This window comes from Chanodichthys erythropterus, chromosome 15 (genome assembly GCF_024489055.1).
Source record: "Chanodichthys erythropterus isolate Z2021 chromosome 15, ASM2448905v1, whole genome shotgun sequence".
Classification (NCBI taxonomy): Eukaryota; Metazoa; Chordata; class Actinopteri; order Cypriniformes; family Xenocyprididae; genus Chanodichthys; species Chanodichthys erythropterus.
This window is the reverse complement of record NC_090235.1, coordinates 12,188,552-12,312,500: the sequence shown is the minus strand read 5'-3', so window position 1 is coordinate 12,312,500 and position 123,949 is coordinate 12,188,552. Positions and strand designations below refer to the sequence as shown.

The window sequence follows — 123,949 nt, the reverse complement described above, 5'->3', positions numbered from 1 at the left end:
TCCAGAGCTGATTTACTCTTATCAAAACATGTGATATGTTGATTATGTTTTACATTTACATCAAAAACCCATTTGTTAAGGCCCAATCACAAAAAAAATTATAACGATAATACATAATACAACGATATACATTGTTTAATAATCATTCTAATTCTTTGAGAATAGAATGTCCACAACTGTAACGATGCCGACACATTCCGTCGGAATCATTTTCAGAACCATTTTTCTGAATCCATCCTGCTTTAAAGAGCTCGAGCTTTTAAAGCGGCAGATGACAAAACTGCAGCACGCTTGTAATAAACAGAACAATATTGTCAGCAGGTGTAGATGCTAATGTAGTTATCATTATAGTTCTTTATAATACTTGCATTACTTTGAGTCGCTGTGGTATTATCATTGAACAAATCACATTAGAGAAGAAAAGAGCTTTCAGATGCCATTTCATGAGGACTTTCAATGAAAGTTTGTCATTTTGAGTGAATGATGAGCTTTGTTTTCGCAGGAACTCTGAAACGATTCCATACTTTTGGTCAAATTGGAACATTCCTGTTCACAAGTGGTGCCTACGGTGAGACGGGATTATCAGTTAATATTAGGGTTGCAAAGGGGCGGAAAGTTTCCGGAAACTTTCCACAGGAACTTATCCTGGGGAATTTTGGAAATATTCCCATTTAGAAACTTAACAGGACTTTATGAGAATTGGAAATTTTGGGAAATTTATATAAAATGTATCATATACAAACATACATATAAACATTTTGTTTGGTCATAACATGAAATTTCTTTTTCGCATTCAATTAATTCTAAATAGTAATTAATTCTTAAAAAGTAAATATGTAAAAAAAGTAAATATGTAAAATAGATATTTTTATTGCAATAATATATATTTAATATATATATATATATATATATATATATATATATATATATATATATATATATATATATATATATATATATAATATTTTTATTGCAGCAATTATGTGTTATTTATTTCAGTGTCACATGATCCTTCAGAAATCATTATGCTGATTTGATACTCAGTTATTGTCAATGTTGGAAACAGCTGTGCTGCTTAATATTTTTTTGGAACCTGTAATACTTTTTTCAGGATTCATTGATGAATATAAAGTTAAAAAGAACAGCATTTATTCTAAATATATATTAAAGTGATATTCACTTTAATATCACTTTTTATCAATTTCACACATCCTTGCTGAATAAAAGTATTAATTTCTTTCAAAAAAGAAGGAAAAAAATCAGTGACCCCAAAATTTTGACAGGTAGTGTATATTGTTACAAAAGATTTCTATTTTAAGTAAATGCTGTTTTTTAAATTTTTATTCATCAAAGAATCCTGAAAAAAAATATCACACGTAATAAAAATTTTTAAGATGCACAACTGTTTCTAACATAGATAATTGAGTATCAAATTAGTATATCAGAATGATTTCTGAAGGATCATGTGACACTGAAGACTGGAGAAATGATGCTGAAAATTCAGCTTTCATCACAGGAATAAATTATAATTTAATGTATACTAAAATAGAAAATAACTTTTAATATTACTGTTTTTTTCTGCATTTTTGATCAAATGTGCATGTTATGGACAGGGGGAATGCACAGTGCATGCAGGGGGCGTGTCCTCAATAGCCCTGCAGTGAGTAGTGTGCTGTGTGAATGTCAGGGTAAAAATTCAACTGAAATTGCATTAAATCTGGTTGTTTTAACCAAAATTATGCTGCAAGATGTTTGTTTTTTTTCAACTACATTTAAAGGGTTAGTTCACCCAAAAATGAAAATTCTGTCATTTATTACTCACCCTCATGCCGTTCCACACCCGTAAGACCTTCGTTAATCTTCAGAACACAAATTAAGATATTTTAGTTGAAAACCAATGGCTCCGTGAGGCCTGCATAGGGAGCAATGACATTTCCTCTCTCAAGATCCATTAATGTACTAAAAACATATTTATATCAGTTCATGTGAGTACAGTGGTTCAATATTAATATTATAAAGCCACGAGAATATTTTTGGTGCGCCAAAAAAACAAAATAACGACTTATATAGTGATGGCCGATTTCAAAACACGGCTTCAGGAAGCTTTGAAGCATTATGAATCAGTGTATTGAATTTGCTGTTCGGAGCGCCAGAGTCACGTGATTTCAGCCGTTGGCGGTTTGATTCGATACACTGATTCATTATGCTCTGAAGCTTCATGAAGCAGTGTTTTGAAATCTGCCATGGAGCCATCGGATTTCAACTAAAATATCTTAATTTGTGTTCTAAAGATGAACGAAGGTCTTACGGGTGTGGAACAACATGAGGGTGAGTAATTAATGACATTATTTTCATTTTTGGGTGAACTAACCCTTTAAGTACCCTGTTATAGGCTAACCTGCAATTTTGCAAATTCCCTGTTAATTCCCATATATTCCTGTTAATACCCATATATTCCCGTTAATTCCTATATATTCCTGTTAATTCACATGGAAAGTTTCCAGCTTTGAAAATTCCCAGAATTTTGCAACCCTAATTAATATTATTGGATTTTTCTGTTATTTGTGGGCCAGAGGCAGTTTTATTGTTGCCGCAGAGATTTGAGTTTATATTATTACAAAAATCAGTTCTGAGGAAAGTATCTGATTGTCACATTGATTTCTCATTCTCTGTTTCCCTTCAGACACTTTTATAAGCCCATGTTGATGAAAGGCGTAAACAGGTTACCAGCTCAGATCGCCGTGTTCTTCCTGTCAGCATTTTTCCATGAGGTTTCACCGCACATTTATATTGCTACATTGCAGTTTACAGTCTTGTTTTTGTATTGTGCATTAATAGTCTTGACAATATTTTGTTTAATTTTGCCAGTATTTAGTGAGCGTTCCTCTAAAGATGTTTCGGCTCTGGGCGTTCCTGGGTATGATGTTGCAGGTCAGTCTTAAATACCTCATAATTCTTGTTAAACGATCTTTTACTTAATTATCTTGAAACAGTTTTTGGTATTTCTGGCACCGTTTTAGATCTTATTTGACCGGATGCAAACAGTTTGTTTCTTTAGGGGAACACAGGTCTGATTTTGGACCAGAATCCACTGGCATCCCTCAGGGCTCGATTTTAGGACCTTTACTTTTTAGTCTTTATTTATTCCTGCTTGTCCAGCTTTTACCAACTCTAGGCATTAAATATAATTTTTATTTATTGTAAACATGGTCAGCTGCCCCATTGCTCACTAAATGTATTTCTGAGATAAAATCATGGATGGCTAGAAATTTTCTTTGTTTAAACGATGTTAAAATGTTTTTTAGTTCTCCTCATTAGCTCCATTGCCAAACATCTCCTTGGTTCTGTACTTGAGTTTCAGAAAAAGTGGAGGAATCTAGGAGTGATCTTTTCTTCACTGACATTTGACCCCCGTGTATAAAATGTTGTAAAGACTTCTTAAAGATATTGCAAAATTGATAGTTTTATTATAAACATCAAATAAAATGGAACCGTTCCTCATTTCATATTCTACTTCCTGTTTCAGATCCCACTCGCCTATTTCGTGGGCCGATTCTTGAGAGGAAACTATGGGAACGCAGCCGTCTGGATGTCGCTGATCATCGGCCAGCCGACCGCCGTTCTGATGTACGTCCACGACTACTACGTGCTGCATTATGGGAGCGCGTCAGAAGGCGTCGCTGCATGACGCAACGATTTTTGCAATAACCGAGATGTTGAATGTAAAAACAATGCATATATTTTTCAAAGGGAAATTTTTAACAGACTTCAGCCCAAATCAAATGTGATTATTAGTCAGAAGGTACTTGGAAGGTGAGCAAATGCGTTATCACGTGCAATCTAATGTAAACACTGCCGAGCCAAAGCAGCACGTCATTGCAATGCCTTCTCACTAATGTTTCATACTTGACATTTTCGTACTGATCAATTCAGAGACAAAATCAACAGTGCCAAAAATGTTGTTTTTATTTTTCCCAATGCATTTTAGATGGGTACTCATTTGTGTATGCGATATAAATGTAATGTTTTTTACTATTTGTGCCGTTGCTTTGGTGTGTGATTGACTGAATCTGTGAGCCATTGCACTTTATTAAAAATGCATGAAGTTTGTGAACCTTTAAAGGTTCATTTAAAGATTGTAACTGCTTTTATGTTGATTTCAATACTCGCTGTCAATTTTAGTTTCCAAAATGAGACATTATACAATACGTTATATCAACATTGTATATGAATGTGTGAAGCCAAAATTATATTTTTGTGCTATTTTAATTGTCTGCAATATTATTTAAATGGGATTGAAGGTAAATCTGCTTTTTTCATTGGAGGCCAAGCACCAATGGGGCCGAGACAACAAAATTACAGTTTCCATCTGGCATGATTTTCGTGATGACTTTGGAAATACATGGACCTTAAAGCTGCAGTCCATTACATTTTTGGGTTAAAAATGATCAAGTACATAACCGGCCAGTGTTCAAAACGATCTCCTTACTTTAGTGCGATTCACAGCAGTAAGCTTGTAATAAAGTTTTATAATTCGAGTGGTACTGGTGGATTTGAGCATCCAGCCGTTCATCTGTGTATCCCCAGGTGGGAAAAAAAGCACATTTCTATAATATACTTAAAGTGCTCTATTTTCGTACACTAATTTTGTTCTTAATATACTAAAAAATCTTCTTTAGTAGCCTACTCATTAAGATCATCTTACGAACATGTAAGTGTACTTAACTGCTATTTTGAGACAGCATGAAATATGAACTAAAATGTGCTTTTAATATGTATTTAAAAATATTTAGATACTACTTATAGTACATTTGAACCTACAAGCGATAGCTAAATATATTAAGTGAAGTTCCTAAACGTAATTTAGGGAGGAGCGAGCCCATCTAATCTTCCAATCAACAGCCAGAGTATATAAGCAGCTGCTTACCTCTCTTCAGTCTCAGCTGTTTCAGCATCCGGTAGTGCCGTACTGAACAATGTCAGACACCACGGAAATTCCACCATTCCCCTTCAGACGACGAACTTTCCCCGAGACACCAACAGTCACATCTCGCGTAAGATCGGATCTCACAGATCCAAACACGGATGCTCTTTCTGAGCGCTCATACAGACCATGCTCCGGATAACCACTCTCTCCTCCACGCTCAGGATCGCCCGTTTAACTGCGCCTCATCAGTCTTCTTCACAGACTTCATCTCTTCATTCTACCGCCGCTAATACACTGATTCTACCCATTTCAAAACAACAGCGGCCGCAAAACAGTCCCGCTTTTCCAGCTCTTCCCATATGCAGCTCCACTCCTCAGACAAGAACTATCCAAACTTACTCCTGTCTCCCGCACTTTACTTCCTTCTATGGATTATGAAATGAAGCCTCTTGAATCTTGAAGCTTTAATAAATAAATAAATTTACAGCAGCCATAAACCAGCCAGTGCAGCCAAAGAATATAGATGTACAGCTCAGTCATTCCATTAAGCAAATAAAAGCCCGGCAATGTTAAACGTGTAGTTTTCTGATAATATAATTTCCATACTAATGTGTTGCAATAAATTAAATATAACAATAATACTAAGAGTTTGATGCAAGTAAATCATGCTCTAATTATGATAGGGTTTTATACTGTCTTTATGGCAGAATGTACAATCATGTAATGTAATGTAATGTTTTATATATATATATATATATATATATTAGTAAATGGACTTTAAATTCCGTAAACCTGTAGAGTAGTGGTCTGGGTTCAACATTCTGAAACGCACGGCATTCATGTGACTGGAAAGATAGTTGAGACGTCTTTCATTTATCACCGCTCCTCTGAAAACATATGCATTAATTATAATTGAGCTGTGTATTCGATATGAGATTTTGAAGCTTCAGTTTCATATGTAACATCACTAATTCCTTCTGCTTTTTCAGTTCTTTTTCAATCTTCTTCATGATAAACCCATGCGCCAGGATGCCCTCGCAGATGGTTACTTCTCGCTCACCCAGAAAGCGGATCCTAGCATGAGGCTGCCTCCGCTAGTCGTCCATCACCCTCTATCCGTTTACAACTTACCTCATTCCTCTCCTCCCTTCTGTTCCCCAATTTCTTCTAACATTCTTCTTGGCACAGATCCTAACGTTAGGTTGCCTCCGCAAATGATCTCAACACTCTTTTTGCCCACCAACCCCTTTCTCTCACTTCAGCCATCTTGGACACCAGTCAGTAATGGAGCCCTCCTCCCAGCATCCATCTTTTTCCAACACAACACTTCTTCAGGTCTGAGCCGCTTGCAAGCCCATTCTCTTGCAACAGCAGTCCCTCTTCCAGCTCCTCCCAACGCAGTCACCATGGAACAACCATCATTCTCAACCCATAACCGTTCCCTATTTCCATCAGGTGCAGACATTTGATCTTCTTCCTTTGGCGCATTTTTATATCCACCTCAAGCTTAGTTAGTGTTAGTGAAATGGGCACCATCCAGACAATTTCCAACCAGCTCTTTTTTTCAGGCCTGACAGAACATTTCAGCCACAGTCTGGAAAGTATACCTGACTCCAGCTTGATCTGCAATAACTTATAATATGCAACAGCTGGACCCGATATAGTGGAAGGCCTCATCAAAAAGAACTAGATTCCAGATTCATGATCGGCCCCTTTTGATTCTCCACCTTATGCTGCATAAGCCCAATTGGAGTAACCAAATTAGATGAATTCTCCACTGCCACAACATAAACCAAGCAATCATTCTCATAAACCTGTATCCCATAGTAGTAACAGCCAATCTATGGGGTTCCGAAATGTTAATTGCCCCTTAGAATTTCCGCCTGTTACCAGTTCGTCATCATAGATGAACATATCCCAGGTCTCCAAAATAAAATCATAGATGTTTTATCTTCTTTTTCAAATTTAGAACATTGGCTCTGGAAGCAGACTCCAATCAACTTCAATTCCTCCTGATTCAGAACTCTCATTCGTCTGGTCCATTCCCTCAAGACATCTTCATACCACATCCACAAATACCATACTGCAAACCGTTTCTCTCAGAACACTCCAAACCTACTGGTCAGCTTGGAGTTCCTTAAAAAAACTTCCACAGAGCTTTCCAGGAGTTTTCCCTCCTTCAATATCCTTCATCTCTTACCTCCATACCAATTTAATTCAGGAACAATCAAAATCTACCTCAGTGGCATACATTGCTCCCCAAGTTCATCCATGGCCAACAGTGCCCCGACTCTTCAAGTCCCCAGATATCCCTCCTCATCAAAGGTTTACAAAACCAATCCCCCTCAGCCAAACACCAGACAACCTTTTAACCATCCATTTTTCTTATCTTTCTGCATGGGTGCAGCCATCACAGCAGCCCAGAGGGGCCTATCCGAACACCAAATTAAAATGATCGGTCGATGCCCCGCCTTTAAAACAACACATGTTCGATCAGTTCTACATCACAAACACTAGCATCTTTCTGAGACTGGACCGCTTCTCCCTACTATTTTTGCATCTCTCCGCTTACCAAGCCCCGCAGGGCTCATATTCATCTGGATGCAGTGAGAGCTCTCCCTTTTCGGATGTGTGTTAGCTACCACTCCTGGAGTGGGCTTTCCCATTCGAATTGCTGTGTGGGCTCCCCCGTCCAGATACTGTGCAGGCTCTCCCGTTCGACTTGCAGAGTGAGCTTCCTGTTTATTTTATCGGGGGCTCTCTCCTTCGAAACGCAGCGGGAGCTCTCCCGGTCGAATCGCAGTGTGAGCTTCCGTTCAGGCGCCGTGGGGGCTCTCCCTTTCTGAATCGCAGTGTGATTCTTCATGTTCTTAACCATGGAGGCTCTCCCGTTCGGATCGCAGTGTGGGCCCTCCTATCTGAACAAGCGGACTGGAGGTACCAAGGATCGTATGTCCCATAAGGATCGCAGCGGGCCCTCATGTCCTTATGTGCTCCAAACCACCTTGGAAGTTCTGTAGCTCTGCGTTTTATCTATATACCGTAGGCTCCCTTTTTCTGCGGCAGGCAGGTTCGCTCTGGATATCAGTGGCCCGTTTTCCCTTTAGGGACGAGGACCTCCTTCCCCTCTGTTGGCAGCTGGGGGCCCCATGTACTTCTGAATTCATGGGCCCCCATGTTGCAGACGTTGTGGCGGGACGTTCTCCAACCACGTACTCAAACCTCCAGTCCCAAAAAACACTCCCGCAGGAGTAATTTTAGAAGTCACTGCCGCAGCAGTGCAGCGGCGAGATGCATCCTAGTCAAACTCACACAGCAGCAATAAACGCAAGCTCCCGACAGAGTTCCTTAAATAACAATATTGCCGCAGCAGAAGCCTGCTCATAGCTCCACATGGTGGACATAGTAGGGTGACACGTTCCAGCCCAGCTCCCACAGGAGCCTCATTAAATATCACTGCCGCAGCAGTATTCATTCACGACTCCAGGCCAATTAATCACAACCTCCTTGTGTTCCGGCATAGGAAACACTAGTGCCACTCGACACCTCAACTCTATTCTTCATATCGCTTTAATCTTTCGCTCCTTTTGGGGGGGGTAACAAGCATTAAGCATCTGGGTATCCCATATACATTAAATCCTTAAGCATTTTCAACCATCCAACTTGCTGTCCCAAATTTATTCTGCACTTTTTGGGGGGTGTATCAGAGCTCGAGTTGATGTTTCATCGAGCCCCTCCTCAGTGGACAGCAAGCCAAATTAGCTAACCTAATATCCTAAAGATTATATGGGCAAACAAACTCGTTAAGTGAAGTTCCTAAATGTAATTTAGGGAGGAGCGAGCCCATCTAATCTTCCAATCAACAGCCAGAGTATATAAGCAGCTGCTTACCTCTCTTCAGTCTCAGCTGTTTCAGCATCCCTCCACCTCCCCAAACTCCACCTTCATTTCAGGTACCTTGCCCTATGTAATCACATCCTATATTTATTCACTGGGGGGTGTATCAGAGCTCGAGTTGAAGATGTTTCATCGAGCCCCTCCTCAGTGGACAGCAAGCCAAATTAGCTAACCTAATATCCTAAAGATTATATGGGCAAACGAACTCGTTAAATACATGATGTTAACATTAACAATTTGAGAACAAAGTATAAAAATAATTAATGTGATATGAGCTAAGCTATCATTAGATTTAATCACCATTGGTTGCATGATTTATTAGTTGGTCAGAACAAAAGTGGCAGATTTGTTACTTGTTCCGGTGAAAATTCTTATTTTGGCATATTTCCAAGATTACAATCTGTGATTCTGAAGTACAGTATCCACACCAGTCTGGTGATTGACAGCCACACATTCTCCACAAAACATTAGATTCATCCGTGCTAAGGAGCCGTGCAAATGCATAGCCAACGTAAAGATGATAATTCCACAAATAACTGCAATTGCAGGTTTCAAACAGAGATGGCGGCAAAGAGGCAAAATTTACGGACTGCAGCTTTAAGTCATGATTCTGCTCTCTTTAGACTAGAGTCCTTAAAAGTACACTAACCTATGTCCCTCTGATGTTTCAAAATCAAAACTACATTTGCGGAAGAACGTTGTTTTAAAGGTGCCCTAGAATTAAAAATTGTGTACAAACAGTGTAGCATTAGCCGTTAGCCACAGAGCACTACCAAACTCATTCAGAATCAAATGTAAACATCCCAAAAAATACCATACTTACGCCATTAGACACGCTGCATGACGAACACTTTGTAAAGATCCATTTTGAGGGTTATATTAGCTGCGTGAACTTTGTTTATGCACTGTTTAAGGCAAGCGTGAGCTCCGTGGGCGGGGAGCGTGAGCATTTAAAGGGGCCACAGCCTAAATCGGCTCATATTTAATGATGGGCAGTTAAAAAAAATTAATAAAAAAAAAAAATCTATGGGGTATTTTGAGCTGAAACTTCACAGACACATTCAGGGGATACATACACCTGTACATCTATTTCATCCTGAACCGTGGAGTGCTGAACCTGAACCTGCTGTGCTTAAGAGTGTTTGGTAATGCTCAAGACTGCAGCTACATACAGTAACAAATGGCACTGACAGATGACCTCCATCACTTAAAGACAGAATATTGTGCAGTGTAGTACCAGGTGAGATACCTAGCAAGTTTACTATGCCAGAAAAGCCATACATATGGAGCTAGGTATGTGTAATGCAAACATGATGATGAATTAGTTTTCAAATCATGCAAGTGTTTGGAGGTCATAATGTGCAAATAACTGCATAATGACTCTTTATTAATCTATACACCCTTTTACTTTTTGTACACAATGATGACGTAGCAACGTATGCGCGCGCATTTTGGCAACGAAACTATGGATGCTTCTCGATTCTTATTTGTGCATCCTCGTTTCCTTTCCTTGCTTCCTTTCCTCGCATCTTAGCTCCACCCCTCCAGGATGCGAGGGAAGGACGCAAGGAAAAGACGAGAGGACGGAGGAATTGAATCAAGTGAAATGATAAATCCTCGCTCCCTTTAGCGTCACTTCAAAGCGTCATCAGCTGCGCTCGAGGGATCTACCCACATGTTGTTAAAGTTTGGTTATTTAAAAAAATATAATAAATATTAATAAAGCAAGATGCCTAGTTGAAATATATGAGATATAAAGTTTATTTAATCTGTAAAAGTAAAGCATACATTTAAATTATTGTGACAGATAAGAAGGGGGAGGAGAATTTATGCGTGTGTCAGGTTACTCGATAAGAAAGACTTCCGCAAAGGTATGGGGGCGGATTCGTGCCATTGATTACCAACCAAAGGAAACAGTCGTGTACTTTTTACGTGTGAGAAGGGGTACGGCGCAACACAGACGCATGAGACCAACGCCAGAGAAGGGGCACGTCGCCACCACAATAAATTAATATCCTACCCTCATGTTTTTTCCTATGTGTTCGTATTTTCTTTATCAATCACTTTTTTTTCTTTTACTTTTCTGTGTTCTGATGACACTGGATATATCCTAGATACAAATGGTGCATTGCATACAAAGTTGTATAGCCTACCGTTTAAAAACCTAATAATAATAATAATAATAATAATAATAATAATACAAAAAATAATTCACTTTCTCTTTGAGATTAATGACTGTACAAATTATACACCACCAAAGTCGCAATTTTATGTTATGTTCACAACTATTACCAACTTCAAATTCAAGCACATAAAATTTATAATTATAATATAGAAACATATTCTGGGATATGTCATTCTGAGCTTTTACTTTTGATAGTGGTAAGAATTTTAATTAAAAAGCTGACCATACAATGTGTGAATAAATTAGCTCACAATATCAGATTATATGCGATATTGTTTTCAGGAGATTAAGTCATTTTAATAGCCTATTATTTTCAAGAAATTAAATATAACAAAATATAGGAAATTACTATTCTGATCACAAATTTCTTAAAAGTAATGTAAATGTAAATTATGTTTTCAACAATAGCTGTAGGTTTATTGGCCTCGATGAGCATAAGACTCCCGGCCTGAGATTGTGTCCCAGACGGAATTATAATTCGTGAATCTTTGTAAATATCCGTGGCTTAATACAGCGGGAAAATTTACTGTAATGCAGTTATGTGCAGGGGCGTAAATCGCGGGGGGGACGGGGGGGACATGACCCCCCCTATCTGAGTGCTGTCCCCCCAAAAAAAATATAATTAAAAACCACTCTAAGTATTGTAAATAAATTATATATCCTTAAAATAATTGTGTAAGAAGTAAAGCAATACAAACGCAAACAGGCGTTTTAAGTTTAGAAACATTTTGAGTCACCCCTCCCTTGCCTCACAGTGGTTTGGTCCACCGCGCACGTCACACTCGTTTGTGTAGAAATCGGGCGGCGCCGGCGGGAGAGAAGACAGACAGTAGTTGAGAGGAGCTCTAGTAAGTAGGCTGTTTAGGCTATTTTATTCAAAAACATCGGATGAAGTGGTTATTTTTGCTTTAATGCTGACGACGCTGAGTAATTAGTCATAACAAAAAAAGCAAGATGATCAGGCTTTCGAGGAGTGCACATGTGTATGCAAAGCCTATAAAATCTTATCAAATGACAAACTAAAAATAAGTCGACAGAGCCCTCTGCTATGAACACTAAAATACAGATCAAAATCATTCTAGATTCTGGCAGTGTGCAAAGCTAACTTACATCCGATAACAAAGTCTTTCTGAAGGCCTAAAGAAGAGCATATCAATACAAAATACAGGGTATTGTCCTTTGGACAAGTAAATTGGTCACTTGTCTGACCAAAAAAGTTGTCTGGAAAAAATTGGATTTTTTTTTTTGGTGTAAATATAATTTATTCTGAAGCTATATTCTCAACAGTGTTCCGTCAGCTTTTGCATATTTATATCTGCATATTTGTGATATTTACCCCAAGGGCATTTTTTCCCCTAATCTTATAACATGCTTCATCTTTTATTTCATTTTTTTTTTTTTTTTTTTTTTTTTTTTACATTTGATCAATAAATTCAATAAGAAAAATAAAGCAGGACTGTTATGAATCAAATTAAAAAATTTACACTGAAAAATTACAACTGCATTAAATAATGTTATGATATTCTTTAAATATTTTTGAATATACAAATAAGACATGTTGGGAAAATTTAAACATGAAACTGAACTGGCAGTAGGTGGTGGCAAAAGACTGTCCTAGTCATTCATTCAAACGGCTGATTCATTCAAGAATGAGGCAGGTGTTTTGGAATAGGCTATTACTGATTCTTGACTCAACCGATTCGTTCAAAATGCTGAATCATTCATTAATAAAATATTTATTATTAAATATTTATATTATCCATTATCAATCGCCACTTACACTAAATGTAATAGAATCATGCTTGCATTTTGGTGATTCCCTTTTGTTATTGTTGTTTTAATCAGGACAAGTAAAGCTCTCTTTCTCTTGCCCCTTCAAGAAATTAAGCGTTAATGTCGAGCCCTGATAAGTCTATGTGCCGGGGCTTATCCCCGGACGGCCCCGGCCCAATTTAACCCCTGCATCCTTTATAAGTAAAATTTTGGCTGTATTATTTGTGTCCCCTTCAAAAATTGATCTTGAGAAATGTTATGTTTATTGTCCCCCCCTACTGTCCGATGAAATTTACGCCCCTGGTTATGTGGTTTTGCCTAGGCAGGGTTATTATAGTTAATTAATACCAAAAACTATTAAAACATTTATGCTAATCGAAATAAACCTAAAATATAAGAAAATATAAATATTAGTTGAAAAACTTAAACTGAAAGAAAATGATTGTTGCCTTGTCAGTATCATTTCTGTGTTTCCCCCCCTGACTTTCAACTGACGCGGTCATCTTTTCATTAACCGACATGATTAAATTAAATTAATTAAACAAAATTAGAATTGAAGTGTCTGTGAATCATCAAAAAAAAACAAAAAAACAGGGGTTTAGTTTTAGCCTATAGGCCTACATGAACAAATAGCAAAATAAACAATAAAACATGAGGATTCATTATAATCACGCATCTGCAGCACTTCTGTGACGAATAAAAGGATTGAATTATATAAAAGGATAGCCTATGTCTATGCGCATAACATAGCCTATTAACAAAATGAAAGGGGGAAAATGTGACAATTAGACTAGAGTATATGAGTCTCGGTTCATTTGAGAAGTTCACAGAAAGGAAACCGAGCAAAGTTTTTTTATTGTGAGTGTACAAAACTAATAGGCATATTTAACCCTTCACAGATTCGAATGGTGTTGCATCTATGTGACCATAAATGTCTGATTATTTTAAGTTGTTTCCGCTTTTATAAGAAAATTCAAGTGAACGCGTCGGCGCCTCATCACGCGGACACAAAACATATCAGTTTTAGTAACTGGACATCGCAGTTGTTAATTGTCAAAATAACATACATACAACCAAACATATAAAAGGTTATGTGTGTAAAAGCGTTTAAATAGTTTAGGGTCCAAATATATATTATATATATATATATATATATATATATATATATATATATATATATATATATATATATATATATATATATAATATAAATATATATATATATATATATATATATAACTAAAATAGCTATGTAGTGGTTAATAAAATAATACAAGGACTGTAAATGGTTCTGCCACAAACTCAACTGTTGAACTGGGCTGCGTTTCCCAAAAGCATCGTAAGCCTAAGTTGATCGTAGCTCCATTGGTGGCAATGGAGCTACGATCAACTTAGGCTAACGATGCTTTTGGGAAACGCTACCCTGAACAGTCCCAGAGGGGGTTAAAGGGATTGAGATGTGTATGTTGTCCCCTTTCTTTTACTGTCTGGTTGTCCCAAAGACGTATTTCTTTTTCTTTCTTCTCTGGAAAATAAAAATTAAAAGTAGACTTATGGAAGACTTTTCTATGTTCCTCAAAAATATGATTATAGTAACAGTTCTATTTAGAACTGCATCGCTCTCATGAATAACCCCTTTATATGCATTTCTTTATTCCTGCTTTTTTGTGTTTCAAAGCTGTAATCGTCATAGCCACCTCATTAATGGTTTTCTGGAGCTCAACCATCAAACTACAGTTTTATAATTTAAAGATAATAATATACTAATCGTACTGAAAATAAACTATTATTAAACACTATTTACAACACCAGCGTCCTTTATAGCACTTTCAAAGGATAAAAAATTAGAAGTTTATTTCTTTATGGATCCTTGGATCTATTTAGCACCAAAACGGGTTCTGCTATTGCTACAAGCTGAAGAACCATAATTTGGTACCGTTTAAAACCATTTTTCTTTAGAGTGAAGGGAGGAATGCATTTTCTTCAAGTGATGGACTTGATTTTGTTATTTTCAAAGCCTACTTACTACTAATATTTATTGAAATCACCGCCTGTTAAATAAAACTTTACTAAATTAATAATAAATAATTATAAAAAAAATATATATATGGAAAAATGCAGGTAAGTTAACACATCTCATCATGTATATGATTTAAAATGAATAATATTAAAATATATATTTTTCCACCATCAAATAGGCTATTACTGTTTCACATTTCACAAACTTAAATGAAATATACTGTCAATACACAAGTTACACAAATTATCTACATAAATAAATGCATTTATTTCTATTCAAAGGGATAGAAAACAAATTAATAATATAAGTCTAAAATGATTCCTTATCTTATAGTTCCATCTAGTGGACAAGGTTAATATCCAAGCCTTCAGGCTGCAGATGAAATTGCTGATGATTTAAAGCAGTGGTTATAATACCAAAAATAAAATTATAATAGTTCAGGGTGAGAACAGCAAATTCTAAACCAGGAGTTCTCAACTGAATAGGGTTGGAGCTAAACTCTGCAGTAAAATGGACCTTAAAGAACATAGCTGACAACCCCTGGTTTAGAATTTGCTGTTCTCCTGAGCATCAGAAATTCATACATCTATTATAACTGCTCCTCTTTTTGGTCAGAAGTTACCATGTTAGTATTCCTTCATTGTAACAAATGTAATAATATTAATAATAATATAATAAGAAGAATCCTTTCTACCATCATCTTTTTACTGTTTATACTTTTTGTAACTTCTTATTTTTCCAAATAGACAAACTATATCCATGAAACCAAGAATGTTTTCTAGGATAACTTGTTCTCCACCTCATGTTGAAGAAAATGTTAAATGACAAAGAAAATTCAGGCAAGATCACGAAACAACAAAAAGAGATATAGAAAAATTGAGCATAAGGTTTTAGGGCTATGTTATCCAAGTTAAAATAATGCCTTTAAATTTTCAAAACATGTTTAATTTGTTCACTTCAACACTAACGTAACAGCCAATACACACAAAGACACACACACACTCATAATACATTAAATAAATTTAGAATTCTTATGCACCGTTGCCACTAGTTAGTTAACTAATTATTGTAAAATCAATAGTCTATAATGGCCTACATCTACTAATGGAAATTTTTAAATGCGTTTAAAGGCGTCATATGATGCGACGTACATATTTCAGACGTACCAATCACACGTCATTTTTTATGCAAATTTCTCACGTACGCCACCGTCACGTCGCCGCCTACGATTAGTTTTACAGTGACGTCGCCGTGACGTCGCCGCGGGTCTATCGTCTGCCCTCCCTATCAATCCCATTCAAAATTTGACACGGTCTGACGGTATGGAAGGCCAAAATAATAAGCATGTACTTTCATTAGTGTATGTCTATAGATGAATATGTTATAAAATCAATAGTGAACACACCTGTAGTTATGATGATATAATTTAGTTTTTAATAAACGCATTACTAGAATAAACTGCAGTGCAGTGAATAATGAAATTTCATCAACATAAGAGTGTTTACTGTGCTGTGTTAATTGTTTTGAGAGCAACAACATTCATTCATTTGAAGACATGTGTTAGGATTAAAATAAATACAAATAAAAAATGTATGCTATAATTATTATGTGTAGCCATAGTTGTAGCCTATTTATGCTCACTGTTCATTTTTAAAGATTTATTTTAGACAAAATCCTGCCATTTGCAATCCTAATCTGCTTGTGCAAGTACACCACACCACCAGGTGGTGGTAAAGTCCCACGTTTTTTATTTCGCAAATGACGTGTTAACACATCATTTGCGCGTTAACACGTAATTACGCGTTAACACGTCATTTGCGCGTTAACACGTAATTACGTGTTAAGACGTCGGTTTCACACGTTTTGGCCCTTTTGGCCTTCCATATGACGGCGACGTAAGGGTAGACTGCGCCTTATCCTTCGCCTGCTTAGCCTTAGAAGTGGCACGAATCCGCCCCCATAGGCGCTAAACTTGAAGTGCCCAACCAAGCGCCCGTATGTGTTTTCGTAGCATTTCATGGACGGGAAGCTGACTGACGAACACCCTTAGCCGAGAAATGTGTCGGCTATGATGCTCCAGTAAAGAAGTCACGGCGGCTGCTGAACAGGTTGTCAGATTCAGGTAAGCTAAGTTAGCTAGCCATGTGCTTGTTAACCTAATGCTAGATTTGTGAAGTCCCTTCTATGAATTTTAAATCAGTATTATTCACAAAACACAATGAATCTTGCACTATTACCATTGCCACCAATATATTTAATATTTACGATAGTACAATGGTACCTATTTACTGTAGTATTATAGTACATTAGTCTTACAGTAGCTTACATTATTCCATTAAATTGCAGAGATTGCATATGATTGCAGGCAATCTAGCTACATCTCTCATATTGATATTGACTTAAGTATTAACACTAGAGTTAGAGATTGTGTATAAACTCATTTTTAATGCGTCTCTCACACTTTCCTGTTCAAGTATGAGTGCCATCATATATTCTCATGATGTACTATTACTAATTTAAACATTTTTATGGTTGTATATTCTTCCACAGATGCATCGATGAGCGTCAGTGATCAACTGTGAAGATAATCACATCCACATGCCCTGAACTGTGATGCAGAAACACAACAGGAGGATCCATCTGTCTCTGACCACAACTACACATCAAAATCACATCTCAATCTGAAGCCACCTACATCTGAGATGAGAACACAATGCGTTGAGCCAGCGCCATTGTACACCATCAATTGCACCATCTTTGTCAGCACACAGGGTTGACATTGGATGCATTTCATTCAGCTGCCGAGCACCTTACCAACACATACACCAACAGCTTCCAGCTACACAGTTGGGATCAGCTCCTGAAAACTGATGAAGCTGTCTTAATTTATTGCAGGGTTATCTTGCTGAAAGGTTTGGTGTTTCAAAACCTGTTGTTGTGGTAAATTCATAACTGCAAATTCAGGGTTCCTGGAATCCCTTCGTCCAGGCGATGAAGTAACGGCAGACAGAGGCTTCATCATTACCGATCTCCTCTATGAAAGGAAGATGAAACTCGTCATTCCAGCATTCACCAAGAGAGACTCTCTGAAGAAGACATCACCGACACTATACGCATCGCCAAGTGGTCATACGACTGAAAAACTTCAAAATCCTTTCTTACAACAGTTCCAATTATCCTCACCTCTAAAATTGATAAAATGTAGAGAATTGATCCTGTGTAACCTTCTAAGCAACATGATTTCTGATGTAGAGGATGAATAAGTGTTGATTTGTAGGTGCAGTCCACATCTGTGCTGTGGTTTTGATTTAACTAATCAGTGTAAATAGTGTATGTAGTCATTTTTATAAACCTTTACAATGTGACCAGATGTTACTTATCTGTAAAGTTATTTCTATAAACCTTTGCAATATGATTAGATGTTATCTTTTGTGAAGTTTTGTTTTAATCTTTACAATGTGGCCAGATGTTAGCAGTCAGTAATTTCTTATAAAACCATATAATGTAATCTCTGTAGATTCCCCTTAAAACTTAAAGGAATGACGTCTTCTGATTTAAACTGAGTAAGTCATGTCAAGTTTGCAAATTAATTCCATCTTGGTTCATTGCATATGAGAATTAAATGGTCAAATATTGCATGAAGGTCAGTAAAAGTTCTCTAGCTTCCTGATAACAACAAACAACTCTTACAACTGATTTTATGAAACTTATATTAAATGATACATTTTCTAAAATCACAAAGTTATCACTTTTTTTTTACAAAGCTGAATTTAAAATAATTCCAGTCATTTTCAACTACACCCTCTACATGCTGCTCCAACTTCTGACAGTCCCATGGTTTCCTCTGGCTCTTCTTCATATATCTATGCACGTTAACAATGTCGATATGAGACCATCTGATCGTCGTATGAAGTTTTCTCCGTGCTCCAAATTTAAAGCATTAACGGCATTAATGTTATTTCTCATTTTGCTAAAGTTATAGCTAGGTATCAACAATCTTCTAACCTAGGCGTCATCACTCTAGCGTCTGAAGTCGACGGTTCCAGACTCGATGATGATGATGATGCTGGGGATCACATAAGTAGCTTTAGCTTCGTGATTTTATTTCTGGAATATAGTTTATATATGTCGGCACAAATCGAATAACACTAGGTGAAAAATAACTTGCAACTCTGCAGCTGGTGCCATTTTCTTTGAAAACTCCGATCTCTATCGTTTAGCTGGCCTGATGAGTCTGTGCGTGAGCTCTTAACCAATGATGCACTGAAGCTACAGAAGGACCGCCTTCCTCATTTCCATGTTACACATGGAAAAGTAAAAATAAATGAATCAATAAATAAATAAATCTAAAAATAAATACATGTGGGAATAAATATATCTAAAAATAAATGAATGCATATATACATAAATAAATCTAAAAATGAATGTAAAAATAATATATAAATATAAAAATAAATGAAAAATGTATAAACACAGAAAATAAATTAAGGGGGGGGAAAAAAAGTTTTTTTATTAAAAATGAATCGTTTATTTTATCAAGTCATTTATTTATTTTCGTATTACCACACTTATTTACCTATTTATCTTTTTATTAATTTATCTATTTATTTATTCTTTCATTTATTTATTCATTTATTCATTTTTAATATCTGCAGGTTTGGTCCTCCATACGCAAGACGTCAAAACACGTGACAATAACGCGTAACTCATTGGACACGCATGCATGTGTTTTTGGTTGCCAGAATAGAAGGAACAGGACTTTTGGTTCAAAACTAAAGTTTTACCAGATCCCGGCAGACATTCCTTCACAGAAATCAAAAAGATAATTGTGGTTGAAAGCAATACGGCGTACAGACTGGACGGAAACGATCATAAATAATACTCGTGTTTGCAGTGCACACTTCATATCAGGTAAAATAATCGATGCATATGTAATGGTGTGTTGGTTTTATCAGTACAAATCAGCAAGTTTCTGTTTTATAGGTGAAAAGTCGCCAACTTTCAGCACACTAGCTAGCTTAAATGTTAAACAAACATACAGCGATAGATGTGTGTGTCATCCTTTGAATGGTCTCTTAAAATAATCCACATTGCTAGCCATAATCATAGTTAGCCCAGACTTAGTTTACATTAGACAATAAGCCTTGACACAATTACCCGAACCATCCGAAAGTAATTCATATGTTGTCTAGGAAATATCCAAAACTTAAGTTAATTTACAAAAATAGCTGTCACGCTCCCGCAGAGTCAGTGACTGTACATATTCGGACAGTTCTGAACCTTCTTCTGCATCTATGTTTAATAAATCCCTCCTAAAACATGCTAGCTTACGCTTGTCAACATTGAGTCCAGCGCCTCTTTTTGCCTTCAGCTAAGCCCCGCCCCCCAGGAAATGTTGCAATGTTTACAAACTTTTAAGGGGTCTATAACTAAGGTTCTTACAGTTCCTGCAGTTTCAAATCTAAATTGAGCTCCTTCAAGTGAAGCAAAGTTACAGCACTGCCTATCTGAAGAAAAGCAGGCGTAGAGGACAAACATTCAGCACTGAAGTTAGCCATTTTATTAAAAAAAGAGAGAGAGATCAAATCTAAACCACATTACCCGGACCAGCAGGAATCCACATTTTGGGGAGGATCAGATAACATTTGAACTCTTATTAGTGCTTTCATTGCACAGATTTCTCAACAAAGAGCATACCAAACGTCATCTAAATTATTTTCTTGTTCAGTGTAATTACAAATGTCTCTTAAATTTGTGTTAAACTCTTAAAAGTGTTATCGATGTTTCAATGCTTTCACTTCTGAAAGATACTAAAGATATAAAGATATAATTTGTATTTATTATTACCCTGAATGTTTGTATGTTTTAATTGTATGTTTTAAATTGTAGTATTTTGGAGATTATTTGAATAGATCAAATGTTGTGGGTTTGTCTTTCTTTTGTTTGTTTTTCCTGGTTAGAATACACATCTTTATCTGGAATCTGAGAACTGGTTCAACTGGGTCATTGAAAGGAGCTGGCATTCAGGCACTATCAGATCTTGGAGTAGGTCTCAGAGTTACCCATTAAACTTTGAAATGTTTGGAAGTAAAACTGTCCTAAAATTAAAACAGTCTGTCATATTAGTCATTGTTTTGTGTACATTTCAGTGGTGAAACTTGAAAATCCTCCTGTATCCATACCATTTTGTTTTGTAACTATTCAGAAAAGGCCAAATTTTTACATGCTACTTAATTTACCACATACCAATAGTGCACTCTTTAACCATGTGTCACAAAAGCTGTCTTCAACAGTCGCTAGAAGACATCCAAACTTGGTGTATTATGTTTTGTTTAGAGCACTGCTCTCTCCAACACATCACAGACACTTATGAGACACCATGGACCTCAGAGACTCAGAGTGTAAGTACTGTTACTACAGTAAAATAAGAGAAAGTCATATGCAGAATAGTCTGTGTTACACTGATTACAAGTGAAGTGACCCAAAGAAGTGTTTGCTACACTAACTATTGTTTTTATTGAGGAATATACAGTTATTGAAACTTCGGGAATCATACAATTGGTTAATTTACTAATATCAACACTCTCTGTAATATTATTTGTTAATATAATACTATGTATAGGGTGTGCTTGACTATTGTTTTGGACTGATCTGCTTGCACTGAAACTGCTGTTTAAATGTGACTTAAATGTCCAAATGAATACTGATGATTAAAACTGGCGGTATATGCTGAATGTCTAAAATTGTGGGCTTCCTTCCTTGTGACCATTTATCATTTTATCATCTCACCACCAGGTGCTCAGTTTGTGGATGCCCACTGGGGGAAACTTGTCCAGAGAGTAAAAATGGTGATGCCGATCGTGGATGAGCTGCGGTCAGGTGGCATGCTAAAGTGGGAGCCGTACTGTAAGATCAGAGCAGCAGATACTGACCAGGACAAAATGAGAGAGCTTTATGAAGTGCTGCACTCTGGAGGAAACAAGGTTAAATCTGCCTTTTTTTTGCAACTGGTAAAACAGGAGCCATTTCTGTTAGGAGACTTGGGTAAGTGCACACAAATTCTGGCCCATATACCATGTGAACTTTGTACTGTTACAGGTAGCATTGAACAAACTGTAGAAGCTCTTATAGAAAGCTTAATGCGTATGTTCTCTGTCTATTTAAATAAATAAGAAATATGCAAAATGTGTAAGGATAGTTCACACAAAGATGACAACACTGTAATTTTCTCACCTTCATGTTTTTAGGCATTTTTGAGCTTCAGATGGGAAAATTATGAGTGAATATTGATTTTGGTCCATACATCAGATATAGCTACTGTGTAACTTGGGAAAAACACTTGGAATATAGTGCAAATTACACAGACCACTTAATGATGCTTTTTCTGTCATTTTGGGTTTCTACAGCACAAGTCCACAATTTCAAGTCACTTTTAGTTTGGAAAAGACAAAAAAAGTGGTCTGAAACAAGATGGGGGGTTAGTAAATTGACACTAAATTAGAAAGTTAGTAAATTACAGTTTTCATTTTTGGATAGATTTTCCCTTTAAAAGTTTTCCCTATTCCCTTTAAAAAGTTCAAGATGCTTACAGTGCTTACAACCTAGTATTGCATCTTGTAAGGAAGTGCATATACAGTACAGTCCAAAAGTTTGGAACCACTAAGATTTTTTATGTTTTTAAAAGAAGTTTCCTCTGCTCACCAAGGCTACATTTATTTAATTAAAAATACAGTAAAAACAGTAATATTGTGAAATATTATTACAATTTAAAATAACTGTGTGCTATTTAAATATATTTGACAAAGTAATTTATTCCTGTGATGCAAAGCTGAATTTTCAGCATCATTACTCCAGTCTTCAGTGTCAATCCTTCAGAAATCATTCTAATATGCTGAAGAAACATTTATATAGTTTATATTTATAGTTTTATATTTATAGTTTTTTTTTCAGGATTCCTTGATGAATAGAAAGTTCAAAAGAACAGAATTTATCTGAAATACAAAGCTTCTGTAGCATTATACACTACCGTTCAAAAGTTTGGGGTCAGTAAGAATTTTTATTTTTATTTTTTTGAAAATAAATTAAAGAAATGAATACTTTTATTCAGCAAGGATGCATTAAATCAATCAAAAGTGACAGTAAAGACATTTATAATGTTACAAAAGATTAGATTTCAGATAAACACTGTTCTTTTGAACTTTCTATTCATCAAATAATCCTGAAAAAAAATATTGTACACAAATATTTTGTACAATTGTACACATTAAATGTTTCTTGAGCAGCAGATCAGCATATTAGAATGATTTCTGAAGGATCATGTGACACTGAAGACTGGAGTAATGATGCTGAAAATTCAGCTTTGCATCACAGGAATAAATTACCTTGTAAAATATATTCAAATAGAAAACAGTTATTTTAAATTTTAAAAATATTTCACAATATTACTGTTTTTACTGTATTTTTAATTAAATAAATGTAGCCTTGGTGAGCAGAGGAAACTTCTTTTAAAAACATTAAAAATCTTAGTGGTTCCAAACTTTTGGACTGTACTGTATATATATATATATATATATATATATATATATATATATATATATATATATATATATATATATATATATATATATATATAATGCACTTTCTTACAAGGTGTATCTTGTATAGATAGATGGATAGACAGATAGACAGATAGATAGAAAGAAAGAAAGAAAGAAAGAAAGAACAAATGATAGAATGATAGAACAATAGATAGATAGATAGATAGATAGATAGATAGATAGATAGATAGATAGATAGATAGATAGATAGATAGATAGATAGATAGATAGATAGATAGATAGATAGATAGATAGATAGATAGATAGATGCAAAATGTTTATAAATATATGTGAATTGTCTTAATCAGTTGTTTCTAATATTCTGCAGGTGTCACTGGGAATCACACACACTTTGAAAAAACCAATACCCCAGGTGACAAATTTTATGGTGAAATGTTTTGGTAACACTTTTGATAACACTTGTATTAACTAACATGAATTAACCATGAGCAATACATTTGCTACTGTATTTACTAATCTTCGTTAATGTTAGTTAATGAAAATACAGTTGTTCATTGTTTGTTCATGTTAGTTCACAGTGCATTAACTAATGATAACAAGAATTTAATAATGTATTAGTAAATGTTAAAATTAATATTAACAAAGATTAATAAATGCTGTAGAAGTGCAGTTCATTATTAGTTCATGTTAACTAATGTAGTTAACTAATGTTAACTAATGAACCTTATTGTAAAGTGTTACCAATGTTTTAAATATTTCACTCCTTCCACCTCATAATTTAGTTGGTTTCTACTGCCTGCTCTGAAATTTCTTACTGAATTACAATCAGAATTTCTAAGAAGAAGAAGACAAAAAGAACTTAACTATTTGCACAATTACAGTTTCTACAGAAATCAGCCCAGTGATTCTCAAATACAAGAAGAAGATCTGCAGTGAATACCAGTATGTGACAGAGTATAACTCTCTGCCTGGCGAATATGTGCTGCTGTCCGAGCGCTACACACAACCTCTGATCCTTCAGACATACAGAGATCAAGTAGAGAGACAACAAGAGCTCTGCTCCAGTGGAGAGAGATTCCAGCAGGGCCTCAACTCCAGGAACAGTCATGAATCTTCCTATTTGAACTCTCTGTTTGACCCAGATGACCACAGAATCAGTCCCAGTGCTATTATACTGCAAGGAAATTCAGGGAATGGGAAAACCTTAACTGTGCAGAAGATCATGCTGGACTGGGCATCTGGTGACATCTACAAAGAACGGTTTGATATTGTGTTCCATTTAAAGTGTAAAGAAATAAACTGCATTCTTGGCGAAAAGAGTTTGGTCGAGATCTTGAGCAACAGCTGCAGTTTATCATCAGATCAGATCTCAGAGATACTACAGCATTCACCAGAGAAGGTGCTGTTCATGATCGATGGATTTGATGAGCTGAGACTCACAGAGGACATTGATCACATGTCACTAAACACTGATCCGGTTCAAAGAGCTCCACCTCAAGTCACTCTTTGTGCCCTGCTGAAGGGTCGAATCCTGCCAGAGTCCTTCCTGCTGGTCACCACCAGATCTACAGCTACAGACACACTGAGTAATCTGCTCAAAGCACCTCAGCGTTTCTCTGAGATTATGGGATTCTCTGAGATGGGGGTGGAGGAGTACTTCCAGAAGTTCTTCCAGAATGAGGAGCTCTTCAGGAAAGCCTATGAATATGTGCAAGCAAATGAAACTCTCATCACTGCCTGCTCCATCCCTGTCATTTGCTGGATCATCTGCACAACTATCAAGGAACGATTTGAAGTTGGTGCATATGTAACAAGCGGACTGGAAACCACCACCTCCATCTACACTGACTTTGTGTCCACTCTACTGGAGCATCACTGCCAGGGTTCGAGTCAGTCTGTCCCGAGCCTGCTGAGGAGTCTGGGTCAGCTGGCAGAGAGAGGGATGCTGGAACAACAAGTCATGTTTGATGAGGAAACTGTAAATGAAATGGTTTCAGACCCTGCTGGCAATCCATTCCTGTGCAAGTTCCTGTTTAAGAGAAGAATCCACCAGGAGACGATGTTCAGTTTCATGCATCGTAGCTTTCAGGAGTTCTTCACTGCCCTGTACTATGTCCTTCTGGAAGACGAAGAGTCCCAGAGGAAAGTGGGAGAGCTATTATCCAAGGATTTAGATGAAGATCGTCCTATGTTATATCCTCCACATTTTGCAGCTGTGGTGCAGTTTGCTTTTGGTCTGTTGAATAAGGATGTGAAACGCACACTAAGGAAAAGACATGGTCTGGTTGTTCATTCAAATGCACAGACTCATCTGAAGAATTGGATTTTAAAAGAACTTCTAAATGATTATCCACTTGGGAAAAGAACACTGTTTTGGCTTCACTGTCTCTATGAACTCCATGAAGCAGACTTTGTGAAAGAAGTTATGGAAGCCTGCAAAATGATCAATCCAAGTGATGGATTACTGAGAAGAATAGACTGCTGGGCGCTGCTGTACTGCTGTCAGTGCGCTCACGGCATGAACGAACTGTATATCACTGACGCCGGATTAACATGTAAAATGTTGTCTATGGTTCTGCCTGCACTCCCCAAGTTTAAGAATTTAACGTAAGTGCTTTGATCTAAAACAGATCCTGCATTGATCATGCTTTTATCTATTCCTCAGGTTTTCCTAATGTAAAAATCTTAAAACTGTGAAACTGATTATAGAATAATATTATGATGAAAGTTTAAACTTGGCTGACATTAATTTATTTCTTAATCTCTGAAGGTAAATTTTCTACTCTGAATTGTATTTGTACACAGATACATTTTTTTAAATGTGTCATTACATTTTTATTGTTCGTAATTGCACGTTTGACTTGATTATTGTTCTGGATTTGATTTTGAAGGTTTGAACTTGCAGATCTATCAGACTCTTTTCTCATTGAACTGATGAGTGCTCTTGTGAGAGGACAGACCCTGAACTCACTTAGGTAATGTCTTTTTAAAACCACTGACTCAAAATACATTTAATGTATTTTATGCACACATGCACTATCATCATTCATTGTGCTTTACTCTTAGTTATTTATGTATTTATTTATTTATTTTTACGATTTGATTTGCAGTCTTGATCCTAACCGCTTCAATACAGATTGTTGGAGTTGTTCTGTCCACTCACTTAAGCTGTCACTCAGTGAAGAAATGTGCAGGTAAAGTGAACTGTCAGGTAACATTTTACATTAAAGGGGCTCTATGTAAGATTTTTACTTTAATAAAGCATGAAAATACCCCAATATGTTTGCAGATATTTAGGAAACATGCCAAGTTCACCTACTTATTTCTCAGTAAAACAATGCTGCAGCCAAATATTCTACTTTGAAAATGTGCGTTCCGTGTCGGAAGGTCTGTTTTTGTTTTGGTCTGTGCGAAACCTCGTGCTGCAGTTTATCCAATAGTATTTCGACATCACAGTTTGCAAGTTGGCGGAAAACACCGCATATTACAACCATGGAAACCAGCAAACGAACTGGGTCAGAGAATCAGGCAATGTCAGCTGCGCGTTCTCGCTCTCTTCTCTGTCACGGTGAAGTGACACACACCCGCGCGGGCGCCTCCTCTCTCTCTCGTCTCATTCGCTCCGGTAAGTAGTGCTTGTATTGCGCATACATCCATAAATCAGTCAATTTTGTATTTTATTATGAGATATTTTATTCTAATGTGATCAGTGACTCAAGCGCTGATGGACCAAAGAGCGCGCATTTCGACATTTGCAGTAAAAACTTGAAATATAAATTCTCAGAAAATGCATTTAATACCAATATATTGAAACGTCTATTTCTATACTCCATTAATAAATGAGTCCAGAGATTGGAAAAATATCAGTCCACATGCGTTTTATATTTAATATGAGGTAAATAGACATGCATGCATGCGTGACAAAAAAAAAAAAAAAAAAACTTTAACTTTTAGGTATAATATTTTTTTAGTAATTCTGTCAATTACACTAAGGTTATTACATTGTCTGCTATATATTTGCTTCTTATTTATTAAATACAGGCAATTGATTGATAAAACATTGATCAAAATTAAGATACAATTTATACAAAACGAATATCTTTTAAAAAGAGTTTTCTATAAAACAAAACTTAATGAAGTCGTCAAAATCATGTTTTACCAAAAACAGCGCCGTTGCTAGGAGGGCGCCAGCGCCCCTGCCTTTCAGCGCCTATGCTTTGCGAGTGGATGATAGCCCTGAAGACGCCTAGCAATGATATACCTTTAGAGGTAGTATAGCTTTAGTTAAGTTATACCTTAAGAGTCTTCGTAGCGCGTTAAGAGACAATGTTATCGGGAAACGCAGCCCAGGTATGATGCGTTTCATGCGTAATGGATATTCCAAAGTGCTCTTCTTTGGACAGAACCATGGAGAGCGATCGCGGATAGGTCTGTCCTATGCACCGAAACTTTTAACAATACAACAAAATATTTAAAGAGCATCAAGCTATTAAAATCTATATTATGTATACGCACAGATAATATAACAGTAGGCTATATAAGTCAATATTTTTTTTTATTAGGTTAAGCAGTGATTGGATAACGTTTTTTTTTTTTAATTTAACATTTTTAATTTAAGGCCCACCCACAATTGGTCTAGCCCATCCAAAACTGGAATCCTGGCGCCGCCTGGGCCACACTGAGCTGTGCGTAACGCCCACAGACGTGAAGTGAACGAGACAGAGGCTGTCCTGTACTGTCTGAAATGGTTAACTCTGTGGCGATGCATGTGCAAAACAGATGTACTAATCATAAAGTCAATCAGGATACATAATACTATATATTGGGTCCGTTGAACACCGTTCATAAACTCTTAAAGGGACAGCAGTCCAATATTCCTGCTGCTGTCTGTCATGTTAATCAAAGAACAAAAGACAAAGAAAATCACTTTCTGCTCTCGACTGAATATGTTTTATAACTTTAATGGTAAGAATTATTTGCAATAAAAACTACAGAAATTAAGGTAACCAATGCAAAATAACACAATGTGTTATTTTACATTTGTTTACTTTAATTTCTGTAGTATTCCTTACCTGAATAAAAACCCAGTTACCCAAAACAAACTTAGTTTCATAGCTCTCTTTATTCTATTGCATTTATTTGAGCTGTTTATATTTTATTACTGACTTTTACTTGTTTTTTTTTATGAAAATAAAACTCTGCATTGAAGAAAAGTAGATTTTTGTTTGTATATGTTGTCATTTATAGTGCTTAGAAAAAATATCGGAATCGGCAAAAAATAGGGATCGGCCGATCACACTAGCAAAAAATCGGAATCGGCCAAGAAAATTGCAATTTGTGCATCTCTACTAAAAAGCCTCTGAATCCATCTAAATAGCTCTATGAACAACAGCATATCAAAACAGATAAATTACAGTGTTTAAGCCTCCTCAGCTTTCATTGTCAATTGCGCTCCCTATTGTTGCTGGCAACCATATGCTGTAAAAGCTGGCAACCCGCGTCTTTGAACGAGGGGGCGGGCCAAACAATATTTTGAATTTGGACTGCAGTACCTATTTTGAACACTGGGTGTCATTATTACATAGAGCCCCTTTAAGGTTCCCTTTGTAAAGGATTTATAAAGGTGTTCATTAATGACTAATAACTAGTTTACAAATACATTGTAAATCATTGATAAGCAGTTATGAATAAAAAGGGTTTATTGCAGTAACTGCCAAATAGTGAGTGATATTTTTAACTCACTTAATAAATCATAAATATATTCATGTTTAATAAATATATTCATACTTATTTCACTCAAAACCAGATTCATGATTTATTTCATGATGCAACTCAAAATAGTGAGACTTTCATCAAGACTCATGTTACTTTTCTCATGTTGCTTTCCAGAAGCTGCTCTGTATCTTATTCATGATGCAAACGTTCATGATACCTATCCACAACTATGTATTAAAACTGATTTTGTTTATCGAAAGGAAATTATTATTACTTTTTTTCTTAAAACACATAAGAGCACAACCATAACTTGATGACATTATTTAGTTATAAATTTGTGTGGTTTATTAACTGCCTCGATTGTGTAAGTGACAATTCCTGTGTCAACTGTGCAGCTCGCTTAGGTGAAGACGTGATGTTCTGATGCAAAGGGGACAACCAAACACACTTTACTAACAACAAGAACAGAAAATGAGTGAAGGGAGTCCATTATAAAGGGTGTGCAGATGAGGAAGTCCAGGTGCAGGTGATCAGTGATGATGGGGAGATGATGTGGCAGTGAGTGCAGGTGTGGAAACAAGAAGGATGCTGGGCAATGGAGTCCAGGACAGGAGGGAACTGTGACACCCAGAGTGTGTATGTGAAGTTTTAGCTCAAAATACGTCACAGATCATTTTTTATAGCATGTTAAAATTGTCACTTTTACGCTGCATTCACACGGGGCACTGGCGTTAAAGCTTCTCATTTACTTTGAATGGGTGACGTCATGAGTTGCCGAACTGAATTGTGGGTTCTGTCGCGTCGCTTCACTCGCGTTGCAAGCGGCAGAAGTTGAAGATTTCTCAACTTTTCAAGCGTCAACGCAGACGTCATCCAATCAAATCGCCCTATGCAACTATCCTAGAGCAGTCGCTGGCCAATTGCACTTGTGCAACATCGGAAAGCAATGTGATTGGCTGTTATCACTATAATGGTCGCCTCAACACAAGCTTCAGACACGCCCTCCATCAAGCGTTGATGACCCGTCACGTGAATGCAGCGTTAGTGGTTGAGCAAAAACGAGCCGTTTCAGTGTGGTCCCTTTAAATGCAAACGAGCTGCTGCGATCGGCCTAAGAGGGCGGAGTTTCAAGAGCTCTTTCTCCCTGTCAGGATTAGGGATGGGCAGATCGATATGAAGTATCGAAATATCGATACTGACGTTGAGTATCGAAAGTATTGATACTCAAATAAAAATATCGATACTAAGGTGGTTTTTTCTTTTTTATTTACCAATGATTTTGTTTAATTAGCAATAAATTTAATGCATACAATATGCATTGAATTGGACAAATAACTTATGTTAGTGAATAATTTTGTAGTAGAAGTATTTTCCTGCTCATCTGAACACGCAAATGCTGCAAGTCAGAACCAATCAATCACAGAAAGCGTTCGCTCACTGCAGACACTACATTCAAACGGCTGCATGCGTTTAACATTGTAAGAACCCATTGATGCTTTTGGGAAACGCTGCCCTGAACAATGCTTAACAGCAGACCTAACAACATTATATGTTTGAGTTATTTCACAACAAACAAAATGAAATAGTAGCCTACATAGTTTTTGCAATTACATTTATTTAAATTGAACGTTAAAAGTATGTATTGATGTGTTCTGTAACTACACTGTCAGAATATAAAGTTTGCATTTTATGAGTGCAACAGCCTGTCACTGGCAGTCCCTTATGAAACTGAACCATTACTACAGTGACCATAGTTCAGCTAGGCCTATAGTATTTGTAGATTTCCATGGTCACCACTACAAATAAACATTTTAACCGTGTGTAAACAAAAATATAATCTAATAAATTGCAATTAAAGCGTATTGAATGTAAAAATAGCTTTCAAATATAATGTTAAGTGGGTACCATTACCCATTTTACTCAAAGAAATTCAATAATTTAAGGACCTAAATTATTAATAATTTAATATCTTAAATTCAGTTTAGAGGTATCGGTATCGATATCTGCGATTTTGGCCTTAAAAGTATCGGTATCGTATCGAAAACAAAATAAGTGGTATCGCCCATCCCTAGTCTTTGCTGTTGGTTTCTTCCTACTCTTCCACTTCTTCTTTTCCTTGGCGGCCACGGCCAGTGCAGCTGGCATCCAACTTAAAGGTGCATTGCTGCCACCTACAGTACTGGAGTGTGAAACAGATTAGTGCGGGGAAAAAAACAGGTGATGACTGCGTGCGTGGCAGGTGGTGGGCCGGCCCGCCGGCCGTCCTGGAGTACCGGCTGTTCTGTGATTCTCCAGATCACACAGATGGCCAGTCCGCCCCTGCTTCACACAAAAGATGAAGCATCTGTTTTCACTCTAGAAAGAGCTTAATAAAACATATTAAAATATTATCCATAAACTCTCTCTCTCTTTGCCTTGTATTATCATCACCAACATACATAGCGAACAGTTTTTACTTGTATATCCTTGAGTAGCACATTTTGGCACAGTCTCTGTTTTGTATTGTCTCTTTGTATTGATATTCGTTCACAAAGCAGTCCGGTGTGGAATGATTCGCGCAGACATAAACGAATTTCAACAGAACTGAGGGAGTATTTTCCTGGAAAACCAAGTTAATCCACCTCGTTTTCAGCAGCTCAGATGTAGGGGGTAAATGGAGAGAGATGTGTGGATTAATCCATCCAGCTACAGAACACCTAAAACGCTTGGGAGACGTTCTCGTCAGTGCAGCAATGGCGGACCCGCTGTAAACAACGCGCTCAGGGCGGGTCTATGTTCAAACTTCAGTGTCAGTCAACACTGTGGCTTTTGTGACGTCACACTGCCAGGGATCTGGAAACAGCTTGTTCTGAGACACTGCTTATGATTTATGGGGATTAAAAAAAAGGAGTGGGTGGATTTTTATCACTATAGGGTGGTTGTGTACACACACTGCCAACACACATTTATGTCCAAACACCATACAAAAGTGAATTTTGCATAACAGGCCCCCTTTAAAACCATTTTGAGAGGGGAAGAGAGGGAGAAAGCGCTGTGATTCACTTACGCTGTTTGTGAAATTATGTCTCACAGAACGTTTTCAAATTACTTTGCAAGTTATTTAATAAAGAAATATGAATTGTATCTCACCTTCAGCATTATAATTGTTTTACCTATGCCGGACAGAGATTGAGACGATGCCGCTGTGTGTCATGCCAAACCTCTCACTACTTCAGTCACTTCTTCAGTTTGAGATCAGTTTATGAGATCGACCGCTGATCAAACTTCCCAAAGCAATTATCGGCCGATAGAGGTCGGTAGCCGATCAATCGGAGCAGGCCTAAAGAAAAGTGACACGAGATATAGCCTAGCTAAATGAGAGAACCACAAATACAACACTGTTCAGTCTCACTATAAATGTCTATTTGCTGTGTCAGAGAATAAATCAGACATCTGTTTTTAAGTGAAATAAGCATGAATAGATATATTTATTAAGCATTTATATCATGTGAGTTAAAAATCTCTGTTGGTTATAGACACAATAACACTGATGCCAGTTCTCTTTCTCTCTATTCTTTTTTCTTTCTTTCTTTTTAGTATCTGCATAGGAACTTCATATGAAGACCCTGCACCAACTTCACTGACATTGACTCTCACCTTGCCACGCTCAGAGCTAATCCGCATCGACTGGACCAATATTCAGATACTTCGCCAAAGGGATTTAGATGCATTAATGCATTTTCTCTGTTCTTTCTCTGAACTGAAAAAGTTAGAAATGGAAACAAGCAAAGAAATGACAAAGAATTTTCCGGTTTGGATCCTTCAGATCATCCAGAAGCTCCCCAGTGAAACAGAAATCTTGTAAGAAAAAAAAAATCTGAAGTCACATTCTGTCCTGTTTCTACGTTCTACTGTTTCTTTCTTTGTCAGGTGTTTTAGGAAATACAGTTGCAGCACATATTAAAAGGGATAGTTCACCCAAAAATCCTGTTACAACCTACATATATGACTTCTTTCTTCTGCATAACATGAAATAATAAATATTTTAAATGATGGTGGTGTGACAAAACAGTTTCAGTTCCCGTTGACTTCCATTGTATGGGAAAAAATACAAAGGAAATCAATGGAGACAAACAATATTCTTACCAACATTATTCAAAATATATTCTTGTGTGTCCACAAAAGAAAAAGTCTGTAATTTTTGAGTGAACTATCTCTACAAAACATTACCCCATTTCATTCAATGAGTTTCAGTATGAATGAAAGTGAGATTACACAGCCACGCATTTGTGAGGTATAGCGTTCTTAAGACAGACAAAACTGTTTAGTAATCAAAGCATTTTTAAGAGACACATCGAAAGAACTGTTGTAATTTTATTTTGCAATGCTCTTGCAAGCAGATGCAAATCAAATACCCCAATTGGTAGTACATGGCTCTCATCCATTTTAATCATTGTGGAATTATTCAAATGAATTTGTGGAAAGCGAAGTATTAAGTATATTATCAGTCCCTAAAATCTAAATAATTGTATCTGCATGATGTGTATTCACATCTAGGGTACATGCTGACTATTTACTGGAGGAGGCAATCAAGGTGTTTCAAAGGTCCAACACAAGACCAGACTGCACTGTGGAAGTTCAGGGGTTTGTATTGTTTTATCCTCATACTTTTTGCACCAATAAATATGCAGGTCTAGAGACTAGAGCTTTCACATTTGAAAAAGAACACCATGAAAACTTGTGTGGCATATTTTATGTCTTCTGAAGTCACAAAACTTTACATCCACCTTATTTCTTAGATCATTAGCAGATAATAACTTAACTTTGGGCCCGTTTCTTACATAAATTATTGTTAATGATCATTGTACTTAATTATATACAGTGCCCTCCATAATTAATGGAACAGTAAAGATAAAATTTCTCTGTTAGCTGTGGTGTCAACATCTTTAAATATGATTAAAAGATAGTACAGAATGTCACATTTTATTATTGACTGTTTCAACAATGTTTTACTAACTAAGAAGAACAGCACTTTTAGAGCTTCATGCCTCTGCCTAATGTGAGCAGAAGTATTGGAACGGTTTAACTTAAAGTAAATGTAAATGTGTAAAAGCTAATATTTAGTTGTAAATCCCTTGTAAGCCATCACAGGAGTGAGTCTGTGACCCATACACATCATCACGCCTTTGGTTTCACACTTTGAAATGCTTTTTCAGGCCTTTAGTGAAGCCATTTTCAACAGATGCTTGTTTTGGGGAGTTTCTGCCTTTAGTCTCCTCTTCTACTGGTGAAATGCTTGTTCAATAGGATTTAAATCTGTAGATTTGGCCAATCTAAGACCAAACATTTCTTTACCATGATAATCTTGATTGAGTTGGCAGTACTAGTGTTTTGGGTGAGTGTCCTGTTGCCATATGAAGCACTTCATATTGTAATGACCCAGCATTCAACACCAGCAGCTGGTTGCATTATGGGTATTTGTTTGTTTTGAGTTGATTTATGCATTATTTAAGCAAGATGGTTGGGTTTTTGCTTTAGCAAAGTTTTGTGTGTTTATGTACAAGTTAGTTTGGGTGGGTTTGGTTCATTTTACCACCTAGTTATAAAAAGTCATGGAGAGAGATGCGTACGGGAGGGACTTGGCAATCTGGCCTTGCCTGTGTAGTTCTTATTCTGTGTTTTCGGAATAAAAGAGGAGAAAAGACAGTACTGCCTCCTGCTGTTTTATTCTGCCTATAGAGACACTCATGGTTGTGCGGTGTATGGGACACGAGTGCTCATACTAGTATTTGGTATAGTACAAGTATACTAGCTTATTATAGCTCTGGTTAGCCCCACACTTTACTAAAGAACTGCCAGTTATTACAATATACTTATGCTCACATTAAGCAGAGGGATGAAGCTCTAAAAGTGCTGTTCTTCTTAGTTGGTAAAATATTTTGTGTTGAAACTGTCAATAATAAAATGTGACATTCTGTACTTCTGCCTCATATTAATCTTTTAATCATATTTATAGATGTCTTGACACCACAGTTAACAGAGCAATTTTGTCTTTACTGTTCCAATACTTTTGTAGGATTCTGTATGTATATGATTTATAGATATTAAATGCAAATGTCAGCTATGTAATGATGCTGTGCTTTGTGCTTTCTGCTTACAAAGGTATATATGCAATAAACAGTCTCAAAAATGCACACAAATTTATGAGTGGCATCAGCAATGCAACCAGAAAGTGACGATTCATCTGAATTCTCAGGGCTTTTCTATGAAGAATGAGCGAAAGTAAGTAAAGACTAACATAAATGAATGCACAATGACGATGAGAACTGTAATATGGCATTATGCAGCCGTCAACACAAAAGATTTACTTTTTATGACTTATACAATTTAATTTAAGCATTGGATATGAAATGTACAGGTTTTAAGAGCTATAGCATATGATTATAGTGTGCACTGTGGATCTGTACGTACTGGTTCACTTTGTATTTAGGCATATTTCTACATGATTTATTGTGTTTCGTCTCCCCATTTCTAAGGCCCTTGTTCTAGGACTAATGGTACAGCCTTGATAAACAGTACAAAACTGCAAAAGGAGCATGTTTACCAAGAGCTGAGGATTGGGATGAAGACAGCAACCAAATCTATCTAAAGTGTATTTAGAGTAGGTGTTGAATTACAATTGCAATTGTTTTAAATCAACTTTACTTTACAGAGTTTTAGTATCGTATGTAAGTAACCATTGTTTTTTTTAACTGCAAGAGTTTTTGCCATGAAGATGAAGCCTCAGATGCTTACATGGCATTAAAATCTATACTTTAGTTTTATGATATTGATGCTTAATTGTCCACATTTAACAGTTAAGAGCTGAGTGATAGTAGAGTTTATTTTTGAATGCAATATAATCAAGAAATTAAGATTTGCTTTAGCATATATCGTGACTATTTGAATATTGTACGTATCAGAAAAAGCATTGGATATAGTAGTTGTAAGTTTGGGTTATTCATTTATGGTGTGATACAGAGGATTATGAATCTGTAAGGGATTGTACAATTTATTACAACTTGGTATATATCACTGCCATGACCGTATAAATGACAAGGTTTAAGATTTTGGTCACATCACCAAGCCCTGGTCAGTTTAACAAAACAACAGGCATAATATAAAGTACATAATTCAAAATATCTTTAGCCCCCGAGTGTGGAAGTCAAAGGGAATTGTGGCAAGGAATGAAAAAGTCCATATGAAGTTGGATAATACAGAAGAAAAACCTTGTTCTCTTCTGGATATACATTCAAATATATAGTGTCAGTAATTCAGCATATAAGTTACTTTACGCAGGTGTAATAGCATGTTCTCATTATTGCACACATTGTCAGGGTTAGATACTTTATTTTACACTGTTGGTGTTATATTAGTATAATCTGTAATGTATGTTTTCACAGTAATGAAGCTTAAAAAAACAAATTACTAGTAAAACATAAAAGCAATGTCTCCGTCTCTGTCCGTTCATTTGCATCACTTCCAGGAACACTTCACTCAAATGTGAAAAATGTCATTGCACACCTTTGTTTCAAACCTGTATGATTTGCTTCTGAGGATAATTTTTGTGGTAAAAATGGATTTTTATCACACTTTCCTACTCTGTTGCATACAAATGGAATGAGGGCTAGGGCTGTCAACCTCCACAATGACAGAAGTATAAAAGTGTCCATATGATTAGCATTACTTAAATCTTCTGAAGCCGTTTGATAGCATAGTTCATTAAACAAACTGAAATTTAAGTTAAAGTCATGAGCATACCAACTAGAAGCTAGGGCACATGTCAAGAGAGTAATGTTTGATACATGAATGAAAACAATTCACTCAACAAGTGGATTCAGTTCATGATCAAATTCAATCAACCCCTGACTGAAGCTTGGCCACCTCTCCGGCCACTCGTCACGTAAGCATTTTGAATGCATTAACAGCTGACTTTTCTTCATTGAAATAACTGACACTGGCACAAAGGCCATGTACACACTCCAAATGAACTAAGGTGTCACTTCACTTCTTACATTACAGTTTTTATTGATGATTGCAGAGAAGTTTTTTTCCGCTGGGTGTAAAATCTCATTTTGATAGGACACTTTTTATCTATGATATTGTCTTTTTTTCTCACAATGTTTTATTGATGTAGATAACACTTTAGGTTGACTCATAATTCACTGTGGTTATGATAATACCAAGATGTGAATTCACTTTATTCTATTGTAACTGCTGCAATAAGGTGTGAGAACAGATTCATTTGTCTCTGGATTAAGTTTAAAGTACCTTCCTACAACATTTGAGAGATTCACAGATTTTTCCTGTGAAAGCCAAAGTTTGTAACTGAAGACGTTATGTTTTTTTCTTGTGCGCTTTTGGCAGATCATGTTCCAGTTGAATAAATCTTTTAAGACACCAGCATATCTAGTTGTGTATGAAATATGGAGAAGACAATCAAACAGATTTCACTTTGTGCATATAAAATATTTATTTAGCAGATGGAAACCAATCACACAGATCCAAAACAACACTTGAAAAACAACAAAAAGATCGGGCCACTAGAAATCCGTCCAGTATGAACATGTGCAGATAAAACAGAGGGAGGAAAGGAAGGAATCCCGTCTGCTGCGTCACTGCTGTGGAGAAGATACACAACATTAATACACAACCATATAGAAACGTTGAGCTTGCACTTTAGCAGCTCACCTTTGCTTTGTTTTGTACTGGTAAATAGAGTTTAAATTCAGCGGGGAGCTCGTCCTCTGAGTACAGCCGGTCAGAGAAGTAAACCCTCCTGATGCGACAGTTTGCGTGAATCTGAAAGACAAGAACCCGTTAATCATCTAAATCACAGTCTGGCAGCTTTCATGTCAAGCCATTTCTAATACCAGCATTTATAATGTAGTTCCCATTGACCTCAGGACACACAAATGTCATATGCAATATGTTTGTTTGTGTACATTTTCTCAAATATCATACTTCATTGCTAACTCGCTGATGTCTCTTGTTTGGTAATGAATCTAAGGATGCACATGTATTACCAGAATTATCCTAGATCTATACCGATATTTGCTAAAGACTGACATTAGAAGCAGAATTACTGTAATTTTTGCTGATGATTTGGCAGATTTTAAAAGCTCTGAACAGTTAATCATTCTTTCAATATAAATATTAAAAAACAGAAATATCAGAAACAAGAACATGTCCAAGTCATATTGCACCCCACAATTACAGAGAAAAAAAAAAATATATATTTATAAATGTATTTAATCAAATAAATTTTATAAAATATCTAAAATATATTCTGTACATAAATATATATTTTTTACAATTTTAATTATGTACACATATACACAAATATTTTATATATTTGTTTTATTTATGTACAGAATATATTTTAGATATTTTATTTGATAAAATAAATATATAAAAATATTTTTGAACATATTTGTCTTCAAAATATATATAAATAATATTCTTTTGAAGACAACTAAACTCAACTGTCCATTTGTATTGTGTATATATAAATGTATATACAGTGTGTATTATTGAAATTGTAAAGAATTTTTATATCATGGTTATATAATACTTTAATAATGTTAAACTGTTTAATTTAGGCCAATTATTATATTATATAATGTTGTATTATTACAATACTTTTTACTGTCAGTGTCATAAACAATAAATCAACTGTAATCTTAAGTCTAGCAATAGAGCACATCTAGGTTTAAATGTCATGAAAATGTCACGGTTCAAAAAAAATCATATTAGTCTTAAAATAGATGCAATTTCTCATTTTATTCTTCCTGATTTTGGGCTGACATGTGACCTGCGTGTGTTTTCATGAGCTCACCTGCACTCTGAGAGTCTCGATGTAATTGGTGCCGTACGCTCGGCGCGTGAAGTCTGACAGGTTGAACTGGATCTGGTTCCAGCCGTCGTCCAGCCTCATGGGCATCGTACAGATGAAGGGCTTCACGCGCGTCGTGCTCTGATAGTTACTCGCCCTGAACCTCCGCCGCACATTCTTATCATCCAGCACCTGAAATCACAGTCATGTGATATACATCATGTGTGCTGGATCATTTTTAATGGCATGAATTGAAATATCACCACATCCCTACCTGAACTTCAAATGTGAAATACTTCTTGAGATTCTTGATGATCATGACGAGGAAGGGCAGTTTGATGCCGAGGGTTTTCTTGGGGTCTGCGGGACACGTGATGTAGGTGGTGCTGTGGAGAGCAGACACACGGATCAGGCCAGATCATGATGATCATGTGATCAGGATCAGACAAACGGATGGTCACACACTCACCTGACATTCGTTCCCTCCACCTCCAGCACCAGAGACTGGATGTCATTGTCTGTGATGCGCTTGATGTGTCCGTTTCTGACCTGCAAGAACAGAAACATCTCTTTCCTTTAGATCATTCAAACAGAAATATAATATATATATATATATATATATATATATATATATATATATATATGCTATGGAAAAAATTAAGAGACCACTTAACATTGATTTCTGAATTTGGAGTGGTCTCTTAATTTTTTCCAGAGCTGTATAATATATATATATATATATTATATATATAATCTATACATACATATAACATATAATATTAAACATTTCTCATTTCATTTACAACTTCATGTAATAAAATAATGAAAACAGAAATTAATAAAATGACTAACTCAAACTATTAATATGTGTGTGTTTACGTGTGTGTGTGTGTGTGAGTGTATGTGTACATGTGTGTGTGTGTGTGTGTGTGTGTGTGTGTATAAGAGTTTTATTGAGTGAGTGCGTGTGTGAGTGAATGTATGTGTACGTGTGTGAGGGGGTGTAAGAGTGTGAGTGAGTGAGTGTGTGAGTGAGTGCGTGCGAGTGTGTGTATGTATGTGTACGTGTGTGAGTGAGTGTGCAAGTGTGTGTGTACGTGTGTGAGTGAGAGTGTGTGTAAGTGTATGTGTGAATGTGATAATGTGTGTGTGAACAATGTGAGTGTGTATAGTGAGTGTGTAATGTGTATAATGTGTGTTTGTGTGTGTGTGTGAGTGTATAGTGAGTGTGTATAATGTGTGTATGAGAGTAAGTGTGTGTGAGTAGGTGTGTCTATTTACACAAAAGCAGATGAAAATACCAGGGCACTAAGTGAGGATCATATTCATATCCTACAGTATTTATAAATTACTCTATGGTACTTGAAAAATGCCACAACATTATTATGGTCATGTTCAAAACCAATAGTGTTACCATGGTAATACCATAGTACTTTTGGCGAGAACGCGTATAATGTTATCCAGGTCCTAATTTTCATATTTAGGCTACTTTAGATTAAATGTAAATGATAACGTCAATTATAACCTAAACGTCATTTCTGTAAATTAGCTGTCTATTAGCAACATCTGAGCTAGCTGAGCCAATCTCACATCATTTCCACCGTCTGCTCACCTTTTTGTCCCATATCTGCAGGGGTTTGCTGCCGATGCTGTAGAGGATGGACAGAAACCCGCTCTGGAAGGTGTTTTTGAACATAATCCTGCAGCTTTACTTTAAATAAAATCACACCATACACTGTTTATTCTGCTCTGAATGCGTCCGGCTGGATCGCTGCGCTCCAGATCTCGGGTTCCGCCTGACAAACACTAAACCTACTTATACATCAGTTATGAGAACTAAAGTGCTTTATAACGCGTTAAATGTCGCGTCTGAACCGATTAATCCCGAGCAGCGACACCGACGATGTTTTTCGGAGTTTATTTGGGAGTTGCTAGGTGACGTGACGTGATCTGGTTGTCACGTCGGACCCTTTAATGTTGACACGGCTGTTGCTATAGTAACGGGGTGTCCCAGTCCCACGCTGCTGATGTGACAGAGCCTTATAATAAAACAATCAACTAATATACAGTGAATAAAACATCTGTTCTTTATTAATAAAATTAGTAATTTCATTATAAATTAATGAAAATGCTAGATATGACTGTATTCGGATTAGCATGCAATACTGTCTCTGCACACTCTGGATGACATATTACATTTGTCAAAACATGTAGTTTACCACATAAATCTGCAATTTACTATATAAAAAAAAAACAGAAGCAATGTCAGCCATGATTTTTAACATCTCAGACTTCGTTCTGAAATATATATATATATTTATATATATATATATATATAAGGGCTGTCAAATCGATATATATATATATAAAATATGCGTCTGTGTGTAGGGTAAATTGGTAAAGCTAAATTGGGCCACTTTTTGGTAAATCGCTTGGGACAATAATACAATACCATATAGCCTATGCCTTTTCCATGTGTTTTTATAATTAATAATGACTGTTTTTGATAATTTTGTGTTGAGATTATGTAATAAAATATAATTATTTAGGCCCTACAGTTCTTGAAACATCAGCTGTGCCAACTTTTTTTACATGAGCAGTTTCAGGTAAAATGGGCCAATCAAACTGCAAAGGGAAATAATAATTTATCATCAATTTTAATTTTAAAACACAATTGCTTATACAGCCACATAACTGCATTAAACAAACATACACAAACTCATTTTGGGTGCAAACCCACATATTCAAATGTGCAATTAAAAAAGTCAATTTTGGAACAGCATAGATCAGTGAATGGATGTCAGTGGTGAGTGTGTGTGTGTGTGTGTGTGTGTGTGTGTGTGTAAAACACATTTAGAACAAAATGTGCAAATTACAAAAATTCACATTCAAAATTGAAAACTGATATCACTAGTGTGTGCGTGTGATGAAAACGTCTTTCAAACACAGTCTTTGCACATGAAACCATCATCATCACAGATACCATTCTCTTGACCACAGCTCTCATGAAACCAGGCAGAACATGGATCACTGTTATACTGTAGGAGGCATTTTTATTCATCTTATGAAATAGTACAGCATCTCTGGATCCAAAAACAAGCATAAACGTGGGCTGCATCTGAAAATCGCATACTATCTTAAGGAACTTATTTTAAATAAGTACTTACTTTGTGAGTGCTAAAAAGTATGTTCTGTACAGGGCTTGACATTAACTTTTTTGCTCACCAGCCACTGTGGCAAGTAGTTTTCTAAAGTTACAAGCCAATCAGCATTTTCAATGACCACAATTTTGACATCGACAAAATGGGGAAAAACTGCTATATAGAGATTTGGCAGCAGATATATTAGGCTGCTGTCACTTTAAGACCTGACGCATATACATACAGTGGGTACAGAAAGTATTCAGACCCCCTTAAATTTTTCACTCTTTGTTATATTGCAGCCATTTGCTAAAATCATTAAAGTTCATTTTTTTTTCCTCATTAATGTACACACAGCACCCCATAAAAACACAGAATTGTTGACATTTTTGCAGCTTTATTAAACACAGACATATATATATGTATGTGTGTGTGTGTGTGTAATAATATAAATACACACATATTATGTAAACAAACTATTTGTTAGATATGATTAATCGCATCTAACAAGTTTGTTTACCTAAAATTTGTATATATATTATTTTATGTATATATTATACATATTATATTTAAACATATACACACATATATTTAATATATATAAATCAAATATATATACACAGATATATTATGTAATCAAACTTTTGTTAATTGTGATTAATCGCAATTAATCAATTCGACACCCCTTACACACATACATATATATATATAAAAATTATTTAAAAAGAAATATTTTTAATAAAGCCATTAAATTAAATATTAAATAGTGCTGTCAAATCGATTAATCGCGATTAATCACCTATAACATAAAAGTTTGTAATGTGTGTGTATATATATATATATATATATATATATATATAAAAAAAATTATATTATATTATATTATATATACACACACACACACACACACACACACCTAAAGGATTATTAGGAACACCATACTAATACTGTGTTTGACCCCCTTTCGCCTTCAGAACTGCCTTAATTCTACGTGGCATTGATTCAACAAGGTGCTGAAAGCATTCTTTAGAAATGTTGGCCCATATTGATAGGATAGCATCTTGCAGTTGATGGAGATTTGTGGGATGCAAATCCAGGGCATGAAGCTCCCTTTCCACCACATCCCAAAGATGCTCTATTGGGTTGAGATCTGGTGACTGTGGGGGCCATTTTAGTACAGTGAACTCATTGTCATGTTCAAGAAACCAATTTGAAATGATTCGAGCTTTGTGACATGGTGCATTATCCTGCTGGAAGTAGCCATCAGAGGATGAGTACGTGGTGGTCATAAAGGGATGGGCATAGTCAGAAACAATGCTCAGGTAGGCCGTGGCATTTAAACAATGCCCAATTGGCACTAAGGGGCCTAAAGAGTGCCAAGAAAACATCCCCCACACAATTACACCACCACCACCAGCCTGCACAGTGGTAACAAGGCATGATGGATCCATGTTCTCATTCTGTTTACGCCAAATTCTGACTCTACCATCTGAATGTCTCAACAGAATCGAGATTCATCAGACCAGGCAACATTTTTCCAGTCTTCAACTGTCCGATTTTGGTTAGCTTGCGTAAATTGTAGCCTCTTTTTCCTATTTGTAGTGGAGATGAGTGGTACCCGGTGGGGTCTTCTGCTGTTGTAGCCCATCCGCCTCAAGGTTGTGTGTGTTGTGGCTTCACAAATGCTTTGCTGCATACCTCGGTTGTACCGAGTGATTATTTCAGTAAAAGTTGCTCTTCTATCAGCTTGAATCAGTCAGCCCATTCTCCTCTGACCTCTAGCATCAACAAGGCATTTTTGCCCACAGGACTGCTGCATACTGGATGTTTTTCCCTTTTCACACCATTCTTTGTAAACCCTAGAAATGGTTGTGCGTGAAAATCCCAGTAAATGAGCAGATTGTGAAATACTCGGAACAGCCCGTCCGGCACCAACAACCATGCCACGCTCAAAATTGCTTAAATCACCTTTCTTTCCCATTCTGACATTCAGTTTGGAGTTCAGGAGATTGTCTTGACCAGGACCACACCCCTAAATACAGTGAAGCAACTGCCATGTGATTGGTTGATTAGATAATTGCATTAATGAGAAATTGAACAGGTGTTCCTAATAATCCTTTAGGCGAGTGTATGTACACACTTACAAACTTTTGTTATATGTGATTAATCAATTTAACAGCACTAAAAAATTACATTAATTATTTTTTTTTTTTAAATTGAAAATATTTTCTTACTGACAATATGCTTTCAAACAAAGAATAACCTTGAAAGATTCAAAATATGAAGGTTTATTTACTCAGCTTTATGCATTAATTCATGCACTGATTGTCATCCTTAGTTAACTAATTTACTAAATTAAATTCACACAAAGTTCTTAACCACACTTATTTAATTAAATTAAATGCATTTAATTAAACAAGCAACTCAATGAGGTCATGTGACAACAAATGAACTATTGTTTGTTTATTTGTTATTGTATGTATACAGTGTAGTATTAAGATAGTATGCAGTGTGCAGTAAGCAGAATGGATCATTCTGATGGATCAGTGTTTGGAAGCTCTTACTGATTCACACACAGGTCAGTGTTACACTGATACACCAGTGGATCTGATCAACAGTGTGATCACACGCTTGCGAGACACAGAGAAGCGTTTGTTCCACCGAAGCCGAATGAGTTTGTGAGAGCGACTCTGCGGCCGCTGGCGCTCCAGGGCTGCGCTGTGCAGGGCACATAGTTTAGGTCGAACTCTGGCTCGGTCCGGTCCAGGTTGAGGGTGGGAGGCAGGGTGGCGTGGTGACAGGCGAGGGCAGTGAACGCCGCCTCCAGCGCACCGGCCGCTCCCAGCAGATGACCTGTGGCACCTTTAGTGGAGGACACGGCCAGCGAGTATGCATGCTTCTGAAACAGTCTTTTAATGGCTGCGTTCTCCGCAGCGTCTCCCAGTGGTGTGGAGGTGGCGTGAGCGTTGACATACGTCACGTCTGAAGCGCTTACACCAGCGTCACGCAGAGCAGCAGACATGCACCTGAAATATATATAATTATTATTATATTCTTTTCTTATTATCCACATCAATCAACATGCACAGTACTTTTCTTTTCTTTTTCAAATATTTTGAATGTTATGTTATGCAATGCCATGTTATGTTGTTATGCTATGCTAAGCTATGTTATGCTACACTATGCTGTTATGCCATGTTGTTATGCTAAGCTATGTTATGCTATGCTAAGCTATGTTATGCTATGTTATATTATGCTATGTTATGCTAAGATATGTTATGTTATGTTATGCTAAGCTATGTTATGCTATGTAATGCTAAGATATGGTATGCTATGTTCTATTATGCTATATTATGCTAAGATATGTTATGTTATGCTATGTTATTTTATGCTAAGCAATGTTATGCTATGTTATGTTATGCTAAGCTATGTTATGTTATGCTATGTATGTTATTTTAATGCTAAGATATGTAATGCTAAGCTATGTTATGCAATATTATGTTATGTTATGCTATGTTATGCTGTTATATAATGCTAAGATATGTTATGCTAAGATATGTAATGCTATGTTATGTTAAGCTATGTTATGCTATGTTATGTTATACTATGTTATGCTGTTATATTATGCTAAGATATGTTATGCTATGCTATGTTATGCTAAGATATGTAATGCTATGTTATGTTACGTTAAGCTATGTTATGTTATGCTATGTTGTGTTATATTATGCTGTTATGCTATGTTATGCTAAGATTTGTTATGCTAAGATATGTTATGCTATGCTATGTAATGCTAAGATATGTAATGCTATGTTATGTTATGCTAAGCTATGTTATGCTATGTTATGTAATGCTATGTTATGCTATGTTATATTATGCTGTTATGCTATGTTATGCTAAGATATGTTATGCTATGTTATGTTATGCTAAGCTATGTTATGCTGTTATGTTATGCTTAGATATGTTATGTTATGCTAAGCTATGTTATGTTATGCTAAGATATGTTATGCTATGCTATGTTATGCTGTTATGTTATATAATAATTCTAGATTACAAATAAATGTTTATTTGCATGTTATGCTATGCTATGATATGCTAAGCTATGTTATGCTATGCAATGCTATGTTATGCTAAGCTACGTTATGTTTTATAAAAATTCTATATTACAAATAAATGTTTATTTGCATGCAATGTTATGCTATGTTATGTTATGTAAAAATTCTAGATTACAAATAAGTTTATTTTCATGCTAACAGGTGACGGTATTACCGAAAGGCTCCGTCTCCATCTGCGGTGGGTGCAGTGATGTGACTGGCGTCTCCAGAGAGGCCGTAACCCATGACCTCGGCGTAGACCCGCGCTCCTCTCTGCTCGGCGTGTCCGTACTCTTCTAAAACGAGCACGGCCGCCCCTTCCCCCATCACAAACCCCTCTCTGTCCGGATGAAACGGGCGTGAGGCGAGTCTGGGCTCCTGGTTCCAGTTGGTGCTGAGGGCCCGAGCCCGAGCAAAGCCGGCTATGGACAGCGGGCTGACACAGGCCTCCGTCCCGCCGGCGAGCATCACCGCAGCATCACCGTGAGCTATGAAACGGGCCGCGTCCCCGATAGCGTGAGCGCCCGTGGTGCATGCGGTGGAAACGGCGTGATTCGGACCCTTTAGTTTGTGTTTGATGCTTATGTGCCCTGCGGCCATGTTGACCAGGATGCGGGGCACGAAAAACGGACTGACTTTGCTGTAGCCGCGCGTATGAAAGGCCGAGGCCGTCCGAGCGATCTCCTCCAGAGACACCATACCCATGCCGACCGCCACACCAGTGTCCAGCTGCTCCTCAGGGCTTCTGGGAAACCACCCGCAATCCTCCAGAGCCAGTTGGGCGGCACCGACGGCCATAACCGTGGCTGGAGACATGCTGTTTATCTCTCCTTTGGATACAAACATCTCTTCGTTGAAATCTCCAGGTTTATCTCCTCTCGGCACGCGAGCCGCCACCTTACATGGCACTGTTTTATACTCCTCTGAGTCCAGAGCTGCCAAACCGCTTTCTCCACCAATCAGACGCTGCCAAGGCAGAGCACTTCCTGTTCCGAGGGGAGAGACGAGTCCGATGCCGGTGATCACCACCCTCCTGTGACTCTGAGCGGCTCTGCTAGAGTGTCGCAAACACATGCAGCTCTTCACACTGGAAAGAGACGCACCGTAAAGTCTCAGTAACATCTTCTGACGGCATCTCAGGGACATTGTGACCATGATCGACCTGTCCTGGGAAGATCGAGGCTACATCAAATCTTCACTGTAAAAAAAACAAAAAGAGAAGTTCATTAACATTACTGCTGCCTAATTTTATGCCTCATATCATAGTAAATCATCAGGATAAAACACCATGAAAATTCTTCTGTTTTGCATTTTTTCTAATTTAATACAATTGTTTCAACACAACAAGAAGTAGACTGAAAAGTGAAAACTTAACACATACACATATACTGAATATATATACACATTAACAACATAATAATTTCTTATTATTATGTGTGTTCTTGTTTATTCTACATATATTTGACTAAAATCCAATCTAAAATGTACATCTCTAAAACTTATACATCTGTCAAAATGTTGTGTAGCAAGATTAATGTCTTAACATTATATAATTTTAAGCACATCACAAAAAGTTATAACTTACATACATATATATATATATATATATATACATATATATATATATATATATATATATATATATATATATATATATATATATATATATATATATATATATATATATATATATATATATATATATATATATATATATATATATATACAGTATATATATATATATATATATATATATATATATATACAGTATATGTATATATATATATACAGTATATATATATATATATATATATATATATATATATATATATATATATATATATATATATATATATATATATATATATATATATATATATATATATATATATATATATATATATATATATATATATATATATATTAAAATAGGTTAAGATGAAATATAGCATGTTATATTGTTTATATTGTTTTTCAAACATGTTTGAAATGTTAAAAAATGTAAAATATTTAAAATATTTTATTTCTGACAGGAAAAGAATAACCTTGGAAGATCATAACACACAATCTTGCTCCATTTACTCAGCTCTATGGATTTAATATGGTCACGCACAAATTGTCTTCCATCGACTTGACTAAACTTAATTAAATGTCACGCAGATTTACTAACTAAATGCAATTAAATTCAAATACGTACTCTCTTTCACGTGGATTCAGCAGGGGATAATGTAAACAGAGCAGAGAGTGACGGACTTCCGGTTCTTGGTGACTTCTATAATAAAAGTCTCCAGACTTGGTGCTAAAAGTCCTCGTTTAATACATCCTTATCAGAAGTCACGATTTACAAATTCTTCACCAAATTATCTGACTTAAATAGGAATATTAAAATAATTTGTAATTGTACTAATACATTTTATTAGATTATCTATATTATGAAATTATAAAAATAAGCAGTCCTGTTATTAATAACACTGAGGAGATGTAAGTAAGATTAATCTAAATTCAGTACTTTGAGGACATCTGCTGGTTAAAGCCGTGTAAATGCAACGAGAACAGCAAAAATTACATGCAGTTCTTGATAAATATACTGAAATATTTGCAGCCTTTTGTTAAATTATAGCACTTATTTTGTGCAGCAACATTTTGTGACACTTTTACAGAGACAAGAATACTAATAAAAATGTATAAAACTGACTCGAGATAAGTTACAACCATAAATGTAATAGGTTCATGGGTTTACATTGATTTTTGCGATTTATATTTTCGGAGCGGTTCCCGCGCAAACGAATAATATTGGCTTGATAACGTCCTGAATCTAACGAAATGAACGGAATAAAATGGGATATAATGTAATTGGTTTCATATAAAATGTGGAGTTTTAAAAACGCCTTTTAAAAATTACGTTTGGATGTATTTTAATAAAATAACCTCTTCCAAATGTCACGTGGTGCCGCTAGCGGCGTCTGAAAACAAAGGTAAAATATTACGGAAAAAAGAAAATATATTGGTTTCAAAGCAAATACTCGAATATTATTTATAAAAATACATAAACAAAATGTGCACTGTAGCACAACCAAATAAAATAGTCTGTACTAATCTAAAATCTATCTAAAGCGGCCATATATCAAAAATGTTTTAAAATATTTTATTTATGACCAGAAAAGAATAGTCTTGATATTAATGAAGTCAATATCCATTTACTCGGCTTAATTAACTAAATTAAATTAATAAAGTAATTCGATTGGTCAATGACAGGTCACGTGGCGTCGATTGCGGCGTCTGTTCTGTTGAAAACCGTTTATTGCGTTAATTACGTTTTTTTTTTGGACAAATTTACCATACTTCACCAAACAAACTTGCTACGTGGTGAAATAAAAGCACTTTTCCGCGCAAATGCACCTGATTTCACCCTAAAATGGTGAAACTAATCGTATTTTATCATTATCCAAGTGGACGTTGGTTTTGAGGTAAACGACAACAGACTTGTGCCGTTTTATTTGGAAAGAAGTCCAGCTGAGTCACTATTCAGCGGCTGAGGTCTTATTATTCGGGCTCTTGTGCTGTGGGCTTGTTTCAATGGTCTTTTCTGTGAATCCAGGGTAACAGGAGGAACTGAAGGCGGAGTTTGCAAACTTTAAGCCACCGCAGAGCGCAGAAAGTCGGAGGAATGTTCGCTTTATACCTCCTACCAAGAGGGAGGAACCATAAGATCCGCACCTGCACGCGCACTACATATCTGTCTTCATCGGATGCTTTAAATGGACATGCTTTTCTTATGCTGTTAACAGACCCGTACGGTTTAAGTGATTGAGAGCTCTTCAATGATGTCAGACAGCTCTTGTGTCTCCGGGGCCCCTCAGCGCCTGATGCCCCTGGCCCTCAGAGGAGAATGGATGGCACTGGAACAGAAACTCAAGACTTTAGAAAAGGGAGATCCGGACATCTTCCAGTTCGCCGAGGTGAGATGCACAGCAGATGCTTTTTAATGCATGCTTTAGATAGAGTCATTATTAGTAGTAGTACTCACAATTTATCATGACTGCATTATAGAGTACAGTGTGATGAAGAACATTTATAAATATAATATAAAGTATTTTAGCATATTCTAGTTTTGCATATAGCTCTTTAAATCTGTACATATATAATGTTATAATGTTAATGCATTTAAGTTGTAACTTTTAGAGATATTAGATACGTTTTAGATTCGATTTTAGTCATTTAGGTTTTATTTACAGTGTGCATTTTTCATATACATTCTGGTATTTGCTATTTTGTGAGTACAGTACACTTCAAAATGCTTTCATTTCAATGAATTTCAGCATTTTTGTTTTGCATCTGTATGTTCAGCATTTGTATTGCACAAACTTCAGCTCTGAATATAAGCTCAGTACTGCATCAGTGAAATATTGCCTGTGTTTCCTGATGATATATGTCCATGTTGTCCCTCAGGAGTCTGGCTTGAGCCTGCTGATGGTCGCAGTGCGAGAGAGCCGTCTGTCTGTCCTTGACAGGCTGCTGGAACTGGGGGTCAATCCCAGTGACAAAACAAAGGTAGGAGTTTCCCACCGTCTGGAATCGTGTCTTAAATAACTCCACTCCTCTGTGAGAACACCAGCACCCGCCACTTAACGCAGATGTTGTGCATTAGTAGCACAATTAAACTTTTAATGGAAACGGTTCAATGGTTTAGAAGCTTATTATCGAACAAGCGTTACTAGAAGGTTGATATTCTGGCCTGTCTGTAGATATGGCTCAAGTATCTCATGTATTAAATGTTTTGGGGTTTGCTCAAATCACTTTTTATTATCTTATTTATTTTTATGCAGGAAACATAAAGCATATATTAGCTGCTCTACAGTATGTCGGTGTCAGTATCTGCTGTGAGTTTTATAGCTCGGTGAACGCCTCAGTGAATAATTGTCACTCTGTGGGTGTTTAAAAGTGCAGCACAGATCAACTGTGACCAATAAGTTGGATCTGACAGGAAAAGTTGACGGAACTGCCTGGAATATGACATTTGTGTGAGAGTGAATTGGAGAGAGAGAATTTAACAGCAAATCTCCAACTTGTGCCACATTGCTTTAAGGGCAGACTCCTAACCATGCGTATTTAAAAGTTTAAAAAGTACAAATAGTTGGGGTCAGTGTAAAGAATTTACTACTTTTATTCAGCAAGGATGCATGAAATTGATCAAAAGTGACAGTAAAGTCATTTATAATGTTACAAAAGATTTTTTTTTTTTCAAATTAATGCTGTTCTTTTGAACTTTATATTCATCAAACAATCCTGAAAAATAAAATGTATCACAGTTTCCACAAAATATGAAACTGTTTTCAACATTGATAATAATCATAAATGTTTCTTGAGCAGCAAATCATCATATTAGAATGATTTCTGAAGGATCATGTGACACTGAAGACTGGAGTAATGATGCTGAAAATTCAGCTTTGATCACAGGAATAAATTATACTTTACATCATATTCACATGGAAAACAGCCATTTTTCATTGTAATAATATTTCAGATTTCTTTCTGTATTTGTGATCAAATAAATGCAGAATTGGTGCGCAAAAGAGACTTCTTTCAAAAACATTAAAAATCATACCAACTCCAAACTTTTTTACTTTATTAGCTTTTCTTCTTGTTGTCAGTAAAAGCTATAAGATTAGATGAAAAAAACAAATGTTAAACTGGTCTTGGAAGAATTTGTTGAAAAAATAAATGTTTGGGTTCATACTGATATCTCAGACTTATATACACTGTGTGTGTGTGTGTGTGTGTGTGTGTGTATATATATATATATATATATATATATATATATATATATATATATATATATATATATATACACACACACATATATATACACACACATATATATACACACACATATATATATATATCTTGGCAAGTCTGAGCAGTTTGAGACATTTTAGATATTTTCTTAAACTCTAGAAAAGACATGTGAAATTACTTTTGGTCTTTTTTTATCAGGAGAAACATCTGAGAACTTATGCAAATATCTCCATTTGTTCTCAAATTGAATTTCATTGAAGACTAGGAGGAACAGTTTATATTTATATATTATTATATTTATATTATTTATATTTTATGTATATTTCTCATTTCCTATGGGTAGATAAGAAAGTTTCAGATTGGAAAAATCTCTTTTGTAAGTCATCTACTAAATGCAAATGTAACTAGCATAAGACAACAAACACAAGCAAGGTCACATTCAGAAATGAATATCTCGGAAATGGTAGTGAATATAAAAAATCTGTTCAGTCATTTCTGTGCGGCTCGGTCCAAAGATCATCTGAGCTGATTTTGGACAAAATTGACCAAAATTTGTAGGAGGAGTAGCGAAAAAACTGTTTTTCATTTACTTCAATACGGCAGACAGGTACATTTAAGGAAAATGACAAATGATACATTGTCGGAATCGGCATAAGCCAGGGAATAAAATGACATGAAGCATACACATTTTGGAAAGTGTTTTCAAAAGTTATAAGCGTTTTTGAAATAATCATTACATCTGTGGAACAGTAGGTGGCGCTGTGCTGAAACTTCTCAGGTACCTTCACGACCTCCTAAAGGTCATACATACCAATTTTTGTGAAGATATGTCAAATTGTTTAAAAGATATCGCAATTTATGACAAAATTCAAAATGGCGGGACACGTGATTCATCCAATATTGACAGAATCGGTATCGTCGGATTCGGCATGATCCAAGGAATCCATAGACACCAAGATCTTGATTTTCTGACAAACTGTTCAAAAGTTATTGGCCAAAATAGCCATTTTTCATATCTCATGACCTGTAGATGGCGCTGTTCCCAAGTTTGGCATAGACCCTCAGACCATGGTTCTGATGAAGGTTACCAATTTTTGTTTCGATTGCTCAAAGGTTGGCCGAGATACAGCCTCTATACTAATTTTGGGTCGACCTCGTTAACTTCGTGACATCATAACCTTTGAACAAAGATGAATAAAAAAAATCTGTTCAGTCATTTCTGTGCGGCTCAGTCCAAAGATAATCTGATCAAAGATTGGACAAAATTGGACAAATTTTGAAGGAGGAGAAGCGAAAAAAAACAAATACTGTACTTTTCAAAATGGCCGCTACTGTAATGGGTGGAGACTTAATGTAAGAAGTTGAATAGCATCAGCATGAAGAGACGAATCAGATGAACTAAATTTAATTTTTCTATGACAAACAGTTCAAATGTTAAAACCGTTAGAATGTTGAAATTTTGAACTGGTGGTGGCGCTATAGAGTTGGTTCTAGAGACTCCAAATTTGGTCCAATCACTATTCATGAGCATCTCTAAAACTGTGCCAAATTTCATCATTTTCTCATGTTCCGTTAATAGGGCTGCCATAGACTCCCATTCGGGAGGAAGAATAATAATAATAAAAGGGAAAACGTACAATTACAATAGGGGCTACAGCCCCTTCGGGGCTTGGCCCCTAAAAATCTGACACAGAATCTGTGGGACGTTACTGTAGTTTTTATGAAGGATGAACAGTGTTGCTTTACAAGCGTAAAACTGAAGTGCTGCTGCTGAAGTAAAGTTTTTCAGAATTTTGAACCAATGTGGAAAAGGATGTTGTGAACATGAATGAGAACATTTTCTCTGGCTGTTCATAGGACAATAATTTTGAAATTTTATTCCTAAAAGTCTAGTATATTGTGGATGTTTAGCAGATGTTCTGACTAATGGCTGTAATGATGTTTCCACTCAACATGATTTTTAGATTCATTTTTTGGCTCTTTGTTGAGCTGCATTTTTATGTTGTTTTGCTTCATAAAGCTCATTGGTACGTTCATCATCCATCTTTTCTGTTTCTGGGGATGGTGTGGAAATCTCCAAAGTGAGTTTGTCTGTACTTGAGCTTCTCCAAAACCCTTGAGGTCTGGATTCAGACCAGTGTCTGTTTCCCATCATATGTATTGAATTACCCTACAGTTTTGAGATACTACTTTTGGACATTGTGGTGTGAGCAACGCGTGAATCAGTCATTCGTGGGATGGGGGTCAAACTGGTTGGTTAAAAATGTGCAGGAGTTTAGGAATGGAAACCTCTCTGGGACTAGTCCGAAGTGATTCACTAAAATATTCCTCTATGTAATATCTTCCATCCATCTTTGAAAGTGTCTGGAACGCTCTTCACTGTGTGTTCACGGCGTTTAGGGGTTTCTTCAGGTGATCCGGTGTCTTTGACGCACTGTGGTTCAGACTGAAGTAGATCAGAGAACACAGGAGATTCCTCGACTGTCTGCATTTGAACGTCAAGGAAAGTATGAGGTGCATACTTTAACATATTTGTCCATTTTCTTGTCCCAGTTTCTATAAGTGTTCTAAAACCTAGTGAGCTCCCTTGCTATCTATTGCCTAAATAGGCAGCTATCTTCGAAGTCGTCATCATAACTGAATGTAATCTCAGTATTGATTTGCAGTGCTCTGGATAGGAAGCAAATCTTGTGGAATTTGGCATTATTGTGTGTATATATATATATATATATATATATATATATATATATATATATATATATATATATATATATATATATATACATATAATCACCCCCCCATTCACTACCATTATAAAGCTATATATATATATATATATAAATCTGTGTCTGTCTTTCAGTGTTTTTAAGCTCAAACTTCTCCTGCCACAGTTCGGTTGGCATGGAAACCCTGTTGGAATTTTAGTGGTGGTTCCATCCAGATTCCATTTCATTACTTGATACAATGTTTTTAACTAATGACGGTCATATAGAAAAGTGCTAAGAGGATTGAGTTTCAATTGATTTCTTTGTGGTTCACCACACTATAAAGTTACAGCAGCATTAGCATGTTCCCTACTGTAAACGGCTGAAATTGCAGTCCTGCTTTACATGCAGTTCTCTTTTGCCAGGGTAGCATAGACATTTCCAATACCAAAAATGACATACAATAAATCTAAATTCACCAGCCGTCTGCTTTAGAGAAACAACATTCATCTTGAACTGTGGTAATGTGGGTGCAAACTATGTGTCCAGTTTGCTTTGAGTTGTAGACTGGTATTTATATGAAGGGACGACAGCTAGCATCCTTTTCTTCATTTGCTCAAAAGCTTACGAGATGATTGGTCATTCAGTATCTCTTGGCGATTCTGCTGGAATGTCCGTCCAGCTGTGCGTGTGTGTGTGTGTGTGTTTGTGTGTAAAGGCGATTCACTGAACTATTAGAGTGAATTTGTGTCAGTGACTTAAAGCTGTCCTTGGATAACCTCTGCCAGCATTATAACCTTCCTCAAAGACTTCAAAAACTCATAGTGAATGAGAAAAAGACAATGAGGTCAAGATAAACACTGGAACCAGCTAACAGAGAACGTTTGGCAAGGTTATGATCAAACATTATTCCAGTAATAGAACGTTCATTCAGAGTTTGTCTAACATTTTTTAAATGTTACAGCTCATTTCAGAATGTTCAGGGAACATTCAAAGGTAACGTTCCAAGAATGTTTAAAAAAAATATAAAATGGAATGTTCCAGAAAAAGGTTTTTAAAACATTTAAAAATTTTAATTTTTTAATTTTAAAACTGGAACATTCAGAGAATATTCAGAAATATCATTTTCAACTACTAAATGGGAATGTTAGAAAAATGTTTTTAGATCATATTTTGTTAGATGGATAGGTTTACAACAATTTTACAACATTTCAGAGATGATCACTAGAATGTTTCTCACACAAATGAACAAGTTTCTCCTTATTTTATCAGTGTTATGACAGTATATTATAACTCATGAACCCAAAAACTACTTTAGGCCATAGTTCAACATTTCAGATTAAAATATATATTATTCCTTAGAAAAACGGAGGCATATGTCTCTGAATACCACTAGTGACCAATCACAATTATGTGTTTAATAGCAGTTGTTGTAGTAATTAGCAAGTTTGTGTGTTGTTTTTGTTGATCAGGACGGCAGATCAGCGTTACACGTCGCCGCAGCCCACTCCAAAGACGAGATCGTCAAACTACTGGCAAGAAAAACTGATCCCAATTTACCAGCAGGGGTAAGATGTTCAATTTACCCATCTTCACGTGATCGCATTGAGCCAATGCTGACATATCTGTGTTCTGTGTGGAGAAAAACGAACAAATTCATACAAATGTTAGTAATAGTTTAATCTTTGCATTTAAATGCATTACTCACTCAAAAATTTATTTATTTTTTCCAGTACAAATATCTTAAAGGGGACCTATTTTGCAAAATTCAAATAGTTTTGGCTGTGTGTGAACACAACCACCCTATAATGATAAAAATCCACCCACTCCTTTTTTTAAATATCCATAAATCATAAGCAGTGTGTCAGAACAAGGTGATTTTCTAGAGTGAAAACGGATGCTTCATCTTTTGTGTGATATACAATAAACTTCATAAAACTCATCAGTAAAGTTTTGGCTATCATTCAGACGGGGTCCACTATAACAGGCTTGTACTAATAGTGGATAAAAACAAGATGACAACATAAGTTAAAATGACATTAAACTAAACTATACCTGTTCTCCATGCAGCACATATTCTCTGGCTCTGTAGGCATCATTGTCCGACTCCGGTTCAAACTGAACATCTCCCACTGCTCCCGCCTCAGTTCATTTGCATTTAAAGGGGCACACGCAAAATTGGTGGATTTTTGCTCACACCCAAAAAGTGAATTTTACTATGATATAAAAAAATGATCTGTGGGGTATTTTGAGCTAAAGCTTCACATACACACTCTGGGGACATCAGAGACTTATATTGTAATCATCTTGTAAAAAGGGGCATAATAGGTCCCTTTTAAATCAAGATACATTTAAGATATTAAGTCTTGTTTTCTGAAAAATGTTTTTATGCTCAAAGCAAGAAAAAATGTCTGTCAGTGGGGTCAGAAAATCTACTTAATTCAAAGGGAAAATAAGATGTTTTTCTTGTTTCAAGCACAAACTCACTTCATTTTTTTTATCAATTTTTCAGAAAACAAGTCTTAAAATCTTGTTATTTTCCTTGTAAAGTAAATGTTATCTTGATTTATGAATTGTTAGGTATTTATACTGGAAAACAAGACAAAAATATTATAAAAAAACTATTTGCAGTAAACTTTTAAACCTCTGTACTGAGTTATACATGGCCATCCCTTACACATTTCTTACTGTTGCACCTTTAATAATGTAAATGGCATGGTAATACAGTCTTTTAATGTGATTATTTGCTGACCTCTGAATGCATGATCGTGACTAACAACACATCTCGGAAAATGTTTCCTGTTTGTACAGGAAACTCCTCAAAACTGCTTCTGATTATGTTTACAGTCTCCACTTGAGTGTTTATCTTACAGTGCAGCAGTTTTTAAAGGGTTCTGTAACACTTTACAAAGAGGCTTCATTTTTTTTAAACATTAATTTCAACATTTACTAATAAATTATTAAAATTAAAAGTTATCTGTATCTGTTAACATTATTTCATGGACTTGAGCTAACATGAATTATCAATGAATAGTTAACAAACAATAAGTACTGTAACAAGTATATGGCTCATTTTAGTTAATATTAACCAATTTGATCTTATTGTAAGGTGTAAGTTTTCCATTGATTTGTGAAATTTAGTCTTCTATAAAAGTTTTTTTCGCGAGAAACATCACAATGATATGTCAAGTTGTTTCCATAGCACTTAACGTTTTATTTTCAAACCCTCTAGAGATAAAAACAACAGTTAAAACATTTTGTGTATGAATCTCTTAAAAGTTGACCTGCTACATCGTGTACTTAAAAAAATACCATGGTATTAACATGTCTAAAAAGCATGAGTTACGCAGTATTTTTATTGTATTTTATTCTCACACTGATCTCATTTAACTCTTGTTCACGTCCAGCCCAGTCATCAGTTGCCCCTGCATTACGCAGCATCTCGAGCGACCGGAGGACTCGGAGTCGTGCAAACGCTGCTCAAGTTCAGCAGCAAAGATGCTCGTCTGACGCCAGACAAGGTACAGACGCTGCTGTTTTTTTTCGTTGGCTCCTCCCCCTAGTGCGCGGAGCCATGTTTCATAATACAAAACCTTTCTTTGGTTTTAGAATCAAATCTTTTACTAAGCTTGACAAAACATGCATTGTTGGAAAGGTCTGAGACTGTTTTCCTGTCCACCCAGGATGGCTGCCTTCCACTGCTGCTGGCTGTCGAAGCCGGGAATATTGGGATTGTGCGGGAACTCCTCTCCGGCCAATCAGAGCCTCAGCTCAGAGCTGTGAAGACAGTAAGCACCACATGACTTTCCAAACCTGAGGATCACATTCATACGATCATTATTTGAATGGTTTATGAAGTGGAGTTAAGTTACAATAATGTAAAAGGTCTTTTATTTCTAAACCATTTGTGGAGCTGACAATCATGTTTTCAATTATGGTTTAATGTGATTTAGTTTTCTTCAAATGAAAAGCTCTTGAAGGTAAACTTTTTACACTTTGCTCATATTTTTTTCCACAGATCTATTAAGCTGTTTATAAATACATTAAAATGCAGTTCATACAGATAATGACAACAGGTCAAAATGTAAAAAAGAAACAAGTCTCATTGAAAAAGACTGAAATTCTCAATAAAACTTTCATTATTATTTATTTTATTAGTGTGGGGAATTTAGCATAAAAAATGCACTCTTAATGCTCCCAGGTTAAAAAAAGTACACTTCTATAATGAACTTAAAGTGCTCTATTTTCGTGCACTAATTTTGTACTTGTTATACAAAAAATTCTGAATGGTTAGTGGATAAATTGATGTAGTTGCTGTGGAGTTGATTCAACTCATCCACTAGCATGTGCAGTCATGTTCATCTCTTTTCGTTGAATTGACCCTCGTTTGTGAAGCAGTCCGGCGTAAAATGACGGCATGTCAACAACACTCGACTACAACATCTCTTCCTCTTCTCTAAAGCAGCCCAACATGGCCCTGGGTTTATGTAAATTTTAGTGTTTGTGATGTCACAAACCCGGGAAGAAGCTTGTTGTAGTCCCTACCAGCCATTTGTTGTAGTCCTTAAACAGTTATTTCTGTAAAAGAAAATATCTCCCTTTGCATTGAACTTTGAGCGTTGTAACTTTGCAAATGTTGTTTCTGCTCAAACAGCAACATTACACACTAATTAAAGTTAAAGACTGCACTTCCAAAAAATTTTATGCAATATGACCCAATTTTGCATCTCATCATGAACTGTATGAATGTATCTGGTTTGTATTATGATGGTTGAACTGTGTTTCCAGGCGAACGGAGACACAGCACTTCACATCTGCTGCAGACGGAAAGATGTAGAAATGGCCAAAGTCCTGGTGGAGTTTGGTGCGCATCCTGACTCTCAGAATGTAAGAAGGACACAGAAACTCACACACACCAACACAAAGAACAAGCAAAATGCATGCACAAGGCTTTTCTAGTGATTTGTCTTGTTCTTTGCGTTGTTGTCCTGTTGTATCAACCAACTTCTGTTGAGCTTTAATTGGTGTACAAATGACTTTACCAAACAAGATTAACATCAGGGAAAAACAGGAATCATGATACCCTAATGTAATTATCCTAATTCAAAAGATACTAGATAAAAAAATTTGTCAAGACAAACTTTGATGTTGGCTTGAGAAAGCCTATCCTAATTCCAGTTAACTTTTGGAGAAGTCATTAGCTGAGGGATTCACATACTTTTGAATGGAAATGTATCATAATTTGTATTTAAGCAGATTGTTTGTCTATTGACGTGTCTTGAATCCAGGTAAATCCAAACATATTTTTTCCTGCAATTGTATTCCAGGTTTCTGTAAGGCAGTGCATGTACTCATCTGCATTTTCCACTACAGTTGTACAGCCAGGAACAGATTAGAAGAACAGATTTTATTTGAAAGACATAAGACAATGACAGAAATATGAATTGAGGTAATGGATAGACGTGAGATAATGGATTTTGGAAGCATTTTGTGTAAGGAAAAAGCAGAGTTTGTGCCCAAGGGCCTTGTTGACATTATTGCCCCTATCAATTGATCACCAATTATGTCTCCATGTTAATGGTGCTTCCTTCCCCCATCAACAGTCTCAAAAACATCAGTGAGAATTATCCTGTAAGGATGATCAGAGACAAGATAGTGTGATTATTCAGATCAGTTCAGACACATCCTGTGCAGATGACCGATTTCTCTCCAGTGCTATTTTAATTTTACTTGCATACTATTATAGTTTTTATTCATATTTTGAATTTGCTATTATTTTTTACATGTTCAGTTTTATGCAGATGGAGCTGGGGAGGTGGAGGGGGTTCAGAGGAACTCTAATGATGTGATTGCTTGCAGATTACATAGATAGGACCATCAGCCTGTGCCCTAGAGCCCAAAGTCATGAATATAAGAGGACCTGTTGACATATACATTCATATTTCTCTAGTTTTGGAGACAGTATGCTAACATTAGATGGCTGAGGTATGAAGATCTGGTTATTTCTCTTCAGACAATGTGAAAAAGGGTTACACCCAAAATCCTTCTTTGAAATGTCAGGAAAGAAGCCAGCCTTCACTGTCACTGAGCGTTAGCTTTAAAATCTGCTGGGACAGCTGGGATTGTTTCTGGAACAATCTTGAGTTTTCTGTGAGGTTTGGAAAGGAGTAAAGGTTGAGTTTGAAGGGTGTTTAGGGTTGAAGGGTGGATGGATGGAGAAAGATGTTTATCCTGTTAAAGGTCAGCGACGGATGAACTGACAGCAAATGTGAACTTGTAGAAGATTATGTGCATCGTACAGTAATATTCCTAAACTGAAGAAGCACTCTGATGGATTGTGTTTCATGTTTAAGTGCTTTCTGATCAGTTATTCATCATTCATTAGATGACTGTATTCATTAGAGAGCATCTGAGTGCTTCATCTTCATTTGAAGCGCACACACTCACGTTATTTACAGCTCTGAAACCAATAAAAGGGAATTGGGGTTTGCTAATACACAGAACATATGAGTCAGTGCTGTGCTGCTGTTTGAAATGCAAGCATTGTGTGAGTCGACATGCAGATTTCCATTTCTGTGAGATTTCTCCAACTGGAATCGACAGCATGGTGCTGAGCTAATTACCCAGCATGCCTTGTTTGTTTACAGAATGAGTGGCAGACTCCTCTGCACATCGCCGCTCTGGAAGGAGACGAGAACATGCTGAAGTTTTTATACCTCTGCAAGGCCAGTCCTAACATCTTAGACAAGGTGAGACAAAGAGAGGAAATATACAAGAGAAAATATTATAATTAAATAATCAGTTTCAATATGTATCATCAGAAGTAAACAGGAGCTCTCATATACTGTACACTGTAAAAAAACAAGTTTTTTGAAATTGTAAATAAAACAAAGATTATTGGAGTATATTTTACAAGAAAATACTATTTTCAGTCTTTTTAATTCACAATTTGATGTTTAAATTCAATTATTTTCTTGCCGTTTCTTTGAAACTATTTTCTCCATTTATCCATCCATTCCATCAGTCCAATCCATCCATCCATTCAATCTATCCACCCATCCATCCATTCATTTATTCTTCTGCCCATCCATTCCATCCATCCCATTTATCCATCTATCTGTCCATCCATCCAGTCAGTCTTTCCATCAGTCCGTTCATCCAATCCTTCCATCCCATCCTATTCAGTCCAATCCAATTCATCCATTACATCCAATACAATCTAATCCATTCATCCTTCCCATCCAGTCCATCCATCCACCTATCCATTAATCTATTCTTCTGCCCATCCAATCCATCATCCATCCATCCATCCATCTATCCATTAATTTCTTCTTCTGCCCATCCATCCATTCCATCCATCCCATTTATCCATCTATCTGTCCATCCATCTGTTCATCCATCCATCCATTAAATTATTCTTCTGCCCATCCCATCCATCCATCCATTTATTTATTTATTCTTCTGCTCATCCCACCATCCATCCATCCATTAATTTATTCTGCCATCCATCCATCTATCCATTTATTTATTTATTTATCCTTCTGCTCATCCCACCATTCAGCCATTAATTTATTCTTCTGCCCATCCATCCATCCATTTATTTATTTATTTATTCTTCTGCTCATCCCACCATCCATCCATCCATCCATCCATCCATTCTAGAGGTGTGTTTTTGCAGAAGAGGCTGTGGTAGATTTGTTCACTTCTTTTCTTCTCTTCTGTCTCAGATGGACAGATCTCCTCTACACATCGCTGCAGAGCAGGGACACACCAATGTCGTCGAGATTCTCACCGAGAAATTCAAGTCATGCGTGTTAGCAAGAACGAAGGTGACCCGCTTTCAAACCATGTGTTATTGCTTACACGTGCTAAATGCATAAAAAAAATGTAAAGTTGAGAATAAACAGACACAAATGAGTCAAAAGTTGTCCAACAGTAAGAGTATGAATGAATGGGATCTGTTTCTGAGGAGAAACATCTAAAGCAGGAGATTTCAGCAGAAATTTCTGTTTGTTTTCAAACATAATCCTATAATTAATGTAATTGCTGTCTAGAAAACAACAACTGAGAAATGAAGAGATCTCATATGTGATTGTTTCTCTCCTATGGTCCTGTGGTATTTCCATGTGTTGTAATCCATAAACATGTTTCTAATGAATGTTGATCCCGTTCAGGACGGGAGCACACTTTTGCATATCGCGTCCCAATGCGGTCACCCTGCGACTGCTCTCCTGCTCCTGAGGAAAGGTGTCCCGTTGTACATGCCAAACAAGGTACTGAACACGGAGAAATTAGTTTAGATTAGTTTAATCACAATAAGATTAATTATCACAAGTGTGAAGGCCTAAAGATCAAATCTTGTTTTATATTATAACTACTGTTTAGATCCTGTTTTCTGAATTGTTTGTGACTAAACATATGTATAAAATGTGTTATTGTGTATATTTGTATGTTGCGTAATTTTGGGCAGTCAGGGGCGGTTTGTCTTCACGCCGCGGCTAAGAGAGGCCACACAGCTGTGGTGAAGGCTCTGCTCCAGAAGGGGGCGAATGTGGACGCCACTGCTAAAGACGGACAGACAGCTCTTCACATCGCGGTGGAGAACTGCAAGCCGCAGGTGGTGCAGATGTTACTGGGTTTCGGGGCACATGTGCAGCTCAAAGGAGGAAAGGTAACAAAAACACCTGTATGGATCTGTTTAGATGATTTATCATGAAGAAATCTACATCAGAGTTCAGTGAGATGATATTATTTAAAAGGATCATCTCAGCTAATTTTAAAGAGATAGAGGTAAGAAATAGAGTTAGAGTTAATGCATTAACTAAAATTAACTAACAATAAATAATACATTTGTTACAGTATTTATTTAAAAAAAAACAACAATGGATTAGTTGGTGTGTGCGTTGGATTTACAGCGAACGAAAGCAAACGTCTCGGTTACATAGGTAACCCTCGTTCCCTGAAGGAGGGAACAGAGATGTACGTCGGACAGACCGACGAATAGGAATCTCGCTAGAGAGGCCAATCTACTTCGAGTGTAACTAAACAAGCCAATGCACATTGGCATGCAATCATATGCATCAGCTGCTTGCCTCGCAGCGCGGGTATATAATGAGCAGCAGGTGCGTTGCATCTTCAGGTTTTTGCTGAGGAGCCGAACCCAGCAGGCGGCAGCATCAGCAGGACAACGCCTGTGGCAACGGGACGTACGTCTCCGTTCCCTCCTTCAGGGAACGAGGGTTACCTATGTAACCGAGACGTTCCCATTCAGTCGGTCACGTTCGACGTACGTCGGACAGACCGACGAATAGGAATCCCTACCAAAGCGCCACAGGAGCTGCCCTCTTCCAGCGCTCTGTTGTGATCCACCTGAACCCCCCTGTCTAAGGACGGTGGGACCGAGCTCACACAGAGAGGGTCGATCACTGTTGTTCCCAAAACTCGCTCAGTGAGACAATTGGATAACGCTGGGAAAGCGTAGCCTTACATCAGATAAGGAACGCTGCGGAAGCCATATCCTTCCCCGAAGGAGTTATATGGATAAGTACATATGGACTAACCTTGTAGGTTGTACAACATATGGAAGAACTGGGGTGACTCCACTCGGTGAGAGATGGGTTCTCCCAGAGGGAAAGACACGGGCTTCGTTTAGGAGCAGCCGTGGAAAAACCCATATGGGATCCCCGTAGGGTCACACATATGGAACCCAGCCTAAATCCGGTTCTCAAGGATACAACGGAGTATAGGCCTGGCGCCAGATGCTCCGCCACGTCGGCTGCCGAGGGGTAACCGGAGGACTCAACAGGGTCTGCCCGTAGGGACTCTCTGGAGAATAGAACGCGCATGTAGCGCAGCAAGCTGACACTAAGCCGGGGCCTCTCCGTGCCTCTGACCTGAGGCGAGAACACGGGAGGAGACCGGCTCGACACGAAGGCTATAGTATCTAGCGAACATGTTAGGTGTCGCCCAGCCCGCAGCTCTACAAATGTCTGTTAGCGAGGCGCCACGAGCCAGCGCCCAGGAGGATGCTACACCTCTCGTGGAGTGAGCATGCAACCTGAGCGGGCAGGGCACGCCCTGAGCTTGATAAGCCAGGGCGATGGCATCCACTATCCAGTGGGCCATCCTCTGCTTGGAGACAGCCTTTCCCTTCTGCTGGCCTCCGTAACAGACAAAGAGCTGGTCTGAGGTCCTGAAGCTTCGAGTTCTGTCTATGTACAGTCGCAAGTCACAAACTGGACAGAGCAAAGCCAGGGCTGGGTCTGCCTCCTCCGAGGGCAGCGCTTGCAGGCTCACCACCTGATCCCTGAAGGGAGTGGTAGGAACCTTGGGCACATAGCCAGGCCGGGGTCTCAGTACCACGTGGCTGTCACCTGGCCCGAACTCTAGGCACGATTCGTCGACCGAAAATGACTGCAGGTCCCCTACCCTCTTGATGGAGGCCAATGCTACCAGCAGCAAAGTCTTCATAGACAGAATCTTTAAGTCTGCTGACAGCAAAGGCTCAAAGGGAGCAATCTTAAGTGCTCTCAGCACCAGAGTGAGGTCCCAAGAGGGTATGGAGGGGGGACGAGAGGGATTTAACCGTCTCGCCCCCCTAAGGAACCTTATGACCAGGACGTGCTGACCAACAGATTTGCCATCTATGTGGTTGTGGTAAGCGGAGATAGCAGCAGTATGGACTTTGAGGGTGGAGGGGGACAGCCTACGCTCCAACCCTTGCTGCAAGAAGGAAAGCACGACTCCGATCGAGCATCTTCGGGGGTCTTCTCAGCGTGAAGAGCACCACTCGACAAACAGGTTCCACTTCGAGGCGTAAGCACGTCTCGTAGACAGTGCATGTGCCGAAGTGATGGTGTTAAGTACCTCAGGGGGTAAGTCACCTAGAACCTCCGTGTCCCGTCCAGGGACCAGACATGGAGTTTCCAGAGGTCTGGACGCTGGTGCCAAAGAGTGCCCCGTCTCTTAGAAAGGAGGTCTTTCCTCAAAGGGATGGGCCAGGGAGGGGCTGTCGCGAGGAGTGAGAGTTCTGGGAACCAGGTCCGGTTGGGCCAGTAAGGCGCAACTAACAAGACCTGCTCCTCGTCCTCCCTGACTTTGCACAGGGTCTGTGCAAGTAGGCTCAATGGGGGAAACGCATATTTGCGCAAGCCCCGGGGCCAGCTGTGAGCCAGTGCATCTGTCCCGAGTGTCCCCTCGGACAGAGTAAAACAACTGGCAGTGGGAGGTTTCTGGTGAGGCAAACAGGTCTACCTGAGCCTCTCTGAATTCTCTCCAGAGCAGCTGAACCACCTGGGGGTGGAGTCACCACTCTCCTGGCAGCGCAGCTCGTGATAGCTCGTCGGTCACACGGTTGAGCACACCGGGAACATGAATGGCGCGAAGCGACCTCAGATGCTTCCGACTCCGCAGGAGGAGATGGCGGGCAAGTTGCGACATGCGACGGGAGCGTAGACCACCTTGACGGTTGATGTACGCAACGGTCGCAGTGTTGTCCGTACGGACCAGTACATGCTAGCCCCGAAGCAGGCCTTTGAGGCGGCTCAGAGCAAGGCGTACTGCCAGCAACTCGAGGCAATTGATGTGCCAATGCAGATGGGGTCCCGTCCAAAACCCTGAGACTGCATGCCCGTTGTACATGGCACCCCAGCCGGTGGCAGAAACATCTGTGAAAACCACAGCATGCCAGGACACTTGCTCTAGGGGCACTCCAGCCCGGACAAACAAAGGGTCCGACCACGGACTGAAGGTTCGGCGGCACTCCTGAGTGATTGGCACCCGGAACGTGCTGCGTTGCCATGCCCATCTCGGGACTCGGCCATGAAGCCAGTGCTGAAGCGGTCTCATATGAAGCAGACCGAGCGGTGTTACAGCCGCTGCAGCTGCCATATGCCCCAGGAGCCTCTGAAAGAACTTCAGTGGGACCGCTGTCCTGCCGTTGAACATATTCAGGCAGTTCAACACCGACCGAGCACGTTCCTCTGTGAGGCGTGCTATCTGTTCGACCGAATCCAACTCCATACCGAGAAAAGAGATCCTCTGCACTGGGGCGAGTTTGCTCTTTTCCCAGTTGACCCGAAGCCCCCAACTGGCTGAGGTGACTGAGCACCAAGTCCCTGTGTTCGCACAACTGATCCCGAGACTGTGCTAGAATGAGCCAGTCGTCTAGATAGTTGAGAATGTGAACACCCTGTTCTCTCATGGGAACAAGGGCTCCCTCCACGACTTTCGTGAAGACGCGGGGAGACAGGGCCAGCCCGAAGGGTAGGACTCTGTACTGATATGCTCGACCTTCGGACGCGAATCTCAGGAATGGCCTATGTAGTGATTTTTACTTTGTCCATACAAGGACGCGAAGTAAAATAGGGATTGGTACTCACGTCACCGCTGACGTTGTGATTTTGGATCACACGTCTCTTAAGGTGTGGTTATGAGTACATCAGATAACCACTTTCCCCCCCTTTCCCTAGTTCAGGGCATCAGTCAGGGTCTTTCACTCTCTACAGGGGCTTTCATTCATTTAGAATTAATGTAAAGTGGTTAGCTGATTTATCTGAAAGATTGGTGAAATTGCTAACTTGTAGAGCCTTTTCTGTATTATCAGCACAAGGAAGACACAAGTGTAATAAAATAAATTTTATTAACAAAACGATAAACAAGAATAACTAACACAACTACTAAATGAATACCATGAATGATAAAGGAATAAAGTGCATAAGATACATAGAATACAAGTGATTAAGTTGAGTGTGGCTTAGGGAAAGATAAACTGTTTCTCTGAAAATAATAAGGTGGAGAACCTTATTATGCAACAAACAAATAAACGAGAGATTATTTGTTATTGACTAACATCAGCTATATTGAATCTAATAGGAATTAGGAAACTATATACTGATAATATACAACAATGCCAAGGTCTCTGGAAAGAGGTTTGGTTAAGTGATATTTACGTTCCACTTGGTCGAGTCCGATGACGGTGACGTCTTCCACTGGTTGTGCTGGGTGACAGTGCAGTGGGGAGAGGAGCCAGAATCTGTTTCAACAGTCTTGAACACGAAGCTCTGTGGGATGCTGATCTCCTAGAGCACCAAAGGGTCCTAAAATCTGGAACACGCAGATGAGGCCCTGGTGTAGATGCAGAAGGTCCTTAACAATCTGGAACACGCAGATGAAGGTACCTTGGATTGAAGGTTTGCTCTCCTGAGCTTAACCTTGTTGCAGATGTCGTCAATGTCTTGCTGGACGGAAACTCTGAACGTAGTGTTTGTTGATGTCTCTTTCATCACAAGCTGGAGGCTTAGAACGTGGTCGTCTGTTGCTGCCTCACAAGCTGTAGACTCAGATCATGGGATCATGTTGTCTCTCTGGATGGACCAGAGGCTCAGAACGGTATATCTGTTATGTCTTCTCCCTTTGCAGGGCAGACTCAGAACGATGTATCTGTTGTGTCTCAGCTTGGCAAGCCGGGACTCAGAACGGTCTATCTGTTAATGTCTATCCCCTTTGACGGACAGACTCAGAACGCTATATCTGTTACGTCTTCCCCCTTTCAAGGGCAGACTCAGAACAAGGAGTGTCGGTAGAAAGGGTACCTTTATCCCTTTCCGATGAGGAGGAGATTGCATTTTGGCGCTTCTCCATTTGAGTGCTGTGATTGGCTGCTGGCATCAGAGGGGACACACACAGTGTGGCCCACCCTTCTCTCCCCTGTGGAACTCATTTGCATAAAGCACAAAGTTGGAAGTCTTTACAGTGTCTTTAAAGTTTACCAATGCATTTCTCACTTTCCAAACCACCACCAGAATACCTTTGGCAATATTCTAAACAAATAGAGACTAAACATGATGGAAAAAGATTGAAATGTCATTCAATTGTACATTAACAGCTGTATTTGTATCAGATGTTGCACTACAAATGGCTGTCACTGAGAATACTTATTTCGGTGAATAAGTATCAAATGGATGTGTAGTTTGCATCAGTTCTAAGGTTTTCAAACATAGTTTTGAATGGATTCGGATGGATCTTTGTGATCTCTCTTTGTTTCACCCATTTCTGCTAAGGTCCCAAGGAATTTTTATGGCAGTCTCTGGCCAACTTTAGGAAATAATATCTAGATGGGTGAAGGGCAGTAACTGCCTGTGGACCAATGAGAAGCCTTGTCCTTCCCAGGCTTGGTACAAGAGGTCGTCTTCTTACCCTCTAAGAGAGGTCTGGATGTTGTCCTTCCATCTTTATCTGATGCCGTAGGACAGTTTTGTTTGTGTTAGTCCACCGAGATCCAATCAAAATGTAGCAAACCTTTGTCCACTGTTACGGACAGAGAGAGGCCCGGCCATAAACTGGGCCCTAGAATGTGCTGTTCACCACATCTGTGTCGCGGAAGAATCGAAACATGGAAGTACGCGTTCTTCAGGTCGATCGCTGCAAACCAATCTCGGGGACGGATGCACTCGAAAATGCGTTTCTGCGTGAGCATTATGAACGGTAGCTTGTGGAGGCTCCGATTCAAAACTTGCAGGTCCAAGATCGGTCGTAACCCGCCGCCTTTCTTGGGTACAATGAAGTAGGGGCTGTAGAACCCCGACCTCAAATCGGCTGGAGGGACCGGCTCTATCGCGTCCTTCGCCAGTAGGACTGCGATCTCCGCACGCAGAACAGGGGCATCGGCATCTTTCACTGTAGTGAAGAGGATGCCCCTGAACTTGGGGGGGCGCCGGGCGAACTGAATCGCATAGCCGAGCCTGATGGTCCGAAGGAGCCAGCGAGATGGACTGGGGAGCGCTAGCCAGGCTCCCAGAGACCGCGCAAGCGGCACCAAGGGGACCACCGGCGTACCCGCCGCGGGGCAGCGAGGTGGAACGCAGCGACGCGGCCCGGGAGGCTCTCTGTGTGAGGCGGCCCGAAGCGGGGTCACAGTGTGCTGTACAACACTTATCTGCTTCCATGGGTGGAAAGAGGGAGCAGTCGAGGTTTTGCCTACCTGCTGCTCGCTGCTGTCCGCTGGCGACAGAAGAGGTGGATGAGAGTGGTGAGGTTCTAGCCTTCCCACTGCTCTCCAAGCCCTCTTCGGACCCGGAGATAGAGGAAACTGCTCTTTTATTGAAAATTTGGGTACCGCTGGCTCGGGGAACAAAGGATTCTCCACCCGGCCCTCCTCCGGGGGAAGGAGCGGTGCGGTCACCACCTCCTGAAGAGCAGTCCCATCCATCTCCGGGTCGCCCGTCCTAGGGCCGCTTGGACTTGGCCTTGCCACCCTTCTTCTTAAGGGGTGGCTGGACGGGCTGGGCACCCCGCCCGCGACCAGCTCCACGATGGATGGAGACTGCTGCTGCTGGGGCGTGGGAGCAGGGGCGGCTGCAGTGGGAGCGGGGGCGGCTGCAGGGGGGCGCCCTCAGCGACGGGCAGTCTGAGGTGCCGCCGGCGGTGGAGGTGCAGCAGCTGACCGCCTCGGCAGGATGTGACTGATGGCCTCAGACTGCTTTTGTACAGCCGAGAACTGGCAAAGTTCTCGACCACGTCGCCGAAAAGGCCGGTCTGGGACACGGGGGAATTAAGAAACCTGACCTTGTCGGTATCCCTCATGTTCGCGAGACACAGCCAGAGATGGCGTTCCTGGACCACCATGGTGGACATCGCACGACCCACTGACCACGCCGTAACCTTCATCGCTCGAAAGACGAGGTCCGTCGCAGCACGAAGTTCTTGCAGAACTTGCGGATCATGACCACCCTCGTGCAGGTCCTTCAGTGCCTTGGCCTGATGGACCTGCAACAACGCCATAGCGTGTAAGGCGGAAGCGGCTTCCCCACAGGCCTGATAAGCCTTGCCGGTAAGATCCAACGAGTACTTACAGGCCCGGGAAGGGAGAGACGGCTCCCCCCGCCAGGTGGAGTTAGGGCACAGTTGCATAGCAACGGCCCGTTCCACAGGGGGTATGTGTGTGTAACCCTTAGCCGCTCCACCATCAAGGGTGGTGAGGGAGGAGGACCCACCGACCCACCGCTTCGGGCAGTAAAAGGTGCCGTCCACGTGCCAGTGAGCTCTTCATGCACCTCCGGGAAGAAAGGCACTGGGGTGGGGGGCTGAGAACCAGCCCTTGCCACCCCGAGATACCAATCATCCAACCTCGAGGGCTCGGGACACGGTGGAGGATTCCACACGAGCCCGACCCTGTTGGCGGCCCGGGAAGGCATAGCCATCATTTCCGGGTCCGAATCGGGCACAGTAGTCACTCCCGAAGGAGGCAACTGCGCCGAATCCTCATCCCCAGAAGCCACAGGCTCACCCTCCGATGCAGTGATCGACATCCGGTCGTCTTGGGGAGCTCCGAAGGATACGGATGGTACACACCTCTGGGGTGGTCCACCGCGTTCCCCCGGCAGCTCTACTGGCTGCGGAGCGCCAGAGGGGTGAGGGTTCCTAGGGGGTTGGTTCCCCGAAGGAAACGCGCTCACCGTGATCCTCAAGTCACCGGCCCCGCCGCCCGAAGCAACCAGCTGAGGAGGATTGGAACGAGGCATCGGGACCGGGACTCCACCCCTTTGCAGGAAGTGGAGTCTCGACCGCAACTCCGCGACGATCATCTTCCCACAATGGGTACATGACTCGTCCACAAACGCCGCCTCAGCGTGCCTTAAGCCCAAGCACGCGATACAGCGTTGGTGACCATCCCGAGGCGCCAGGTAACGACCGCATCCAGAAACACACAAGTAGAACGACATCTTTAAAAAGACGCAAACTACTCGTGTAAGCTCTTTCAAGGACTGACTCTTTTAGGTGCTGAAGCACGCAGGGGAAAAGCCGCTGCAGCACAGACAGGGAAATGTGCAGCCTGTCGTGTGCACTCTCCTTGAAGGCGCTCTCTTACCAGCTGTAATAACAGCTTTTTAGCGCTCCAGGCGCACCGTTTCACCAGCCGTGAGAACGGCCTTCACGCTGAATACAGCTTTTTGCTCAAATAAAAAGGCAAAGGAAAAAAACAAAAACAAAGGAGAAATCGGCCCCGCTGCTACGCTTTCCGCCTACACCGCAACCAAGAGACGTCTTGAAGAGCTGACTCGTTCACACTCGTGCTTTCAGTAGCTTTCTTCAGTGTTGCAGAAGTTTGGCTCCGAAGTGAAAAGCTGAAGATGCAACGCACCTGCTGCTCATTATATACCCGCGCTGCGAGGCAAGCAGCTGATGCATATAATTGCATGCCAATGTGCATTGGCTCGTTTAGTTACACTCGAAGTAGATTGGCCTCTCTAGTGAGATTCCTATTCGTCGGTCTGTCCGACGTACGTCGAACGTGACCGACTGAATGGGAACTCTTGGTTCATGTGTGTGTCTTCCTTCACCCCTCTATACAGGCACAGGAAACCCCTCTGCACATCGCAGCGAGAGTGAAGGATGGTGTTAGGGTGGCTGAGATGCTTCTGAAGAGCGGCGCGGATGTGAACGCAGAGCAGGAGGTCGCTCAGAAGGGGGCATCACTGGGTCACACAGTTATACTCGACACTGGATATACTGAAACATGGCACTGAAACTGTTTTCCTCTCTAATCAGAACGGAGAAACCGCTATGCATGTAGCCGCGCGTCACGGCGCTCTGCAGATGATACAAGCTCTGATCCAGGAGGGCGGGGACGTCACCTGGAAATCAAAGGTACCAAACATCACCTTCCTGGAGAGACACTGTATCTTAAGGTAGCAAAAATTAAACAATAAAATAATTTATATATATATATTAAAAAAGTACAACATTAGTTTATGATGGCTAATGTTAATACAAACAACCTCATTAGTATTATATATAAATAATAACAAATTGGTATCAATTTATAAAGAGGTTGTATACAAGATCGCCAAACTGTCAAATAATCATTTTTGAGTAATTTTGAGTAAATATATAATAAAAAATTGTAGTTAAAAAAATTATATTAATTTAATATAATTTAATTTGTCTGTCGTTAAAAAGTGTGTGTGTGTGTGTGTGTTGGGGGGTGTGGGGGGTAAATTTAATGTCTAAAACACAAAATGGATATTAAAGGTATATATACATATATTCAGTGCTTACCTTTTAATATCTTCTATTAATATTTTTTATAAAAATATATTTTAATATATTTCATAAAATATAAGATAAAGACATAATAGGATTTAATATATATATAATTTTTATTTATTTATTTCAGTTTCACCCATTTTGTCTTCTTCCCATGTAGGAGTTTTGATTTTATTTGCAGTCATTATGTCTATCTGTCTGTCTATGTATTGTTTCATATCTATTTTCTTTTTATTCAGGTTGATGAAAACTCTCTCCATGTTGCGGTGCGTCACTGTCACGCTCATGTAGTGAAGGAGATTTTAAACTCTCTGACCAATGAGAGAAGCCGTGAGGAGGCGGAGCTCTGCGTCCGTGAAGGGAACCAGGTCAGATTCAAAGATACATGGAATGATAATGACGTAATAAACTACAAATGCACCTGAGACAAATGAAACCCAGCATGCTTTGCTTGTGTGTGGTGGTGGTTTGGCGCCCCCTGCAGAACGGCGAGACGCCACTGCACCTGGCAGCTGAGCTCAGGAGGGACACAGTGCATAAGACGGACGAGGACATCTGCATCATTAAGATCCTAATGGAGCATCATGCTGACATTACTGCCGTCACCCGACAGGTGTGTGTCGTCCAGTCACACGATGCATGTTTGAGAACACACACACTGATCAGTATGAAGTAAGTTAGTATTCTGAACTTTTCTCAGAGTGGAGAGACGCCTCTTCATTACAACGCCAGGGTGGGAAATACTGCCGTTCTTCAGGAGATGCTCAGTAACGTCCCCACCAACCAGCTCCAGACTGCCATCAACAAACACGCCAAGGTACGAATAAACACAGAACACGAGATGTGCTTCACATCTCAGAAAGATCTCAGAGTGAGCTGACACATTATTAAAGGGATAGTTCACCCAAAATTGAAAATTCTCTCATCATTTACTCACCCTCAAGTTGTTCCAAACCAGTATGCATTTCTTTCTTCTGCTGAACACAAAAAAAGATATTTTGAAGAATATTGGTTAACAAACAGTTGGACTTCTCAAATACCCATTGACTATATATATATATATACAGTACAGTCCAAAAGTTTGGAACCACTAAGATTTTTAATGTTTTTAAAAGAAGTTTCCTCTGCTCACCAAGGCTACATTTATTTAATTAAAAATACAGTAAAAACAGTAATATTGTGAAATATTATTACAATTTAAAATAACTGTTTTCTATTTGAATATATTTCACAAAGTAATTTATTCCTGTGATCAAAGCTGAATTTTCAGCATCATTACTCCAGTCTTCAGTGTCACATGATCCTTCAGAAATCATTCTACATTGTTTCTACAAGAAACATTTAATGTGTACAATTGTACAAAATATTTGTGTACAATATTTTTTTCAGGATTAGTTGATGAATAGAAAGTTCAAAAGAACAGTGTTTATCTGAAATCTAATCTTTTGTAACATTATAAATGTCTTTACTGCCACTTTTGATTGATTTAATGCATCCTTGCTGAATAAAAGTATTAATTTCTTTAATTTCTTTTCAAAAAAATAAAAATAAAAATTCTTACTGACCCCAAACTTTTGAACGGTAGTGTATAATGCTACAGAAGCTTTGTATTTCAGATAAATGCTGTTCTTTTGAACTTTCTATTCATCAAGGAATCCTGAAAAAAAAAAGTACACAACTGTTTTCAACATTGAAAATAATCATAAATGTTTATTGAGCAGCAAATCAGCATATTAGAATGATTTCTGAAGGATCATGTGACACTGAAGACTGGAGTAACGATGCTGAAAATTCAGCTTTGCATCACAGGAATAAATTACTTTGTCAAATATATTTAAATAGTAAACAGTTATTTTAAATTGTAATAATATTTCACAATATTACTTTTTACTGTATTTTTAATTAAATAAATGTAGCCTTGGTGAGCAGAGGAAACTTCTTTTAAAAACATTAAAAATCTTAGTGGTTCCAAACTTTTGGACTGTACTGTGTGTGTGTGTATATATATATATATATATATATATATATATATATATATATATATATATATATATATATATATATATATATATATATATAGCTATGGAAAAAATTAAGAGACCACTTAACATTGATTTCTGAACTTGGAGTGGTCTCTTAATTTTTTCCATAGCTGTATATATATATATATATATATATATATATATATATATATATATATATATATATATATATATATATATATACTATTACAATATAATTATATTATAATATTTAATTATATTTTAATTTTTTGTAATTATTTATGTGCTTTTGTCACTTTTAAATTTGACTTTTTATGTTTAATTTATTTTTAATTTTATTTATTTGTAAAAAAAATTTTTTTTTAAAGTTGTGTCATTTAATTTAAATAATTTTTGTTTTATTTTTCGTTCAGTTTTATTAATTTCCAGTTAATTCAAGTGCTTCTTCAAATTATTTCAGTTAGTTGGCAGCGTAATATGCCTAATTTTCATTTATTTAAAGTTTTTCATATAATAATTATATTTTATTTTGTATCATTTTAGCTTTATTTTAATCAACAAAAATGGTTTTAATAATAGTTTTAGTTAACAATAATAACCCTGTATGCAAACAGTTATTTTGCATGTTTTCTGTCAGTTTGTTACAGTAGCTCCACTGTAAAGTTGTAATTGAAGTTTGTGTATTGATTTGTTTTGTGCATATGTTGACATGTATCATTCAGAATGGCTGGTCGCCGCTGCTGTTGGCCGCAGAGCAGGGTCACACAGAGGTCGTGAGGGTCCTGCTGCAGACCAACGCCAGAGTGGACGTGTTTGATGAGGTCAGAGAGACCATGAATCACTCAGCACCAGCTTATTACTGCCTCGACTGGATCAGTGTTACTTTAGTATTGTTTATATACTATTATAGAATGTATTAAGATTTTAGTTCATTTCAGACACTGTGAGAAAAGAGCTGATGTTGCAGTGTATATTATGAGAAAATTAAAGTGTTTTTTGAACTTGGATACATGTACATTTATTGTAGGAGACAAAATTAGGAGCCTTAGCATAATAAGGGCACTTTAAATTTTATTTTGAGACTTTAAGTTTTTTTATGGTTCGGAATGTTCTGTAGAACTTTATCAATCATGAATTATGATTTATGTGAAATATCAACAGGAGGGGAAGGCCGCCATCCATCTGGCTGCAGAACAAGGCCATCAAGACATCGTGGATATCCTGCTGTCCCATAAGGCCTTTGTGAACACCAAGACTAAACTGGGCCTGACACCTCTGCACCTCAGCGCTCGGACCGGGTCGGCGCGGCTCGTCCGGTTACTGGTGGAGACCCATCAGGCCATTGTTGATGCGCTCTCTCTGGTAAGAGCCGAGCTCTGATATAATTTGGTCTTAAAGCCAGAGAAATTCAACTGGACGTCTCTTTTCACAGAGAAAGCAGACGCCTCTTCATTTAGCAGCCATCAGCGGGCAGCTGGATGTCTGCAGCAGCCTATTAAACCTGAAAGCTGACATCACTGCCGCAGATATCGTGAGTGTCATGATTTCAGATAACATCACGCACAGTATCCACCCTCAAATCCCCCAATATTATGATCTGACCCTTTTTTTAATGCGTTTAACTTCAAAAATGGACTTGTCAGCAAAGTGAAACCAAGCTTAGATTGCTGTGTAAACATAGTGTAAGATATTTGATATACAGAATATTCTCAAAATAAGTCTTTATATGTTAGGGTCAGTTGGCTTCTCCTATTTGCTCCAGTTCACAACTCTTTATAGGCTGACAGATGATTGATCGTTTAGTGCTGTGACAGCGGTTTGGTTGTGTTTCAGCACGGACAGACTCCTCTTCATCTGGCGGTGGAGAACGATCACTCTGAAGTGGTGAAGCTGTTTTTGAGACACAGGCCTGAATTAGCCACACTAGCCAACATGGAGGGTGCGACCTGCACACACATCGCTGCGGCTAAAGGCAGCGCGGCTGTCATCAGAGAACTGCTCACGTTTAATCAAGGAGGACCGCTCACACTCAACAACAAGGTCAGGAACTCAAGGGTTAAAGGAATAATGTTTATGCGTGGTTATTGAAAAAACAAAAAAAAAAGTAACTGAAACAATACCTAAAAATGCATACTAAATGTTTTTTCACAAGACTTTTGAGAATTGTATATTTTAGTGTAGAGTTTTTGCTTCAAAATGATGTGGAAATGATCCTCCCTACTCTGACACATAAAACATTGTATTGATTTTAAATTTCTAAGACACTTTTTGTTTAGGTAGGCCATATGCGAAGAGGTGTGACTCTTCATGAATAATGAAGTGATTTACACCTGGGGAGATTAAGACCCTGCCCCTAATGAGCCGCATAATGAGCCATTCAGTCAGGAATGTGACTGAGTCAACTAAGAAAATGCAAAGACAAGACATATCATTGTTTTTTTTCTTTTTTATTTAAAATAAAGTTAACAATATAATCCACATATAAACTAGGGTCAAAGGCACATTTTTTGTGTATACAGGCAAATAAAGGTAAGGTTTATAAAAAAAAGCCCACTTTTACACCCTATACATAACCTGCTTGATCACATATAGATAATCTTTGCAGCCCAATGGTCAGTGAGAGGTGGTGAACAGAGAATCTGAACAGTCACACATCTGTGTGCCATTTTTGAAAACAGTTCAACTGAAGACACAAGTAAATGTCACATGCCTGGCATTTCCAAGGTGTGTCTTGCCTTTTACCAAGCTGTACTTTGCAAAGCATGCAGTTCCGATGACCAGCGGTGGCATTATTCCTTGCATCTGATGTCAGCTCTGCTCCTGGAACCGGTACATGGTCACTTTTGGTCCGTTTTGGAGCTGCTTTCTGTGACGACACACCACAGAGCTCTGCAAATATATTATCATCAAATATGAATCTTATTAATATTATCATCAAATATTATCATCAAATATGATGATTTGCTACTTATGAAACATTTCTGAACAATTGTAAACAATAAATGTTTCTTGAGCTGCAAATCATCATATTAGAATGATTTCTGAAGGATCATGCGACACTGAAGACTGGAGTAATGATGCTGGACATCACAAGAATAAACGACTTTGTGAAATATATTCAAATAGAAAACAGTTATTTTAAATTGTAATAATATTTCACAATATTACTGTTTTTACTGTATTTTTAATTGAATAAATGCAGCCTTGGTGAGCAGACGAAACTTATTTTAAAAACATGAAAAATCTTACAGATTTCAATATAGGCCTACCATATAGTGGGTAAAAGTGTACTTACTCAACTGTGTTGCTGCGTGCCCTCCTAGTGGGAATTGCAGGTGAATGTGAGAGTGATGGATCCACATTCCTAAAAAAAAATGTAAAAAAAACCCTGTTATTATTAGCATATAAGATAATACTCTCATACCATTAGCTATGCATAACTGACAGGAAAGTAACAGGTATACAAGCATGCTGTATATGTCTGTCAATTGGCCATTACCGGACAAAGTGTGCGAATGTGTAAACGTTTACAGTCTGCTATATCAGTTAGCACATTTAGCAAATAGCAACATGTTCGCGCATTTCACAACCAAGCATATTTTAGCACATTCACGCCTATCATATACGGTACTTAGATACGCTATATATATATTTATAGATAGATGTAAATATAAGGCAAATATAGATGTACGCTTGTATATAAAAAAACACGTCAAATAATTTGAGTATATCAACAGAAAAGCATTCTATTTATAAGCATTTTTATGAGATAAAGTTATATATATATATATATATATATATATATATATATATATAGATAGATAGATAGATAGATAGATAGAAGTAAATATAAGGCAAATATAGATGTACGCTTATATAAATAATTTAAGTAGGCCCTATATCAACAGAAAAGCATTCTATTTATAAGCGTTTTTATGAGATAAAGTTATATATATAGTTATATAGATAGATGTAAATATAAGGCAAATATATGTACGCTTATATAGAAAAAAAAAACACGTCAAATAATTTAAGTAAAACTAAATCACTTACTCATCAGAAACTGTATCTTCAGCTGGATCAAGTCGCTCTTCAAAATGCAGACGTTCATCGTCAGAGTCGTGTTCTTCTTCCGAGGAAAGAGTGAACTTCCTCACTGTCCAGGACCATCTGAAGAGCCTGCTCACCTGTGTAGTGTGCCATCTTCCAAACGCGAAGGACAGCGAATGAATCTGATGAAACTTGATGCTTTTTAAGACGCTGTTAGGGGCGTTTACAGTTTGCATAAATCGCCTCAGCACATTATCTTATGAATAGAGCGCTCTGCGCGTGGGCGGGCACACATTAAAGATAATTAGGTCAGACAGGAGAAACAGTACCTCTCTTTACTTTTATACTGATTACATAAAGGGAGAATATTTGTTTTAGAATTTATTTGTTTTGTTTAAAAGTAGACACTTAAAGCTTTCCAAAGACATATCTCTCATGTCCATGTAGCATGTATAAGCCATCTATTTTAGTTACTTTTAGTGACGTTTTAGAACGATGTTTGCAGAGACGGAGACGGCAGGACAGCACACCCTGTATATTTTATTTATTTTTAAAAAGCACAAAGTTTTATTTTGATTGTGAGTGTACACAAAAAAAAGAAGACATTCTATAGTTTCAATTGATATATTACTTATGTCTCTATGACAAAAAATGACGGAGTATTTTAAGTCTGTTTTGCTGCAATGTGAAAAAAAAACTGCAAAACGCGCCGGCGCGTTTTTAGACCTCAGAGTGTTAAAGGGGACTGCCGGTTAGGAAATGACATCATTTTATGTTTTATTATTTTAGTATCATTTAGATCATTTAACCCCTTAAGACCGGATGGAGCATCGGCGCTCCCATTTGCGTGTCTCTCTTTAAAAGCCAATAAAAATTGAATCCATACAGGTAGCACAAAAATTATTTTTGCATACAAAACCAGAGACTTTAAACTTTCATATCAAGCCTCCAACATGCTTCTGTTGCGTTGTTTTCACCCTCTAATGAGTCTGAGCAGTAGCGGTTTTAGGCACAGGCGAACCGGGCAGCCGCCCGGGGCGTCATTTTTTCGTGACACATTGGGGGCGGCAGCACGAGCAGATAAAAAAAAAAAATCCTCTGCGTCGCGAGGCGGTTTTTCATCATTTATATAATTTCACTGTGTGTGGAATTGGCAAATTGGCGCTCCCTGCTGCTGCCGGCGCCCCTGCTTGCTGAAAATGTACCATGCACAGAAGCTGTGTGTTGTGAGAGAAGTGTAAAAGGGGGTGGGGCGAGAGGCGCGGGCGACATTTCACCTCTGGGTCTCTCTCAAATGGAACGTACAGGGCGGGGGGGTGGACGGGGACGGGGGATCCACACCAAGGCTGCGTTCCAGTTCGGTTTTTAAATGCCCTTCCCTCGCTAACTTCACTCGGTCTCGTTGACTCGGATGTACATCATTGCTTACGTTGCACGAGTGCCCACTTCTGGCGGAACCTTTGTATGGGCTGAACTGGAATGTCTTAAGCCCTTGATCACTTGGAATCCGCAATGGAGCTGATTTATTATTTATTTTTTTCCCCTTACAAAATTGTTTAATACAGCATTCTATATGTATATATGTGTGTTTTAAATGTTTAAAAAATAATTAATATATCATAGAGTTGTTTGTGGTGGGGTAAAATAAACGCGATATGCGGTGACGTCACAATCGTGTTGCATTGTGGGTTACGGAGCTGCCTGAAGTGTACATATTAAGTAGACTCGCTCCCTCGGTCAAAATCGAGGGAGCGAGGGTCTGTCCATATAAACTTCCCTCGTCCACTTCACGAAGTGGAACGCACTTCAAAATGGCGGCTGGGATTCCCCCGAGGGGAAGTGTGTAGGGAAGTTCGCGAGAGCGTATCTAAAACCGAACTGGAACGCAGCCCAGTAATATAATTAATAATAGGCTAAAGTCAGTCACACACCTCGACTTTCTTCCAAATAATGCACATTTCATTCATAATGTTATAATACATATTTTAATTGTATAATATTCTTAATATTTTTTGTTGATAATGATATTGTTGCTCTCTGCTTTTGTTACTTTTTATATATCTGATAAAAAGATTCGGCGCTCGAAAGGGGTCTCGCCCAGGGTGTATTTCAATGTAGAACCGCCACTGAGTCTGAGTAATATGCGTTTACAACAAAAATAGCACAGCCGCTAACTGAATACAAGTATGTATATTTCACGTGCTCATAACTTCATGAAAAATGCACAGATCATAGAAAACACATCAATATTTAAAGCAGATTCTCAAGATTAAAATGAATCCAAAATCAATATAATATATTGCGTTGATCACAGGATATTACTCACGGAATGATTTAACATACTTGGCTAAAAACATGTCTCTCATCTCTCCGGGATGCAGTGTGTATCCAATGTTCCCGGACCCATCCATGTTCGTTTTCCAACGTGGAATAACACATAATAGATATCATTTTAAAGCTTAGAATCTCATATTTTTAATGCATCTAACCATTTTGAAAAACTCCTAACGAGTGCTGAGAAGCACCTCTAAACCGGAGTTTACCGCCCGTTGGCGCCACCTGGCTGCGGAAAAAATGAACAACAATTTTTCAAACTATTCTTTATGCTATCAGCACGAAATTTTAACCAGATGCAGCTCACATATAGGAGAGCATCACCAAAAAAGAATTTTTTAACGATCTTATTGTGTTCCTGAGTTATTCCATGTCAAATAAAAAAAAAGAAATATTATTTTTAAAAAATTATATATATTTTTTGTCTTTTAACAGCTGTTTCTCAGCAAGAAAATGTCCAAATGTAATGTAATTTATATTTTCTTAAAATTTAAAATGTTTTCTATCAAATGATACCTACCTTTTGACTCTCCTTGCTAGAGTTTTGGAGTTATGAGTCTTTACTTTTGTGTGTGTCGCTCAGAAAAAAAAAACTCTAAAAAAGCCTTCAGGTCTTAAAGGGTTAACATTAATAAAAAAAAGTTTTGAAGTAGTTTTTATTTTTTATTTTTCATTTTCCAAATTATTTTAATTAATTATTTTTTTAATCTATACAGTGTTTATTATTTTTTATTTCAAAATTTTATTTTAGTACATCGTTTAACTAAATGAAAATGGGAAAAAGTCAGCAACTAGCTAAAATAAAATACGTTTAAAGGTATAAAAGGTTGTTTATATTTTATTTTAGTTAACATTTTATTTCAAGTAACGAAAATGTTTTTTGTGGTTTTAGGTTTTTTTTTTTATGTCTGTATAGTGTTTATGAATTTTTATTTCAGTTTTAGTTATTTTAAACTAAATGAAAATAAGAAGTGTTTCCTTGGCAGCTAGCTGAAATAGAATACATTTAAGTTTTTTTTTATTTTATTTCAAATAATAAATATTTTTCATGGTTTCAAATATTTAAAAAAAAATATGTCTATATAGGGTTTATTTCAGTTTTAGTAATTTTATTACACCATATTAAACTAAATGTAAATGAGGAATGTTACCTTGGCAACTAGCTGAAATAAAATTTCCAATTTTCAATTTTTTTATATATATTTTATTTCAGTTAACCTTGATTTTTATTTCATGCAACTAAAATAGTTTTTTATGGTTTTAGTTTTGGTTAACTATAGTTACCCTGTATATCTTATGCTCTTTCTGACTAAAGCGATCTCTCTCCAGGCTAACGGCTTGTGCCCGCTGCATCTGGCTGCCGCTGGTGGACACACGGAGGTGGTGAAAGTGCTTCTGGAGGCCGGAGCTTCAGTGAAAGAGGAGGATGTGGTAAGATTCACAGTTATAGACTCGTATGAGAAGTATAATAAAGAACATTGATAATTCCACTGACCTTTGACCCTTTAAGGAGGGCATGACAGCCATTCATTTGGCAGCCAAGAACGGACACACTCATATTCTGGAGGTGCTGAAAGGAAGTGTTTCACTGAAGATCCAAAGCTCCAAGGTGCTTCATATGAACACATGACCTCTGCTTATAAATGAAACTGTTTGAATGTGAGTGAACCATCTCTCTCTCTGTGTGTGTGTGTGTGTGTGTGTGTAGACAGGATTAACTGCTCTGCATGTGGCAGCCTGTTTCGGACAGGTGGACTTTATGAGAGAAATCCTGACTGAAGTTCCAGCCACAATACGCAGCGAATTCCCAAACAACAGCGGCAACAGCAGCAGCAAAGATGACATGAAGAGACAACAGCCGTTAGCTGAGGTGACACGACGCCACAATTTCACTCAATTCAATTAAATGCATTTTATTTATTTAGCGCTTTTGACAATACATAATGTTTCACAAAAAATGCTTACACAGAGAGACACTGCAGAAAATGGCTATTAGAAAATAAAAAATAATGTAGTGACAGTTATGCTTAAAAAAGTGGGAAAAATTGTTAAGAAATTATTTTTGTAATTTTTTTTTTAACTTTTTGTAATGGATAAATTGTCCACTTTGGTGGCTGAACAGAAAAAAGGCTTGACGCTTACTGTCCAAAAGATTCCATTGTCCACAGCATAATTTTCCGAAACTGAAGTATTATTTATTACAAAAAAGCAACTGTATGCAAAATCAAAAAATCAAAATCTCAAATAACTAAAGGATTGAAAAGATAAAAAGTAGATTGAATAAGTCTATTTCGCATGGTGTCCGGCCGTGAGGTCAAAGACTGTCACTTCCGGTTCTGGCCACGCCCTCAGGTGAAGTCACAGGAACTTTATTTCCAGAGGCCATCTCCAACTTCAACCCCTAGATGGTGTCAACTCAAATAACAGCTCACATAAGATATTTAATAAACATAATACTTAAATTAATCCCATTTTAGCTCCTACACTTTTTTCTTTACTTTTTATAGAAGTTATCCCTCAATTGTTTGTTACACATATTACATATATATTTATATAACATACATTATTTTTTTACAGATATTTATCTAAATAAATACATATTTACACAGTCAAGTTTATTCTGATTAGGCTCTTAATTCAGAAAACAGTAAAATATTAAAAATAAATATTATTATACAAATTTAAACATTTATTTTCTTACATGTTATATTCTTTCATCTTTTAATTCATAATATAAATATTTATAATATTTCAAATGCTAATTTAATTTTTTTTTTTTCGACAATTGTAAATGCTTTTGTTACAAACCCTTTCGCACGTAAGTTTCAAATATTCTGGCTGACCCCCCAGCGTGAGTTTTTTAAGGCGACCTTTATTTAGAACGTATCGCTTTATGGTTTCCATGGTGACGCGTCATTGCTTGTTACGTGACACACTGCAGCACTGTATGAATGATGATCTGCTTTTATTTAATTTTTCCTTTTTTATTCAAAATATTCACAAATTTGTTAACTATAGCATGAAATATCTAATATTCCGATTGCCAAATATGTGCAAGTGGATGTGTTTTGCTGCTTAAACACCTTTTTAACGATCGCGTTAGTTGAGCCATATGAGCGATGGGCGCCGCCATGTTAGTTTGCGCCGCACAGAGAATCGGATCTGTTGGATTTACAACCCGTGAATTCATGGTGCGTTCAAGTCCTCCTGGGAAGTTCGTATTTACGAGGTGGGAAGTCGTGTATACGACGGTAGGTGTGTTCAAGTCACTTTCGTCGGAGTATGATGGCGGTGTGCCTTCTCTAAATTAATTACACAAAATAACAACACTTCTGCTTCTAGAAAATGGAGAGCAAATAATGTGAATTAGTTGCATGTTGCTTTTTTATGTTTTTAATTAATTTATGAAGCCATTGTAAAAAATATTGTTACATATTTCATTTTTATATTGTAATGCTATCGTATTTTTTGCTGGGAATCAGCTTACTTCGTTGTAAATAGAAAAACCTGTCACTGTATTGTGGTATTTCGCCATGTTTCTGACTGACACGCCCCCAACTCGTACAGATCGGAGCTTAAAGAAAATTACGAGCTTCCCACTGGTATTTACGACATTGTGGTGGCGTTCATGTCGGTTCTGCTCGTAAATACGATCTTTCCTACATGACTTGAACGCACCATCATCCACTTCTCCCGAAATACATGAAAGTAAGTGAGTCGGTGAACTGGGGAAGAATAGAGTAAGCTTTAAAGTTACTTTCACAATGTGTTTCTGATATGAATAAAACGTGTCGTCTAATTATAATGGAAAGGGTTGTTATTTCCGCTTCTATAGACATCATTGTGTATTTTACAAACTCTAAATATATTGTTTTGTTAGTACTCATGTCTATTTAAATTTCTGAAACCTAAAATAAACATCATTTGGTTGAAAACACTGCATATATGTGATATATTAAAAGCGCTGCGCGCGTCCGTCTCTGGTTTAGCGCCAGTTAAAGCGCGCACGCACATTTGAATTTGGCAGTTGATCGCGTGATGAGCTGAACATTCTAATCACACCGGTGTGATCGTACGCTCCTGGGGCCAGCCAAGACTGATCACACCGGTGTGATCGTACGCGTTAAAGGGTTAAACAGTCTGTGTAAATACACATTTTTGTGTTTATGAGCTACTTCAGCTGCTTTTGCTGTTTAAAGGAAGTACAAAATATTCAGTATATATATTCTCTCAAAACAAAACCCAATATCTTATGGTAATTTTCCTTCTCAAGCTTAGTTATCCTGTTTTAAGGACATTTGACTGTTTACTAACATTTGAAGTAATTAATGTACAATATTGTGTGTGTGTTCAGTCAGGTTACACTCCCCTGCACCTGGCGGCTCAGTCCGGTCATGAGAACGTGGTTCGGTTACTGCTGAATTGTCCTGGCGTTCAGGCTGATGCAGAAACAAACATTCAGGCAAGAGATCAGAAGCACGTCTGCGGTCTGAAGCGTGATGTTAGAGCGCAGTAGTGACTGACCGACCCTCATGTGTTTCAGGGCTCCAGTCCTCTCCACCTGGCGGCTCAGAGCGGACACACGGCTGTGGTTGGACTGCTGCTCAGCCGCTCTGCTTCTCTGCTGCACCTGACCGACAAACGGGGATGCACCTGTCTGCATCTGGCCGCCGCACACGGACACGTGGCCATGGTGAGAGTCCTGCTGGGACAGGGAGCGGAAATCAATCACACCGACACGGTGAGAAGAAAAACCTCAATCTCAGTTGTATCTCATAGACAGAGTAAGTGGTGAGTGAATGGATGCTTACTTACCGTAGTAGTCCAACATGTTAACTGTCACTTTAATCGATGGATTTAATGCATCCTTTTTGACTGTTAGAGTAATACTGATGTAACACTGAATCAGCTCTGGTCTGTCTTCAGAGTGGCTGGACGGCACTGCATTACGCCGCTCAGGCCGGCTGTCTGGAGGTTTTGTCTTTGCTGGTGGAGAGCGGAGCGTCAGCGTGTGCTGAGTGTTGTGCCGGATGGACTCCGCTGCAGTTGGCCGCTCAGGAGAACCACGAGGCTGCCGTCATCTTCCTGCTTAGAAGAGAGAAGGACACTCTCCGTCTGCTGGACGACAAGAAGGTGAGACTCATTCTGTGTCTGTGATTTATATGAACCTTAGATGAGAGTCACTGAGTGAAGTCAGGACAGTGTGAGTAAGTCATAAAGGATCATTAAAGGAGTCCTTGACTATGATTTCACTTTTTTAACTTCAGTTAGTGTGTAATTAGTGTGTACGACACTCAAAGTTCAATGCAAAGGGAGATATTTTCTTTTACAGAAATCTCTGTTTAAGGACTACAACAAACGGCTTGTAGGGATTACAACGAGCTTCTTCCAGGGTTGGTGACATCACTAACGCTAAAATTTACATAAACACCGCCCCCTAGAACACACAACAAAGGGGGCAGTGCCATGTTGGGCTGCTTTAGAGAAGAGGAAGAGTTGTTGTAGTAGAGTGTTGTTGACATGCCGTCATTTTACGCCGGACTGCTTCACAAACGAGGCTCAATTCAACGAAAAAAGATGAACATGACGGCACATGCTAGTGGATGAGTTGAATCAACTCCACAGCAACTACATCAATTTATCCACTAACCATTCAGAAACGTCCAGTTTCACTCTAAAAGTTGTAACTTCTTCCTGAGTCTCTCCATCAGTGTCGACTCCGGTTTGAACAATGTAAGGCTGAACACTGTTACTGACAATCCTCATTTTGGCTGCGTGAGATTCTCCAGCTTTGTTGTTGTTGAGCTGTTAAAGCTCCGCTCTCTTCTGGAAAGGGGGCGGGAGCAGCAGCTCATTTGCATTTAAAGGGACACACACAAAAACAGCGTGTTTTTGCTCACACCCAAATATGGTCAAATTTGACAAGCTATAATAAATGATCTGTGGGGGATTTTGAGCTGAAACTTCATAGACATTCTGAGGACACCAGAAACTTTTACATTTTATGAAAGAAGCATTATTGGTCACCTTTAATGAACATGAGCAGAAGAGGCTCAGAGGAAGATTTCTAGCTTTAAAAACTTGTTGAAACTTTTTCTGCTGCAAATAAACCAATTGAAGCTGCATCATTTAGCTTTTTTTCCCCATGATATCAGAAGTGGATTATTTTGTTTTATGTTTTGTAGTTTGTGTTCAATCTGATGGTGTGCGGACGGATGAATGATAATCTGGCTCTGGAGGAGTTGGTCCTTCATTCTCCCGCTCCTCTGGATACGTCCATCCGTCTCTCGCGAGCTCTGACTCTGGCTGCACTCAGAGAGAAGGAGCGTTCAGTGGACCTGCACGCAGCCGCTCGTCATTGTGAGGTCATGGCCTCTGATCTCCTGACCTTAGCCTCCTCAGCCGGGGGTCACGGCGCAGGTCCGATTCTCAGGGCTGTGGATCATCGGGGTGCCAGCGTGCTGGACTGCCTGATCGAGTGCCGGCAGAAAGCTGTGGTGTCCCATTCGGTGGTGCAGACGTACCTGACGGATGTGTGGTACGGAAGCCTGCAGTGGGACTCCTGGAAGATCCTGCTCTCACTGCCGCTCAGACACAGGTACTGTCTTTCTGAGGAAACTCTGCATTTACATTCACTTCACAGCTAATCAGTGTTGTTACTGATAACTAAAACTAAAAATCTGGGATTTGGGATTGGAACAACATGAGAGCGAATAATTGATGACAGAATTTTCATTTTTGGGTGAACTGTCTCTTTAATTTAAATAAAATAAACATTAATTGGAATAAAATAAAATGTATTTAAAAAAATCACATTTTCATTTAGTTTAAGTTGAAGTACTAAATTGACTAAAACTAAAACATTTTTAAAATGTTTAAAAAAACTTAAAAAAAAACTAATAATGACTCTAACTGAAATGAAAATGGAAAATATAAAAATCTTTTTTAATTTTAGTTTAAGTTTTAATAGTTTTAGTAGGGGTGTAACAATTGGTTCGATATATGACACTAATCTCACGATACGATACTTTGTGTGTCTCTGTTCTTGTATATATATGGTTTATGATGTTACAGTTCCTCGCAAGGAACGCAACAAAACAAGGGAGACGCCACACAACCGCTTAATTTGCAAAAAGAACAATTTATTAAACTATAGAAAATAAACATGAAGTGTTTTGGCAATCAGTGTAAATGAATAGTCAGGGTGTCAGCATGTTTGTAAGTGATACAAGTGTTACAAACTAACAAAACCAACAAAAGATAATGTCCAACAAAATCCGCTCTAGGAAGGGCGGATCAACTCCTCGAGTGCGGCGGTGGTCTCCCGCAATCTCCATAACCATCGAGAACGCCGATAGCCCCATGAAGGGCAACAAACGCCAACAAGCACCAGGCTCTTCTCTCTCTCCATCAGTTCAAACGTGTCCTTTTGACAGAGCGTTGATTCGGTACAGGTGCAACATTACGTCATCCAATCGGCCAGTCACCTGTAGCTCATAGAAACACAGTGACTCACTGACTCACTGAGACGTCACACACCCCCCTTTAAAAAAATCCTGTAAAATCCTATGAAAAGGATCCTTACAACACCAGAAAAATTTTTTTTTTTTTTTTTTTTTAAAAACATACTTTCCTTTTACTCTATTTTTTTCCATAGCATCCGATCCACCAGTACAATCATGTTCCTACAGTCATCTCAATTCTTCATGATTGCTCACCTTACCCCCAGCAATCTGGATCCTGAAAGCAAATTAAGGAGACAAAAGGGCACAGAAAAACAGAAACAACTGCCTAAACATTACTTTTCTTCAGTGTGATCAGGAACACGAGATAACGCATCTGCCACTACGTTATCAGAACCCTTGATGTGTTTTACAACTAGACTGTAAGGCTGTAAAAAGAGAATCCAGCGCATCAACCGCTGACTCGGAGACTGTAGAGAATGTAAAAACGTTAAAGGGTTGTGATCAGAATAAACCTCCACAGGTAGTCCTCCCCCCACGTATACATCAAAGTGCTGAAGAGCCCAAATTAAAGATAACGCTTCTTTCTCGATCACAGAATAATTCTTTTGGTAAGTATTAAACTTACGAGAAAAGAAACTTACTGGATGATCAAGTCCAGAGTCACCCGTTTGCAACAAAACAGCCCCAGCACCAATTTGACTCGCATCTACCTGGATTTTAAATGGCCGATCCAGCCTAGGAGCAGCTAGAACAGGAGCCGCGGTTAACAACAGCTTAACATTGTCAAAAGCTTTCTGACAATTTACACTCCAAACAAACTTAACAGAATCCTTGAGCAAATCAGTGAGCGGGGCAACAACAGTTGAAAAGTTGTGACAAAACCCTCGATAATACCCCACCATACCCAGAAATCGCATCAGCTCTTTCTTGGTTGATGGGGGAGGAAAGTGCTGAATCGCCACGACTTTGGCTTGAATAGGACGTACCTCACCTTGGCCAACTTCTTTGCCCAAATATCTTACTGTCCCCTTGGCAAACTCACACTTTGCCAAGTTAACTGTAAGACAAGCCTCTGCTAAACGGGTCAAAAGAGCACGAAGATGTATCAGATGTTGCTCCCATGTGTTACTAAAAACGATAACATCATCCAAATACACTGCACAACCTTCCAGGCCAAATACCACTCTATTCATCAATCTCTGGAAGGTTGCGGGTGCATTTCGCAGGCCGAAACTCATAACCGAGTACGAATATAACCCAGATGGCGTAATGAACGAAGTTATTTCTTGAGCTCTAGGAGTTAAAGGCACCTGCCAATATCCTTTTAAAAGGTCCAGTTTGCTTACAAACTTTGCAGTACCCACCTGATCCACACAATCCTCCATTCGAGGAAGTGGAAATGCATCAGGTTTAGTAATAGCGTTCAATTTACGATAATCAGTACAAAATCTGTAAGTAAGATCTGGCTTCTTCACCAGCAAACATGGTGAAGCCCAACTGGAGCAAGAAGGAACAGCGATATCATTCTCCAGCATATACTGAACTTCAGATTCCAATACTTTTCGCTTGCTGATAGGAACTCTATAAAAACGCTGACGAATAGGACGCGCATCTCCCACATCCACATCATGCTGGATCAGATGCGTACGAGTTGGCACATCTGCAAACAAACAAGGAAAGTCAAGCAACAATTTTGTCAATTCTGACCTCTGTACATCAGATAGATGCAAAAACAAAGCCTCCAGATTTCGAAGAGTCTCTGAATTCTTCAATCGAGGAAGCAAAACACAGTCCTCAGGGACAATCACATCCTCCCCCCCTCCACAGAAAGAGGCTGATCATCAAAAGAGGCACTAGAAATGGTGACAACTGGACTAATTGGTTGAGTTTCAGAACTACAAGAATGATAAGGCTTAAGTAAATTCACATGAAAACACTGCTTTGCTTTTCGTCGATCTGGAGTTGCAATCTGATAGTTTTGGTCTGTCATTTTACAAAGAACTCTGTATGGACCAGTAAATCGTGCGCAAAAAGGAGATCCAGATGAGGGCAACAAAACTAACACCTGATCACCTGGTGTAAAAACACGACATTCTGCATGTTTGTCAAAGTGCTTTTTCATTTTACTCTGTGCTCCAACAAGATTTTTCTGAGCACTTAAACCTGCCAAAAACAAACGTCTACGAAAACCATTCACATATTCTAACAAGTTTTTTGGCGGATCATCTTCCACCAGTCCCTCCCTCAAAACAGAAAGAGGACCACGTACACTGTGACCAAAAACCAGATCATTTGGGCTAAAACCTAAGCTCTCTTGCTGTACTTCTCTAGCTGCAAGTAATAACCAGGGTAACCCTTCCTCCCAATCACGGTTCAACTCCACACAATAAGCGCGCAACAATGCTTTCAATGTTTGGTGAAACCGTTCAAGCGCACCTTGGCTTTGAGCATGATATGCACTTGATTGATTATGTTTCACATTGAGCACTCTCAAAATCTCAGCAAACATACGTGAAGTGAAATTTGTCCCTTTATCGCTTTGAATAATCTTAGGTATCCCGAAAATAGATATGAATTGGGTAAGAGCTTTCACAACTGCTTTAGTAGTAATTTTTCTGAGAGGGTAAGCTGCCAGATACCGGGTTGCCTGACACATTACTGTCAGCAAATATACGTTACCTGATTTAGAAGTAGGTAACGGACCCACACAGTCGATTATTAGATGTTCGAAAGGCTTACTTGTGACAGCTATAGGACATAGAGGCACTGGTTTCAAAGTTTGATTGGGTTTGCCTGTTAACTGACACGTATGACATGTCTTAATGAAGGCTGATATATCCTTCTTCAAGCATGGCCAGTAGAATTGTCGCAAAACTCGGTCATAAGTTTTATTTACTCCTAAATGACCTGCCAATTCACCATGAGCAACCTTCATTACCATCTCACGGAACGGTTTTGGTACCACTACTTGAATTACAGCTTCTCCAACTAAACCTTTCTTACAGGGAACATATTTCCTCAAGAGCAGCGCATCTTGAACAAAATATCCACTGACAGCACTTCTTACCTCTTGCAATGGAACAACCTTCTCAAACAACTGATGTAATCCAGGATCATTCTGTTGGGCCATTACCAGCTCCCTATTAGAAATAGGAGAAAGAGTAGACAAACCAGGCACAACATACTTTGATTCCTTTTCTTCAAAAGATGTCTCACGACTCTTTGAACGAGTTACCACACATGACGTAAATACCTCAGGGAACTTTTGCTTTAACAAATCAGCTTTCTCCATCAACGGAGTGGGCATTACTACAGGTGGTGGTATTACCTCTCGCCATACCCTACCTCCAGCTAAATCATTCCCAAGTATTACCATGACACCTTCCACTGGTAATGATGGACGGACTCCCAGGGTTACTTCTCCACAGACCAACTCCGAAGTCAAGTTTACTCTATGCAGCGGAACAGAAAGAGTGTTTAAACCAATCCCTTTAATCAAAACATCCCTACCTTTACTTGATTCATCAGAAAAAGGCAAGATAGACTGAAGAATAAAGGATTCAGAAGATCCTGTATCTCTTAAAATCTTAACTGGGACTGCCGCTTCTGACTTGGTTAAAGAAACAAAACCCTCTGTTATAAAAGGTACAAAGAGGTTTTCAGTTTTTGACTGGTACATCGCAGTCTCATCCATAGAGGCACTAGATTGAAAATCATTAACTTTTGCAGTCTCCGCCATTAACACAGGACTAACATTAGCATTTGACTTCTTTTGACTGAATTTCAATTTTGCGGCCAAAACAGGACACTTATTTTTCCAGTGTCCAGCGTTGAAACAATAATTGCATACTAAATCTCGATCGGGTTTTCCACGACCATTTTTCTCAAATTTTGAAGAAAAAGTTGGTTCAAATCTTCTTGTTGCAACTCTATTTTCAATAAAGTTACCATAGTGATGACCTGATCGTTCAACTCTATATGCAGATTTATGCGTCAAAACATAATCATCTGCTAAGACTGCAGCTTCACACACATCATGTGGCTTCTTTTCATTTATGTATGTAGCAATATAGTCAGGCACAATGTTCTTGAACTGTTCTAAAATAATAAGATCACGTAACCTCTCAAAATTATCAACATTGGAAGCACTGCACCAACGATCAAAATGAGAAACAAGTTCTCTTACCACCTCAGAATGCGTTTGGCGGTCACCTTTCCTCCAGTTCCTAAAACGCTGGCGATATGCCTCAGGAACTAACTCATAAGCCTTTAGGATTGTCACCTTTACCTTATCATAATCCTTCCGGTCGTCCATCGAAAGCGCTGCATATGCCTCCTGTGCTTTGCCTGTAATCACAGTTTGGAGCATAACAATTCGGACAGTATTTGGCCAATTCCTTTCTTCAGCAATAGTCTCAAACAAAGAGAAAAATACATCAGGATCATGTTCATTAAATTTAGGTAGCAATCTTAAATTACTGGCCAAGTCGAAACCACCATAATCGTTCCTCTCACCACGCTCTGGGGAAAGTTTACGTTCCTTTACCAATTTTAAACGCTCCGTTTGCAACTCAAACTCACGTGTTGATTTTTCAACCTCTAATTGTTTCTGTGCAAATTCAATTTCACGTTGTTTGAGTAAGTTATCGGTTCTTAATTTTTCAATCTCAAACTCAAATCGCTTAGTTTCCTTGACCAATTCTTTATCATGATCCTGTTGCATTTGCAAAATCTCTTTTCTTTATTCAAAAGACAACCCTGAAAAAATATCTACAAGATTTCTCTCAACCTCTTGTTTTTTCTGTGCGGAAACGATTAAAAAATTGTTTTCAATCAACCAATTTCTCACAATAGAACGAAGTTCGTTTTTCTTTACTCGTTTGTCTACCTCACTAATTTTAAAGTACTCTACAAGTTCCCACAACTGTTTCTTCACAAACACATTCAACACGTCCTCTGATGGAGCGTTAATAAATTCTTCAACGGATGCCATATTAAATTAATTGAAAAGCCAGTGCATTTAAAAACAACAGCTACAGAGAAAACATCAGTCCATTATTTCCCCTTCTACACTGCCTATCCACACACTAAACTATTATATACCTAATCTTCGTGCAGCTTTCAAGAGCAAAGCGACATTAAACACCATATACCGATAGTTTCAAAACTGAGCAAAACAGCCCAATTTGTTACCACGGCGGTGTGCTTCACCCAAAAGCCTACACAAAAATAAGAAAGGCAAAACAACAAACCAACGCAAAGCGTTGCTAATACCTACTGGGGAACATGAACAAGGTTTAATCTATAACCATAATAAAAATGCACTTACCTTACATGACGACTACGAACTCGCAGGACATTTTATAACTCAAGTGTTTAAATTGCATGCACCTCCAAAATAATACGAGTAAACAATAATTTGGTTGCTAATTTCACATTTACCTCAAACAGAGCACAACCCAAATAAGCTAAACTATATTTCTACATTTAAATCAAACGAATACGTATTTATTTTTATCCAGTTAACAATCTTTAAGACGAGCCCCCATTTGTTACGGTTCCTCGCAAGGAACGCAACAAAACAAGGGAGACGCCACACAACCGCTTAATTTGCAAAAAGAACAATTTATTAAACTATAGAAAATAAACATGAAGTGTTTTGGCAATCAGTGTAAATGAATAGTCAGGGTGTCAGCATGTTTGTAAGTGATACAAGTGTTACAAACTAACAAAACCAACAAAAGATAATGTCCAACAAAATCCGCTCTAGGAAGGGCGGATCAACTCCTCGAGTGCGGCGGTGGTCTCCCGCAATCTCCATAACCATCGAGAACGCCGATAGCCCCATGAAGGGCAACAAACGCCAACAAGCACCAGGCTCTTCTCTCTCTCCATCAGTTCAAACGTGTCCTTTTGACAGAGCGTTGATTCGGTACAGGTGCAACATTACGTCATCCAATCGGCCAGTCACCTGTAGCTCATAGAAACACAGTGACTCACTGACTCACTGAGACGTCACAATGAGGACACAAATGTGTATAGTAACATGGTTATTATAAAGTAAACATGGACATTTCCTGTGTCCTCGTAAACCAAATGGCTTAAAAAAACATACTAAACGGTATTTTTTTTAATTCAAAAAATGCAGAAAATTTTCTGTGATGGGAAGGTTTAGGGGTAGTTTAAAGAATATACAGTTTGTACAGGATAAAATCCATTACATCTATGGAGAGTTCCCGTAAACCACATATACATACATGTGTGTGTGCGTACAGGTTTGGCTATAATTGTGAGGGACAAATGTCCTCACTTATATAGTGAAATATTGTGAAAACCAACTACTGAAGACATTTTACTGGTCCTCACTAGTTAAAAAGGCTTATAAATCGGCCAAAACATGTTTTTAAATCTAGTGTTTGTACATGTTTCTGTGTAGAGTATGTTTAGGGGTAGGGCCCATAGAAAATATTATTAATCTGATATAAAATCAACAGAAGTCTATGAGATGTCCTCACTAATATAGTGAAACAAACATGTGTATGTTTGTGTGTGTCCTGATTGAGAAATGTGTGTAATCATTTTCCACACAGCTTCAACACCATCCCAATCGTGAAGTTCATGAGCCACCTGGTGTCACACCTCTTCTTGTTGGCCCTGTTCATCCTGACTATCGTGTATCCACCCATCAATCCTCTATCCCAGGGCCGTCTGGTGCCCGGCTGGTCCGAGTGTCTGTTGCTGATCTGGCTTTGTGGAATGCTGGTTTCCGAGCTGACTCTCCCAGGTAAGCGCACTGGATTAGCCTGGATCCGTCTTCTCCTCCTGGGTTTTTCTGCCGCGGCTCTACTGTGCCACCTGCTGGCGGTCCTAAGCCATTTCTGGCCACCGACTCACCTGCACTTCCTGTTCACGCGGAATGTCTTGCTGGCTGTCGCCATGATGCTCGGCTTCATCCAGCTGCTGGAGTTCCTGACTTTCCATCACTTATTCGGCCCATGGGCCATAATCATCCGAGACTTGATAAAGGATCTATGTCGGTTCGCCGTGATCCTCATGTTGTTCCACACCGCCTTCACACTAAGTCTCACAGCACTGTGCCAGCCGCTGTATCCACCGGATTGTGTCAACGGCACCGCTAACGCCACGGAAGTGAGAGGGCCGGATCCGTTAAACATATCCGAGCTGCTGCTCTTCGCCTTGTTTGGTTTAACCGAACCAGAAAAAATTCCCGTCGTGGAGCGCTCGCCTCCCGCGACGGCCATTTTGGTTAAAATGGTATTCGGCGTGTATCTGGTCGTGACGATCATCGTGTTGGTCAACCTCCTCATTGCCATGATGAGCGACACGTATCAGCGCATCCAGGCTCAATCCGACACGGAGTGGAAGTTCGGACGTGCAGTTCTTATCCGCGATATGTGTCACAAATCTGGAATTCCGTCCCCGTTCAACCTGTTCACCAACCTGTTCTACTCCATCAAGGTTCTCTGCAAGTGTGCAGGTATGATTCGCTTTTCATTCGTGATCGTTTGCATATTTGTTTCTGCTACTGAATAGAAAACATATCTGTATCCTGTTCTCTGTTCAGGGAAGATCTGTTCTGCGGAGAGTTGTTATGTGACGAACGAGGATGAAGACACTGAAGGTTTGTCTGACTCTCGTTCTCTAGATCATCTGGCTCAAACATCTGTTAGCTGGGTCAGAAGGAACAAGAGGACACAGATCCTCCCCGAGGGCAAGTGCATCTCATTTCCCAGGCACAATTCACTTCTCTTCTGCTTTGGTAGGAGATTCATTTATGTGGTCAGTTTTAAACTAACCCCGTCCACTAGATTATATTATTTAAGCAATGGTGTTATTCAGAAATGACACTGGACCTGTTTAAAACGCTCCTCTTTGGAAGAATTTATATTTTATGTTAAATATCAAACAGAAGGAGCCTATATAATTGCTATATTTTTATATTATTGTATGAAAAATATTGTTAAATTATTATATTTTATTTAATTATTGAAGTTTTTTTGTTATTGTTACTCTTAGTTTGCCATAAAAATAGCGTTTGCTGGCCCTAAAAGTTAAAGACAGATGCGATTAATCACATCTAACCTAAAATATAGATACGATGAATCGCAATTAATTGATTTGACAGCACTTATTTATGTAATTAGCGCTGTCAAATCAATGAATCAAATCTATCTTTTAGGTTAGATGTCATTAATTGCAATTAGTTCATTTAACAGCAATAATTTATTTATGTAACTAGTGTTGTCATGGCATCTGTCTTTTAGGTTAGATGTGATTAATCGCGATTAATTGATTTGACAGCAATAATGTATGTATTTAGTGCTGTCAAATCAATTAATTTGTGATTAATCGCATCTAACTTTTAGGTAAGATGCCATGTCAAATTAATTAATCGTGATTAATAGCAATCTGACTTTTAGGTTAGATGCGATTAATCACAATTAATTGATTTGACAGCACTAAAATAAATACATGAATTATTGAATATTATATTATGTTATATTATTTAAACTTTTTATTTTTTATTGTTTAAATAAAGAACATATAGTTGAAGATGCTTTTCTGCTATTGTTTAGTCTATCTAAACTGTTAGGAAAGGAATAGTAGGAAATAGTTCAACCATTAAAAATGCTTTGGAACTGCATGCACATTTGAGTAATGAATAATGAAAAATATTTATGTATAACCCACGTGAATGCACATGAATTACATTTTTATATTTATATGCCAATATGCATGCATTAAATAAATAAATACATGAATAAATAAATATTATGTTATATTACATTTTGAGCAAAAACTTTTGAAAAAAGTTTTGTTAGGTAGACATTGTCAGGTGTCAGTCTCAACCAGTCTTGTGTTGTTCCTGTGCAGATGGTCAGATCACGATGTCCAGGTCTGGAGGACAGGTGCACGTGGAGAACGTTGTTGATTGGCCGTCGGTGGTCCAGCAGTTTTTAACCCACCGTAGACAGAGGGACAGATCACTGGAGGATGAATGACCGACAGCTCACCATGACTGATGAGTTTGCACTGCCTATATGAGCACCAGTACAACCACATCACTTCCTGTTTAATGCTGTCAGCTTCAGCATATCACAGCCTTTGCCTTTATCTGATGTTGACTCCTCACTATTCACTTTAATGTAAGATGTCATTTACTGCACACTACTGGTCAAAAGTTTGGGGTCGGAAAGATTTTTTAATGTTTTTGAAAGAAGTCTCTTCTGCTCACCAAGGCTGCATTTATTTGATCAAAAATACAGTAAAAAATCTGAAATATTATTACAGTTTAATAAAGCTGTTTTCTGTGTGAATATATTGTAAAATATAATTTATTCCTGTGAATTTTTTGCATCATTACTCCAGTCATCAGTGTCACATGATCCTTCTGAAACTTAAGAAACATTTCTGATTGTTATCAATGTTGAAAACAGTTTTATATTTTTGTGGAAATGGATACATTTTATTTTTCAAGGTTCTTTGATGAACAGAAAGTTCAAAAGAACAACTTTTATTTGAAAGTAACATTATAAATGTCTGTACTGTCACTTTGGACCCATTTAATGCATCCTTGCTGAATAAAAGTATTAATATCTTTCAACAGCAACAAAAAAAGATCCTTCCTGACAGGAAAACTTTTGACCTGTACATGCTCATGATTAGAGTGGGTTGTGATGTGCCTTCCTACACGATATCTCTGACTTCTGAACATAAAAGCATTTTATTGGCCGATGCTATAAAGATGACATGAAACCAGTTGCAGTGATCGCATTTGTTTGACAAGCTGTTCACTTGTCAACAGTGTTTCTCCATGTAGGAAGTTGAAAACTGAAGGAAAATCACTAAAGCACTGCCAGGAGAATTTTTTACAGTATTACATTTTGTGTTTGTTTAGTTTTATTATTAGTGCCTCAGAAATATCAGTGTTAATGATATGGAAAAATATCTTTATTTTTTCCTTTTTTTTTTTTTTTTTTTACTATATTTTATTACACACTTTTATTACTACACATGTTAATGACACATTAAATAATGTTACATGCTACATATAGCTGTACAATCATACACCGAGTCAGCAGCGCCTTTATAGAAATGAAAGGAAAGTGTTTTCAAACAAACTTATCAACAGGCTTAAATCGTGTTAGTTCTGAACTTTGACTGTTCTGAAAACAAAAAATAAAAAATAATGTGGACCAACATTATTGCGGAAGGTTTATTCTCAATCTGTCAGTCATCATTGTATTGCATTGCATTATATGTTTAAAAACTACAGAGATTTGATCATAAAACTAAGCATTTAAATATCATGTTATTGGCAGATATAGAACAACGAATGATATTTATATGCATTTTATGTATCCGCTATAGTGCTATAAAGGTCTCATTACAAATATCATAATTTCATCTTACGTTTTGTCCATATAAATATCAGCATCTGCACCAAATTGCATATTTTTGCTCCGTTTAGGCCTCAACTGTTTTTTTTTTTTTATCTATATTCTCACTATATCAGACTATGAGCCATAAAAGCCTGATGTATTCAATAATTATTTTGTATCAAGTTTCAATAAACTGTGTCAGCCTTTACAGTAACACATTATTTACTGGAAGGCTGATTATTTGCATGCTAACAGGTTAACTAGTAAATTATATTGTGTTTGACGTTAGACTATGTTGATGTCCACTTCTTCCTCTCGGAGACGAAATGAAACAGGCTCGTCGTGGTCATTCGTACAGTCAAATCTATGATGATTCCCACTCTCACAGGAAGTGTCTCGCTAACCTGCTTTACTCCTGCTTTTAACTGGAGAATGATGGGTATATACGCTTAAAACATGTCCTGTCAGTTTTAACTCTGGACAAAGTGATGAGTGAAGAATAAACATTTGTAACGAGGGCCAGTTTTTCACTTTTATGGATGTTCATTTTTGGCCGCGTGTTTATACTGAGACAGTAATTCATCCGTTCTGCATTAGAAGGGAAAGCGCAAGACTGCGTTTTTCTGAAAATCAGGATTTGTTTTCTAGAAACGTCCTAAAATTAACTACGTTTGAGTAAAATAACAACTAATTCACTCTTCCGTGTAATGGATTCACTCGCATTTATCAGACATTCAGACCAAACACTACATTTATGTTTCCTGTTTTGAGCTTCTCATGTTGCTAATTTTATATCCATAAGAGCTCTTCATCTTGCTGTTTAAAGTTTTTCTATCCAAGCACAAGAATCCAAAAACACTAAAAATCTTCCAAAACAGTTTACTCTTATAGTGTATAATATCAGGCGCATTCTTCTTGTCCTCATTTGACTATTTATTTTCACTTTTTCTTAACACTCATATATGGAAGCCCATTTGTGCCACATAAAAAACCCATCATACTTTTTATTAAATCAATTATGACACCAAATTATGAGATAGTGAAAATTGACGTCAAAATTATGACACTGAATTGAGAAGTCGTAAAAATGTCATTACTATGTCATAATTATCACATACTAAGTCATAATTATAAGGAAAAGGTCTAAATTATGCCATACTAAATCATAACTGAGATTTGTCTCTGTCATAATTATGACTTTTTAATCATAATTTTGTCTTTTAATTTCATAATTTTTACTTTTAATGTCTTAATTATGACTTTTTAAGTCATAATTCAGATTTAGTATGTTTTTTTTAATCTCATAATTATGATATAAAAGGTAGAAATTATCAGATAGTCTAAATTATAACACATCAAGTCATATTTACAACATACCAAGTCATAAATATGAGAAAAAGTTTAAATTACGACATACTAAATCATATGTCAAAATTCAAAATTATTTCTGCATCATAATTCTGACTTTTTATTTTGAGTGTCATAATTTTGACTGTCAATTTCAACTGTCATATTATTATGACTATTATGACTGAAGTCATCATTTAGATTTTTCATCTTATAATTGACTTAGTATGTCATAAATTTATTATGAGTAGTATAATAAATACAAATAATAAGTAATATTTTTTTCTTACGTGGCGTAAATGGGCCTCCGTGTATATATGACGTGTGTACGTATTCTATATTTTCTATTAAGTAACAGATATGTATTCACCTTATTTTTGAATGTGCGTGACTTCTGATTAATCAGCTGCTATATATAAATAACTAGAAAAATAACAAAGTGCAACAAACATTAAAACTATTTCTGCTACAAACCAATGTGTTTATGATTACGATAATAATCTAAAATGACATAACAAATACCAGTCTGGATTATCATGCAGCATAACAAACATATTAGAAAACAGCTGTTTTTGTGCAGCTAAAATAAGACCAGCAAACCACATTAGGCTGGTTAAAGCTGCTCGACTTTTCAGTGTGTTTCTTTGGAAAATGTAATGGAAATGTTCCATGCCATTCTTTAAAGTACTGCAAAGTACCATGGTACTAGACCATATTCAGCCTGATTTCACCATCATTGTAAGTGCTGGGATCTTTAACAGGTCTTTACATGTGATGTCGGTAATCTGACACACCTGTCTGTCGCTGTCCTTCATATATACAGAACTAGTTTTACAGTTTCATTAGTTGTTGAAGGCCAGAAGTGATTTACTGTCTCTGGGTTTTATCAAAGTGACGGATGTTTAGACAGTGACGCTGAAGAGACTCCATCTGCTCTGCTGTTAAAGACTCAAGACTGGACAGACACATTCAGTACAAAACAAAACACATTAGCATTCAGTTTGTTTCCTCACAAACCATTGTCATGTTAATTTGCCTTTAAAGTTTGTCATCTTGTAAAATAAGCTCTGAAACCATTCTAGAAATGTCAGTCCGACGGTAAATATACTCAGTTTATTCAAACCCATTCGCAAAAGGATAACTATAAAGATAATTCTAAAAATCATACTAAATATAAAAGAATAGCAAGTCCACATCATAACTGTAACGATACAGACACAGAGGAACGATATCATGGAATCATTTTCAGAATGATTTTTTCCATCTGATGAATATTAAAAACATCGACAGCCAATCAGAATCCATTCTGCTTTAAAGAGCTTGATCATTTAAAGCGACAGATGATAAAACTGCAGAGGGCGCTTAGAATAAACAACAATATCATGCGTTGATGTGGATGCTAATATAGTTTTCGTCATAAGCAGCCTTTGCAATTTGAAGGCCCATTTCAAAGAAACAGTCGGAGACAAGCCTAAGTTAGTCATTGAATCATTCATTCAAACAATTTGTTCAAAACGGCTGATTCATTTAGGGACAAAACAGAAGTGATTCATTAGAATGATTCATTCAAAACTGCAGATTCTTTCAGTAACAAAACTGAAACTCTATCTCTCTGAGACATGCAATGGCTCTACTGTTTGGAACTATTTTCATTGGCAAAATAGAGGAAAAACGGACATTATTGTGTCTAAAATGTAAGTCACCTGATAGCCTATTAACTTATTGTTATTGAATTGTTGTTTAAAATCAATACCACATTTGCAAACGTGCTGATATTCTGGAAAACTGCACTTTTGCATGTGCTATATTGCTTATACGGAGACTTTTTTACACCATATCTTGGTTTTTTAAGCTTTTTTATCAATTTGGCAGCTACTGGTTATCACTATAGACTAGTTATCTTTATATGTATCGTTTTTGGTGTGAACAGAACCGCTCAATCTCCCATCATCCCATGAGGCACACTTGTAAAGAGTCTGTTCTGAGAGAGATCAGGGTAAATCATAACATATCCAGATGCAGAGGTACTGACTTGACTGAGGAAGATTTGATGGAGAATGACAGTACAATAAAGCAATTGAATCAGTTCAGTTTCCAATCTGATTCAGAGCCACTGCTTTGTTAAAAATGGTCAAACACATCTACCCAAGTGTTTTTCTGCTAAAATGCATCCCAATCATCCTTGGCCAATCTATAGTTCATATTTTGTGGCTGTTTCATCATTGTTGCTGTTATATAATTTCTCCTTTGATCTGCATGTTCTTCGTTTCAGATCTGTGTCTTTTAGGCTTTTGTTTCAGAGTGTTTATGCACAGAAATAACAAATCATGATCTCAGAATATTGCAGGATTTACTGTAACATGGATGGATATCTGTTATGGTTTGTGCGTTTCAGTCTTGACACTCAATCTGCTGAAGAATGAGGTGAAGGACTTCACTAATGCAGTGTTTTTCTTATGAGCTCCAGCTGTTGAGCCGATGGGCTTTGAGGGCCCGTGTTTCTTTGTGTGTGTCTGTGAGGTGAGGTAACGCACCGGGGGTCCAGGACGGTTCACCTCAGGCTGACTGTCTCACGGGTGGTCCACCATCACTCACTGTGTTTTCGATGGGGGAGCCTCTTTAAAGGCCCACTGAAGTGCCTTGAAACGCACAGCATTATTCAATGTGTTGACGTAATTTCAACTGAAAAAGGAAGACTCCTCCCCTTTTTTTAAAATAGCCAATAGCGTTTAGTTTATAACACAGCTAGACCACAGCTGTTGAGCTTGGTAAAGCCTAATTTCCCCCCTAATCTCTAACTCCTTCGAATCTCCTATATTTACACTGTCTGAATCATTCCCTGTCCCTTATATAGTGCACTATATGCCATTTACCATGTAGAAACTAGTAATTGTGTGAACAAGTGACCGGTTTCAGCTGTAGATTCAGCGTCTATTTATAATGTAGGGGGCGGGACACTTTATATTCTAGAGAGCATTTGATTGAACAGAACATCTGATGAGAAGCTGAAGTACAGAGTAATGTCATCAAAATCATTGATTGATATTGGCGGAAGTGAGAGACTGTTTTGAATAAGTTTTGAATGATTATATCTACTAAATGCGAATTGTAACATATTCACACTAAAAGCCAATAAACTTCAATTTTAGGGACTTTAAAAGACATTTGCAGGTATGCTTCATCAATTTATCATCTAAAAATATGCTAAATTGTCAAAATAATTATGCAACAATGTAAATATATTATTATTTGTTTTATTTTATTATTTCATAATATTAATATTATAAGAATTCATAATACATTATATTTTTCAAAATGCATTTTTTCTTTGAAACAAATATTTAGTTATTAAAATATCAATGCAAATATAACATTTAAATAAATATTTTCTTTTTGCTAAATGTAATATTTAAATCTATAAATATATATATTTTTAATAATTATACTATATATGCAGAAAATGTAATATCTAAATCTCTGTAAATGTGTATACAGTATATATATATATATATATATATATATATATATATATATATATATATAATATATGAAATCAATATCTCATTAAAATGTGATTAATTATCATGAAAATAATAATGCAAAATTGTAAATATATTATTATTTATTGTTTATTTTTTATATTATTTATATAATAATAATATAATACATGCAAAAAATGCATTCTAATATAAATATATTTTTAATTGTCATGAAAATATTGTCAAAATGCAATAAAATGCAAATGTAACATTTTCTTAAAGTAAAATAAAAAATAAATCTTATTTCTAATAAATGTATTTTTCTAATATATATTTTTTTCATGAAAAATTATTTAAATCTGTACATGTGTACAGTAGACGTTTTTATTTTTTAATTGTCATGAAATATGACAAATTGCATTTGTATATAAATAACTTTCTTAATAAAAGTTTATTTTCTTAATTTGTAATATTTAAATATTTAAAATAGATATATTTTTTCTTTGTAAATCTGTAGCATTAAAAAAAGTTGTAGTCATTTTCAAAATAGTCATGTAATCCATGCATTTGTGCACAAACTCTCAGAAGAAAGATCTAAATATGGAGTATGGATGTGAGTTTTGCCATGGCTGACTGACGTCCCAGAGGCCTGTTTACTGGGTGAGGTTTACAGCTCTAATCCCACAAGACTGATGGTGCTGCAAAGTGACTTTTGAGAGCTTCTGCCCAGAGTTTAGAGGGGTTGTTGAGAAGATGAGAAAGAGAGCGAGGGAAGGGGAGGGTGATGGACAGACCAAGAATGAGGAGGCCTAAAAGTCTGTCATTCTTCAGTGAGACTCACTTCATGAAAGAGCAACTTCTGGAAAGAGAGCGCTCACTTATCCTTGAGAGGCAAAGAGACACTCAGACAAATCAGAACACCATCCAAATGGACACTGCTGCACTGGGATGTGCAGTTTTATCCATCTGCATTACTAGTAATGGAGATTGTTGAGATTTCAGTGAAGCTTTATTTGATTTGAGAACTACAGAAAGGAACCGACATCCATCTGGACCAGAAAGAGCAGCTTCCAACTCCACCGGTGAGAATCTCCTCTTTATTTGCTTATGAAAATATGTTTACTTTGAGATGTATTTATAGTAGAATCAGTTGAACCTCAAACCATTGGATGTTAATAATATATATTTTCCATGAGAAATGACCGCTGATTGAACCATGAGGAAATTACAGAACAACATGATGTTCCATGAGACGGAATCTAAATGGAACTTAAACTCCTAATATGGAACATTCATGTAAAGATCAGACAGAGTTAGACGGCTGATGAGAGAGAATCTGAGATTCTTTTACATATTTCATTAAAGCTCTTAAACTCTGACTGACATTCAGAACGAGTCTCGGAGACGTCAGCGAACAGGAGCACAAACTCTCTCACAAAAAAAAAAAAAAAAAAAAAAATGCCAAAGAATGTTCCATTTTTAGAAAGCTATGGAAAGATTCACACAGAGCCCGGATTGGTGGTGGTACATTAAGGGCTGTTTGAAAGTTTAGATATTTGTTTTTAATGACCCTACAAGTTCAATTAAACCATCAAAATATGAGGAAAGTATTTTATATTTTTTAAATATTTTAAAATATGAGGGAAGAACAAAACACTAAACTTGGTTAAGGTATTTATCTGACAAAATATAAATAAATTGGCAAATAGAAAAAAAGCTCAAGGAAAAACATATACATTGACTATAGTTTAATCAGTTATTAATATTTCGTTGGTTCTCTCTTGTTTTTGCATGTGTTCTTAATTTCTTTGTATGAAAGCCTAACCAAAAATTTGGCATGTTTCATTGTGTTATCATAAATAAAATAATAAACTCCAAGCACAACTACATAATATGCGTACAAAATCTTTAACAAAATTACAAAATTTGGGTGAAAAAGGGTGAAGGTGTAAATTTTCCTAGACCAGACATCACTTTTGGCCACTATTTATATATTTATATATATATATATATATATAATATATATATATATATATATATATATATATATATATATATATATAATATATAATATATATATATATATATATATATATAACAAGTAGGACAAAAAACATTTAAATACTGTACTTTTATACTTTTACATTTTAGAAATAATTCTAATATGCAAATTTGCTGCTCTAAAACATTTCTCATTAACAAGCTAAAAACAGTTGTGCTCCTTAATATTTTTGTAGAAACATCTTTAAATTTTTTTTTTTTTTTTAATTAAACTTTTGAATTTTAGTTATGTTGTTACATATTTTACACTGTACCATAGGTTAACATCATAATTTACTTAAACTGGTTGCTTTTAGAATATATGTATATACAGTGTGTGTGTGTGTGTGTGTGTGTGTGTGTGTGTGTGTGTGTGTGTGTGTGTGTGTGTGTGTGTGTATGTGTGTGTATATATATATATATATATATATATATATATATATACACACACACACACAATCACTCACATATATATATATATATATATATATATACATACATTTATATATTAGATTTACAAAACAACTACAGTTTAATACCATCCTTTTCTACACCAATCAAAATATTGATGTATTTATATTTAATTATAATTAATGTAATTTATTTATACTTTGTGTGTATATAATTATATTTATATTATTATCTATTATATATACTCTATATTTGTAGTATTAAAATAATTGATAGATTATTTGTTTTTAACTTTTATTTTCTGTGTTCTAGCCATGGAGATCTTCCTTGAAGCACATTCTAACATCACATCTGAATCTCCCGTCAATACCAGCGTCCACCACCTGGGGGTGCCGTACCTAAAGAAACTGACCCACCTGCACGAGTCTCTGTACCAGGAGTTCTATGTCCTGTGGATCACGCTGATGGTGGTGAACACACTCATGTTTGTGGTCGGCGTGGTCCTGAACAGCCTGGCGCTCTGCGTGTTCTGCCAGCGAAGTCGCTCTCGGACGACCCCGGCCATTTACACTATAAACCTGGCAGTGGCCGACCTTCTGGTGGCGTTGTCGCTCCCGGCCCGCATTGCGCTTTATCACAGCGGAGGCGACTGTGTGGCATGTTTCTACATGCACACCTTCAGCTACTTTGTGAACATGTACTGCAGTATTTTGTTTCTCACTAGCATCTGCGTGGACCGCTATATGGCAGTGGTGCGGTCGGCGGGAAGCCGCAGACGAAGCCCAGCAGCTGCAAAATGCGTTAGCGTGTGTGTGTGGCTATTCGCCGTGGTGGTCACGTACTCGCTGCAAACCTCGGCCCTGGACTTTCACGGAGCTTCATGTTGCCGCGGTGCCGTGCTCTTCACCCTCACCGTGCTGGAGTTCGTCTTACCGCTCATGGTAATCGCGACGTTTACGACCCGCGCCGCCTGTGCGCTTGCGGACAGCAGGCTCATGCCGCAGAGCTGGGGTCGGCGTGCGCGTGCCGTCAGGCTGCTGGTAGCCGTATTGGTGGTGTTCACCGTGTGCTTTACGCCGTATCACGTGCGCGAGGCCGTGGTGTACTTCCAGCTAGGGGGCAGCAGAGAGCAGCACGTGGTGGCGTATCACGTGACCATCACGCTCAGCAGTCTGAACAGCTGCCTGGATCCTGTGGTTTACTGCTTCGTGCCAGATAGTTTCCGCTCTACCCTGCGAAGAGAGCGGAAGAAGAGGTTCAGAGAGCAGCCGGTGGCAATCAAGGGAAACAGGAGCACCAGAGATGCAGGAACGCCGACGGCCATCGCATACAGCGTCGCAACGCTCACGCTCACACCCTGCCTACTGCCGTCCAGAGACATTCCCACCTGAAATCAAACACTCCGATAGGAGTTTTACCAATGGGTCAATATGAGAAATATCAAAGAAATAATCTATCATCTATAAATATTTACATGCAAGTTCTTTACTTGATTATGCTTAAGCTTACGATGTGTGGTCATGCCTTAACTCATTTTTCAAACAGCTTAAGCATTAAACGACTGACACAGCTAGATTTTTGCCGTTACCTTGATTTCACTCTGCGTGTAAACACCTTAAATTCTGCATCTATTCTTCCCTATTGGAATGTACATCCAAGTAAAATGGCTTCTTGAACAAGAACAAATGTAGAGCAGGGCTTGATTTTGTCCATGGGGAATTGATTGGATGGTTGTGGTTTGCTATTGGTGGATCTCATGTGAGTGACAGGCTGCCCCGCCCTCACGCCAGTAAACACATCATCAGAGAAGAGATGTCGCTGCAAGAGGGAGGGGAGGAGCATCCATATTACTATGAATGGGAGAAAGTGCAACGCGTAAAATTGCGGAATAAGTCCCGCCTTCTAAATCAAACAGCCAATCACCTGAAAATGCAATTTGTTTGTCATGATTTGAACGTTTAGAAACAAAACAGTTGTCAGATTTCATTGGTGATTTCAAATATAAAAATTTAATCACAAGATTGGTGAACATCTTTGGAGAATTTGAAGTTTCCCCATTCAGAGAGGAGCTGCACTCACATGACTGAAACAACTGCCTGAGAGGCGTTTCAAAGATGGCTGCCGAATGAAATTGCTTGCCTTAAAGGTGCAGTAAGTGATTTATGAGAAACTTTGTTGAAAGTAAATCGGACCGAGCACCAAAGCACACTGGTAGCAAATCAGCAGTAGGGGGCGTGTCCAGTCATGATGGGGGAGGAGAGAGAGTGAAACAATCAGCGGTAGGGGGCGTGTCCACACAATCGGGGAGGAGAGAGAGTGAGCCAATTGGCAGTAGGGTGTGTGTCCACTCATGATGGGGGAGGAGAGACAGTGAATCAATCAGCGGTAGGGGGTGTGTCCACTCATGATGGAGGAGAAAGAGTGAATCAAACAGCGGTAGGGGGTGTGTCCACTCTTGATTGGGGATGAGAGAGAGTGAATCAATCAACGGTAGGGGGTGTGTCCACTCATGATGGGGGAGGAGAGAGAGTGAATCAAACAGGGGAGAGTGAATCAAACAGCGGTAGGGGGTGTGTCCACTCATGATGGGGGAGGAGAAAGAGTGAATCAATCAGCGGTAGGGGGCGTGTCCACTCATGATGGGGGAGGAGAGAGAGTGAATCAAACAGGGGAGAGTGAATCAAACAGCGGTAGGGGGTGTGTCCACTCATGATGGGGGAGGAGAAAGAGTGAATCAATCAGCGGTAGGGGGCGTGTCCACTCATGATGGGGGAGGAGAGAGTGAATCAATCAGCGGTAGGGGGCGTGTCCACTCATGATGGGGGAGGAGAGAGAGTGAATCAAACAGCGGTAGGGGGTGTGTCCACTCATGATGGGGGAGGAGAAAGAGTGAATCAATCAGCGGTAGGGGGCGTGTCCACTCATGATGGGGGAGGAGAGAGAGTGAATCAATCAGCGGTAGGGGGCGTGTCCACTCATGATGGGGGAGGAGAGAGAGTGAATCAAACAGCGGTAGGGGGTGTGTCCACTCATGATGGGGGAGGAGAGAGAGTGAATCAAACAGCGGTAGGGGGTGTGTCCACTCATGATGGGGGAGGAGAGAGAGTGAATCAAACAGCGGTAGGGGGCGTGTCCACTCATGATGGGGGAGGAGAGAGAGTGAATCAAACAGCGGTAGGGGGCGTGTCCACTCATGATGGGGGAGGAGAGAGAGTGAATCAAACAGCGGTAGGGGGCGTGTCCACTCATGATGGGGGAGGAGAGAGAGTGAATCAAACAGCGGTAGGGGGCGTGTCCACACATGATGGGGGAAGAGAGAGTGAATCAATCAGCGGTAGGGAGCGTGTCCACTCATGATGGGGGAGGAGAAAGAGAATCAAACAGCGGTAGGGGGTGTGTCCACTCATGATGGGGGAGGAGAAAGAGTGAATCAGTCAGCGGTAGGGGGTGTGTCCACTCATGATGGGGGAGGAGAGAGAGTGAATCAATCAGCGGTAAGGGGCGTGTCCACTCATGATGGGGGAGGAGAGAGAGTGAATCAATCAGTGGTAGGGGGTGTGTCCACTCATGATGGGGGAGGAGAGAGAGTGAATCAATCAGTGGTAGGGGGTGTGTCCACTCATGATGGGGGAGGAGAGAGAGTGAGCAAGATGGAGATTTGAAGAAAGACTGTAGAAACAGAGATGGCAAAGAAAGAGACATTACAAAAGAGAAAAGCTCAGAGGAATATCACTGGAAAAGAAGGGTTATAATCAAGCAAGAGCTTTAGGATGTGAGTTAATAATAGGAAAGCTTTCCAGCACTGAAGAGACCTAAGCGGGAGGCCTGAAAACAGATGGCGAGGTTGTGTTGTTTCTGCTCCATATGTGAGTGACACTGGTTTTGTTGTTTCACAGAACCAAGATATGCAGTTGTTGTAATGTTAGCTGTAGTAACAGGACACTTTTGAGTTTCATTGTTTGTCCGGAGCTGCTGCTGACTAACAACCAACTCTTGCTTGTAGACACTCTTGAGTGTAATTTTTTGTTCTTTCTTGTCATTTGTTTGTCATCTTTGCTTTATTTTATGTAAAGCATTATTTAGCTTCGCTTCAGCTATGATAAAGAGACATACACTCTTGCATTGTATCTTCATGCATTTTGGGGTGGAGCAATGAAGGGAGGATTGTGTTTGTTTGGGTTGATTTCATATTTTAACAGTGTTTCTCAGAAATCACTTACTGCACCTTTAAAGGGACTTTGCTCTAGATCAGTGGTTCTTATCCAGCGAGGTTTGGATGACTTAAAATGATTTAAAATGAGACACAACAAGCTTTAAAATCAGCTAAGTCAACTAAAAATGAAGATTTAGGCTGACATCATATTTCTTATTTGAATGTTACCTCAACAATTTAATTGATTTTAAAACCAGCATTTGGTGTTGGAAATATGAGAGATATATGAGGGAATTACATCTAAATGCGAGCTCGAATATTTCTCATCACATTTGTCCAAATCCAAACTATGCTGTCCACATTATTTTTTATACTCTTCTGTTGTCACTTTCTCCCAAAGTAAAAGAGAAATATTAACTGAGAACCAGAGAGAGAAACCTTTGAGCATTAAAATGTTCCTCTGACATATTCTTCCCGCTCTTCAAGAACATCTGTCATCAGACAGACATTCACATACATTCCAGGTATAGAGGGAAGTGACGTGGCCCGAGCCGCTGGTGTTTTAATGTCAGTTTTACGAGGTCACATGATCAACTCTCATACCCTACACGGAGCTGTGTATTTTGCTCCACACTTGATTTAATGGAGGTGTTGGATCATGTGTTTATGTGTGAAGACCACACTGAGACCAGAAACCTGCACAGCCTGAAACCACTCTTACTTACGACTCAAGATAAACTACTTTTTATGATCTGTTTAAAGTAGGATATCTGTCGAAACAAATGAGACCAGTGTCTGTCAGTACAGAAATGGTTTATTCTCCTATTTAAAAAAAAACAACATTCAGTTTTTTTACAGGAGAATATATAAAACATTTCTACTGTAAAAAATAAATAAAAACTCAAATACACATGTGGACATAAATGTGTTTTTTTTTTTACGTAAGAATATTTTGTAAATGTTTTTAGTTTTAGTTTTCATTAAAGTTTTTTTTTAATGATGTTTTGTAGTTTGAATATTTGTCTCCATCTGTTTGACTGTAACAGTAAAATGTACCACAAGAGGGCATCACTTCCTTCAAAATGATTTATGGATAAAGGCAAACGAGGTGGATTTGTAAACAATATAAATAACTGATATCAAATAATGTACGAATATCACTAATAAACATGCTATTTATCTGTCGCCTTTTTAAATACTAGTTGTTTTTGTTTTGATTTCAAACGTGTTGTTTTTAAAGTCAACTCTTTTATTTATTGTTTCTATAGTTACAACGTGTATATAAGGTTTTGTGTTAGTGTTTTAAGCTCATTTATGAGTCGGGATTCATTTATCTGTTTTATGAGTCGGGATTCAGCACAGCTGATATTTCTGTTCAGATACCTTCACACGCACATCTTCAGACAGACATTAGCTGTGAGAGACTCGTAACGTGAGCCGCAGACATCATGAAACATTGCTAACACGGTTCAGTCTGGAGTTCAGTGTGTAGCGCTGATGTACAACGCGCAGCACAAATCATGCTTTGGTAAATCAAAATTATGATATAAAAATTCAAAGTTACGACACAAGTCATATTTATGAAAAGTCGAAATTATGACATAAAAATTCAAAATTATGACATACTAAGTCTTATCAATTATCTTAAAAAAGTCCATTATGAAAAAGTTGCGATTATAACCCACAAGTCAATTATGAAATAAAAAGTCGAAATTATGACTTGGTTATGGCAAAAATTTAATATTATGACAAAAATTCTAAATTATGACATATTAAGTCATATTTATGAGATTGTGTCAAAATGACATATTAAAAAGGCAATTATGACAAAATGTCGAAATTATCACATAAAAAGTCAAACTTATGACATCATATTTGAGATGAAAAGTCAAAATTTTGACTTAAAAAGTCAATTATGACATAAGTTGAAACAAAATATGTCCTAATAAGTCAGAATTATGAGATGAGAAGTTGAAATCAGGACTTAGAAAGTAGAAATTCTGACTTAAAAACTCAATTATGACATACTATATCATAATTGTGATGAAAATGAAAAACTCTGACTCACTAAGTCATTTATGAGATGGTCAAAACTATGCCAAAAAGTACCATTTATGACATACTATATCATATTTAAGATGAAAAGTCAATTTTTTTACTTAAAAAGTCGATTATGACATAAAAAGTCAAAATTATTAGCAAAATTTGAAATGATGACATACTAAGAGATGAGTCAAACTTATCTTAAAAAGCCAATTATGACAAAAAGTTGAAATTCTGACATAAAAAGTCAAACTTATGACATACATCATATTTGAGTCATCATATCTGACTTAAAAAGTTGATAACACAAATTTGAAATTATATCATAAAAAGTTGAAATTATGAGTCATATTTGAGATGAGAAGTCAAAATTATGACTTAGAAAGTAGAAATGCTGACTTAATTATGACAGTCAGTTATGTAAATTATGACAATAAAAAGTAAATTATGACAAGTGATATTATGACTAAGTCATTATGAGATGAAAAGTCAAAATTATAATTTAAAAATTCATTTAAAACATAAAAAATCGAAATTATTAAGTCGAAATTGACAGTCGAAATTATGACTTATGATAGTGATTTAATCAAAATGAATACTTAGCATCTCATTTCTACTTTTATCTCATTATGTTGCATGTCATAATTTCAACTTTTATGTCATACCTATGATTTAGTGGGTCATAATTTTCTCTTTTACTGTCATAATGAAGATGTTTTTGTAATGTGGCAGAGCTGCCTCCAGTCAGGAGAGCTCAGGACGGGACGTGAAGCTCTTTCTGGGTTCCGCTTCTTCCTTCAGATCCACCTGCTGACGCTCACCTCAGCATCTCCACACACACATGAGGTGTGTGTCTCTCAGCACTTTTGATCTCTGCACACCACAGGAACAGAAACAGCAGGTCTGAGCTCAACGCTTGAATCACACGTCAACAGTTTTAAGGGAACTTGAAAATGTTTGTGCTGACTTCTGCTGTACTTAATCTCAAATCCACCTCATTGCGGGAACTGAATCACAATCCTGTGGATCCAAACATGTTAGTTGCCAGTGATCACATGACCTCAGGGAAGCAGCTCAGATCATGTTGAAGTCAAACACAGTAAACACACACAACCTTTAGGTGTTAGTATTCACTGATGTTCACTTTCAGCGTTTACTAATACATTATCAAAATCAAAGTTTATCTGTTATTTAATAGACCTGAGCCAACATGAACTGTTTACATTACAGTCTAATGTTAACAAAGATTAATAAAACAAATACATTGCTCATTGTTAGTTAATGCATCAACTAATGTTAACTAATGGGATGTTATTGTAAAGTGTTACCAGGAAGTATATTATTTTACTGTAAAAAGCCTGTCTTTGTTGAATGTGTTCAGACAGTGTTTGTGTGTCACTGTGTCACAGGTGAGTCTTTGAATCTCTACTAGTACTTCTGATATTTCTAGTTCTGGTTAAACTGGTTTAACGCTCTGCACAGGTGACCTGTAAAACAAATGTTTTCACTCACTAACATATTTGCCTTTGCACAAACCACACTTTCTCAGAACATTTGAATATACAAAATGTTCTTCTGTCATTTTAAACATGAAATTATCTTTTTTAAACATAATAAATATGAGACACATTAGTCTTTCTGTTTCAAACCTCAGATCTACAGGCCAGACTGATGCGGATTTAGTATCTGGTAATTTTTTATGTTTGGTAAAACGTTTTTGCACATGCTGAATGCCTCATAAATCATATTCTCTGTTTACAGCAATTATGCAGATGGTCATTTGTTCCATAATAACTAATTTGTCAAGTTATAGCAGAAAAGAAAAGCTTAGTGCAAATACAACCTGTCTTTCATCAATCACAGTTCATAAAATGCACAGCGGTTTTCAACACTAATAAAGTGTGCATAAGCTCATTTATTCCTAGAAGCATCAGTCAAAGTTAGAGTTGACGTGAAGAAATGATTTTTGTTTTCATGCAGCTGAATAATTTGTTGCTTTAAACTGATTGCTGCTGTATTTCCATTTAAATTTGTCATGAAACAGAAGTTGCGCTAGTCTTTTCTTCTCTATTGTGATGTATATATGAGAGAAACGCTTCTCAAACAAGAACAAATGTAGGGCGGGGCTTGATTTTGTCTGTGGGGAATTGATTGGATGGTTGTGGTTTGTTATTGGTGGATCTCATGTGAGTGACAGGTTGCCCCGCCCTCATCATCAGAGAAGAGATGTTGCTGCAAGAGGGAGAAGAAGATATTCTGATTCAAGATTATGAGAAACATGAATTTAAAACAATTATGATGTGCAATAATAAATCTTTTATAATAAATACTGCAATATTCCATTTAAAAAAAATTCAATTTTGATTTCATAATGGGCCCACTGAAGATTGTCTGTGGTTGTTTTTAGACTGAAGTTTGGTTTAGCGAACTCCCGCAGAGGACGACTGGAGAGGACGGGTATTTAGAGACAGAATCCTCTGTGACATTCACACAGCATCTTGAGGATTACCAGAGGAATAAGACATTCTGACACATCTAAAATAAACCTGCCGTCCCCTCTGATGCAGGATCAGCCTCACCCATTCCAATCCATTGTGATGGAAACAGGCCAAACTGGTCACACTGGACACTGTGGAGCAGAAACAACCACAGCAAAACCAAATCAGCATTACTGTTACTGAGGCAGTCTGTGCAAATGCTTGATTTCATGAAGAGTCTTCTACTAAAGTTTACTCTTTCAGATCAACTGATGTCATGGTGGTGCAGCTCATCTGATTTAATGACATATACTACGCCCTAAAAGTATGTACTCTTTCTGTGAACAAAAAGTACTTACCTTTGAGTGTGTAGCAAAAGAGTAGACAAGCTTTGGGACATACTAACACGTCATACAATCGCGTCTTTTCTCTCTGTCGCATCCTGTCACCGTAAACTGCCCTGTCAATCATCTTACATCCTCCACATTTCATTTAGTTAATTTCCTACCGTATCGGAGAGAAATACAGCACATTGATCTGCAGTCGCGGGTCTTTCATGTGGAGAACTCTCCTCATTTTAATGCATAATGCATTTAAAAGTTAATGGCCATTCGGATCTTTATAAAAGTCCACATTGGTAATTGCAGATGAAAAATAACACGGGTAACATTATATATTTTCTATCAGGTTAAACTGATTATTAGTCACTCAAATCTCTCAGCGTCGATCGCGTATATCCGCCATGTTTTGTAGTTCTTTAACACTTTTTACTCGAGTTTGTAGTTCTGAACTGAATCCTCGTCCAATGCGCAATGGGTTGCGGGCAATATTAGCCTCTATAGTGTGCACGGATCAGTGCCCAAGGAAGTCGACCGGAAGTTGAAGTCGGCCGCGTGCCGCCATCTTGTAGCAGAACTTCACTTGCGTTAGCATCCCATTGACTCCCATTCAATAGGCATCACTTTGACAGCGAATAACTTTACATCTGAGGTGTTTAAAGACTCCATTTGTCCATTATTTATTTCCAAAGATACACGACAATGTATAAAGGGCTCCATTACCTTCTAAAATTTCTAAATTCATTACCTTTTTGTGAAAATAGGCTAACGATTGCGTCATAACCACTCGACTCTCTATCGCACAGTAGAGAAATTACCGTACAGACAGGAGGAGAAGCTCGCAGGCAATCGGGGAGATTATCTTAATATGGCGTACTGGCGTTACATTTTAAAATACTATACAAAATAATTAATCAGAATACTTACCCCTGCTCACTCACGCCAAAGAACTCCCCGCTCAAGCTCGCCGTCTCTGCAAGATTAACGATGGCAGTTTGTACGCACAGCTACTAGAAGATTTACATCTGTCAGACAGGTTGCTGACGTCATCAAGCTTAGTTTGAGTCTGCGCGTCAGAAACGGAAGTGCTAAAACTCGCTAAAAATGGGCTTCACTTGACTCAATTGAGTTCCAATGGGGTCGCTGTGTCCATTTCTTTTACTGTCTATGGCACGGATCCACACTTCGAAAATCTACCGGAAATAGTAGACCATCCGGGGACTTTTGGCATACTCTTTTCAACATACTATGCTTTGGGACACACTTATTTTAATCTCACATACTAGGATGGATAGTATGGACATTGGAACGCAGGGCATATTTGACTTTGTTAATGCCAAATGTTAAGCGTGATTGTGTTTAAAGGGGTGGTAGATTATGATTTCACTTTTTTAACTTTAGTTAGTGTGTTAATGTTGTTGTTTGATCATAAACAACATCTGCAAAGTTACAGCAATCTGCAAAGGAGATATTTTCTTTTATAAAATGGTTAGTTCCTGTCCTTGATTCTGATTGGTCAATAGCTGTGCTTCACCCGCTTCTGTGTATCACTACACAACACTCTTAGCAACGTAAACTCTTTGTTCTCAATTGATATTGTTCATTGAAGCTTACTTTATTATGTAGAAAAGTATTGTGAGAAAGATCGAGTGAGTGAGTTTATTACCTACATTTATCATTTTCCTTCAGGTGTTCATAATAATAAATCTGTTTAAATGTCCGATGCATTATCCTGTCCTTTTAACAGTTAAAGGGGTTTTCCCATGACTGACAGCGCTAGTCAAAGCATTTGTCAGTTGCGTCTTGTTCCGTTTTCACAACAATTCAGTTGTTGTAGTAGAGTGTTGTTGTCATGCCGTCATTTTACGCCGGAGGATCAATTCAACACAAAAGATGAACATGACGGCACATGCTGGTGGATGAATTGAATCAACTCCACAGCAACTACATCAATTTATCCACTAACCATTCAGAAACGTTTGAAAGTTGTAACTTCTTCCTGAGTCTCTCCATCAGTGTCGACTCCGGTTTGAACAATGTAAGGCTGAACACCGTTACTGACAATCCTCATTTTGGCTGCGTGAGATTCTCCAGCTTTGTTGTTGTTGAGCTGTTAAAGCTCCACCCTCTTCTGGAAAGGGCGCGGGAGCAGCAGCTCATTTGAATTTAAAGGGACACACACAAAAATGCAGTGTTTTTTCTCACACCCAAATAGGGGCAAATTTAACAAGCTATAATAAATGATCTGTGGGGTACTTTGAGCTGAAACTGAAACTTGAGCTGAACTGAATTCCTTCTCTTACAATTTCTGCCATATCAGAGTAGTATGCTCGTACTCTGAATTCAGCCCTGTTTTCATGAGAGTAGACTACTGTTGTTTAAGCGTTACATAAACATTTAAGTAGGCTATTTAAAAATCCCCCTCATAAACCTGTTTGTTTATATATTATTTGTGAAGTAGTTTTTTTCTTTTATTTTGATTATTTGTGTTGTGTTTTGTTCTCCTGATCTCATACTGAGCCTTTTTAATAAGGTTAAAATAATGCCGCAGATTTACTTTAAGTTTAGCAAAGACACGCTCAGAGGACAAAACGCTTTGTTCTTGTTTTTTCTTGGAAAGGAATCAGAAGGAGCTTAAAGCAGACCATGTGAACAGAATAAACAAGAGTTTTGTCTTAACACAGTTTCAAGAGAACAATTAACAACTAATGAAAAGGTAAAGTCAATCAGAGCTAATGTAGAGTAGACCTGGAAAAATACAGTCCAGCTGAGTTCATCCGTCATCTAACACTGCTAGTGCTGTTCGCTGTACAATAGCTTTTATTTGAGAAAACTCAATTTTAATCTTTATTCACACAAAAATAAATAAATAAATAAATCTTCCCTTTTGCAGCTGCTCTTGAATCTCATTCACATGCATTTAAATATGGCAGATGTCAACAGAAGATAAACAGTCATACAGTACAGGTTTGGTTAGCTAGCTAGCTTATGTCCTAGCATAGCATACATCTACCCGATTAGCCTGCTAGCTTAGCTTATATTGGGTATGTTTTTTGCTTCCAATATCTGTTTACAGTTTGTTGGGGGAATTCCCCTAAACTCAATTTCTTATGAAACAGGAAGCATTACACATTCAAGATACAAATGGTTGTGCCCCTTTTGTTAAAGTTGGCATGAAACAGAAGTTGCGCTAGTCTATTGTGACAAATCTGAGTAAAACTGCTTCTCAAACAAGAATAAATGTAGGGTGGGGCTTGATTTTGCCCATAGGAAATTGATTGGTTGTTTGGATGTTTGTGGTTTGCTATTGGTGGATCTCATGTGAGTGACAGGTTGCCCCACCCCCGTCACCAGAGAAGAAATGTTGTTCCAAGAGGGAGGGGGAGTTATTTTGATTAAAGGGATAGTTCACCCAAAAATGAAAATTTGATGTTTATCTGCTTACCCGGGCATCCAAGATGTAATTGTTTCTTCAGTAGAACACAAATTATGATTTTTATCTCCAACCATTGCATGATGCATGGAAATGGGAATTCCATCTATAAGAGTAAAAAAAATGCACAGACAAATCCAAATTAAACCCTGCGGTTCGTGACGACACATTAATGTCCTAAGACACGAAACGATCAGTTTGTGTGAGATTTTTGTCCAACTGCCCTGCGCATCCGGTTAGTGAGGTCTGAACTCGCTCTGACAACGGAAGTGATGTCTCGTACTCATTGAAGCAAAGCGCGAGACATCACTTCCGTCATCAGAATTCGTTTTCTGACCTCACTAACCGGATGCTCAAGGCAGTTGGACATAGTGGTGTTTTAGAGGTAAAAATTATATAAATACTGTTGGGTTTCTCACACAAACCGATCGTTTCGTATCTTAGGACATCAATGTGTCGTCACGAGCCGCAGGGTTTAATTTGGATTTGTCTGTGCATGTTTTTTGACTCTTATAGATGGAGTTCCCACTGACATGCATTATAAGGCTGACAGAGCGCAACGATTGAAGTTAAAAATCATCATTTGTGTTCTACTGAAGAAACAATTACATCTTGGATGCCCTGGGGGTAAACAGATAAACATCAAATTTTCATTTTTGGGTGAACTATCCCTTTAAGAAGGCACATTAATTTAAAAAAATAATAATAATTATGTGCATGGATGAATCATTTATAATAAATACTACAGTATTACAATATTAAAAATAAGGTGGATATGGAGATTCAGCGAGTGCCGTGGCCCGCGGAAACAAACGTGCCGTGATTGGTCGAGCCCCGCGTCCTCCTCGAGCCCCTTTAATGGTTCCGCCGGTTATGAAAGTGAAGGAAGAGAAACGGAGACTCCAGATAATCACACACTTCACACGGATGAACAATAGCGGTCTGGAGCTCGGCCAGGACGCGAGCCCCCGCTCTCCCACCACAGCAGATCGACTGCTCTCTGCCTCTCAGAGTTTATCAACACAATGTCTTCCTGTCGCGGCGGTGTGTAGTCTGCGCTGAGGCCGAGATCCCAGAGAGCGGAGCGGAACACGCGGGCCTGTTTGTGTGCTGCTGTTGGATGACCCGTCTTCCTCCCAGACATTCATCAGCCCTCCAGCGCTGAAAGAGTCATGCCTGCACGACATCTCCCTTATTAAAACAGCTTGATTTATTCTTCACACTCGGACAATAAAAACAACAAATAACCCTAGGGACGAAACTGAGGCTCAGCTTCACATGTCATGACCTGAGAAAAAGTAATGGTCTGAACTTTTTGGAAGTATTAATAAACACAGCTGGGTTTAACAGAGCAGGTGATTTAGGGTTAAATTGAGAAATAGCTAAACTTCTTATAAAGACTAAAGATCTAAATGTCACAATGATGTGTTCCAGTAATGAACATGATCAAATATAAGCCCAATTTGATTTACTAAGGAACAAGTAATAGATTAATAAGACCAAAGATTGCACATTTTATGTACCCAAAATGAATTAAATCTCGCGTTTAACCACTATAAAAGCCAGCGGCGAATCTCCGAAGCACTGGCCGAGATGAAGCTGTTCTCGGCGGGTACTCGAGCACTGAACGGCCGCTGAGGGTCTGGAGCTCGCATCTCCAAAAATGTCTAAACAAATTGTAAAATAGGTGCTATGATTAAATACGAGACACATATTTCAGGTCTAAACAACAACATTATCACCTAAAATCTCTTAAAACTACAGTTCGCGGTACAACAAGTGTAGTATTTGTAAAAAGTGCAGTGGATTTGCTCATCTGCCATGACAGTCACTTCAAGTGGAGTCATACAGAAGGTAGGAGTGCTGTTATTACTAGAATGTCACATGGCTCTCAGCCAATCAGATTCGAGAACCAGAAAGAACTGTTGTATAAATATATATATACACATATATATATAGACTCTAAAAAATGGGTTAAATATGGACAAACCCAGCAATTGGGTTGTTTTAACTCAGTGGTTGGGTTAAATGTTTAACCAACCTGCTGGGTAGTTTTATTTTACCCAACTATTGTTTAAAAATTACTATATTGTTCACTTAAAATGAACCCAAAATATGTTGGAAATTAACATTTATTAATATGTTTAATAAATGAACATGTATTAATAAGTTTTAAATTGCTTATTAATAAATGTTCACCTTTTGATTATTACTGTTGCCTCTAGTAATCATATGTCTTATTTTAAATTTCCATCCTATTTTGGGTTCATTTTAAGCCAGACATATAATAATTTTTAATCAATAGTTTAGTTAAAGGTCCCGTTCTTCATGATCCCATGTTTCAAACTTTAGTTAGTGTGTAATGTTGTTAGAGTGTAAATAAAATCTGTAAAATTTTAAAGCTCAAAGTTCAATGCCAAGCGAGATATTTTATTTAACAGAAGTCGCCTACATCGAATGGCCAGTTTGGACTACATCCCTCTACTTCCTTCTTTAATTCTTAAAAACAGTTTTTTGACTAACCTCCGCCCACAGGAATACACAAGAGTTGCGTTTGTAGAGTGTGTTTGTCGCCATGTCATCAAAACGCTGTTATTTTCATCCCGCAGTCCAATCACCGGGTCTGATTCCAGCTCAAATTGATAGGGTAAAATTAAAGACATGTTTACAATATGTAAACGAGCGCATGCATCTCCGACTTATGGTAAGAGGCGTGACTTTTCCGGGCAAGATGCACTAAACTGCTGTCGAATCACAACACAGGAACCGCTGGCACAATCAGACCTCGTTACGTATTTCTGAAGGAAGGACTTCATAGAACAAGGAAGTCATCAGCCCGTTTTTATGACAGTGGAAACAGCGGTATACAGATGTAAATGATGTGAAAAATACTGTTTTTTTACGCACGAAACATGAACACGTGTTATATTGCACACTATAAACACAATCAAAGCTTCAAAAAAACACGAAAAACGGGACCTTTAAATAAAACTACCCAGCAGATTAGGCAAACATTTAACCCAACCGCTGGGTTCGTCCATATTTAACCCAACTTGGGCTGTTTTTAACCCAGAACATTTAGAGTGTATATACTGTATGTAAGCAGTAAGGTACTTGAAGATGTGCTGGATCATGAATAAGTCATGGCTGAAGAGCGACGCGAAGTGGATGCCTGCAACCCCTTCAGCTGTGACTTATTCATGATACCGCACTAACCTCGAGTACCTTATTGCTTTTATAAAACAGTTACCACACAATACAAATATTAAAGCCAAAAAATATATGTATCAATGCAACTTTCATGAAGTAAACTCTTACTAAAGCTTTCCTTCCGCCGGGAAAAAAATAGACCCTGACCGTGAACAGCAACACAAGTTACATTATTACGCCATTAGATGGCGGCAAAGACTGTCTTTATGAGTGTGTCAGTCAGTAGCGAAGACTTTTACATTGAAAAGACTGAATTGTTGTGAACACGGAACAAGACGCAACTGACAAATGCTTTGACTAGCGCTGTCAGTCACGGGAAAACCCCTTTAACTGTTAAAAGGACAGGATAATGCATCGGACATTTAAACAGATTTATTATTATGAACACCTGAAGGGAAATGATAAATCTGAATGCAGGTAATAAACTCACTCACTCAATCTCTTTCTCACAATACTCTTCTGCATAATACAGTAAGCTTCAATGAACAATATCAATTGAGAACAAACAGTGTACGTTGCTAAGAGTGGTTGCTAAGGGTGTTGTGTAGTGATACACAGAACCATTTGGTGAAGCGGTCATAGCCTGTTTTATATATATATAGTGTTCAAATAAGGCACCTCATATGCATGTGAGGCCCAGCAGTACTGTGGATTTTAGTTTTATCAAATATATAAATAATTTTCCTGTGTGTTCAGGTTTCATCAGTTTCTTGTTGACTTGAGCGTGTGAAACGCACACAATCATGATCAGAAGTAGCTTCCAGACCTTTAGGAGACGGTGAATTTAAACAGGAGGTTTGTTTGCTGACTGATACGTTCATGTATATGTTATCTCCTGTCAGAGGTCATAACAGGCTTGAGAACGTGCTGCGAGAGGCAGTGACGTGCTGTTCTCAACGCTCAGACACACAGGCCCGGGGATGGCGTGATTCAGCTAGCGATACACTCAGACAGGAAGTGTTTTGTGAGATTTCCCACTGCTTGTTATTCTTATGGATGTATTATACCCAACACCGTCAGCACTGAGTCAGAGAGCACATGCCCCACCGCTGCGACCTTTAACCTCACGCTGATCCTGACTCCATGCATTCTCATATCAATATCAGTTTAAAATCATCTTCATCTAACATAATTATATATTCACAGATCAATACATCCTATCTATCTAATGCTAAATACTTTTCATTTACATCAATCTATAAATAAGACATAATGACAAATACAAAGCATTTTAGAATAAGATTACAACATTGAAGGGGTCTGAATACTCACAATATGAACATACTAACATACATATTGAACTCTTGTTATTCTCAGTGGAATGATATTGATCATTTTGAGATGTCATCACATCCTGTGTTTGATTGAAAGGCCACAGCAGTTCTCACCTGATGGGGTGGCACATGCACACACATGCACGCACACACAGGTCATGTGATTCCCACATGCCCGTAAGAAGAAATCAAGACAGTTTTATTGAAAGCATTATACTGATCATCATAATTATTCAGTATTCTACTCTGTTTGACAAAACACGCATATTAGTGAGTAGAATAATATAATAAATGTTATGTAAAATGTTAATTAGTATTATTTATATACTGTTATAGTTGATATTTTTAATTAGTTATATAAAATCTTAATATTTAGTTTATATTTACATTTTTTTAGTCATTTTGCTTTGTGCTTTTATGATTGTTATATGATTAATTTTAAATGTTACTGTTTAGATTCAATTTTAGTTTTAATTTATTTCCAGTTAATAATTTAGTGCTTCATCTTAAACTTATTTCAGTGAGTCGCCATTGCAAAATTTCTAATTTTCGTTTTTGCTCTAATATTTATATTTTATTTCATTTCAGCATTTTTACAATTATTTATATAAAATATTAATATTTTAATTTAGTTTTTTATATTTTCAGTTTTCATTTTAAATTTTTAATAACTTTTTGCCAATTTTATTATATTATTTTTATTGTAGTTTTTAATCATGTTATTATTTAATTTTTAAGTATTATTTTAATTTCAATTTCAGTGTAAATAAAAAAAACTGCTAT

General features: G+C 37.9%; 6 protein-coding genes and 1 long non-coding RNA gene across 9 annotated transcripts in view; 4 read left to right on the top strand and 3 right to left on the bottom strand.

The window, feature by feature from the left end:
• dgat1a (diacylglycerol O-acyltransferase 1a) overlaps positions 1 to 4,272 on the top strand; it is a 21,629-nt gene extending 17,357 nt beyond the window's left edge. Inside the window, exons 14-17 of the mRNA XM_067411364.1 lie at positions 503 to 568; positions 2,684 to 2,771; positions 2,869 to 2,931; positions 3,527 to 4,272. Coding sequence (XP_067267465.1) covers positions 503 to 568; positions 2,684 to 2,771; positions 2,869 to 2,931; positions 3,527 to 3,688 — 379 coding nt within the window. The 3' untranslated portion in view covers positions 3,689 to 4,272. The remainder of the gene's footprint in view (positions 1 to 502; positions 569 to 2,683; positions 2,772 to 2,868; positions 2,932 to 3,526) is intronic.
• Positions 4,273 to 19,526: 15,254 nt separating this feature from the next.
• On the top strand, positions 19,527 to 36,499 carry LOC137037665 (NACHT, LRR and PYD domains-containing protein 1 homolog). 2 transcript variants are annotated; one of them, XM_067411851.1, is made up of 12 exons: positions 19,527 to 19,713; positions 20,763 to 20,847; positions 21,139 to 21,203; positions 21,598 to 21,846; positions 23,728 to 23,772; positions 24,242 to 25,967; positions 26,252 to 26,335; positions 26,471 to 26,554; positions 32,652 to 32,915; positions 33,612 to 33,698; positions 35,217 to 35,336; positions 35,591 to 36,499. In XM_067411851.1, the coding sequence occupies exons 3-12, from the start codon at positions 21,182 to 21,184 to the stop codon at positions 35,601 to 35,603; spliced, it is 2,694 nt and encodes an 897-aa protein (XP_067267952.1). In that variant the 5' UTR covers positions 19,527 to 19,713; positions 20,763 to 20,847; positions 21,139 to 21,181; the 3' UTR covers positions 35,604 to 36,499. The 2 variants fall into 2 exon arrangements, with proteins under 2 accessions (XP_067267952.1, XP_067267953.1); XM_067411852.1 differs by lacking the exons at positions 32,652 to 32,915; positions 33,612 to 33,698; positions 35,217 to 35,336; positions 35,591 to 36,499 and adding an exon at positions 29,471 to 29,560.
• Positions 36,500 to 37,556: 1,057 nt separating this feature from the next.
• On the bottom strand, positions 37,557 to 40,882 carry cfap20 (cilia and flagella associated protein 20). Of its 2 annotated transcripts, none has more exons than XM_067412248.1 (6): positions 40,541 to 40,882; positions 39,398 to 39,477; positions 39,203 to 39,314; positions 38,932 to 39,120; positions 37,785 to 37,895; positions 37,557 to 37,714 (listed from the first exon to the last, which is right to left on the bottom strand). In XM_067412248.1, exons 1-6 carry the CDS (start codon positions 40,622 to 40,624, stop codon positions 37,709 to 37,711), a joined length of 582 nt encoding a protein of 193 aa, XP_067268349.1. In that variant the 5' UTR covers positions 40,625 to 40,882; the 3' UTR covers positions 37,557 to 37,708. The 2 variants fall into 2 exon arrangements, with proteins under 2 accessions (XP_067268349.1, XP_067268350.1); XM_067412249.1 differs by having other exon boundaries at positions 37,557 to 37,711.
• Positions 40,883 to 43,049: 2,167 nt separating this feature from the next.
• oxsm (3-oxoacyl-ACP synthase, mitochondrial) lies at positions 43,050 to 48,424 on the bottom strand. Its single transcript, XM_067411912.1, has 3 exons — positions 48,357 to 48,424; positions 46,335 to 47,357; positions 43,050 to 45,094 (listed from the first exon to the last, which is right to left on the bottom strand). The coding sequence occupies exons 2-3, from the start codon at positions 47,312 to 47,314 to the stop codon at positions 44,692 to 44,694; spliced, it is 1,383 nt and encodes a 460-aa protein (XP_067268013.1). The 5' UTR covers positions 47,315 to 47,357; positions 48,357 to 48,424; the 3' UTR covers positions 43,050 to 44,691.
• Positions 48,425 to 49,983: 1,559 nt separating this feature from the next.
• Positions 49,984 to 97,759, top strand: trpn1 (transient receptor potential cation channel, subfamily N, member 1). The gene is made up of 29 exons (XM_067361679.1): positions 49,984 to 50,118; positions 50,609 to 50,710; positions 56,133 to 56,228; positions 58,068 to 58,181; positions 58,344 to 58,448; positions 59,449 to 59,547; positions 61,308 to 61,409; positions 62,388 to 62,489; positions 62,835 to 62,933; positions 63,131 to 63,331; positions 72,012 to 72,113; positions 72,208 to 72,306; positions 72,945 to 73,073; positions 73,190 to 73,318; positions 73,406 to 73,522; positions 75,431 to 75,529; positions 75,870 to 76,070; positions 76,141 to 76,239; positions 76,542 to 76,748; positions 82,422 to 82,523; positions 82,603 to 82,701; positions 82,801 to 82,962; positions 85,447 to 85,554; positions 85,636 to 85,833; positions 86,019 to 86,225; positions 87,278 to 87,690; positions 95,149 to 96,056; positions 96,144 to 96,290; positions 97,454 to 97,759. Exons 1-29 carry the CDS (start codon positions 49,984 to 49,986, stop codon positions 97,579 to 97,581), a joined length of 4,809 nt encoding a protein of 1,602 aa, XP_067217780.1. The 3' UTR covers positions 97,582 to 97,759.
• On the bottom strand, positions 76,840 to 79,476 carry LOC137001965 (uncharacterized). Its single transcript, XR_010891754.1, has 3 exons — positions 78,762 to 79,476; positions 78,004 to 78,072; positions 76,840 to 77,597 (listed from the first exon to the last, which is right to left on the bottom strand). It is a non-coding gene; the product is annotated as an uncharacterized lncRNA (long non-coding RNA).
• Positions 97,760 to 104,707: 6,948 nt separating the features above from the next.
• On the top strand, positions 104,708 to 107,928 carry LOC137002075 (G-protein coupled receptor 20). Its single transcript, XM_067361557.1, has 2 exons — positions 104,708 to 104,869; positions 106,551 to 107,928. Exon 2 carries the CDS (start codon positions 106,553 to 106,555, stop codon positions 107,627 to 107,629), a length of 1,077 nt encoding a protein of 358 aa, XP_067217658.1. The 5' UTR covers positions 104,708 to 104,869; positions 106,551 to 106,552; the 3' UTR covers positions 107,630 to 107,928.
• The last annotated feature ends 16,021 nt before the right edge of the window (positions 107,929 to 123,949 follow it).

Coding starts and splice junctions, on each gene's coding strand:
- LOC137037665 (XM_067411851.1), top strand. CDS start 21,182: ATGGACCTCAGAGACTCAGAGT. Junction 23,773..24,241: donor TGAAAAAACCAATACCCCAG/GTGACAAATTTT, acceptor GCACAATTACAG/TTTCTACAGAAATCAGCCCA. Junction 32,916..33,611: donor CCCAGTGAAACAGAAATCTT/GTAAGAAAAAAA, acceptor ATTCACATCTAG/GGTACATGCTGACTATTTAC.
- LOC137002075 (XM_067361557.1), top strand. CDS start 106,553: ATGGAGATCTTCCTTGAAGCACATTCTAACATCACATCTGAATCTCCC.
- cfap20 (XM_067412248.1), bottom strand. CDS start 40,624: ATGTTCAAAAACACCTTCCAGAGCGGGTTTCTGTCCATCCTCTACAGC. Junction 39,121..39,202: donor ATTTCACATTTGAAGTTCAG/GTAGGGATGTGG, acceptor CTGTGATTTCAG/GTGCTGGATGATAAGAATGT. Junction 37,896..38,931: donor TCGAGACTCTCAGAGTGCAG/GTGAGCTCATGA, acceptor CTTGTCTTTCAG/ATTCACGCAAACTGTCGCAT.
- oxsm (XM_067411912.1), bottom strand. CDS start 47,314: ATGGTCACAATGTCCCTGAGATGCCGTCAGAAGATGTTACTGAGACTT. Junction 45,095..46,334: donor GATGGAGACGGAGCCTTTCG/GTAATACCGTCA, acceptor TATATATTTCAG/GTGCATGTCTGCTGCTCTGC.
- trpn1 (XM_067361679.1), top strand. CDS start 49,984: ATGTCAGACAGCTCTTGTGTCTCCGGGGCCCCTCAGCGCCTGATGCCC. Junction 50,711..56,132: donor ATCCCAGTGACAAAACAAAG/GTAGGAGTTTCC, acceptor TTTGTTGATCAG/GACGGCAGATCAGCGTTACA. Junction 58,449..59,448: donor AGCTCAGAGCTGTGAAGACA/GTAAGCACCACA, acceptor CTGTGTTTCCAG/GCGAACGGAGACACAGCACT.